This window comes from Telmatherina bonti, assembly GCF_933228915.1.
Source record: "Telmatherina bonti genome assembly, chromosome: 1".
NCBI lineage: Eukaryota > Metazoa > Chordata > Actinopteri > Atheriniformes > Telmatherinidae > Telmatherina > Telmatherina bonti.
In genome coordinates, this window is record NC_136619.1 from 29,653,719 (window position 1) to 29,797,057 (window position 143,339).

General features: G+C 38.9%; 10 protein-coding genes across 15 annotated transcripts in view; 7 read left to right on the top strand and 3 right to left on the bottom strand.

Moving 5' to 3' along the window:
* The window catches only part of dcun1d2b (DCN1, defective in cullin neddylation 1, domain containing 2b), a 7,232-nt gene extending 196 nt beyond the window's left edge, over window positions 1-7,036 (top strand). The window contains exons 1-7 of one of the 5 annotated variants that reach the window (XM_079238422.1): window positions 719-753; window positions 1,689-1,905; window positions 2,014-2,182; window positions 2,425-2,555; window positions 2,686-2,768; window positions 3,001-3,097; window positions 4,687-7,036. In XM_079238422.1, coding sequence (XP_079094548.1) covers window positions 751-753; window positions 1,689-1,905; window positions 2,014-2,182; window positions 2,425-2,555; window positions 2,686-2,768; window positions 3,001-3,097; window positions 4,687-4,766 — 780 coding nt within the window. In that variant the 5' untranslated portion in view covers window positions 719-750 and the 3' untranslated portion in view covers window positions 4,767-7,036. The other 4 variants (XM_079238423.1, XM_079238425.1, XM_079238421.1 and 1 more) reach the window with 4 other exon arrangements.
* A 1,297-nt stretch (window positions 7,037-8,333) lies between these two features.
* On the top strand, window positions 8,334-11,179 carry adprhl1 (ADP-ribosylhydrolase like 1; the record flags this gene model as incomplete). Its single annotated transcript, XM_079244478.1, has 7 exons — window positions 8,334-8,547; window positions 9,706-9,870; window positions 9,985-10,110; window positions 10,253-10,393; window positions 10,568-10,695; window positions 10,782-10,914; window positions 11,010-11,179. The coding sequence occupies 7 exons, from the start codon at window positions 8,334-8,336 to the stop codon at window positions 11,177-11,179; spliced, it is 1,077 nt and encodes a 358-aa protein (XP_079100604.1).
* Window positions 11,180-16,773: 5,594 nt separating this feature from the next.
* grtp1a (growth hormone regulated TBC protein 1a) lies at window positions 16,774-23,435 on the top strand. The gene is made up of 8 exons (XM_079240621.1): window positions 16,774-17,355; window positions 18,797-18,948; window positions 19,039-19,197; window positions 19,441-19,565; window positions 20,582-20,678; window positions 21,070-21,242; window positions 22,280-22,465; window positions 22,615-23,435. Exons 1-8 carry the CDS (start codon window positions 17,285-17,287, stop codon window positions 22,705-22,707), a joined length of 1,056 nt encoding a protein of 351 aa, XP_079096747.1. The 5' UTR covers window positions 16,774-17,284; the 3' UTR covers window positions 22,708-23,435.
* A 90-nt stretch (window positions 23,436-23,525) lies between these two features.
* Window positions 23,526-31,496, bottom strand: lamp1a (lysosomal associated membrane protein 1a). The gene is made up of 9 exons (XM_079238794.1): window positions 31,159-31,496; window positions 27,894-28,000; window positions 27,594-27,813; window positions 26,190-26,351; window positions 25,883-26,088; window positions 25,663-25,788; window positions 25,502-25,568; window positions 25,249-25,416; window positions 23,526-25,074 (listed from the first exon to the last, which is right to left on the bottom strand). Exons 1-9 carry the CDS (start codon window positions 31,211-31,213, stop codon window positions 24,935-24,937), a joined length of 1,251 nt encoding a protein of 416 aa, XP_079094920.1. The 5' UTR covers window positions 31,214-31,496; the 3' UTR covers window positions 23,526-24,934.
* Window positions 31,497-32,703: 1,207 nt separating this feature from the next.
* On the bottom strand, window positions 32,704-43,068 carry cul4a (cullin 4A). The gene is made up of 21 exons (XM_079243464.1): window positions 42,934-43,068; window positions 42,447-42,614; window positions 40,973-41,088; window positions 40,538-40,642; window positions 40,171-40,239; window positions 39,999-40,072; window positions 39,748-39,910; window positions 39,576-39,665; window positions 39,401-39,483; window positions 38,965-39,032; window positions 36,741-36,859; window positions 36,468-36,660; window positions 36,211-36,315; window positions 35,975-36,085; window positions 34,920-35,005; window positions 34,683-34,790; window positions 34,335-34,448; window positions 34,138-34,243; window positions 33,875-34,047; window positions 33,627-33,779; window positions 32,704-33,527 (listed from the first exon to the last, which is right to left on the bottom strand). Exons 1-21 carry the CDS (start codon window positions 42,977-42,979, stop codon window positions 33,432-33,434), a joined length of 2,346 nt encoding a protein of 781 aa, XP_079099590.1. The 5' UTR covers window positions 42,980-43,068; the 3' UTR covers window positions 32,704-33,431.
* Window positions 43,069-44,764: 1,696 nt separating this feature from the next.
* Window positions 44,765-55,706, top strand: tgfbrap1 (transforming growth factor, beta receptor associated protein 1). Its single transcript, XM_079239836.1, has 13 exons — window positions 44,765-44,938; window positions 45,976-46,691; window positions 46,889-47,083; window positions 48,817-48,971; window positions 49,115-49,197; window positions 49,730-49,910; window positions 49,996-50,156; window positions 50,631-50,688; window positions 50,771-50,914; window positions 52,001-52,144; window positions 52,855-53,014; window positions 53,133-53,584; window positions 53,923-55,706. Exons 2-13 carry the CDS (start codon window positions 45,995-45,997, stop codon window positions 54,109-54,111), a joined length of 2,619 nt encoding a protein of 872 aa, XP_079095962.1. The 5' UTR covers window positions 44,765-44,938; window positions 45,976-45,994; the 3' UTR covers window positions 54,112-55,706.
* A 6,067-nt stretch (window positions 55,707-61,773) lies between these two features.
* LOC306758804 (F-box/LRR-repeat protein 3-like) lies at window positions 61,774-69,094 on the top strand. Its single transcript, XM_079244205.1, has 6 exons — window positions 61,774-62,042; window positions 62,928-63,132; window positions 64,336-64,500; window positions 64,592-64,714; window positions 65,323-65,494; window positions 66,328-69,094. Exons 2-6 carry the CDS (start codon window positions 62,929-62,931, stop codon window positions 66,966-66,968), a joined length of 1,305 nt encoding a protein of 434 aa, XP_079100331.1. The 5' UTR covers window positions 61,774-62,042; window position 62,928; the 3' UTR covers window positions 66,969-69,094.
* Window positions 69,095-75,727: 6,633 nt separating this feature from the next.
* On the top strand, window positions 75,728-80,346 carry LOC306774404 (NTPase KAP family P-loop domain-containing protein 1-like; the record flags this gene model as incomplete). Its single annotated transcript, XM_079264429.1, has 4 exons — window positions 75,728-75,746; window positions 76,273-76,389; window positions 79,202-79,543; window positions 79,679-80,346. The coding sequence occupies 4 exons, from the start codon at window positions 75,728-75,730 to the stop codon at window positions 80,344-80,346; spliced, it is 1,146 nt and encodes a 381-aa protein (XP_079120555.1).
* Window positions 80,347-92,885: 12,539 nt separating this feature from the next.
* LOC306754200 (LIM and senescent cell antigen-like-containing domain protein 1) lies at window positions 92,886-100,689 on the top strand. 2 transcript variants are annotated; one of them, XM_079238124.1, is made up of 10 exons: window positions 92,886-93,009; window positions 93,949-94,105; window positions 94,206-94,272; window positions 96,057-96,177; window positions 96,391-96,540; window positions 96,658-96,808; window positions 97,805-97,897; window positions 98,030-98,078; window positions 98,218-98,293; window positions 98,988-100,689. In XM_079238124.1, the coding sequence occupies exons 1-10, from the start codon at window positions 92,981-92,983 to the stop codon at window positions 99,100-99,102; spliced, it is 1,008 nt and encodes a 335-aa protein (XP_079094250.1). In that variant the 5' UTR covers window positions 92,886-92,980; the 3' UTR covers window positions 99,103-100,689. The 2 variants fall into 2 exon arrangements, with proteins under 2 accessions (XP_079094250.1, XP_079094249.1); XM_079238123.1 differs by having other exon boundaries at window positions 98,476-99,082.
* Window positions 100,690-102,714: 2,025 nt separating this feature from the next.
* On the bottom strand, window positions 102,715-139,321 carry nkpd1 (NTPase, KAP family P-loop domain containing 1; the record flags this gene model as incomplete). Its single annotated transcript, XM_079264439.1, has 7 exons — window positions 102,715-102,851; window positions 105,317-105,434; window positions 105,769-105,828; window positions 106,125-107,267; window positions 109,674-110,008; window positions 111,085-111,213; window positions 139,285-139,321. 7 exons carry the CDS (start codon window positions 139,319-139,321, stop codon window positions 102,715-102,717), a joined length of 1,959 nt encoding a protein of 652 aa, XP_079120565.1.
* Between the last annotated feature and the right edge of the window lie 4,018 nt (window positions 139,322-143,339).

Below are 143,339 nucleotides of genomic sequence, written 5' to 3' on the forward strand. Positions count from 1 at the left end.
GTAAGCCAAATTAGCCTGTGGAGCTGTCAGACCAGTATCCGCCAGCTGAGTACACACAGTACACAACGTTGCTGTTGCTAACACTGTTTTGCTAACAGGAGCGAGTAAATTGAACTTTACCAGCAATGACGTTTTTAAGAAACGCCCCTTTAAACAAACAAAAAAAAAAATCAACTTAAACAAAACAGCCATTTCAATATGATTTGTATTTAGCCATGTTGATGTAATGTACACCTATCGCCGGATTACTTCCGAAACATCGTATCAGATTTAATATGGGAGTTGTAGTTTTCAGATGTTTTACTTTTTCCAGTCGAATTTGTCGAGAGTTTTGAAATTGTGACAGCTCCTCTCGGTTTAATTTTACATCTAAATATACAAAGTCTAGCTTTACATTGTATTATTCACTTTAAATAAATCAAAAATATTTAAACTACAGGAAGTTGAATTTTCGTCGATTGTTTCTACACAACACTAATTTTCACCCAAGATGGGATAAGGACAATTTCCTTTTAAAATGATTATCAGCAAAAGATGTACTGATTAATAAGTCAAGAACATTACTTTGAGGTGTTTTTTGCCCTCTCGCATGTCAGAAACTCTTACTGGCACAAGGCTCGTTAGGTTGCTGTGCTGGGAAAAACTGCATATCCCATGATTCCGAGAAATCTGCGGTCGAGCAGGGCTTCTTGCGCATGCGGAGTAGGAGTATTTTTTATATCAACTTTGCAAAAATCAGGCGGTGATAAAATGGTAGGTAACATTTTATAAACATAATCTGACAATGCATTAGCCCGTTCAACAAATCCATAGATTTATATCGACTGCCACGAGCTTGTTCGGGGTTCCGCGAGATGTTTGGGATCAGGGTGTTCTCAGCCAAGTGTCGCATTGCCAGAGTGATGTGTGTCAGTGATATAAGGGAAATGGAAGGTCAGCTGGTATTTTAAGATTAGACACTTGCACTTGAATTACGTACCTTTCCCTTTTTGGTTTCTCGTCTGTGCTGCTGATCCTGGAGGAGAGCCTGCCGGATCAAAACCTCCATGTCCAGGGAGAACTGGGTCACTAAACACTTGCCTGTCTCGATTTAATATCGGGTGGGTCAGGTCTGTAATGACGAGACGCGCAACCCTCCCAATATCCTTGGTTGATCTGCAAACTAACAGAGCCTGGTGGCGCTGCTTTTGAAAGTGACCCTGTTGTCATTAAAATGCTAACATCTACACTGCTGTAGAAATGTTTTAGTTACATGCAGGCGTCGTTTAACCTCAACCATGCGGGCATTTTAAAGTATCGAGTATGTTTTTTTTTTGTTTGTTTTTTTTTTTATTGAAAGCTCTTGCTTCAGAGGAATTCCTATCTTGGCACTATACTAAAGTTGAACTTCACATGCATCTTTGCATCCCACTTATTGAAGATTGTTTTTTTTTTTTTTTTTTTTTTTTTTTTTGTTTATTTTTTAAAAAGAACTCATGGTCTTGAAATCACAATAGTTATGCTGTGATCTGGACTTGTAGTGGTGTAATTGTTTGCAGTTGTCTACTATTTCACGTCTTTAACTGTGTCCTGTGTCAAAAATGTAACCGTAATTCCTGTTATAATACAGACAACGTTGTGCTTACATGTTGTGTTAAAGTGAAGTAACTGATGTAACTTGTACTTTTCTGTGTCAACTTGTTGTGCAGAACAAGTTGAAGTCATCGCAGAAGGACAAGATTCGGCAGTTCATGTCCTTCACACAGGCAGGGGAGAGGACAGCCGTGTACTGCCTAACACAGAATGACTGGAAACTAGAAATTGCCACAGACAACTACTTCCAGAACCCTGACCTCTATTACAAAGAATCCATGAAAACCTTAGTGGACCGTAAGAAGCTGGAACAGCTCTACAACAGATACAAAGGCAAGTTTTAGGCAGGGCCATTGCCTGTTTATTTCACCAAACTAAATGCTTGCATGAATACAGCTTGTTTCGTTCTGTGTTGCTGACTCCTCCCTGCTATCTTTGCAGACCCCCACGATGAGAATAAAATAGGCATTGATGGAATCCAGCAGTTCTGCGATGACTTGACTCTGGACCCAGCAAGCATGAGCATCCTTGTGGTGGCGTGGAAGTTCAGAGCAGCCACACAATGCGAGTTTAGCAGGAAGGAGTTCCTGGATGGCATGGCAGAGCTCGGGTTAGAAACCATGACACTGAAATAAATAATATTTCATCATAGATTCCTCTGCTTTTTGACACGGCATAATTGGATTTATAAAGTGTAATTTCCTAAACACACTTGCATATTTATATGAAACACAGGTAAAAGTTGTAAACTTTGTTTGCTATAAGACTATGTTTTACATCACTCTACATACTGATCAATGTGAGCTCTGCAAGACTTGACATCTTTGTTGTTTCTGTCATTGTACCATTTAGCTGTGACAGCCCTGAAAAACTCAAAGCCAGCCTTCCCAAACTAGAGCAGGAGCTGAAAGACACTGGGAAATTTAAAGACTTTTACCAATTTACCTTCAATTTTGCAAAGAACCCAGGCCAGAAAGGTTTAGGTAAGCAGAAAATGTGGGAAACATTTAGCAAATAACACGCCCTCTCCCCAAACAAAACTTTTGAATCCTACAACTTGTTTTTCATTTTAGAAAATATTAGTTGTTTTGTTTTTTGCTCTTTACTTTTCAGACCTAGAGATGGCCGTGGCCTATTGGAATCTAGTTCTCACAGGCCGATTCAAGTTCTTGGATCTGTGGAACCGCTTTTTGATGGTGAAAATAGAACCTTTATTTATTCCAGCATGAAATCTTTTGTCTTTTTTGTGTTAGGTGGATATTTAAAGTGCATGGCAGCATTTTTTTTCCACATCAGTTCAAGTCTGCAAATTATGTTGCAGAATATTATCTGTGTTCAAGCAATGCCTTTTTAACACTATTGATGTTTTAATATCTTCCATTAAGGTAGAATATAATTAAGATTGACCTTTTCATGTGCTGTATTTAGGAGCATCACAAGCGGTCAATTCCCAAAGACACATGGAACCTCCTTCTGGACTTTGGCAACATGATTGCAGATGACATGTCAAACTATGATGAAGAAGGTGCGTCTGAGAAGACCATATGGTTTTATTCGTATGGTCTGATCTGTCTAGTCCAAGAGAGATTATGTGTAATCAGTCATGACACTAAAACTTTTTGCTTTGTTGATGGTAGATCCAAACAAATAGGTGGTTTGTAATATTTATATTGTCTTGTATAAACTCATTGGCTTAGTTGGACAGCAAAGCTGTGTTACAGGTAGCAATGTAAAACAAAATCAAAGGTAATTTACAAAAAAAACAATATGTATCTTTTATAATGGTATTCATATGGCATCTAATCGCTTTACTGAAATAACTGTTTTGCTTTTATTTTCGTATAAATAGGCTATTTATATTTACTTGCTGTGGGTTCATATCCATGGCAACTATCATATTTGTGTCACCATGTTTACTATGGTGTTTCTAAATAGACAAACAACTCTGTGGGAAGTGGCAACCCTCTGCACTTTATAGCTATAGCACCAGCCTCGTTTGATAGGTGCAAGACTATCCACTTTGAAGTTAAGTAAAAGGCATCTAGAAGAATACAATGCAGATGTAAACAACTTTTAGTAGTAACCTGATGTGCAGTCGTTGTTGCACCTCAGAAAACTGGATCCACTTGCAGATGTAAATGTCAGGAACAATTGTGGACACTGACTGCCACTATCATAATCACAACTTCTTGGTATTTGAAGTTTTTATGCTCATCTTCACCACTAGATGTCAGTATTTCTTTTTTTTTTTTTTTTACCATCTTTATCATACTATTCCAGGGCTGTTCAACTCAGTCCCATGAGGGCTGCAGCCCTGCAGGTTTTCAACATATTCCTGCAACAATCCACCTGACTCAGATTAATGAACTTAGTTGGCTGTTGGATCCATTTAATTTGGGTCAGGTGTGTTGAAGCAGGGATACAATGAAACCTTGTGGGACCGAGTTGAATAGAGTAGTAGGTTTAAATAGGAGTAGATGGTAGAGGTAATGTTCTGCCAGTGTTTATTTGTCTTTGTCTGTTGACAACTTTATCGAAAAATGAATGAGGGGATTTTTATGGGTTTTTTTTTTTTCTAAGAATGGGTCCTGGTTTAACTTGGATTCCATTAAATTTTAGGAGTGATCTGGATTTATGGCATCTGAATTATTCACCTCTGGTTCTAATATAAATACGTAACCTTACAGAAAAGTCGAGTGTCAGGTGCAACTTAAACCAAATGTGTGCTTTATCACGTATTGTACCAATAGTAGGATACCGCTGTATACCAGCAAAAAATAAGAACTGAGCTGCGCCTTTCACTTCTTTTAGGGCCTCTGTCACAGCAGCACCATCTCAGTACCAACCTCAAAGCCAAAAAAGTACAGTTAAAATGGCTGGAAATAAAAGACCCATTCTCAGTCAACTCGGATAGGAATGAAAACTGTGAGATTAGTAGGCTGGAGCAATTGCTTTTGTTATTTCTTCTTTTTTTCCTGAGGTGTTATCTGCACACATTTAAATATATTTACATGTTATTTTACTTTAATTGCATTTATATTGAAGAACATTTCATATGTTTTACCTGCTGCATTAGGATGTAACCCAACATCATCGTTTTTGTTTTCTACTCAGGGGCTTGGCCGGTCCTCATTGATGACTTTGTGGAGTTTGCTCGACCAATTGTGACAGGGAACAACAGCAACATGACGTAATATTTGTTCCAGCACTGTGCAGCCATTGGAGTTGCTTTCCTTCAATTTTTTTTGTCAACTAAATGAGGTTTTGATATAAATGAGCCAAAAAGAGACTTCTTCCTAGTGAGTCTGTCTGCAGTTTGTCATTAAGATTGTTCTTCTAGCTGTATAAGATGCCTCAAATGGGGAGTGACCCATTAAACTACTTTGGAAAAGAAAGAAAAGCAGGAACGTAATCAGCAGGAAAAAAAATGTTAGGCCTGGATTGACTGAAACTGCAATATTAAAAGTAATGAGTACACTAAGACTCATGTCTGAGACTACCAATGGGGTTAGCTTTTATTATGGACTCATTAAGGAGCACCCTTGGCACTGTGAAAGTGAGCTTTTAATACATGCACAGGATTAAGTTATGGCTGCAGCCAGTAGTGGCCAGTTGTGAATGGAACAGCACGTGAGCAGCTGCACAATTTGTCATGATACTTTTGAGGCAGTGCGACTCATTTTGAGGGATAAAAATAATTTCAAGGTTTGGGAATGTTGAGCTCTCAATAACAGTGAGAGGAGAGAAATTGTGAGCTTGCTTGCTATGGTACTTTTGTGTGTGGAGAGGGTGGGAAATTCTGAATCACTGATCGACAGGGAAAGCATTCAGATCTACATTTTGCTTTTCAACTGAGAATTTTAAAAAAGTAGCGTGCATTTTGAGCTCAGCACCAGCAGATTCTAATTGTAACACCTGTTACGTAATTTTCTTCTAGATATGAGATTTTAGGAGAGAAAAAAAAAAGTACCTGACAGAACAGGTAAAAAAAAAAAAACTTTACAGTCAAGTTGATACCTAAGAAACATTTGGAAATCTATTTTTAAATTGCAAAAACGTTGCAATATTTAATTAGAGTTTTTGCTTCTGCAGTATATGTTTATTCTCTCAGAGAAACTGACTGGCATGTTGACTGTTTCCTCTTATCCAGGTGAAGACTTGTCATCTTTACAATCTGCACTGAGTGACTTTTTTTTTTTTTTTTTTTTTAATGTTGTAAGTTATTTTCATTTAAATCAGGCAGCACTGTAAACAACTACAGGGCTATTCAGTTTACATAAAAGTAGTTTTCACCTACATTTTAAATTTTTGTTTGTTTTTTTCTTCTTCTTTGAACTATATAGCAACCTGTAGTTTCTAAGTGTTAATTTACACTGCTGGATGTTAGCTGCTGCTGTTTATAAGCTGTCACCTGTAGGTAGGTGGTGGTTTCGTTCACTGCCATCTACAGGTGGCAGAGCGTTAAAGCACTTGTCATTGTACTGTAAGCAGACGCAACATCCAGGATTTGATCCTTTCTATTGATAGCAATCAAGACAACAATACTTTTTACAAAATGTATTGTTAACTTTCTAGGTGTATTTCTAAACGCTATACAAACCTGCATTATATTAAATGCAGTGTGACATGAGGCAGACCTCAGGTAACAGTAATCTCCCAGTCGGGGTGAGCAACAGTCTGGCTTTCTGTATTTACATCAGTGTTTGCCATACTTTCTGTTATAAACAGCAATACCCATCTTGTTCTACCAGTTGTTACAATATTTCTTTTATGCCATGTGTTGTAAATTAAGGATGGCTTATTTCCCTGTATGAAGGGAAAAATAAAGATGGCTAATTTCCTTGTGTGCAGGAAAAAATAAATATGGTTTATTTCCCTGTCTACAGGAAAAAATAAATATGTTCCCTGTGTACAGGGAAAATCACTGTCTTCTATTGGGCTAACAACTTTATAGTAAATTGTCATTGAGATGAAAAAACTATGATATACATGGATGCAAATTTGAATAAGTTTAAGGGGAACTATTTCATGCATTTAGTGGCAAGAATCCAATGTCCGTAAGAGCTGATTAAAGTGTCCCATTGCTCAAAGCAACTAAGCAAGGTCAGCGTGTTGGTTCAGTGAAGTAGTTCTTATAAAGTGCCTTTGTGTTGCAACTCTTTTGCTGAATGATCAAAGTTGTGCATGAACCTACATAAGTCAAAGCAGCGAGATGTGTGATGTCGCTGTGGTTTAGGAGCAAGAAAATAGTGGTTTGTATAATTATGTGTATTTTTAGCTTTTGGTACATTTTTATTTGTCAGATGTGTAATCAGCTGTTTCCAGTCATGCAGATCATTCTTATCAAAACAGTATTGTCATAAAAAAATCAGTCATTTACAGATCAATGTTTCTTTTTTTGTTAGCTTTTTGATTTTTTGCCTATGTTCTCTTAAAAAATATCAATAAAGCACGTTGTTTTTAAGTCTTGTAAAAGATGTCTTTCTGTCCAGCACTGCACAATAGATGATTAGGTGGAGCATGTTGTACTAAAATTGGTATTCTATGAATACGGATGAAGTGTAAATATAATTATAGTAATCATAGAACTTTTAGCTCAAGTGTACCATATGTCAGTGATCTACGTGTAACAAAATGACCATATATTATAGTTTATTAAGGATTAAATTGAATTTGGTGATGATGATGTACCATGCAAAGCTGTTCCAATAAAGAGTCAACAGTTGTTTACTAAAGAGTTTAGAGGTATGTAACTTTGCCTCCCAGTTGTGAGCAAAGGGAAAAAGAAATCTGTATTCCTGCTGAGAAGCAGCTGTTCTGATAGAGTGCTACAATGACTGCTTGGTAACAGTTGTCCCTTATCAGGTTGCATTCCTGCTGCATATCATCACCAGCTTTTCTTGTAATACTTTGTCTACTCTACATATATTTATGGTTATATTCAAATAAAGATAAATGAAAAGTACTTTGTATACTTTGGGATAAATGTCTTTAAAATCTTCATGACTTATGTGGCTTAATCCAAAAAGAATGAGTTTCAAGGACACAGGGATGGAACTCTTGAGCAATGCACAAAGTTTAAGTAACTTTTAGCAAATAAGCTTGAAACAGTTAAAAAAAAAAAAAGAAAAAAGGAAGAAAAGTTGGAGGGTCTGGATATCCACTGGGTCAGATGGAATGTTTATTATCTCCAGAACAAGCTCACATGTTTGTGCTCCAGCCCAGAAGCACATTAGCATCTCCTTCAGTGTCAAACCCCCTCCCATTACCAAGCTGCCGTCATCCAGCTTTTAGGTTGTGGGATCATGGGGATTGCCTTTTTAGGAGACACCTGACGACAGTTGAATCCACCACCACCCAACACAAAGAAGCTGCATCTGATAATGCAACGCTTTTCTGTTAGCATGTGTGTGTTTGCCCATCCGTGGTGCTTGAAGCTCATGCACGAGAAACTGTGGGAGTTCTGAGGATGGACAGGTGGAAAAGTAAGCTGAGATGGAGAAAATTGAATTCTTTGTCTAAAAGTGAGCACAGTGAAGGTTGAAATTTCTCAGGATGTTTTAGGACAAAAGAATTTCCTTTGTTTTTATTTAACTTTGACGGTGCATCTGCTGAGGCGATAAAGAGGACCTAAAAGGAGATTGTAGGAGTCCCAAGTGTGACTTGTGTCAGGAGCAAGGGCTCCATCAAGGACACCGTATTTTATTTATTTTTTTAAAGTTTAGCTGGCCTGAGCTAAGTCTGAGCTAAACCTTTTCATCATGGAGAAATTCAAAGCAGCCATGGTTCTGGGTGCTGTTGGTGATGCTTTGGGCTACAAGAAGGGCCACTGGGAGAGCTGCACATCAGGCAAGAAGATCCAAGAGGAACTGGCTTCTTTGGGGGGATTGGGGGCTCTTAAACTGGAACCTGACAACTGGCCTCTGAGTGATGTGGTGCTGATGCACATGACCACAGCAGAAGCACTTGTAACAGGTATGTGTGTGATTAAAGCAAAGAAGCAGAACATGGAGAATTTAAGGGGCAAACTAGGAGACTTGAGCTCATAGAAAAGCTAATTCAAATTTATCCTCCATTATACATTTTTAATGTAACTTCACATGAAACCAAAATTTTCCCTTATTTGTTAGAAAACAAATAGATTTTCTATAAATATCCAGTCATATAAAGTCTGTGAAAGCTGCTAATCATGAACTTACAAACCAGACCTGACTGACTAAACCTCCTGACATACCATCATCCATCTCTACAACAGTTTAAGTCCAAATACAGTACAAATTACAATACAGTTTAAATTCCTCCCCAAAATAGCAGCTAAAACCTCTTCAACAAGCCATCACAACAGGACAGTTCAAAATAGACTACTTTGGAAAAGCTGATCCTCAGTTCTGCTTTGCTGAACAATAGCAGGTCAGAGCCCTCTATAATCTACTGGTATCATGTTTGACTTACTGTGGATGTGGCTCAAAACTAATGAGGATGGTCCAGAGAAAAAAATGTTGATGACATCTTTTAAGATTAGGAAGCCCTATTTAGCCATCATCTAGCATGCCATTTCGTACATATAAGGGTAGACACACACACACACACACACACTGGCAAGCCATATAACAGCTGAATGCAATGTGCATGCTTCCATCTTTTTCATATATAATTGACATATGTAAAACTGATACTCCATTAATGGTTCCAGCAAAAGCTGAAAGACCTTTCTAGTTCCCTGATTCTTATTAGTCAAGGCACATTGATAATATCGCTCATTCTTGTCTGCATCAGACAACAAAGAAATCCAAATTACACAAAAACAAAAAGTAAAAATCAAAATTTCCCAACTCCTTCTTTACACATATTCACTGAAGAATTTGTCAGCGCTTAGATGGACTATCCTCATTCATCCTCTGTGTAACCCCATCTCAAATACACTCAAATTTCTCTCCCACACACATCAACAAACTATGGATGGACACCTCACAGTATGAGGAAGTGACTCCACTCAAACCACAGGCATTCAGGTCCTAATCTGTGATCTGGCAGACTGAAACTAAATTTAGCTCATCACAGTACCACACATCTTGTTTTGCATGCCAGTCTTTATGACTCAACCAATGTATGTTTATGTCTGTGTGTGTCTAGATTACTGGTGTCTGGAGGATCTGTACAGAGAAGTGGTACGTCTCTATGTTGAAGCCATGGTTTTTCTCCAGGGAAGAGCCCCTGATCCTGCTACTGTGGAGTCCCATGTTCATCTTAAACCACACAACTACCTGCTTGCCTGGCATACACCTTTCAATGAAAAAGGTCACCAAACGACAATTCTTTTTAACAATTTAATCTTGTTCTTTTGTAATGAGCCCCAATATAACTTAAGTCAAGTATGTGTTATTGGATAAATGTACATGTGTTTATGTCCAGGGTCTGGGTTTGGAGCAGCAGCCAAAGCCATGTGTGTGGGAATGAGATATTGGCAGCCTGAGAGACAAGAAAACCTGGTGGAAGTTAGCATTGAGATAGGCAGAATGACCCACAACCACCCAACAGGTGATGGTGTTGACCCTTTCTATTCAGTATCAGTATTTCCATTTAAATTTCCCCCAAAAGAACATTGAATTAATATGACTAAATTAGTAAGTCTCAGCTGTTATAGACTGAAGAGGCAATTGTGGTGTCACTCTTGGTCCAGGCTTCCTTGGCTCCTTGACAACGGCACTGTTTGCATCATATGCAATCCAGGGGAAGCCTCTTGTGACTTGGGGTCGTGAACTCATGAAGGTCATCCCTCGTGCTGAGGAGTACTGCAAAAAGACCATACGGCATATGGCAGGTTGGAAATTGTTTGTATAGGTACTGATCTGTAGGGAGGATTAATTTTATAACTCACATGACTAAGCCAACTGAAAAGAAAGAGTAATGTGAATCAACACAGTACTATAATGAAGTTTGCTTTGTACACATGGTATGAAAAACTTTTACTACGTAAATGTTCTTTCTTATGTAGAGTATCAGGAGAACTGGTTTTATTTTGAGGCCAAGTGGCAGTTTTACCTTGAAGAACGAGAGATAGACAAGGAGGATCAAAACAAACCTTCATTCCCTGACAACTATGACGCTGAGGAGACAGATAAAGTAATTTCCTTTAGCTTTCCCCTCATATTTGTATGGATGCAGATTCCTGTCCGTAACAGGGAAGGCTTTTTTTTTTGTCTTAACAGATGTACAAGCGCTGGAGCTCAGAAGGCCGTGCTGGTAGGAGAGGTCACGATGCTCCCATGATAGCATATGACGCACTTTTGGCTGCAGGGAGTGACTGGGCTGAACTCTGTAAACGAGCCATGTTTCATGGAGGTGAGAACTACGGAAGTATAGACCTGCAAAATGTATTCAAAAGTCCACACATACCATATCATGCTCTTTATGACTTTGTGAAAATGTTCTTTTAGGTGAGAGTGAAGCCACAGGCCTAATTGCAGGTTGTCTGTATGGCCTAATGTATGGTCTGAGTCAGGTTCCCCCAGGCCTGTTTCAGGATTTGGATAAAAGAGAACACCTGGAGGAGCTTGGAGAGGCACTATACAAGGCGGCATCTGCAGAGAAATGCATAGACAAGTAATCTAGATCTTCACTGACCTGAATTTTACTGGCTGACAGCAGAACTGAATATGATATTAAAACTGCTTCCCTGAGCCCAACACTACCCCCTCATCCCTATAGTCTCGAGTGACATCCTGTTCTCATCTCACTTCTCTTGCTTTGCTGTCTTCAGTCCACTCCACAGATCTGTCATAAACTGTACAATGTAAAAGCACCTCTGATCATAAGTTTGCAATGGAAGCACAGGAACTGAATTCAAATGAATATTTTCTGGGAGATCATTTCTCTGGTAAGAGGAATCTTATAGATAAATTAATTATTTTGTTACAGTAATAATGCAGAATGCATCACATGATTTTATGACACAATGACTGCTCCATTGCAATATCTATATAATTTTCAAATGACAGAGCTGTGGAGAAAGTATAATGCTTGGCTGTCGTAACATTATGTATCATATGAAAAGAATGATTCTTATTAATCAGAGGACGAATCCTATCTTTGACCTTTTCTACATTTTCAAAGTCTAACCTGTATTAACATTAAGGAGATTAGGAATGTAATCAATCAATACCTCCTTTAGTTTCTGCCAGCACTGTCTGTAAATCTCTGACTGATTGTAAGGCCTCTAGGTTTGTTTCAGCAAGATTATTTTTTTGTTTTTCTGGATGATTTAGTTTCAACCTGTCAATATTTAGCTTATTAATGCCCGTGCAGTGTGGTTAAGAGGATTCTAACTTTTATTAATGTTGAGTTGTAGAATAGGAATTACCATTTGCACTGTGATACTTTTCTCAACTAAAGTGTGCCATACTGTCAAAGCTCCATAACATGGAAAATAAATGACGTGAAAAATAAAATGAACTGAGATAAAGATGATCTTTTTTTTATCCCTCAACAATTACTCTAAAGAATACCATTTTGATTAACGCCTCCCTTAAAAAGCCCCCAGAACTAATCACCAATAACATTTTATTCACTGCAAGACCAAATAACTTCTCTCCTCCCGTATGAGGTAAATGATTTAATTATGTGATCGTTCAGGTGGCTGTATTAAGGCACATCTTTTGGAAACTACAGCAGTAAATACTGCTTTCTGTCAAATTTACTTCAAAACAAACAAACAGACAAAAAAAGAAATAATGTGTCCAGATGAAAATCAACCCAAACTCTTGTTCAGGGTGGCCTTACCAGTTTCAAGACTGAAGAAAAAAAAAAATGCTGAAGAGATTATGTTTTCCCTGTCCTCTATTCTCTGTAGACCAGCTTCGTGGGAATCCAGAATAAGTCCTGAAACCAGTAGACTGAAGAGACTGATTAAAGACCCTAAATGCCCTCCGGTGCTCCGAGGGATATTTGAGAGTCTCCTGCATTACTTAATGCAGGATATGCCAACAAAGAGCTCCATAAACACAAACCTAGAGAAGCCAGAGACCAGAACTTTTACACAGGAGACAAAAAGAAATTGCTGCCATGAGCAGTCAAGTGAGGTTTCTGTGAGGCAGTCTCATGTCCAGACAAGCTGCAAAGTGGTTCATTTTTTTGAAGCAGAAAAAAAAGTCCAGGCAAACGTTAGTGACACCAGTCCTGGAGCTTCTACGAAGTGCCAGATGAATCAAAAAGAAAACATATTAAAAGGAGCTCAAAGAGCAGGTGACTTCATATCTCGACGTATTACCACATTTCAGCTCCTCCAATCTAAATTCTTGAGGTCCTTGCCCAAACCCCACGTTAGCCAACAGAGGGAAGTAGGGACTCTGTCCTCTGGAAGAGGGGTGCCAAACCACAATAATGACAATAAAGACACTGAACGTGACATGCACACAAAGGAGCAAGCCAAGAGACGAGGACTAAGGAGACAAAATAGTGTGAAGGAAATTGTTGCCAAGTTTGCCATGGCTGAACAAAAAGAGCTGGTACTAAAAACACCCAAGGAGCATCCAATGAAACCAAGACTCATTGGAAAAGGAAACCTCTTTTCATCATTAAAGAAGTTTGAATCCCTCGCTACTGTATGTAATGCAACAGACTTGAACTGCTCATATGAAAGACCTGCTGGAAAAGTCAAGCTTCCCTCTAATATAAAAGAGAAGGTGGCTTTTATTGAAAGTAAACATCAACAGCTGGTAGATCAAACCGACCACATGCAAAACCCACAGAAGCTAAAGAAAAGTAAATCTGTTACACAGCACTTGAAAGTAAATCATATTTCAAATGCAAAAGCAGATCAAGCAAAGGATATTATAAAAGAAGTAAACTTGGATACAGAAATCAAGAAGACCTTAGAAGCAGGAAAAGTGGAGGGCAAGGCCTCATTTGAAGAGTTTGATAGACCATCCAAATATATACATGATCAGGCTAAAGATGATGAGGTTAAGCATCTTGGATCAGCAAAATTCAGTGAAACTCACTCATTAGTTGATGACACAAAGCTTAGTACAATGGAGGTCAAATTTGGACGCTTAGAGCAGCTCTCTTGCTCATCTGTGACAGCTTGGACCTTCCCACAACCCAATAACCTATTTGTGGAGGAAGAGCTCCCATTGAAGTGGCATCTGGCCACCATCATGACCTGCTCTCCTGTGTGGAACACATGTTTGTATTTCTCTCCTGAAATACATCTGAAAGATGCGAAAACTGAAGCTTTGGATAAGTTAAACCTTACAGACAGTTCTCGAGGAAGCCTACAGTTTTCTTCCACTAAATCAGCTGCAGGTGAATCCATCATGCCAGTTGCTGAAAGCAATGCCAAACCAACAATCAAGACATTTGCTAGAGACTTTTATAAAGCTGCAACTAACAGCAACTTCAGTCTCCAAAGACCTGTGACTGGCCAGAAAGGCTCACCCAAATATGTTATTCCACGTGCTTACAGATTTGAAGATCAACATGGTGCTGAGAACAAATCCTCTACTCAATCAGCACCACAGCCAGAAACTTTAAATCCACTGACTGCACGTATACCGTCACAGTCTGATACCTCAATGACTGCTCCTAGCATCATAAATATTCAAAACAGTGCCGGACGCAGTCCTCAAGACATTGGCAATCATGTGGAAACAAGAGCGAAATCAGCAAAAGCTGAGACACAACAAAAAGACACAGAGGTTCCTGAAGAAGGAAAAGAAGAGGTTAATAATGCTGTTATGCTACAGAACTGCAGACTTTCTGATGGCACCACTAACAAGGCTGCAGCTGAAGACTGTGGGATCTCTGAAGTAACATTACCCAAGTTTGAACCTGACAGAGACAACACAAAGCAGAAACCAAAGTATACAACAATCTGTTACGGTGATCCCTCAGTCAAACAAACATATAAACCTAAAATCATACGAATTATTGACACATTTACATTTTAAGATGACGCTAGCTGTAAACTGCCTTTAAACCATGGGAAATGTACAAAGAAACAACAGATAACGGCTTAAATATTTCATTATAAAGCTGTCAACCTCTAGAGTTATCTTGGAGAAACTGGTTGGGACCATTTAAAATCCAAACTTAAATTTTTTTGTCCAAAGTTTTCAGTTTCACACTGTCTTTAATGAATCAGTTCAGATAATAAAATCTGTGTTGTGTTTTTAAGAGTGTGGGAAGGTATAATGTAATCACAAATGTTCAAAGTGGATATAATGGTTTGTAGACTAAATGGTTTGTAGACTATTTTACAGAACAATCTTGACTGTATATACCTTATTTCATTCAAGAAATATGACTAAATTAAAGGTTAATGTACAAAAAATGTTTTTAAAAGAACCATCAAGTTTATCTGTATAATTTTACTTTAAATATTTTAAATGCAATGATCCTGTTCTCGAAATAACTTTCATTCTGTACTGCAGTAAATTCAGCTTGTCAGTTCAAATGAAATAAAAGCAGCATACTGACATGCTTCTCTTGGAATGGTTACTGAATGTTTTCTTTTTTTTTCATTTATTTATTTACTTTAGTTTTTGTGGTAAATGGGGACTTTTTTTTCCGTACAAACCAACAACTGACAGAGTTTAGTACACACATATTTATACACAGTTTGTACACTTATACACTTGAACACTGAACTTAGCTGTACTTAAAGCAGGACAGAGTGGGGCTTGTTCACAGTATGAATAGTCACACAGCAGTGCCAAATATGTTGGTAGTTCATCCAAGTCACTGATCCATGAACCACACCCACAGTAACATGATACACTACTCCAGGGACATGAAGGACTAAGACTTCATGTTGTAGTTCTTACATGATATACATACATATATATATATATATACATACATATATATACATACATACATACATATATATATATATATATATATATATATATATATATACACATATATGTGTGTGTGTGTGTGTTTGTGCGTGTATTGATAGATAGATAGATAGATAGATAGATAGATAGATAGATAGATAGATAGATAGATAGATAGATAGATAGGTAGATAGATAGATCTTGTATCCTCTGGGAAGGGTGGGTGGCCGTAACTTGATTAACTTGGCCGTATACTTTGTTATAGCCGTGTTTTCTGTGAGTTAACAATTTTACAACAAAAATACACAATGATACTCGTAGATTTTATGTCTACATGTTTATTTATTAGCTGAAAAATAGATCTTGTTCATTTGTTTGCAAGGACTTTGTGTGTGTGAGAAACATTCTGATTTTTCAGTAAATGGTACAATAAACCTCCATAACGAACACTGTGTAATTCTGCAACACTTCCCCTTAACCTTTACAAAATTGGACATTCAGAAGACAGCCCTGCAGGGTATCTCTGTACTCCAGGTTCTCTCAGCATCCAATCAAATTTATATTTGATTACTATGGGCACGTGATATTTTGGTACTGTTTTGGTCATTTGAGTTTTCTACTTTATATTTAGCTAACTCAACCATTTTATCCATAGGTAAAACCGAAAAAATGTTTTTAATGCATTGCAAAAACTTTGTCTTAAACTTAATATTTATTTCTTTGTGCCATAATTGAGAACATCGATTTTCAAAGAGCTGTTTTAGTTGTGATTCACCCATGGAGCATGCTACATTTCACTGTAGGTTGTTTTGTAGATGACTAATGCTGCCTGAAAAGAGATTCCGTTTCACAGGTGTCGGCATTCACCTGAGTTGATCAGGAGGGAGAGGTGACTTTTTTTTTTATTTACCATTTTTGATGCATTTAAATACCATTGGACACATCAGCAATCTGAATGAATCTGTGGTAAAAATTTCATATCCTAATTAATAAATACGTTCATTGTTCAGCATATTTTCTATAGTGAAGAAAAATGTAAATTACTCAATAGAAACAAAATACCATAAAAAGTAAACAACTTTCCTTCGTATAACCCAGAACGACATAATCTGATCTCAAAACAACTTCATCTGAGAATAAAGGCGGTTCGTAGTTACGTAAGGAAAAAAAGAGCAACTAATTTTCTTTTTAAATCCCCCCCCCCCCCCCCCCAAAAAAAAGTTCTCGTTAGTGCACCGTAAGTCACTTTTCCGGCCCCCTGACATTGAAAGGTACGATTGTACGACACTCACCTGAATGCACCACTATATCGGATTCAGGCGTTTGCCCCGGGACAAACGTCATACGTCCGAAATCTTCCATAGACACTACGGCAACCGAACAACGACCGTGGAAGTGGCAGAAAACCACCGGGGGTAGGTTACATTCGGTAGCATTATCCTGGTCGGTGCGATAAGTTAGCTGAACTACCAGAAGCCTGGGACCAGCAGCAGGTGCCTGTGGATGGCGATAAAACTCGAGTCAAACTCGCTTCTCTCCTTACGGCTTGCCCGACCATCCATGGATCGATGATATGTATGTACATTTGGGAGATCAACTTTTAAGAAGTTGCTGATTTGGGAAAGCTTAAGAATGCCTTCAATTGCTTTCCCGTTTTTGAGAATAACATGTTAATCCCCGGAAAGAGCACCGTCCTGTCCAGTTTCTCCTCAGCACGCAAACATGGACAAAGTGATCGTTCAGGCGGGTTTAGCTTCTCTGAAACTGCTGTCCTTCTTGATGTAAACTGGGAGCCATTTGGAGAAAACTGCTCAGCTGGTTCACACGGGAATCCCAGGTAAAGTTTTCAGGATATCAGTGGAGCAGAAGGGGCGATGGAGAGGAACAAATCGACAAATGGGACCAATTCCCTCAACAAGAGTAAAGCTAAAGACAGAGTGGACAGGTAATGTTGGCACATTTAACAGTTCTTTCACCATAAGAAAACATAGTTTATAACTTAGTTTTATCGACGGGGAGCCATATAGTTCTTAGAGTTTATTGCCTTCTGAGAAAACTAAGATTTTGATACTGCTGTGGTCAGGGCCGGATTAAAAGTGCACAGGCCCCTGGGCCCAGAGTGTTCCAGGGCCCCCTTCCCACCGCAACATTGTGAAAATTCTGAATGATACACAGTGAAACAACATTTCTAACTTCTCTCAGCCAATGGTACCAATAACAATACAGTAGACACTGTGGTGTAACTATCTGGTTTTTATGTACATTTTGTGTCATGTCCAAACTGCTGGTGTTTGCCCTAAGTGGGCCCCACATCGTCCCCAAGTGGGTGTGGGCCCCTGGACCTGTGCCCTTAATGCCCATTGGATAATCTGACCTTGGCTGTGGTCACTGGAAATTGTAAGTGGTATCAGAGTAATTAGCCTTTGACCGTTAAACATTAGTTTCTAATTAGCAAAATTAAAACAAGGTGAAAACACGTAGCGTGTATGCTTTCGTGTTTGACCAAATCATAGCAACTGCTGATGCTTTAAGCTCTGCAAAAGCTTGCAGTCGTCTTATCATTTAATAATTTTCTTTAAAATTTTAATTATCTTCTATTAGAGGGATGCCACTTTAAGTGGTTTCAGTAATTTTAATACTTTGATGAGGGATCTGTTGCAGGGCTCTGACTGCCTTGGATCTGCCTAATGCCATGGAAACCGAATATATGTAGTCAAAATGACATTCAGTATACCCAGTACTCATGTATTATGACGTAAAATGTCGAAACACAGTGATAACATAAACCAGCACCTGATTAGGTGCCACATTGATGAACTTGAAGTATTTGCCATGTGTGTGGCATCTGTTTAGCAGTAAAGTTGGTTGTGCTTGAACACGTTCAGAGCACATGCACTGAACTATATAACATAATTGGTGTGCAGGTTCATTAGTTTCTCAGGAATGACTTTGCTTTCGCTGAAGAGTTAAGCTGCTGAGAGATTAACGTGTTACCTAAGGCATTAGGCTGAGCCATGTACACCCACACCTTTTTCATCCATGAAATGTAGATACACATACTGTGCAAAGATTGTGCTGTAAAGTAGTTCTCAGTCTTTTTGTACTGAAATAGCTCAACCTTATGCACAGTATTATTAAATAAATGAATAATATCCCAGCTTTGGAGTAATTTCCCACTACCCTTAATTGGACTAGACGATTCAGAGAAATGATAAGTAATTAAACGTATTTGGACAGGCTCTGCTCCCCCCCCCCCCCATTTTTTTCTTTCAATTGGAAGCTGTTGATTTTAAGGTGCATTTTGTTGTTAAATCCATCTTTCTGGTTACTCAACCGTCGTTGGTGTCTCTTAAAATCAGTAAATCACTTTGTGGTTTTTGATGCAGAGTGGATCCATATGGTTTTGAGCGCTCAGAGAATTTTGATTACGAGTCATATGAAGAGCTCATGTCTGAATATCTGGTTGTGCTCACCCGACGATCCATCAAGTGGTCCAGATTTCTTAAGGGAAAAAGCAAGGTCCAAAAGAGTTCAAAATGTGAGTAAAAATTGAATTAGCTAGTATCTTCCTAGAATGAGAACATGTACCATAACTGAGCTAAATGTAAACGTTGTCTTTGTTGTTTAGTAAAGCGTTTTGTACGCAAGGGTATTCCAAATGAGCATCGGACTCTGATCTGGATGACAGCCAGTGGGGCTCAAAACCAGCTAGAGAAGAACCCAGGATACTACCAGTCCATGCTGGCAGCCCAACAGGACCCTAAACTCATGGAGACCATCAGGACAGGTCAGGCATTGAGCAGTTTCTCATTAACCCATGTGATCAGGAAAAAGTCCTGACAAACACCAGCCTCAAAAAAACTATCACCATGACCTTCTATCTTATATAAACTTAACTTGAATCAGCAAATTTATAGATTGCTTATTAACATAAAAACAATTACTCTCAGTATTTCATCTATATTAAAATAATCATTATTGTATGTATAGGCACAAAAGCATTGCAATAAGCATGAGTTTCTTTTTTCAGACTTGAACAGGACATTTCCAGACAACATCCAGTTCCGTAAGTCATCAAACCCATGTCTGCAGAAAGCCCTTTACAATGTGCTACTGGCCTATGGTCACCACAATCCAGCAGTGGGATACTGCCAGGTAATAATCAACCTCCCCAAAGTCCAACCTACAATTTTGCATGAATTTTTTCCTCCCTCAAGGATTTTTAAGAAGAAAATTATTGTGATTATTTTGTTATTCCTCTGTTTTTAAGCTAAAGTCTTAAAATATTAATGGTGCCAACTTTTTTTTTTATTTGCATTGTTGCAGTATTGTGAAGTGTTTTTATATTTTGTTTGGGGTTGCACACTTAATTTACAAAACATGTCTAATGCAGTGTTGCTCAAGATTGTAGAATGAAAATTGATTAAAAATTCCTCTGATATTAGAAGGGAAAATACAGCGCAGACCGTTGCTAGCACAACAAAACGATGCATCCATAAGAAGTGTAAAATCTCTGGTTGGATAATAATCGTCCATAAAATTAGGGGGGAAAAAAGACTGTTTTTGTGTTCATAGGTAGTCAGAATACTATTCTTCCTCATGTGTCCAGAGAAAGGTCATTAGTGTTAGCTCAGTATAGGTCGATGTTCATTGCAAGTATTTGAAATGCAAATTTCATGCATACACCCTGGTTTGCAATTCAAATATGGCTACGCTGATGGTTTTGTCTTTCACAAAATAAAATGGGAACCAATTCATTCATAATCACAGGCAGCCTGTTTTGAGTTGTTGTTGTGGTTGTTTTAATTCATATAAATTGGGAAAAGTATTGCTTTCTCCCTTCAAATTTTAACCCATTAAGATGAGATGCAACATTTTCAATACCTCCTTTGCAGACCTGGAGTTTCAAAATATTATGAGTTATTTACAAAAAGGTCAAAGGTTTACTATATTTGTATATCACATAGCTCTTTTCAGGCTGAGGAAAAAATGGTGAATACTGATATTTCTGTCAAGTCTCTCAGAACAAAACTGTGGCATTTGTGGAGACTTTTTTTTTTTCTAATAGCACTGTATGTCTCAATGGGTTAAAGAGCTCCAAAGTCTGATAAAACCTGCTTGTGCAGAGTTCAAGAATCATGTATAACCCTAGACTGTCTATTTGCCTTCAGGGGATGAACTTCATTGCTGGGTATCTACTTATCATCACAAAAGATGAAGAGAAGTCCTTCTGGCTGATGGATGCACTGTTCGGTAGAATTTTACCAGGTGTGTGCCTACATTAACCTGCTGTTGTCATGCTTTTTTTTTTTTTTTTTTTTTTTTTTTAAAGATGTGTGTGTGTGTGTCAGTGTTCAGGCTCTCTCTGCTCAGGGATGAGAATGATCTTGTCAGTGTCACATGGTTTTAAACTGTCTCTGGCTTCAGACCGACACATGTTTATATCAGGATATTTTCCTCACATCATGTAAGAATGTCTGTGAATTAAAAACTTGGCGGTGGCAGCCATGACATGATTTATATTGAAGAACTATCTTTAGCATGACAGTTATTATCATGTAATAGTTTCATTTAAACAGTTAACAATTAATCAAGAATTTACTGAAAAAAATTACATGTCAACTAGCTATGGAGTTGATTAGGAACTATGTGTTTACAGACTACTACACTCCAGCTATGTTGGGATTGAAGACAGACCAGGAGGTGTTAGGAGAACTGGTGAAAGTTAAAATCCCCCAAGTGTGGCAAGTCATGGTGGAGCATAATGTGATGTGGACCCTTGTTGTATCTCGATGGTTCATCTGTCTCTATATAGACATCTTACCAGTAGAGGTGAGTATATCTATGATTTATATTTTAGTGTTGCTGGGAAGAGAACAAGTGTTGTATGACTGTGATTAACTCGATAAAGCCCAGTTTGACATTTGATACACACTTTCTTAGACATTTTGCATTACTTTATGGTAAAAACTTGGCTCAAAATCACATAGAACACAATCTTAAACTTGTCTTCTGCTCCTTAATAGATGCCAGAAAGCAGAAGATTACATTATAATTTTGACATCATATGGTAATAAATGTTAAATTTCCCCCCAAAAACATAGAATATTTTGTTACATGATGTGAAATGGACAAAGACTGTATGTTAAAAAGTAGGACTTTTCTTCTCTTTTTTTTTTTTTTGTATGGGTCAAACCTTAAAGGGTTTATTTATTTGTATATTTTTAATACACCGAATAATCCATTGTTTGATTAATTTTTACCAAATCCTCTTTACAGTTTGACCACTCTGTTGAAAGCCCAAAGTCCCATATCTACCTCTAAGTACTTGAGGAAAAATGCTTTTATATGTGTATATATATATATATATATATATATATATATATATATATATATATATATATATATATATATATATATATATATATATATATATATATATATATATATATATTATATAATATATAATATTACCTCCTCTTTTTGTCAGTATGAATAGCTTACTCACTCCATACAGCAACCTCTGATGCTGCTTCCCTCTGTTGGCTTGAGGAAAGTGTTGACTTCAATTTTTACCCACCAAAAATACCTGCAACTTCTGTATTAGCACGTAACTCTTTCAGGTGTTTGTACTGTTGCCTTTAGGATTTAATTGGCATACACTTTGAGCAACCAGGAAAGAGGACGAGTCCTACTGATTTTTACATCAAGAGTAATAGCAAATTGTTTTTTGTGGAGTTGAAATACAGTACTTAACACTTGATTTCTCCCAGCAGCTGTGTTGCAGTTTAGATTTGAGCTTAACAGATATACTAAGTATTACTACACACATCTTGGTGAAATTGACATGTTTTGCCATTTTTCTGCAGACAGTCCTGCGGATTTGGGATTGCCTTTTCTATGAAGGCTCTAAAATCCTGTTTAGAGTAGCTTTGACGCTGATCCACCACAACCAGACGGTGATTGGACAGGCCCAGTCACTGCCAGACGTATGTCAAAGCTTCAAACAGATCACCCAGGGACCATTTGTTGATGAGTGCCACACTTTCATGCAGGTATATTTAAAGCAGGGTGAAAGAAATCATATCATTGCTTGTTAAGAGAGTAATTTCACAGGAGTAAATCCGTCAAGATACAAGAGAGATCCTTTATAATTTACCTGCTTTAATGCAATGATCCTGATATTCCCTATTTTCTTTGCAAGAAAATCTTCAGTGAACCAGGAAGCCTTTCCATGGCAACGCTGACTAAGCTGCGGGAGACGTGTCGAGCTCGGATCCTTGCAGAGGAATCCTAACCCAGTTCAATACCTGCTGCTCAAAGCCAGTACACGTTTCAGAGGAGCAGCTTTTTTGCACCTTTTTTTTTTTTTTTTTTATGAATTCAAACTGTCACTGTGACCCCGACACGCTATAAACCTGAGTCTTAAACTATATCTTGAGACAATCATGCAGCCCAGATGTTTGATCAAGAGGATGTTGATAATATGCTGTATAGTATGAGTGAACTGATAATTTCGCTTGAAAATAATGTAGTTTGTATGAAGTAGATACTTTGTTTTAGTAAAAATGTAAAATAATGCACTTTAGACCAGAATCTCAGAAGCTAAAGAGGGCTAAAAAGAAAGTGGCCAAGTGCAGTGAGTTGCTTGACATACTAAGAATAGCCAAGAAGAAAATGTCTGCTGTCTTTCAGTTTTCTAAGTCACAAGAATTAATTGTTGTTTATGGTAAATGGAAGAATTAACCGACATACAATGCTGTCACAGCGAGCTGTGGGAAGCCAGTGTGATTTATATTTATGTCACGTGGATTTTTGTATTTCCAACACACTTTAGATCAAGCACACTGGATGCATGTTTTTCTAAGCGCACTATGGTGAAACAATACAACCGTAACCTAAAGACATTCCAGTTCTGCTTTGTTGTTTGGCTCTTACTGTCAGTACAAGTGGTATGGATGCCAGTTTTTGTTGTGCTACAAAATACCCTTGGCATTTACTCTAGCTGATTATTCTGGGGAATGTGCTACCTTCCTGGTGTAGTGGTGTAGAACATACAAAATATTTTAGATATAAAACACTGCTGAATAAAATGTTGAACAATAAAGTTGGACTTTTCACCATTTTATTAACTTTCAGTTAAATGCATAATAGAAAACGAGATCAACCATTTTCTATAAAAATAAAACAAATCACTATAACATTTCTTATGCAAGGAGGAGTTGGGACACAAAAATGGAAAGTTAACCCATTTGCTTTTTATCTATGTTGTGTGGCCTCACCCTTACACGTTTTTTTCATAGCAGTCCACATTTTTGTCATTGCGATTACCAGCTCTGCTTAATCTGTTGAATTAAAGGAAAAAATTCCACCACCTTTCAGCCCCTTCTCCCCATTTAGATTTTAATTCATGTTCTCCTGACCTAAGCTGAGCAAGAACACGGACAAATATTCACTGTACAAATATTGTGCAAGAATTGGACATATAAGAGGAGCAATTTTGCTGTAGCTGACCAAGTAGAATGGTTTGTGCTTGCAGGTATTCAAAGTTACCACTGAGCTTCCAGAGTACCACTGAAGGACAGGGAGATGCTGCGTTATGGCAGCTTGTGTTATTTAGGATGCAGACCCTGCTTTGTGTGAACACTTCTAAGTTGGCTATAGACCAACTTGGTTGCAGACACCTTTATGACCTGGTACATTACTACCCAAAATTAAGTTCATGTAACAGTCTAATTAAAATAGAGCAGAGTGGAGGTCATTTTATTCCTAAAGTATTCAATAAGTAGCTTCACTATATTCTGTTCAAAATAAATGGAAAAGGCCAGCAAGTTTGAATGCACATTATTCACTTGCATGCACATGGCAGTCTTATTAAACTGCAGATGTTATGCTGTTTCTCAATATGCTCTGCTCCCCTAGATTTTGTACCCATCAATTTACACCAAAACAGGAGAAAATTGAGTCCAGTTGAAAATTACTAGGCTTTAATTGATTTTAACTGGAAAAATGTGACTGGAAGAAACACACAAAGTTTTCCCTTTCCATATATAATGTGCTTATGAATTTGAAAGTTTATTTGAGAACATAATTAAAGTTGATTGTATTAATTTAGACGGGTTCATCTGACTCCCTCTGACTCTTTAATTTAATGATCACACAGCTAAAAACAAAGCAGTTCATTCCAATCCAAACAACATAAAAAAACAGCATGACCAAATCAATGACAGTGGATTTGCTAATGCAAATTCAAACATCCTCCATCGCTGATGAGCTGAAGTCTGTCATCTCAGGCCTCACTGAGATGCTCACGCTCAAATATTAGCACACATTTTGCTTTTAATCATCCAGAGAAAAAGTGAAAGAAAGTATAATATCCAGAGGTCACACAGGAAGGCATGCACTCAGCGCAGAGAACTGCCATTCACTCATGCTTGTGTCCAGTTTATGACTTTTCATTCACACGCTTGAGTTAATCTTTCCACCATTCAGTCTGCCTGGTTTAAGTTGAATCAGGGGTCCACTCAGATGGTTTGGTATCCAGCGTGGCTCCTCTTCCTGCCTATTAGATATGCAATAAGGACAATCAGCACCAGGCCAGCCAGAGCTGCTCCAACGATGATGGGGATCAACATCTGGTCCTGGTCCATCTGACAGTCCTCAGCTGCAGGCAGACAAAAAGGAATGAAGTGGAGTTCATTCTAGACTTTGCACATTTTCAGCCCATGAGAGGAAAGTAAACTGATACTAGCAAACACTACCAGGCTAATAGGAACGTTACAATTCAACCTGATGTAAACTAAAAGGAAAAACAGATACACATGAAAACCAGTTGTACCTGTAGCAAACTGGTTAGTTGTGATGCCAAACGGCTGGACCTGCAGTCTGAATATGTTGAGAGAGAAAGTCGGCACGACCACCAACGTCTGCTCTGCGTTGCACATGTAAGAGCGACCCAGCGTACTCCGCAGGTAGTCAAGACTGTTGTTACTGGCTGAGATGGGGGCTGATGAGAAAAGCCCAGAAATTAGTCAACTGCAGATATGACAAAAAAATGTTGGAAAACATGTTGCCTATGACAGGTGACATACCAGTCATGTCAGACCAGTTTGCCTGCAGACTGATTCCACTCAGATGGTATTTGTTAGATGTTGAGTTCTGCGGATTAGAGGAAGAGTTGGCTGGTGTAATACGTGTACATACACAAAGCTTCATTTACAAAAAAAAAAATAAAAAATTGTGAAAAATGTACCGCGGTGAAGGTGAAGCTTAGCACAGTTGTTTGCTCTTGTGTCAAAACCAAAGTAGCACTGCTGGTTCCACATGATCCAGTTGAGTTCGTCAGGTTGGGAGTCAGATTTAATAATTCTTGGACAGTCTAGCAAAAAGAAAAGTTTTTTTTATTTTAAGTAATGAATACTGGCAGGTCTTTTAATATTTGCCATCTGTGAGTTGTTTATGCTTCACTTTACCTTGTTCTGAGTCTGAGAAAGAAAGGAGACATTCAGCTGTAGTCCCATTTCAGCAAGGAGACATATAGTGCCATTGCTGTTCTTCACAGAGTAGGTGCCCCGTTCAGGCGTTCCTGGTGGAGTTGGTTCTGGAGTTGTTGTTGCTGCTGTGCTGGCAGTGGTAGTTGGAGCTGTTGTTGTGGCCTGATCTGCCACACAGATGCTTTCTGTGACAAGAGACATTATAAACAAATGTATGATTAGCTTAGCAGATGTAAAATCATTTAAACTTTCCCACCAAGGATCAGAAACCCCACAAGAGTTCTACCTGTTGGACTCAGGTCATTTCCTGGCATGTATGCCTCCAACCTCATGTCCGAAAAAGTGACAGTAGCCCCGCCTACTCTGACAGCAGTCGGACTCAGACACCGGTATGTGGTGTTGATCGGCGCCCAGATCCCAACGGAACCAGAAACCACAGTTACCACATCTGGAATAAATACAATGGAATAGTTATAAATCTGTAATATTGATTTAAAACAAGCCCATGTTTACTAGAATCTAATTAGATCAAGTTTTGGAAAACACAACTCAGTCAGAGATATTTATTCGGGGTGGTAAAATCGAATAAAAAAAAATCAAAAATCAGGATTTTTTTGCTTCACAATTTTAAAATAGATTTTTTTGTTAAAAAAAAACACTTTTTTTTCTTTCAAATAAATAAGAATAATCCATTATTAATTTTTTAAAATAATTTTTATTGTTTGTGTTTATCTTTTTACTTGTCTTCTATGACATTATAACAGCAGAATGATGATCTGGCTACTACAGTTGTGCTCATATGTATTCATCCCCTTTCATTAAAGAAAAGGCTGAATTTACAACAGTCACTCAAATAACTTAAGACTTAAAAAAGGAACAATAACTAAAAATTTGTAAAAATATAATTTAGTAAAATAATAAACTGTTTTTTCATTTAATTGAGTTGAAGAAAGAAATAAAAAACAAACAAATTGGTTCTGGACAAATTAGAGCACTTTTCTGTTGAACAGTGGGACAAAATACCTGTAAACAGGTGTAGAAGTCTGACTGAGAGGAACAGAAAACACCTGACTGTCGTGGAAACATTAAAGGATTGTTCAACAAAATGTTAGTTTATGAGTGATGTAATATGTAATAAATTATTATGATTTTCATAAAATTTTTATTTATTATTACTTTAATCAATTTCAGCTTATTTCACAGGCAGATGTTTTTTTTCCTTCTTTAATGAAAGGGTATGAATAAATAAGAGTACAATTGTATGTGGGTGCTTCCTAACAAATAAAATTTTTTTTAAAAAAACAAGCAAAAAAAAAAGTTTTGTAACATTCTTTTTTTTTTTTTTTAGTCTACGAAAACCAGCAATATCAAAGAATCATGAGAATCCTAATTTAAGTCGAATTGGCACCCAAAAAAATCGTAATTGAATCGGGACAAAAGCATATCGTCACAGTCCTAATATTTATCACCTCTTTCAAAAGGGACCAACTCATTTGCCAAAATTCAATCAGCCTATTTGTTGGAGTTTATATAACAATATTACATTAATAACATGTTATGATAGTTGCAGCATCCTCTCCTGTCATTCATTCATTATAACGTTTTGTCTTCACCTCCTTTATGTATTCAGATTACTACCAATACAAAATTACAAACGATGACAAATTGAGTAAAAGATGTTTATTCTCACCAGAGCTGTTTGCATCAGGGAACACTGAAGTGTCACTCAGGTTGTATTGAAGAGTCAGGTTAACAACGCTGTAGACACTTCCATTATTTGAGAAACTCAACCCAAGTGTGTGACCGGATCCAAACACCGCCACCAGCCATGGTGAACTGCCATCCGAGCCACAAGAGCTGCTCGCTGCGTCGACTGCGGTGGAATCAGGCAGAGAGACTGAAGCTGTTCTCTGAGGTTAAGACAAATGAGATGACGAGTTCACAAAGACATCCAGCACAAGCGGTAAACTGAAAGAGCAGTATGACATACTGTGCCGCTGGACGCGTTGTATGTGATGGAGAATGATGCAGAGAGCTCCGCTTTAATGCAGGTAGAGTTTCCTTCCTTCACTTCAAGAGTAACAGCCTTAATGCAACCTGTACACAACAAAGTGAGGAAAATTAATCTGAAACATCCCAAAAAAAACAAACCTGGTAAAACTTAAAGAAAATAAAACTTATTTTCAACTATTTTCCATGTTCTAGTCAATTATGTAGCATGTGAAAACCTGAACTTTTAAATGGTCTGACGTCATCTGGAATGTAAAACATGCCACAATGTGACCTCATGGTTAGACTGCTGATGCCTGATATGAAATTATGTATCCAATTATAATGATATCAAATAAACACATTCTAGGTAATTGTTAAATTATCTGGGTTTCACTTTATCATTCCTCCAAACACATAAATCTCTTAATACACCAGTTTCATGGTCATCTGCGATCACAAGACAATCTGATTTTTTTCTTTCATTGTTTTATTATCACTGATATTTCTATCAATTATAAGACCTCAGGGTTTATCTAAACCCAAGTAGCATACTAGCACCCCCACAAGAAGAATAAATACTCAAACAATCTTGACACCTTAAAAGCTCTTTAACATGGTTTAAAAGATCACATTTTCTTGCTGCATGTTTTGTTTAATGTAATAACTTTGTGTTTCATAAATTCAATCAAACTGAGCCTGGCATCTTTTATTTTTCCTGTGTGGTTAGAGAAAAGTATCCATGTTACATGATGCTTTGTCCTACATACAAAACTAAGCAGTTTAGACAAGTCCCCACTGGGGGGCTACGGACCGCTAAAGGAGAAGCAAGCAAACAAAGAAAACCAGTTATAAGAGCTGCTGTTTCAGTCCACCAGACCTGAAGCAGGTGTATCTGACCATGGCTTGTGAGTCAGTCAGGGGACACTTTTGTTGGCTTATATTAAGTGCCAATCAGGCAAAACAGTTATTCTTACACTGTAGACTATTATCACTTTTATACTTTTGTTGTATTGTTACAAAATGTTTGAGTTTGTGACTAATAGAGGTTCAATCAAACATATTTTATAGGCTGCAGTGGCCAATCGGGCCCAAGTACTGAATAGCCGTGCAACCTGCAGCTTAAAAAAAAAAAACAAAAAACTTACCCAGTAACTAGAAAAGCACTCGGAGAGCGCAAATTGGTTCTTAAAACTTCCTGGATCCAAACGGTGATCCGGATCATGACCAAAATTATATCAGTTCTTCCTTTTCACATTTCCAACAACTCTTGAAAATTTTATGAAAATCTGTCAATAACTTTTTGAGTTATTTTGAACACAAACAAACAAACAAACTGATTTCTGCCAGTAACAATATAACCTCCTTGGCGGAGGTGATAATGCAACTGAAGAGTTTCCACTTGAATACAACTTCCCAAAATGTCTAAAAACTGTTCAGTAGGGGGGAAATTATATTGCATCTACAGACAATGCTAAGACTGGAAATTCATTTCCCACAGTGAAACTGCTGTTGGGATGATTCATGGGATAGAAAATGTGCAGCAAGCATAAGATTTTTAGCCATCTGGCATTATTCAGTAAATGTTATTTAGCCAGTCAAGTCAATTGCTCACGACACTATTCATGGTTTCATTTATCACTTCCCACAGTAAATTCATTGCTCTTTTCTTCCTCTCTAATTCTGCCTACGTTTATCAGTTTATTTATCTTCATGTGAAGAACAATTGAGTTTCAGGACTGCCAGTCTCTGACAGACTCATTCTCCAGGCTGCCTTTTTCAGACGCACCGCCCCCCCCACATCTGTCACCTCTGTTTACCCAGTACACACATAGCATACACACCACTGCAACCCAGTCATGAGATTAAGGCTGTTGTGTGTACAAAGTGTCAAGCTGCAGATAGGGAGCTATTTCAATGAAGGGTATCCCAAACTGCTGCTGCTGGCAGAATTTCTAAGGTCATCATAATCTTCCAGAGACAAAAACAGAACTGAAAACGGTCTGTGCTTAAAAGCGACAGTAATTATGTTTCAGAATTAGCACTATCAGGTAAGAAATCTTTTTTTTTTTTTTTTTTTTTTTTTAAAATGCTAAAGCTGCTCATATACTTGTTTATTTTACTGTGTCAGCACCAGGTGCCTGTGTGTGTGTTCAGCATGATTAAACCAGTCATAAACTAACACTGTCAGTGGGCCCCTCCAGAGCAGCGTGCAACACAAAGCCATCATGGTGGTCATGTGAAGCTCTCAAATGACACAACAATGAGGCCAATCTGCTTGTCCACAACATTAACAAAACCGAGGAATTAAATCAGAACAGAACACAATAAAAACAGATAAGTCCAGGGTCTTTTCCAGTAGTTCTGGTCTGGATCGCAAAAGATGGGTCCATGTGGAGCTTTCAAAAGCTGCAGGATCACCAGCACTGATCCAGTATTTAGTTTAACTTAAGCTTACATTGGTCATTGGTTACCACAAGATTCCTTTGATATTTGATCATTCATTTTTTTTTAAAACATCCTGACCAGATAGTAAACACTGAATGAAAAATACTGGCAGGCCTAAAATACTTTCACCAAGATAAAACCTATGGAAGGATACAGCTGGACAACTTTATGCCTCGTGATTAAAGAATAGGAGGCTTTGTCATCCGTGATAGTGTTGTGATCTCTTTCATGTGCCAGACAAAACATGAACTTTAAAGATGTCACTGAGTTGTCAGAACAATATTTATCACTGTTTCTGCCTTTTAACATATAAGAATGACATGAAGTTTTGTCATTTTGACAACATTTTGGGGTTTTGAGTTTTGGTCACACAAGATATATAAAACAAAATTGCTTTGCTGTTATTTGAGAATAAAATGTTCAATAATTAAACCATAAATATACACTTTTTGGAAAATTAAATCTATCAGAACAGTGATGTAAGGATAAGACCTGTTTTCATGATATGTAAACAGGATTTGTTCAACTTTACATCATATTAACAAAGCTAGTGCTTTTACTGGAGGATCAAGAAGCTGGTTTTCTTCTTCGTTGGTTGCAGGGCCCTTGGGCAGTAGATCAGCTACCCGGCCCTGCTGTCTGTCGTCTGTGCGATTATCCCGTTGCTTGTTTCAGCTAAACGAGGGCACAGCTAAGCAGCTCTACGGTGATTCAAGCGTTATGGCATCACAACTCATCATTGTTTTCATGATCTGACCCTTTTGGTCCGCCGCTAAAAAATACCACAACACAGCCACAACAAGCAGATAAACACTCACCTAAAACCGCAAACCAGGCGATGAACAGGGCGGCTAACGACGGGAAGACCCTCATCCCTGCAGTCAAGTCACAGTTTAGCTTTTATTCCTGTGGAAAGCAGGAAAAAGCCCGGAGATGTGGCGCTGTGTCGCAGCTGCAGGCGCAGGTGGGTGAACTGCACTTGACTTCACGGACCGTAAGCTGGAAGTAAAGCAAATACTACGACGCTATTCCTGTTATTGCTTTTCTCTTTGCCTTCCTTTTAGAGATAATGGAGGGGGAAAAAAACATAAAATATGTGAAATACTCGTCCTGCCGGTGGAGAGGACCGTTATCCGCAGTTAGATGTGAGCCACAGGCGCGCTGTCTGAGCCATGTCTGTCATGTGAACTGGGACCGTTGGGAAGCTGCCCAGTCACGTGACGCCGACCCCTCCTCTTCCCACTCTGTGAAATTAGCTCATCTAAGCTCATCTAAGGAATAAAAACTCGTACATCTGCACTGTAACATAAGCAATAGCACGGATTATCCAGTGTTGGTGCTTTATAAAGGTCAATAAACACAACCTGAAATAGACTTACATAACCACAAAACACAGTGGATGACCTACAGAGGAAACAGTACTGCACTTTCAGGAATGATACATGAAAATGACTTCTCACATAAGTAACATAAACGGGGTTGATTAATTAAAATGCTGTTTGCGTGGGAGGAAGGAAACCAAGTCAAATTCAATCCCCATGATTGAACTCATATGTATGAGCAAAACTCAACTTTTCAAATCAGCATTCCTCAAATATTATAAACAACAGATTGTGTGATTATATAGCATGCTTAGTGTCTTAACCTTGAGCGTAAGAAAGTGCAAAGGGGATGAGAGTCTGCACAGTCTGAGCTGTGCAGGCTACAAAGTACATGTGTTGTGGGCAGTCAGCTGACACCATCAATTCACGAGGCTGTGCAAAACCCCAAAAGGAACGCAGAGGCTGCTTAAATGCCGCTCTGCAGGCCTTTACATGGCCCTGCTACATAGCTCCACCACATTTTAACAGACACGCAGTTTTCTTGTTCTTTAAAGATAAAGTTGTAAAAACATGCACAAACTGCGTTTTCTCATGTTCATACTGAAAGCACCAGTAGAACATCTTCCATTTTCACTTCCACTTTCTAGTAATTTCATACAAGAATCTTGAACAGCTTTTACTTGGGTATAGCTGCATTTTTTTTTAAAATGGTTCAAAAAGCTGATGTGTTTATTTCAAATGGAAAGCAGCCACTGTAAAATCATTAAAAACAAAACCCAAAATGCACCAGAATTGAGATGTTAAACTCTGCAAACCACACAGAAATCTGCCTCTTTACTGACACCCCCCAATATTTTTCACTTTTTTGTTGTTTACACTGATCTTTGTCTGTAGGAAGACATATTTATTAAGCTCAAACCAAGAAAAATCTTTTACTATTCATGTAACAAAATGGCAATTATGTGAATATGTTAAAAGTAAAAACAAACAAAAAACTTATTTACCTATAAATCATTCACCGAATCATTAAATATTCATTTATTCAGGTGCATTTTCACACTCTTACATACAATACAATCTGATCTACAAAAACATCAGCACGTGACATTGGACATTTTGGTCAAAACAGACAGGATACCAAAAATAATACCCGAGTGGCTGGTAAGCATGTCATTTAGCATCTTGTGTTACAGATAACCAAACCTCTCTGCCCCACTTCACCCCTGAAGCCTCATGTCCTTAGCTGCTTCTCTACTCAGCCAAGCAATCAACCAAACACTCAGTAGTTTGTGCAGCCATTCAGAGGGAAAGTTCCTCAAATGAACAACAGAATAACACAAAAAAACAAACAAACTTAAAGTCTTGACAAACCAGCTATGGTAGAAAATAAGTGATTTAGAACGACGTGATAGAAGACAAAAAAAAAAAAATCCAAAGGGGGGGAAATAAAAACAAAGGAAAGTGCTAGTTAATTTCAGTTGAGTTTTGCATTAGCAGATTTTTAAGTCACATAAACCATCAACAACCCAGGCCACTCCTCCAGCCCAATCTCTGAGTCCCCCTAAAAGATATTGCAGAGTGGGAACAGCACAGCCGAGTCTCTCGCCATCTGGAGCTCTGCATCATCTGGACTTTGTATCCAGGATAGTGGATGGAGGGAAAGATGGACACCAGAGGAGAGTCGGGTGGCTGAGGGGCTGTAACCCTGTGTTTTGGGGCCAGCTGTACGCTTGCTGTGAGAAAAGCACGGCGGCGACAGCAACGCTCCTTCAGGCAACGTAGTGGTACTGGTTTGGAGTCTCCTTGTCACGTTCCATGTAGTCTCTGTCTATGAGTGACTCGATCCTCTTCTTCAGATCACCAGGCTGTGAAGAGGTAAGGGAGGGAGAGCAGATGAGCTTTGGCTATCTGTATGCCAATACCAAAATGAAAATGAAAATAATCTGCAAGGCATAATGCTTCACCTTGACTGGAAACTTGAGCTGGTTGTACAGCTCTGATACTAGTAAATTGTGACTGAGGGTCTTCCTCATCTTCATGATGCGCACAACAGCAGCATCAATCTGATACTGCCTGTCTTGAAACACACGCTCTGTGGTGCTAACTTGCTCCTCTACCTATTGGAAAAGTTCAAGAAAAAAAAAAAGCAACAGCAATCATTTTGTGTATGAAGACATGATGAAAAACTAGTGCAATGTGGAAAAAGATTTACCGTTTCCTTCATTTGAATCTGGTTGATCTTGATCCGAAAGAGTTTGTGTTTAAAGTCGTTGTTGAAATTGAAACGATCTCCGTCTTCCACGTCTTTCCCTCGAGGATTCTTGTTGAGAACACGAGCTTTTCCACATGCCAGAGACTGCAATGTGCGCCTGAGTTCTCCCTCCTCTGCGCCGAACAACAGATAATGTCAGCGTGAAGCAGCAGACACCTCAAGCACAACTGAATGGTCACACTACATATTTAAACATGTGTAACCTATGCCGGTGGCGGTGCGGATCTCCTCCATGCTGAATTCTTCTCCCTCGTTGAACATGAGCAGTACCAGCGTCTGGAAGAGGGAAACCTGCACTTCCTTCTTGCCCTGCAGGGTATGATTCTCAGTGTGAGTGAACTTTTGCTGAATTACAATAATCCTCTATCTATGCAGTGTATATATGAGAAAAAGTCTTTACCTCTTTAAACTCTGCCTTTAGTACAGCGTGACCCAGTGTTGGCTGCCACTGCAGCTTCCTCCCACTGTGCTTACCCAGGTAGAACAACTTAAATACCTCCTGGAGCTTTACCATCTATCAAAAACAGAAAGAAAAAAAAAATCCTTAAAATCAAAATACCGCCTGTAATTCTGACTTTCTTCCTTAATAACTTAATCTGTTAATGCTGAAGTCCTCCATAATGCACAAAATGCAGTGGTGCATTGCATATCTGTCGGGAGCAACATCTGCTTCCATAACTCCTGTGTGCAGAAAAAAATTGTACTTGCATGAACAAAGTGAACATCAAATATATGAAGCAATACTCACTTCTGAGGGCAAGTGAACTTCCATAGGTGTGTATGAAGGCCAGTAGCCCATGGTGAGGATGTTGACAGTGAGTTCTATGTTGCTTGGCTCACTTTGGTTCTGCATATACTAAATTGAAATATTAAAATCCTTTTACCATTGTGCATAAAAAATGCATGGAATGTGCAGGTAAGTGCATACACATGCTGGAAACATGGCTTCAAAACATGTATGGTGACAAGTTTATGAACTGAGTACCTGTTTGAACTGGATCATGATGTCTTTAGACAGCTCCATATCCTTAAACATTCCCTCAAGCTTACTGGTAAATGCGGCTCCGCATTCTGTAGGAAGTCAAAACAAGAACGGACACGTAAGGGTAACTCACACCACCTCAACTTACACATAAGACAGATAAAATGGGTTTTATTGTAAGATTGGTAGTGTCAACTTAATAAAAACACTATTTAATGATTAAACTTAAACTTCAAATATTATTAAAATATTTTCAATGTAAAATCTAATTTAAATTTGACAAATTATATACTGAATACATCATAAGGTCATTCAGAGTCTCTTTAAATTCTTTAAAGCTGGGGTAGGTAATGTTGGGGAGCTAGCAAGATGTGAAAGTAGCACCCTGTCTTGGCTCCTCCCCCTCCGGTTTTGCTCCTTGCCTGATCCAAGGCTTTTTTCTTACAAGGAGGTTATGTTTATACCAACGTTTATCCGTTGAGATAACTCAAAAATTAATGGCCGGATTTTAATTAAATTTTCATGAGTTATTGGAAATGTGAAAAGGAAGAACAGGTTTAATTTTGGTGGTGATCCGGATCACCATTTGGATCCAGGAATTTTTTAAAGGCCTTGGTTATGGTTTGCGCTCTCAGAGTGCTTTTCTAGTTCACAGCTTTTTCCACCAACGATTTTCTCTTTCTTGGTTGTTTAGCGGGAGGAGGCAAATAAACCGAGCCGGGTCGGGAAATCCTTCCTGCATTTTCTCAGCCATGAAGAAACTCATGAAATATAAGGAATGAACAAATTAAATCCGGCCTGAACGTTTTGATTTGTCAGCGTTTTTACAGATTTACAGTAAACTGAGGGGTCTAACTATATTTCTAATTGTTCATGATTACAAAATGTATAGACTACTATCAGGACAAGGAACCACTTCACACGGAGTAAAAAAAAAAAAAATAAATAAAATTCTCTGAGCAAGATTACCTACCCTAGCTTTAATTTTCAAGTTCATTTCTTTCCCCCCCAAAAAACTTGCTGATTAAAAGATCAAACAGACATGACTACAGACTCACCATGTTTGAGTTTGGAGAGCATGGACTTCTCAGCATCAACCGAGGCGCTCTTCCCAACCAGTAGACGCTTGGCCAAGTCCTTCTTGTAAAAAGCTTCAAACACATCTTTTCCTGTAGGGAAGAAACAGATCAAGGAGTCTCATCACACTGTCAGAAGCCTGGCAGTCATAAACTACATTAACTAAGAAAGTAGCACATAAAAGCATTCATTACATACAAACAGAAGTGGAACCGACCGTGTATGAAGCGGAAGATGATCATTATCTTGTCCAGGATTCTCTCCAGCTCCTCCTCTGTTGCTTCCTTGTTCCCAGCTCTTAATTTAGAATCCACATACTTAGCTGGATGGGAGGAAATAGCCAAGAAAGATGTTATGACATGTTGGAAACTCATAAAAACCCAACATAAATTGGACTGTGGAAATTCATTAAAGAGAATAGAGATTTTTTCTTTTTTGTGGGGAATTCATAGTTATGTATTCCCCCCGACCTACCAATAAGCTCAGCAGGCTTGTTGGGTCTCTTGTTGATAAAAGTTTCAAAGGCCTCTTTCATGGCATTGATGAAAGCCTCATTCCGTGCAAAGCAGCTCTGCGCCACATTGTCCATCTTGTCCTTAAAGTCTAGTAGGTCTTGAACCATGTCCTTGTCTTTCTCCGGAGTGCACACGATCTCGCCACCGAATGACTGCAATTAGAAGGTGTACGCATTTCTGGGACATAACAGAACCCTGATACCTACAATTTATGTTTGTTTGATGCTTATACCTTAATGTATTCCCTCCAGAACTGCAGCAGGGTAGGAAGTCCTCCTTTCACCTTGCTGAAGAGCTGGTAAAGGAGAGCCAACTCAGTAACACGATTCTCATCCAGCAGACTGCTCAGACCTGGCATGAAAACACACGCGAATGCAAATGTTTTAAAACAGAAGTCACAATAATCACTAGTCACACTTTTTGCAATAAACCAAATAATAATTAAAATAATAATCCATTTTAGTTAGAAGCATCTTTCAGGTCAGTCCAGATTACTGTACAACAGAAGAAAAAGAAGCAGAGAATAAAAACAACAAAAAGATAAATAAGGATACGGGCATAAAACATGAAGCTGTGTGATAACAGAGACCATGCCATTTTGAACAGGTGAGTTTTGAGTCTGGACTTAAACAGAGGTAGAGTCTGTGTTGGAAATGTCTGGCAAGAGTGAATTCCAAAGTTGAGAAGTAGAACAGCTGAATGCTCTCCTCCTCATGGTGCTGAGATGGCGGGAGGGAACAGGGAGGTGGAAAGAGGGGAACAACCTGATGGAGTGGGAGGAAGTGGCAATACAAAGGAGGTCCGAGAGAAGGAAGGGTGAGGTTGTGGATGGCCCTGAATATGTACAAAAGGATTCTGAATTTTATTCTTGATGTAAGTGGGAGCCAGTTAAATCAAGGATTGGGATGAACCGTCTGAAGTTTTTTGAGATATTTCAGAGGAAAACCCAAATGAAGAAATTGTCAAGCTTTCTTCAGGCTGTAAAGAAGGAGGCCGTAACGGCAGAGACAAGAGATGTTGGGTCAATGGAAATATGTGGAGTGCATGATATTACTGATGTTCGCATAAAACGATAATGAACCATCATGGATGGCAGGACCTGGGGGACTTTAGTTGGATGAACTGAGTGCAGCCTGAGATATAGGAGTGAAACCAGTCAAGTAGGTTGTGGAAAACTAATCAAACTAAGCATTTATGCTCGATACAGATCAGTTACATCTGTAATTTGTCCATTTTCAAGGGGCTTAGCTATTCATCACTTGATATATGAAACAAAGCAATACCACAGGAAATCACAGGGGAGGTGTTGAGTTGAACAGTCGATACAAAACTATCCAAAAGAACAAACCACAGAAGAAGAGGAACAGGTAGAAGACCATGCAGAAAATGTCAAATGAAAAGAAGCCTAAGTAGAGGAAGATGCAGAAGAAGTTGAGGAAAACTATATCAACAACTGTAGACATGGTGGGAGCATTTGAAGAGAAGCTGGAGAGTGTGTCAGCAACTACAGCACCAATTGCTGTCAAAACGCAGAAGTGAACTCAGCATTGCCCACTAGTGGATGAACTGACTTAACCATGTCTAAAAGACACATGGATGTATGAGAGTGTCAACACATGACATTTTGAAACAACCCTAATCTATGTAAGGAAGCAGAAATGGGACACAATACAGCTCCACACAAAGGTTATTTTAGATTTTCTTGCCAGTAGCCAAGCTGTAGTAAATGTATTTTCTTAACTTCAAACCAACAAATTAAAAAAACAGGTTTAATTTGCAAGCATAAGGGTTGGACAAATACAATCAAAATACATGCTTTATTAATTCAGATGGAGGTGTTTAAACTAAAACATTTAAAACTAACACAAAAACAAGGTATGCATCAATACCAGATCAACCCAGAGCTGGCAGCAGAAGTGCCCTGCGCCTGCCTGTGTGTATTTGGCATCTACATCAGGCTACATCAGGTTGAACTCTCTAAACCCCCAAATAAGCAGCAGGGTGTCTGATGCTGCGCGTATCACCATGTCATTGAACTTATAGAACTTTTCTCATAAAGAATGGAGCTGCATGTTAAATAATCACTTTTTTTTTTTTTAATTACTGCAATACAGACTCACAGCCGTGCACAGACCTGCAGAGCTTTTAAGACGGAAGATGGCAACAAGTAGGATTATGTTCATCATTAGGAGTAGGTTTGATTTAAATACAGCGTGTTAAAACATTACACTTTTTTCTTACATGTATCAAAACAACATTTAGTCCCACTTCTGGGTTTTTGCATATCAGGCTACAAGGGTTAATCTACAGCGTAGATTCAGTGTTGATCTTCTGTCAAAACATAAATTTGGCTCAAGTACAGTACAGATCATAAAACAAATTATTTTAAAGGTTAACAGAAACCAAACACTATAGACTTCAAAGATCTAAATAACCCATAAAAACAAAAGACATACCTTTTTGTAGTATTGCAGTCATATGTTCTCCTAGAAGTTGTTTTTCAACACAGCTAATCAGAGGTTTCCTGAAGGACAAACAAGAAATACTGGACTTAAAGAGGGCTTAGATTTAATATTAATGCTATTATTAGTTATAATAACGTCAACATTCAAAATATACAGTTGTTTTATATTGTACATTGCTGTCCGATTTCTATTTAAAATGGTCCTCTCTAAGACTGCCCACCCAAAAGGCCATGATTGTTAATACAAAGTTAGAAAAACTCCATACTTGACAATTACAGAAGGTGTACTAAAAACATACCTAACCATGTAATACACTGCTTATCTACAATAAATATTCATCTAATGTAAAGATAATTTGGTAAATTATATGCTGAATGAATTCGGGCCATTGTACAGCTGAGGATGATGGTACAATTCTGTATCTTACTGGGTGCTCTGGTCGAGGTAGCTCACGATTCGATCGTTCTCCTCTTCTAGACGCCGAGCCACGTGATGCAGGTATTCAGGTACCTGGACACACACAAACCCACTCAGTGTTTCTTACGTGCAGAAAGCAAATAAAGACGATGATGACACACAGATGCATTGGCAGTCTGGCTTACGTCTCTCTCCTGCATCAGTCGCTGTCCCTCAGCTGCATAGAGACGATTGGTCTCGGTCAAAAATCTTTCCTCAAAAGAGTCTTTGTAAACCTGAACAAAAACTGGGAAGTCAGTTTGAAAGCACGAAGAATCACAGTTTATGTACTAATGTGGTGAAAAATCCATCAGTTACCTGCAGGTCTGACAACATGCCAAGAAGACTTCGGAGAAGACTGCGGTCGACGGTCTCTCCATTCCGCTCCAGTTCTATCTGTTCCAAAATCCCCTCGACTGTTCGCTTCTGAACCGCACTGTCGCTCACAATATGGGTGCGAAACAGTTCCAACCCCGTATCCCTGAAACACGCGCACATCCTCAGCTTTATCAAAAACATCCCAACTTTAGACAACAACAACTCTGAAAAACAAAAAATTGCAAGTTTACCAAATAGAGGGGAGCAGAGAGTTCTGCAGCACGTAGGTACGATCCAGGAAAAGAAAGATACTTCGGATCATTATCTATAAAGACAGAGACATTTAACTCATGACATCTTCGCTCCTGAAGTACATTTTTCTGAACAGTGTGGATATGCAACGCTGTAAAGCACCACACTTACAGTTTGCCTGCAGTGGTCCTGCCAGCAGCGATTCATTCGCTTCAGGAAGGAAAGGTTGTCCAAAGACTCTGTGAGCTCCATGTTAGGGAGAAATCTTTCAGTCATGTAAGCACTAGGTGAGTGTTTCATATACGATTGTTAGTGTATTAACTTCCAGAAGTGTAGTCTAGTGTGGATGAGCACTAACATTGGCAATCTGAAGGTGGCTGTGAAAGAAACTGGCTGAAAAGTAGAGGCAGCGACATAGAAACCAGGCCGATTTGAACCATGTATTAAATTTCTAAGTGTTATTACCTTCATCAAACACAATTAACCACTTTCCAGGTCCACTTGATCATTTTGCTGTGCACAAAAACCAAAAAGGATATTCTCTAAACTGGTGAATTTGGGCTTTCACGTGATCTTCACAGACTTGGCGTAGTTGCTTGTACAGTGTGGGGGAGACTTTATACGAACACAAGTTCTCCACCGCCTTCAGAAAGAAAGTTCATCAGAGGGCACAATGCAACAGCAAATGTTTTCAACAGATTATGCAACAAAAGTTATTTCATAAATCCTATATGGCAAGAATGATGTCAGTCTCTGTAAGCTGTTTTTTTTTTTTTTTAAACCCTCAGGTGATGCACCTTCACATCTGTTTGTCTAATTTTCTACAAGCTCATGAGTTTAAAATAATTTAAAATATAAAAACCATCTAAGTAATTTTTAATTATTTATTACTGGAGCTCTGTGCAATCCCACATGGATGAAAGCTGGGGAGAAAAACAAGCTAAACTTCAGCCTTGTGTTTAAATAGACGGACCTGATAGAGCTCTTCCAGATTGTACTTGATGGAAGTGCTATTTTGGATGGCACCCACTGCATCTCGAAGCTTCAGCCACGTATCTTCTGTATAGTTCTCAGCTAACTTTGGCCTATCTGTTAAAAAGAAAAAAAAATCACAGCAGCAGAGTTCATCAGTTTGACTTACAGATTTTCACATTAGCATGAGAAAGAGTCACATTATATCATCTTTAACATGTGAAAATATGACCAAACTGATCTGGTCTTGCACATTTGGAAACAGTACATGGCTCGCTGACATTTTGACAAAGAGTCTAATTGATAAGAGTGGAAATACACTCACAAAATGTTAGGGGCATTCAAGGTATGGGCAAAATTTACAGAAAAATGTTAAAAGATCATGCTACTGATATTAAATCATAAATTTAAGAAATTTAAGCAGATTCATACAATGATAATTTCTCAAACAAATTGACGGCAGAAAACAACAACAACAAACGGGGGTGGTGGTGGGTTCAAATATTTTCTATTTTGTACTTTTTGTTTTTTTCTGTTGCTGATCACCTTGTTAGACAACAGCAAGTTGTGCAATATGGAGTTACCAGTTGTGCAAGTGCATTTAAATGTCAAATAAACTATTAAATAGTTAAGCATTAGCTATTAGTAACAAATTACTTAAACTTTTTTTTTTTTACTTCATTCATTAAGGTTGGCTGTAAAGGTCAGAGTGCATTTGAAGTAGATTCTGATATCATGTAAAAAGCTGAAAATCACTAAGTAGTTTGAGTTTTTACAAGCCTTTTTTGTGAACTGCTAACCAAGTTCTGCATCTTTTAAAAAATTGTTTTAAATTTCATTTTTCTTACCATCATTATCAGAATAACCAACAATCACCAGAGGAAGAGCTTATTGTATAATAGACTACAGACCTGCTGGTAAGTTGGTAAATAGACATTTATCACAAAGGAAAGTGCATTAAGAGCTTATTTCTGGTTAAAAATAGTATTTTTAAAATAATTTTCATCAAGATGTATCAATTTTCTAAACACAATTTATACATTTGCAGATGTTAGCCTAAACAAGGTCCAACAGAATAATGTATTTTAAACTTTCCTCATGAAAAAGCTTTAAGGACATTCATTTATTTACTGAATTATATTTTAGTATTTGAAATTTTCAAATGCCGTTTTACAATTAAAAGCCAGCTATATAGTGTTGGTTTGGACTTCACAATAAGTGAAACAAGAGACATTCACGCATTCATTTGGAGATGAGTGTTTCAAACAGGCCCAGAATAACAATGATTTGATAAAACATCATGAAACAATAAACTAATCAGAACTACTAAGTCAATAACTTCACATTGTGGTTAAAATAAAGCTCACGGACAGAGACAGGGTAACTTTCTACAGTATGATACAAAGTAAGCCCTTGTGTTGTACCAGATGATGATGTTATGCAACGTGGAAGGAAAAAAAAGAGGACAACTGTACCTTTGAAATTCTTTATCACTAATTTCTTGGAGGCGCCTGTCTTGCTTGACGCTACTGAGGACGTCCTGGCCATCCCGTTGGTGCCGTGCTCCGTCAGAGCCGAGAAGCTGGCCCTCTTGTCCTGTCGGGTGTCCTCTGCCATTATCAGATTAGCGCTTTGGCTTAACGCTGTATGGATCAAGTGTTTTGCTAAGTTACTGGTCAGATTGTTTTGTCGCCTGTTTATTCAGTCCTCAAGACAAGTTTCTCTGTCGAACCAGGCGTCTTTGGTTGACAGTGCAGCAACTTGTAACTTATTTAAAGCACATGCAAAGCAAACAGTGACTAACATAAGTTTATTTAAGAGGAAAACATAACTACGGAGAGCTAAGTAAACACACAGCTAGCTAACAGTGTGTTGTCTAAAACTGCAGCACACTTCAGCGACCACTTTTCGTCTCATTCGCAGCACTTTGTAGGCTGGTCCATATCGGTGCCGACTACTTACAGATTTCACGACATCGATTACTGCTATGTGAAGTAAACCGCAACATTAAATCGACAGCTGGTATTGACACAACAGATTCATGTTATTGGTGGCTGTCTTCACCATTTAGCTAGCTAGCACAACAAAATGGCTTTTCAGGCAGTTCAGTTGGACAGGTGCATCTTGGGTGAAAACCAGCGGAGTGGCGTTCAGGAACAGTTGGAACTTTTGATATTGCCTAAGTATTTTTGTCTGTTCTGTCAGAGGACGATCAGATTGTTTTAAAAACATTTATAACTCCTTATATGATAGATTTAGATACACTGAAGTTCTTAAAATTAGAACGTGGTCCACTGAAAAAAATGACAACAATAAACTTCTTAAAAAACTTTTTTCTTTGATTTTCTTTTCAGAAATCCATGACATTTGAATACAAATATATTTTCTGTATTTACAGACATCAAATTACATGTATGTCATGCATGTTGTAGGTATGACTTTTCTTTTTTGCAAGATGTCATTTTTACCCCTTTCCCCCCCAAATCAAATGCGATGCGAAGGAAATTTATTTTCCCAAATTTAAAATAGAAGAAAAAAAACCATGTATCATGATCAACACAAAGGCCAATTTAACCCTTAATGCCATTCTTTTTTCTTTTTTTCATAATTTGTCAGCAAATCATTTCAAAAAGCTACTTTCATTTTTAATACTGTCTGTCATTCAGTTAAATTCAGCTTTATTTGTATGGCGCCACTTCAAAAAGATGTAACCTCGGGGGCAGTTTGCAGACACATCAATTCAAGCCATCATTGGGCAGATTTGCACAATATTTGTTTTGTGCTATTAAGCCTAAAACAAATTGAATATTAAAAACAAAAGCAAATAAGATTAGCTGATAAAAAAAAATGCAACCAGAATTAAAACTGATCAACATGCAAATTGAGAACAGCCACTCATCTATTTTAAAATATTAAATAAGTTTGTGGCAATTAATCAAGTAGTTTCATATTTTAAAAAGTAATTGTTATAACAACTATATTGGAATTAGGTTTATTTATATATGTAGTTTCCTATTACAAGTCTTTTTCTACAATAGTATGACGTCCAAGTAATATTTTATATGTTACTAGCCACCTATCAATACTGTGTAGTTCTCAGAGTTTATATACAGAAACCACATAAGCTTGTCTGCCCTTTTTTAAAAGCATACATTCAGTTACTTTCCATAAACTCCATAGTCAAGGACAAAAACATTGACCACTTCTGTCAAAATAAATTTCCTCTGACTTCTATTTTTATAATATTTTGACTTGGGACATTAGTGACATTGACCTTGTCACAGCAAGGTAAATGCAATAAAATATGTAAGACTGCAAGGCAATCAAACATTCCTACTGCGTCAGACATTTGACGCAGGAGTAAAATCACAAGTAGAGTTGTTTACCTCACCTGAATATGCCAATATGACAGGTATCAGTAAGGGCAATTGTAAAAAAAAAAAAAAAAAAAGAAAAAAAAAAAAGGCAGCTTTAAAAAAAAAAAAAAAAAAAAAAAAAAAAAAATATATATATATATATATATATATATATATATATATATATATATATATATATATATATATATATGCATATTCCAGTAGGACTAGATTACAAACTATCAGCTTTAAAATTTTGTCTTGGCTATAAAATATTACAATAAATTACCATACATTTTCTTTTGAAATACATTTTAAAAATATTTTTCGTAGTTGCAGAAACTACATTTACAACTTTCCGCTCTTGCTGGAGTGTCTTGAACGCATCCGTGGGTCACCTGCAAGCAGCAGGGGTTCAGTTCAAATGGGCGGCGTTTTACTCTTGCTAAGAAAGATCTAACGCAACGAGTGAAGTCCTGTTTTCTCTTGTGTGGTGCCAACCCGAGCACCATGACTGTTTTGATGTTTTATCATAATTTCATGCAATGGTGTCTGTTTCCGGAGCTGTAAGGATCGCCTTTTGGTGATTAGCCGGCCTGCTGTCTGCAGCGGTAGGTATGCTGGCTGCTAACGCTGACAACTCCATGACAAACTAGGCAGGGAGTTGGTCGCACAGCATCGCTTTAAGGGAAAGGAGGTCGAGTGGAATTTAAATGCAGTCGACTTATTAGCAGAGACATCCTTGTATTAAAGAGTCACTTGGTTGTTAATTACATATCCTGCCATACAGATAAACAGCTTAGCTTAAAAGTAATTGCTTCACTGCAATTAGCTTGCTAGCATTAGCCTCGCCTTTTAAGAATCGGTGTAAGCTAATGGCAGTTTTGCTAACTTGCTCAAAAGCTATCCAGGTAAACAAAATCCCGACTATGACTTTCTGAAATGGTTAGCTTGTCTCATTATAAGAACAAAATACCATGCACCGAGACCATTAGTTTAGACAATTTAACTTTTTTACTGCTATGTTTAGTCACTTGATTGCGAAAGCTAGCTGAAGCTAATACCTTTAGCTGTCTGAAGTCAAAACTCATGTTTCGACCGAAATCAGTCCTAGCAAGACATAAATATATTTTCTTTTTATAAGATTTAACTGTATTAAACATGACACACGGTATATTTTCGTTTATGTAAGTAGTTTTAGGGACGGTCATCATAATACAACACGTAAAAGATTGTTTTTAAATGAAGAAGTTTCCTTTCTTCTTTTTTTTTTAAAAAAAAAACAAAAAAACACACACACAAGTTTTAACTTAAGAAACATTCATGAGGTGCCAAACACGAATTTATAGGTGTAAAAAAAGTAAACTGTTGTGATCTGTGGTCATCATTCATGTAAAACAGAGTCATCATGTCTGGCAGCCTGTTTTCAGGAAGTGTTGAATGAATGAATGAAGGCTGCGTTTCAGTTCCAAATCACTCAAACAGGACTACATTTTACCACATCAGACCGAATCAGATTTTATTGATCAAGTACAATTAACTCAGGCTACATGTGGAAATACCCATTATCTCATAATGTTGTACAGTACACTGAAATAACTTTTAATCTATGCAATTTCAGTAAAGCCTGTCTGTCTTTATCCTTTAGTGTCAATGCCTTGGCTGAGATGAGTGTGAAGGCTTTTGAGCTTGTCCCCGCTGTGGAGCGAGGCCTCCTCATGGGCGACAAAGCTCGCATCAACATCGAGTGCATTGAGTGCTGTGGAAAGCATTTGTATGTGGGCACCAACGACTGCTTCATCCACCATTTTCTGCTGGACGAGGTCACTTCATCCAAAGGGAAACTGAGTTATTCAGCTCAGAAGCTGCTACACAAATACCTTGGCCTGAAGAAACCAGTTGCAGAGCTTCGGGCTGCCTCTGCTTTGGAACGTCTGATAGTGCTTTGTGATGGAATATTGTTTCTTGTTGACATGGTGACACTGGAGACTGTGCCCTCGGCTGCAGGAGGGGGTGTCAAGATCAGAGGTGTGACTACTTTCTGTGTAAATGAGAACCCGGTGAATGGGGATCCGTTTTGTGTGGAAATTGGGGTACTCTCATCCAAGAGGCGGACAGTTCAGGTTTACATGGTGTATGAGGACAGAGTGCAGCTGGTCAAAGAGGTGAATACTCCAGAGCAGCCATGTGCCATTAGTCTTGATGGATACTTCCTGTGTCTCGCCCTCACTACACAGTACATGATCCTGAACTACAACGCAGGAACCTCACAGGACCTTTTCCCTTACAACAGTGAGGAGAGGAGGCCCATTGTCAAGAGAATCAGCAGGGAGGAGTTCCTCCTTGCAGCACCAGGTGGACTGGGTATGTTGATGTATTACAAAAGTATACGAAAGAATTAATTATCTTAGAGAAAGTCTTTTCACCGCTGTCTAAATGTGTCCTTATAATTATTATAAAGTCTCCGAACTGTCAAATTGTCAGGTTGACCTGACAAGAACAGGTTTGCTTGACGTGTCCATGTTACTTTACCAAAATGCCTTCCTGTGTCCGACCTCTAGGAATGTTTGCCAATGCAGAGGGAGTATCTCAGCGGGCTCCGGTCAACTGGTCAGAGAGCGTGATAGCTGCTGCCGTGTCTTTTCCATATGTGGTGGCTTTGGATGAGAACTTCATTACCATCCACAGCATGTTGGACCAACAACTAAAACAGACCCTTTCATTTAGGGATGGACACATTTTGCAAGACTTTGAAGGTATTCTTAATTTGTGACACAGAATCAGACGACTTTTTAACAAGAGAAAATGTCTACTCTCTTAGTAATGCTTTTTTTTTTTTTTTTTTTTTTTTTTTTTTTTTTTTTTTTTTATGGAGGAGATATATTTAACTTTATTTTGGTATGAGTTTGTTTAGTAATGAACTAATATTTAATGTTTCATATTCATAATACATATTTATGTATTTTCTTATTAGGGCTGTGACGATATGCTTTTGTTCCGATTTGATTCTGATTTTTGGGTGCAGATTCGATATAAATTGTGATTCTCAAAATTCTTCAATATTCATGATTTTTGTAGATTAAAAACAAAACATTTTTTATAAAACTTCTTTTTGCTAGTAATTTTTCTTGATTTCAGTTAGGAAAAAACAACACAGTAGCCAGATCATCATTCTGCTGCTATAATGCCAAAGACAAGTAAAAAGATCAATAAAACCAATAAAAAAGACAAATTTTATATAGTGGATTAATTTTATTTATTTGGAAAAAAAAAATCGATTTTAAAATTGTGAAGAAAAAAAAATCCTGATTTCCGATTTTTCAATTCGATTTTCCCACCCCTACTTCTTATGCTGGAAGTTAGACCATACCAAAGACGGCTTCATCTGTTTCGCATTTTTGTCAGTAAAATGCTTCTAAATGAAAAATAAGAACCTTTTTAGAAAGCCACTTCTGCTTGGTTTGAGTCATCTCATCCGACATGAGCTCTAGAAAAGAAGGGGTCTTGGCTAGCTAACTGTAGCTGAGCTAATAGATTTGATTGCTGGTGGTCCCTGTGGAAAGAAGTCATTATTTAATCAAAGTGCTCGCTTGCGCTTTTGTTCAGATTTCACAAATTACTCTCCAACTCCACTCACTTGCCCAAAAATAACCATTTCTGTGTCTGCTGAATACCAAACCCTAAACTTAACCAGAGCCACAACAAAGTCTGAGGGTTTGACCATTTATATACACAGTCTCTGAGTAAAATCGGTTGTATTTCGTAAATGATCAACTCAAAAGACATCAAATGTTATTTGTGGCAGTACGTTGTGGTTTTATCACCTCACTGATACACATCTTTAATTCTTTAAAAACCTGCAGCCTCAACCCGACAACTGATTGTCAAAGCACAGATTTAGGTCTCTTGTGCATTTGGTTGCTAGTTCAACTTCAAGTGTTCAGATGTTTTCACTCAGTGTTTCTTATAGTTTTTGTAAATGTTATACAAAAGTATAGGTTAATAAATAATAGTTGAAAGAACTTATTGCTTTGGTCCAGTTGACCAAGCAGAGCCCTCTGACAAAGTGGCTGAAAGCTGTGTGAGCTTTTCCTTCTGTCACTTCTGTATGGCAGTGATATTATTTGGGTTAGCTTAAAAGGATAAGACGCGTAAGTAATGCTGTTCTTCACGCAGATGCACAGAGGTGATTTAAAGAGGTGACTTAAAGAGCAGCCTGTGTTCCCATGTGCCCGAATCAAACTCTTAAGCTAAATGTCCTCAGGAGGGTTTCAAGTTGCTTGGTTTCCTTTAGGTTGATGGAACATATCAGAATACGTTACACAGATGTACCGTATTCTGTTGACAGCTAATTTTTAAGGTTACTGTGTAAAAGTAGTAGTCTTACTAGAATGAAGCGGTGCCAGGATTTAATAAAAAAAAAAAAAAAAAAGAAAAGAAAATTGCGGGAAAAAGTCCCAGTCTAACCTGCGAGCGTTGTGTGTTATAGGGAAAGTCATGCTAGCTTCCACTAAGGCTGTGTACGTCCTTGTACCTCTGCCGCTGGAGAGACAGATACAAGACTTACTGGCCAGTCACAGAGTGGAGGAGGCCCTCATCCTCACAGAGGGAGCACAGAGAAATATTCCCAAAGACAAGTTCCAGGTAGGTAACAGAGATCCATTATCATTTTAACGTTTGAAGTAAAGATGAGACATTTTATGTGAGACACTCTTTCCAGTGGATCTATGAACTTACAAGCACAGTATATATAAATGTATAAATATTAGCCCTTTGTGTTGTTTCAGATTTTGCACAAAAGAATCCTCCAGCAGGCTGGTTTCATACAGTTCGGAGAGCTTCAGTTTCTGGAAGCTAAAGAACATTTCAGGTGAATCTGAGTTCATTGGTGTCCCAGCTTTTCCTGAGCTGTGTCTGTTATGTGACTAAACTGTCTTATTGCATCAGTCTACAGAGCATGACTCATGCAGAAAGCTGACATTAGAGCTTGTTATTGTAAAAGAGTTTTTTTTTTTTTTTTTGTAATTCTCTAAAATCACTACTTGTAGCCCAAGATGGTTCAGTATATCTCAGGATATTGTGCAAATATTTCTATCATTTTGTCATAATTGTTTCCTTTTTAGTCACTGATATTTTTAATTATCTTCACACTTTTGTAATTGCATAAATGTCTCTGTAAATGGTTTTCTTTTTATTTTTTATTTTTTATTTATTTATTTTTTTAAGATGTTGGTTTTGTCTTTGTTTGTATCTTTATCATAATTATTTTATTTATTATTTTAATTGCATCTTTTCTGCCACACTGATAGAAATGGAAATTACAGTTGTGCATAACACTATTCTTGCCTCTAAGACTTTTATTTCTTCACTTGCATGTGATTTCTGCAATCTTGCATTTTCAGGAAGGGTCAGTTGGATGTGCGGGAGCTGATATCTCTCTACCCACTACTGCTACCAGCTTCCTCCTCGTTCACCCGCTGCCACCCTCCTCTCCATGAGTTTGCAGATCTCAACCATCTGGCACAGGGTGACCAGGAAAAAGTGCTACGATGCAAAAAATTCCTGATCAGTTATTTGGGAGAGGTAACTGGATTAAAAATTCACTTGCAGTACCAAGTACCGCTAAAGTTTTTGCGACTTTATTTATTCTTCACTCCTCTGTACACAGGTACGGAGCACAGAGGTGGTGAACGGCTGCAGAGAGGATGTGGACACAGCACTGTTAAAGCTCTATGCCGAGCAGGATCACGACAGCCTTTTAGACCTCCTAGCTTCAGACAATGCCTGCGTGTTAGCAGACAGCATCCCATGGCTGGAAAAATATCACAAGTGTGTATTCCCGTAGGACTTTGAATGAAAAGAAATATCTGTAACGATTAGTCTGCTTTAAAAGCCAGTTAGTTCCAGTGTTTTATTAACAGCTCAACAACATCTCTTAAATTCAACATGTACTCTGATTTAGAGCATTTGTAAACCATTTTAATATTTAATAATAAATCTTTAATCTCACTTTGAGCATGTTTGAAACTGAAAATTGGCATATAAATTTACAGTTGAGGATGACTTTGGGGATTGGTATAATTTTAATTAATTATTACACTCCTAAAATGGACAAATTCCTCTGGGAACAGTATGAGATGGAGCTTTGTTGGGTAAATACTATTCATTATCCTCCGCTGTTAATTAACACCCCGTTAGTGCTGTAACACTGTGTCCAGTTTCGTCAAGCCAATTTAATTAGTTTGTGCAAAAATATAATTATGAAGGATAAGCTTAGATTCATTCAGTCTTTTTCTCTCGCAGATATTTTGCACTCGGGCTGCTGTATCATTACAACGGTCAAGATTCGGCAGCCCTTCAGGTGTGTATCGCTGCAGTTTCTCTTAGTTCTCACTGCCAAATCTGAGCCAGAACTGAGCACATTTTCTCTGTTTTTCCATTAGTTGTGGATCCGCGTGGTGGATGGGGACCTGCAGGACTCTACACGATCTGACCTTTTTGAGTACATTGTGGACTTTCTTTGCTCCACCTCCAATCTGGACCTTGTGTGGAAGTATGCAGACTGGGCCCTGCGGAAAGATCCCACTGTAAGTTACCCAAAAATGTACTTCTGCTCTTGTTAATGTATGAAGTAGGGCTGGGCGTTATACCGAATATACTCGAGATATCGTGGCTAGTTCCCTGTGGGATATAGAAAATGCCTATATTCGTCATATTTGAGTATCCTGTTGTCACACAGTTGTTTTTAGCTGCGGGAGAGGTTTTCTCCCTCCTCCTCGACTCTCTGCACCGCTTTGCACAGAGAGTTAAAGCAAGTGCACCTAGTTACGTACATAACGTGAGCTACGTGCTACGTCATGAGAGGCAGCGTGTAGCAGCTTTTGTAGCAGAGAGCTCCGGTAGCAGCGCGAGTTACAAAAAATGGAGGAGGAAGAATTTGTTCCGAAGAGGAAAAAATAGTACAGGATCCATCATCTGCCGGTGGTTTGGATACCGGAGAGAGAGAGAGAGAGGGGATGTTGACCAAACAACTGTCGTATGCAAAGTATGTGGCAAAAGTGTCGCCGCAAAAGGTAGTAGTACCACAAATTTAAAATGACATGTTTCTGCCACTGCTTTAAGTGTTAAAAAAATACGGTTTTGATCAATTTGCTTTGTTACAATTTCATCCTTTTGGCATGAATGTTTAAAATCAGCATATCTTAATGCAGTATGAACAATTATATTTTAATGTAGACACAAAATCAGCTCACTGATGTGATTTGTATGCACCAAAGCAATAATTCAAGGCTAAGGTAAGTATCGAGATTCATATCGTATATCGTGACATGCCATAAAAATATTGGGATATTACTATCGCCCAGCCCTAGCAGAAAGTTGATTTTTGAAACATCCAATCTGCCACTTTGACAGTATCCACAGATGTCTTAACAAGGAAATGACTATTGCTGAATCTCCTATCTGAGCTGGTGCACGGTTTAGTGTGGTTTTGATATTAGTAGAAAAAAGAAAACCTTGATTAAAATGTTTCATTTTCCAGTAAAATGTATATAAGTTCTAGTTATAACTTCATCAAGTAACTGTAGATAATAAACTTTTTTTTCCCCCACATTTTGCACAAATTCGTAAAGCTGTAGTTGTGATGTCTTGCCTTTTTTCCCCCTTCTTTATAGATAGGTATCCAGATCTTTACAAAGAGACCCTTTAGTAATGATGCATCAGAGCTGAACCCGAGTGACGTCATCGCATACCTGGGAAAACATAACCAGGCTCTGCTTTTCTACTTGGAGCATCTTGTGCTGGAGAAAAAAATGCAGGTAGAGTAAGCAGAATAAAAACAGTTTCTGGCATAGACAATGCGGAAAGAAAGAAGGAGGCAGCGGCTTTGGTGTTTGTCTACACGCAGGTACCATATCTTTCAGCTACATCTGCTGTAAAACAGATTCGAGTTGTGATCACATTTATGTTGACAAACTTAAGATTTTAAGGCAGTGTGTCACAATGCAGCACACAGCGATATCACATCTAGAGTGACAGGAATGTTGAACAGAATATTGAAACAGAGCAGAGATGTTAACTTCTTGCAGTCTTTTAACCAGCCAAAAAGCTGCAGACACAAAGCCAACTCTGGCATCTTGCGCCTTAATTGTAATCTAAGAAGTAACTTTTTGGTTGATAAAGCACTAACATTCATGCAGGGTAGCGAACATTATAAAAAGGAATCTCACTGCAGTAACAGTTTCCAAAACTGTTGAACAGCATTGTTTTGGATAAATTCACAAACCACAACAGTTTTATTATTTACCACATGAAAGTACACAATACTCAGCAGCTCAGACTTCCTCCTATAATCCTAAACCATGTTCTGTGTGCATTTAGTAAAGTTTATCTTGTCTGCACGATCCTGAAACGTAATCTGTAAATGAAATAATGAAATACCTTCACTTTAAGTGTTTCATCAATAAGGCACACTTCATTGTGGTCTAATTGATGACTACGAACTTTCTTGTCCTGTTCTTGGATACAGAAGGAGAAGTTCCACACACACCTGGCTGCGTTGTACCTGGAGAGGGTCTTGTCATTGCTGTCTGAGTCACCAACAGATGAGGAGCAGCTGACCAAAGCCAGAGAGAGGCTGCAAGCCTTGCTCAGGGAGTCCACCTTATACCGTGTGCAGTTTCTATTCGGTAAGAAAAATATGTCTGTCTGACTGATCTGGAAAATGTCTCTTTTTTACGTGATCTTTGTGCAGTGTGGGAGTTTTGTAAACGTACACTTTGGATGTGTTGTGATTTTTTTGTTTAGGTAAAATGGAGAACTGTGACCAGCTGCTGCTCGAACGTGCAACACTGTATGGAAAATTAGAGGAACATGACAAAGCGTTGCACATACTGGTGCACAAACTCAGAGACTTCCCGTCCGCCGAGGCCTTCTGCATATGGGCCTCATCCAGTCGAGATTCTGCTTATCGGCAGCAACTCTTTCACCTACTCTTGGGGGTGTATCTTGATGGTAACCCTCCAGGAACTGCAGCAGACAGCGGCGAGCTGGAAATGGCCGCTGTGGATCTCTTAAATCGACACGGCGAGGTGTTTGACGCTGTCCGCGTCCTACGAATGCTCCCCGAAGGCTGGTCGCTACAGCTGCTGCGTCCGTTTCTGAACCGTGCCATCAGAGCCAGCATGCACGCCTGCCGCACCTCCCAGATCACTCTGGGGCTCGCACACTCTGAAAACGTTCAGATGCTGCATGACCGGGTGAGATGTGCAAGAAGTAGAACACTGTTTAGCAAGATGCCGTCTTCTTTGACCGGGCAGGGTTGAATTATAGAATTTAATTTGTTGTTCTAATTTCCTCATTTAAAGCAGTTTATAAATCATTTAGAGCAGAGTTTTGTTTTGTTTTGTTTTTTTAAATGTTTTCTTTAATCAAATGTTTCATATGATCACATTATGTGAACTTATCAGCTTAAATATAATTTGAATTGAGAGACGTGGGGGTTATTTATTTTTTTTAATAATTTTTTATTACTGTTATTAAGTTAAGTGTTCATTACTGGTTTAACTTATTGCAGCTTTTATGTGTTTCCCTTCAGTTGAAAGCGCGTAAGAAGCCCATCTTTGTGTCAGAAAAGAAGGGATGCCGCCTGTGCCACAACACCTTCAGTGATCCGGCTGTGGTGTGTCTGCCGGGAGGAGTGCCTGTCCACACTCACTGTGTCGCACAGAGAGTTAGAGACTCTCCCACAAAGAGACAGTTAACTAATAGCACTAACCATACGTGAAAAAAGACCTTTCACACTGTCTTCTGATCTGTGACCAGAGGCACGAAGCCACAAGAGGACGCTGTGGGGAGAACTAGAAGCACACATCTTTCTTTTTTTTTTTTTTTTTCTCCATTTCCACAGTTGAATCTGCTGTTGATTTTCAGAGAAGCAAAGCAAGCTGATCTAGATGAATGTGTCGAGAGAGACAAATTATTTCAGCTATTTATTCATGTGCTACAATTATGTCCCATTTTCAGACTTGAGGTTTTGAGCTCAGTTGAGTTTTCTGCCCGTCCTCTCTTTGCTCTCATGGTTGTCAACCTAAATCTGAAACACTTTTAACAACAGATCAAACAATGTCTGAATCCTGTTGCAATTGTTTTCTAAAGCATGGAGTAATGCTAAATCTTCTTCTACATTTTTGGTCTGATCGAGTCATTGTATCCATACTGTCCCTAAAATGTGTATTGCAGTTTTAAGGTTTAACTTAAAATACAACAAAGAGTTATCAGTTCTGCATGAAAAGGTTTTTCCATGTGTCCCTCTGATCTGGTCTCACTGCAGCTGCTTTTTCCCCCTTCAGCTGTTTGTTCAGTATTTGTCTGTGTCAGTTACTGACTTACAAGCAACATTTTGATCCAGATTCATTCGTTTTAACATGTTTTAAGAGTTGGAAACCTTACGCCCTGTATCATGAATGAAACATCTGTATGAAGTCTTGCTGATGGTTAGTAAAGCTCTATACATGTAAATGCAGGTTAAAGGCTGCAGCTTGGACCGGTTACTTACATTTTGTTTGCCTTTTGAGGCTTAAATGTAAGGCTTTTGCACTTCTGCTTTTTAACTGCCATTGAAATGTGTTTGGGGGGGGCCAGATTACATCCAGTTCACTTACAGAACAGTATACAACAAAACCCTTCTGTGGAAACTGTTTCAGCTTAAAATAATTACATTTGTCTTAGATTGAGGTGTGGGATATTTGAGTTTGATAGAATGCAGTGATCTGATGCTAAAAACCTCAATGCAACAAGTGTTTCCATGCACGTGAGGCATGTTAATACTTCAATCTTGCTCTAATTGAATCTGATGGCTTTCAGGTGTTGGGAACTGCCTTAATAATTAATAAATCAGATTTTGAGATAAATTAAAAGAACACCAGTATTTACTGGACTTTAGATTACACATCTGCCGCAGTGTAAAAATGTTCTTAAAGAGCCATGATAGTAACTAAATATAAAGTGTTTGTTATTTATAATGGACACTCAAGACATTCATGTGCATCTTACTTTGTTTAGAAGCTGTTATCTGAGATAAAAAGGAGTTTTAGTGATTTGATGCTGGCCGCACATTAAAGACTGAAGCTTAATTTCAGGATTCAGCAGCATGGCTCAAAAATCTGTATAAGAAAACACCTGTTGGTGCAACTATTGATGCAAACTTATTCCCAAATAATAAGCAGAATTTTTCCCCACTACAAATCCAAGCTGGGCTGAGAAGTTTCCAATATGACGTTCATCCCAAACAGAAAAAAATCCCAGAACAACTCTGCTTAAGAAACTACTTAAAGGGGAAGTTTAAGAAAACAACTCATCTTGCTGTCATCTGTGTCCAAGAGGAAGGATACAGTTGACGTGCAAGATATGCAGAAAAAATAAGTAAGCATGTGTGCAAACTTGTAATAAGGTTAGACTAAGCCAGTTTTTTCCAACTCACTCAATACCCAGTGCTTATAAATACTTTAATTTAGTCATTTAACATTTAGGAATGTGGGAAGTTGATACGAAGGTAGGGCATGAAAAGATCAAGCTAAAATCCTCAGCAGGACTTTCCACAAAACAGAATTATTTTCATTGAGACTGATGTAACTCATTTTTATTGTCCGTGTGTGAACCAGTTTTTCTTTTATATATATATATATATTTATATATATATATATATATATATATATATATATATATATATATATATATATATATATATATATATATATATATATATATATATATATATATATACAGCTTTCACGTTTTTAGGACGTTGTAAAGCTGTACGAACGTCTTTGACCACAAGATGGCAGTAATGTGCAACGTGGTCCAGACTGAATGAACTGCAAATTTATGGCGATAAGTTCATGTTTAAGTTCTATGTTCACTTTACTCAATGCTATGAAAATGTATTGAAATGGAAATCCTGCAAACCTGCTCATTCTTATTAATTTTGTTTTCATATCATACACATTGAATAATCATTTTAATTCTTGCATTACAATGTTTCACGTTGTAATGAATAATTAGACTTGTGTCTCAGTCTGTAGCATCTTGCAATAAGACTGAGGACCTCATTTGAAGTGGTTCCGATGGAACCAACAAAAGACAATAGTGCATCATACAACCCAACCTCTAAACCTTTTTGAATTTTAATGCTTCACAATTTCAGAAAACCAAACTTTTCATCATCCACAACTTTGATGGCCCTACAACATGCGGTACGACTTAATACATCTTAGCTTTCATAACTGCCTCCTCTGGGGTGCTGGAGTTATGGCTTTAACCTTTTATTCATGAAACCTGTATCAAAAATGGAAAGAAATGGTGGTCAGCTGTTTTCTATCATAAAGAAGCTCCGAAATTCTTTATAGGCTTGTCATTGCACAACACTTTGTCACAAAACAAAGTCCAGCTTGAAATTCATAAATATTCCCCTTGGACAGACGGAATATATTTATGTTGCTAAACTGCATGTCCAGTCTTACACAAGCACATGATACTAAATATCTGCCTGAGATGATAGTTTGCAAAAAGATTCTGACTGTGAGAGGCTGTGTGTCTTTGAAAAATATGTCACTTACAATGGCGACTGGTGCATTATGGAAAAATGACAAAACTATTAACAGGATTGTTTTCGACCTGCTGTAAACAGCAAATACTCGCCAGTCAAGCCACTAGATGCCGTTTTTATGTGCAACTAAACTTACATTTGTGTTGTCAGGTTGTACCACTGCAGCCATTTTCTTTATGTTCAATAAACCTGATAGAAGGTTATTTAAAAAAAAAAACAAAAAACACACACCTCACTGCTTGTTTTTCTGGTGGTTGTGTTATTGAAGCTGACCAAGTGCAGTGCATTTTTGTAACTTTGTGTGAACATTATGTTTATCCAACATGGAAACTTGATCGTGTTTGACTCACCTGCCATGGCCAAAAGTCACAGCTTATTCATGTCATCTTAACGTCTGAAGAGTGTAATTGTAGCTTGTTGAGGCTTCTTCATCATGGCTTCAAATAATCATAAAATAGAAAAAAAATGTATAAAACCTGCTATTGTATTTTATAAACATATGTAAAGTGGTATGTACATACTGCATTTGTACCTATTTGTTGCTTTCTAAATAGATGCCAATATGACTGGAGGGTAAACCTGTAAAACCGTCCCATTTTAATAAAAGTAAAGATGAATGTCAAATTTAGCTCCAGATTTTATGTTTTATTCCTTGTTGCAGTGTTTGACAATGGCATTCTTTGACCCGAAGTACTAAAATACTACATGTATGAGTTGGGTGTTAGTAATACTGCAATCTACACGTGTTAGTAGGAAAACTTTCTGAAAGAGGCACAAACAAACCGTAAAGAAGCTATTTGTGATATTTCTGTTTTTAAACTCGTTTGGGTCATTTCATTGTTGGTTGTTTCTTTCTGATAGATTTTCCTAATCAAATTTGTCACTTTTTACCTTCATGGTTTGTTCAAGTGTTTCATTTTCATTATTTTGCATATTTTACTTGAACTTTATGGGTTGCCGTACTGTACTTCTCTACTTCACTACTACTTTGCTTCACTTTTACGGCTGTCTGGTAAATATTTCAGAATAAAAACCTGCTGAAGAAGCTTCTTTAATATGACAAATTATTCAGCCATATTAGAATATGACTAAATTCTCTAAATGGTAATGAAATAAGTTTCAGTGCTTTATCATCTCTTTCAAGAAAGGACACACTGGACCATCTTTTAAGACAGAGAGGGGGATGATGCTATCTAACATATCTTTGAAGCCAAAACACTAAAATGTAATTTAGATGTCAGTTGATTAAATAAATGACAACTTTTATTCTTGTATGCTAACAGTATATTTCCCCATGTATAATTCCTAGGTTAGTAAAGTGCTTCAAGTACACAAGCACTCAACAGAAAGAGTAATAAGGCTACAAATTAATTATTCCTCAAAGTCACGTTATAAGATCACAAGAATGTCTGGCTTTTCAGAAGGAAAATATTTTTAAAAAAAGGGGGACTCGAGACTTTGGCAAAGCACTACTTATAACTTGAATCCAACATTTTTTAATGTTGTTTGTTTCAGAGGCTGCACTGCTCTGTTTACTTCGGACTCTTTCAAGACTGTTATGATGAAGTTCCTTGGCAATGGAAGAGTTGTTTACCAGTGGGATCAATTGATTACGCTCCACAAAACCAAGATAATCAGTGAAATAATGCACCAAATAACAAACAAGCCTACCAGTTACGATATACAGATGGTGGTGGATCTGCTTGGCATCTATGCCCACCAGACTTCTTGCAGATCTTCTTTGGGCAGCTGCAGGGTCCTCAGCTGGTTCCACCCATCATAGCTCTTTTGTCCCCTAAACCAGAACATTTCCTGTGGGGGAGCAGTGGTTGAAGGGCTAATGGACTAATGGACCCCAACAAGTGTCCCTCCTCCAACCAGTAGCTTGCCTTCTTCCCCTCCTTGATGGACCTCCTCAGGCCTGCTCTCATCATTCCAACTGCCTGGAGGAGCTGGGTTCTAGATGCTCCTAAAACGCCCCTGCACCCAACTTTCACTGGGTAGACAGTGGCAGCCCAGTGATTAACGGAAGTAATGCACTTTTATGTGTTGTTTCACAACAATATTAGACTTTCTTGATCATAATGCAACATACAATGTCATTTAACCATCTCTCTGTATGGGTGATATTTGGATGTCCAAACTGCATTGCAGTGTTAGCTACCTTTGAATTAAAGTGCTGTTGAAGCCTGTTGGAGGAAAACGAGTTCAGAAACGAAAGTGGCAGTTTGAAGAGAGAGAGGGGGAGAGAGAGACAGAAAGAGATAATGTAATTTTGTTTTATCACAGCCACTGAGACACAAAGCATTACCATCAGTCTTAAAACTATACTGTATCCCCTACTACCCTTTCAGAGCTCATTTGTGGAAGGACAGGAAGATATTTGCTCCCTGATTGGACTCTTTGATTTGTCATCATGCAGTCAGATAGAATTGTAAATAAAGGGTCAAAATTCAGGCATCTGTTCTGCAATTTCAGGCTTGCAGCAGTTTCTCTTTTTAAAGACATTCATGGTAGCATTTTGTTTGTTCTTTCAGATACTTTTTAAAAAACCAAACATGAAGATTCTTTTTCTACACATTCACAAACTTGAGTTTCTCATGCAGATTTTTTTTCTGTAGGATGACAAAAATTTATCTCTAAATACAACACACACACACACACACACACACCTCTCACCTTCCATTTGCAACTTCACCCATTCACTCACAGTCACCCTCATCTCTCCTTTCTAACATGCCCTGTGTGAGACGCCCTGGGGGGACAGAGGGCAGGCAGGCCCTGACCAAGGCCCCGATGACCACTGCCCACCACCCCCAGTGCCCCCTCCACCCCCACAGATGCAGCCAACCCGGCACCCCCCAGGGCCAGCCGCGCCCTCTCCCAGCCAAGCCAGCCAAGGCCAAGGTCTATCGGACAGCAACCCCCGCCCTAACCCCTGAGAGGACCCCATCGCCCCTGCCTCCTTCCCCGTTAATGAATGATTGTGAAGTGTCTGTTAATTGCAATTAAAATTGAGGGGGGTAACCACACCGTGTTGGGAGAGGAACCGCCTAAGCAGCCCCACCAGCCGTACACTGCATGACCTGCCCCCCAAAACTTGTCCATGAGTTGTTCGTGTTTTTGTGTTGTGGTGACTAAATGTGATTAAAACTGGGAGGTGAGCCGATACCGGGTGCTTCAAGACCACCTTGATAGCCTTTCTCACCACCCAGCACACCATGCCCACCTCCCAAAGCCCTACCTGTGTGTGATGGAGAGCCAGGAAGGAGAAGGGTCTGGGGATTTTTGTCCAGATGGAAGTGAGTTTTCCTCCAGAAGATGAGCCGCCAGTGGCACTAGGCACGCCCCCCATTCCTGGGGCCCAGAAGGACCAGGACAAGCCAGGGGCAGCAGCCTCAACAACCAGAGCTTCCAGCAACTTAAACCAGAGAGCCGCCACCAGCTCCAGAAGGCACCAACCGACCACACGCAAAGGGGGTGGGAAGGCAGGGAAGGGAAGGGGCTGCGGAAAGAGACCTCAGACCAAAGGCCCACAGCTCCCACACGCACAGGGACACCACCACCCGAGGACTTGCTGCAGTCCCTCTTCGCTTACACACACACACCAGTACATTCACACATACTTACCATCATCATGATATACACGCACACACCAACACACACATACACATCCACATCTTAACCCATGCAAGCCCACTCTCCAAAATCATCCTCCAGAGGCCTACATCCCACCCATACCCATGCTGTTGCTCCTGGAAAAGACAAAAATAGGCAAAGAGGTAGTGCTGAGAGAGGACTATGAGTGTGGGAGTGATTGACATCTATCAAACTCTAGCCTGCCTAAAGCTAAGAGCTAACTGAGTTAACCCCATAGACTGTATGGTCTATGGTTAACCCAATGAAGCAGGCAGGCTAAAGCTAAACGACGCTGTTAGCCAGCTAAAAATATATATATATATATATATATATATATATATATATATATATATATATATATATATATATATATGAAAGGCATATAAGTCGAATCGCACAGTGGGTAGCACTGTGGCCTCACAGCAAGAGGGTCACTGGTTCCTTGGCTGGGGAGGGGTTTGGTCAGTGGCCTTTCTGTGTGGAGTCTGCATGTTCTCCCCGTGCATGCGTGGGTTCTCTCCGGGTACTCCGGCTTCCTCCCACCATCCAAAGACATGCATGTTAGGTTAATTGGTTACTCTAAATTGCCCCTAGGAGTGAGTGTTAGCGTGAGTGGTTGTTCGTCTCTCTGTGTGGCCCTGCGATGGACTGGCGAGCTGTCCAGGGTGTACCCTGCCTGTCGTCCAAAGCCAGCTGGGATAGGCTCCAGCTTACCCGCGACCCTGAATTGGATTAAGCAGTTCAGAAAATGAATGAATGAATGAATGAATGAATATATATATATATATATATATATATATATATATATATATATATATATATATATATATATATATATATATATATATATATATATATAAATAAATCACATTACACAAGGTAAATATAACCTGTTAAATTTAAAATGTTTTTTAACCAGGCTGTAAACATGTTTGTTTTTTCTGTGAGATTAACTGTTTAAAACATGGGACTCGATGGGAATTTGCTCTGTTCTTTTAGACAGGACATGAGGGGTGAATTGCAACTTTTGTTACTTCGTAAAATCTTTTTATTTTTAAAAATATGGTCATTTATTTTACATTTATTTTTATTTTTTTTATTATGACAGTGTTGCTCCTCAATTTGTCTCTTGATATGAGCGAAACAGCTCCCCCTGCTGATCGTTCACTATAACCGCAGCCCAATGATTACTCCGCACAACAACACACAACAAGCGCCATCTTTAGCGACGAGTAAAGTCCCGAGGCAGAGTTGTGAAGCGAAACGAGGTCAGGCTTCGGGAAGACACAAACGGATTTCTTCATTTGAAAGCCTCCTGTCGGTGTTTGTTAACCTCCCATCTCACCGTACTGTCGTATGGTCCAATGTGTTTGATCGGTCGATCAGCTCGAACGCAGTTTTCTTGTGTCGGTCCCGGTTGACGTTGACTGATTACCTCTAAACAAACAACCCACGGTGGAGGTGAAAGCCAGGTGAGGCGATGGCAGGGATAAATTCGTAAAAGTTAGATTAGTTAAACAAGTAAGCTACTTTTCTATTGGTTTATTCTGTTACTTCTTTTGTTTTTGTCATTGTTGGTCTAAATAAACTGGCTACTACTGGCTAATAGCAACAGCCATGGTTGGATTGGGTTAAGCTAACTCTTATTAACCCACTAACTCTGGGTTAGTGTCACCAACACCGCGACTTTTATAACCATAAATGTGCACAAACAGATTTGAGTCGATGCTATCTAACTTTCAACCTGTGAGTTTTAAACCAGTATGACAGCAGATGTAATGTGTGGAAGCAGAGGGAGGCGTGGACTCCACGCACAATGTTTTCACTGACAGAGCTAATGAAGCACCTCATTATTGAAACAGGAGTGTAGATTATCATAATTCTACCATATAAAATAATAAGATCAAGTAGGATTTCTTCAAGATGAATTAATTTAAGATAATAAAAACGTCTTTTGGGCTATAGTTCTACTGTTTATTTGGTCTCCCAGTCCAACAGTAATGGATCCCCTTAATGCTCATCTTTGTTTTTCACAGTTGTACATTTGGATTATTTGTCAATAAAATATAAATCTCAGTCACATTTGAACAAGGTTTTAACCTTCGGTTTTGATAGGATGACGTCTGGAATGAGAGAATAAATTATTTTTAAAAATGACTGCGCATGAGTATTTTAGTAATTTATCAATTAAATTAAATAATAGCATTTTAATGCAGTCATGGGTAAAAGAATTAGTAGATTCATAACAACTATCAGCCTCACAGATGGGGACTGCAGACTCAGTAAAAAAGATAAACATGCTGCATGTCAAGTGAATAAAGTTTTGTTATCTTGGCCCAACTCCTCTGTTTATCCAGGATGAAACGAGGTCTCCAGGAGAATGAACAGCAGGATGGAGGTGGACCCAGTAATGGGAGCCAGAAGACTCTCAAACGGTCTCACAAGCAGAGGAAGGAGGAAGGGCTGGAAGAGGAGGGAGCCAGGTGGGAGCGTTTGCCACAGGAGATCCTGCTTCACATTTTCCAGTACCTACCTCTGCTGGACAGGGCGTACGCTTCTCAGGTATCTTATTCATAATGATGATTTTATTGCAGCTCCTCATGGACAGTATTTGCCTGGAAGATGTGTTTATTATAGCAGCTTACTTCTTGCTCTGAATGGTCTCATATCTGGTGTTGGATAACAGCACTGTGAGTTTATTTCAGTGTAAGATTCAGGGAAAAAATAATGCACGCTTACTCATTGCATGATTATTTATTTTGAGATTTAGCTTTAAGTTAAATGATGTGTATAATAAGCTTTCCCTCATCCCATGTCTGACAGAATCATCACCTTGTTACACTCCAACTGCAGTCCGACATTACTTTAGTTGCTGTCTAAATTGGAAAGGTTGTAAATATCTCTTTGACAAATCAAGTGCACGCCTGAATTTTATGTCATTTTAAAGTGGCGCAGATGTGTAATCGTGCCAATGCAATGTGTTTGCTGGAGATGAAGGAATCTAGCAGAGCAATAAAAGTTGTTAAACTTGTTCGTGTACGAGCTGCTCGGTAGTCATGCCTCTGGAGTGCATGGAAAATAACGCAAAGACAGCAGAACTCCAGAAAACCCTTTGGTAGGCTATGCTTCATTTTAACACGCTCGACAAAAGTATTGGCCCTTCCTGCACCATTCCAAACGCACTGCTTGTTGTTTTTTTTTTTTGTTTTTTTTTTGTTTGTTTGTTTTTCTCATCTGAGTAATGGCTGTTTCATGTCTCATTGTCGAATGAACCAGTCAGCTGCAGGGGAAAAACAGATTTAGATGCAATCCAGAGAGATCTTGTGCCATTTATTACAGTGGATTTTACCCACATTGCACATATTACAGGCTAAATGTTACTTTTTCATATGGACAACATTGTCATTCATTTACCTTAACTACTGCTGAGAAGTTAAGTGTCATAGTTTGGGGATTTAACTTAAATGAAGTAATCCACACACACTCAGCAGTTATCAAATACTTGTATAAGAATATAGTATAATAATTAGAGCAGAGGAAAATACCTTTTAACGACAGTGTGAGTTTTTTTGTTCCTGCAGGTTATATACTGGCCATTTTTGCTGCAGTTACAAAGGTTAAATGTTTTCTGTTTTCCCCAGGTCATGTTTTGCCTGCCTGTCAAAGGATTATAAATTTTTAAAGAAAAAAAACCAAAAGAGTTTTTGTACAGGTTGACAGACTTCCCTAATTTTCTGACGTGAATCATTTTCGTTGCACCTGCAGGTTTGTCGAGGCTGGAATCAGGCCTTCCACATGCCCGAGCTGTGGCGCTGCTTTGAGTTTGAGTTGAATCAGCCAGCCAGCTCCTATCTGAAGGCCACACACCCAGAACTCATCAAACAGATCATCAAAAGACACTCTGACCACCTTCAGTTTGTCAGCTTTAAGGTATGAAGGAAAGTCAGGCGTTGTCATAGTGATGAAAATGAGAATGCAATGAGGTGCACTCTTGTTTTTATTTTCTCTGTGTGTTGTGCAGGTGGACAGCAGCAGAGAGTCCGCAGAGGCAGCTTGTGACATACTCTCCCAGCTAGTAAACTGTTCTTTGAAAACTCTGGGGCTCATCTCCACAGCCAGGCCCAGCTTCATGGAGATGCCCAAGGTGAGCCTGGAGGGATGTGACAACTGAGCTCCTTGTGGCTCTGATTTTTGACGAATGTCTGCATGCAGCTTGAATGATTGATGCCAGTTGCCTGCAGGAAGGTCTATAATTTAAGAACTCCAGGGTTTTCAGTTTAAAATGTCATTGTCAGCCTTTTGTTTCTGAATCTTACATATGGTTACCTGGCTGCATATTGGCATGGTTGCTTTATTTTATTTTATTTTATTTTATTTTATTTTATTTTATTTTATTTTATTTTATTTTATTTTATTTTATTTTATTTTATTTTTTATAGTCACACAGAAAATGAAAAGTTGATCCTTGAAATTGTGATAAATAATTGAGCTGTTTGATTAATAAATATTTTGGTTTGCACAAAAGCCAACTACATAAATCCAGAAAAATATCTTGCAACAGATATTTCTTCTGATGCTGGGGATGGTAACGGAAACATACAGGGGATTTATCTAACATTCGCTAGCTATGTCTGCTCTGTGGTTGTATTTCATTTCGAAAAAATGAATATCTACAGTTCCTTGTTCTCTTGGTTAATAAAGCTGGCCCTGCAGGACACTAAATGTTTCTCTTTCTTGCATTTTGTCCAACAGTCTCATTTCATCTCAGCACTGACGGTGGTTTTTGTCAACTCCAAATCCTTGTCCTCCCTGAAGATCGATGACACACCTGTTGATGACCCCTCTCTCAAAATCCTAGTGGCCAACAATAGTGACACGCTCAAGCTGCTGAAAATGAGCAGCTGCCCTCATGTTTCACCTGCAGGTACTGATAGAACAAATTAAGGATTGTATTGATGGTATTGACTAACAACTAATCATTCTTTAGTTAGTATTCTATTCACATTTACAAGATGAAGCTCTACTAAAAAAAAGAGGAATGGAAAGAGATAATTGTGAACAAATTCTAATGAGCAAAAAGTTGATTTGCTAATGACGAATGGAAATCTTGCATCTGACGTGGCAAATATTTTGGACTCTATACATGTGAACATGTGTATTTTGATTAAAGTAGATGCCGTTATCATCTAGATTTAAATGCAAAATACAGCCACAAAGTTTTTAGAGAACACTTTCCAGGGTAAAGGTTTTAACTGACTGCTATTTTAATGTTTGGATTGATGAACGTGAAGTTTCTTGCTTGTGATTTCAGATTGTGAAATTCTTTCCTTGGTTTTTATTCCCCAGTCACCTGTTTGTTTGCGTGGACCGAGATGGGTAGACCTAGACATGCTAGTGCTGGCGCGAACCTCACTAACAGGCCTTTCTACATGTTTGCATATGTATATTTAGTTTTGATGGTATGGGGAACACAGAGATGCTGAAATACATTATGGAGTACACTACTGCATACAACCCCTCAAATGACACAACACTTGAGGCCATAGTGACTGATTTTGGATCATATCTGATTAGAACCCCTATTGGCTGAGAACTTTGAAAACTGGTGAATTTCATTGCAAAGCAGTTTATATTTACATTACATTTCAGAGTTTCTTAGTAGCTCTTCACTTTCACTGACACTGACGCACAACGCATGACTCGACACATTTCAGGTTGGTCTCTTTTCTAATCCACTTTTTATTTTCCTTTTCCTAGGCATCCTGTGTGTGGCAGATCAGTGCCACGGCCTGAGAGAACTGGCTCTGAACTATCATCTGCTGAGCGACGAGCTCCTCATTGCGCTGTCCTCAGAGAAGCACGTTCACCTTGAGCACCTTCGCATCGACGTGGTCAGTGAGAATCCAGGCCAGCAGTTCCACAGCATCAAGAAGAGCAGCTGGGACGCCATGGTACGCCACTCTCCCAAGTTTAATCTGGTCATGTATTTCTTTCTCTACGAGGAAGAGTTTGGCCCTTTTTTCCGTGACGAAATCCCCGTTACACATCTGTACTTCGGCCGTTCCGTCAGTAAAGATGTGCTGGGCCGCGTCGGGCTCACCTGTTCACGTCTGGTGGAACTGGTGGTGTGCGCCAATGGGCTGCGGCCGCTGGACGAAGAGCTCATCCGCATCGCTCAGCGCTGCACGCAGCTGTCCGCCATCGGCCTGGGAGAGTGCGAAGTGTCCTGCAGCGCCTTCGTTGAGTTTGTGAAGATGTGCGGAGACAGACTGACACAGTTATCCATCATGGAGGAAGTGCTGGTTCCAGATCACCGTTATGAGCTGGATGATATCCACTGGGAAGTATCAAAGCATTTGGGTCGCGTCTGGTTTCCAGACATGATGCCCACATGGTAGAACTACAGGAGAATGGCAGGCTTGTAGAGATGTGTGCCCAGAAGAACTTTTGTTAAGCTTTAGAAAAGCAGCCCATTTCTAGGCACAACACAAAGTTCCTGAATACATGAAGGAAAAAAAAATCTGTCTGATTGCTCATCTGTCTGAATTCATATAGCATTAACACTAACTCCAATTTACTTCATTTTAAATTATAATTTTCATACAGATCATTTGTGTCTCCATGTCCTGCAAACTGGTTATATTTAGAGTTTTGGGGCTATTTACGCAGACACTTTTCCATGCGGATTGATAAGCCACACCAGCGGCATGTACATTTGTGTTTATAACCTGTGAACAGATCAGTTTATATATATATATATTTTTTTTTACATATACAAATATGAAATATACATTTGGCCTTATTATGATTGGAATTAAACCTTTTGATTCAAGTCCAAAAACTTTTATTTTAGTGAAATCCCTGAAAAATTTCTGCTGCCTCTTTTACAAGTTTTCATCATTGCACTTAATGCTCCAAGTCTTTGTTGTGAGGAAAATAATGCAGAGAATGCATTGGATGAAGATTATCACCATTATAAGCTAATTCAGTCAAAACAGCAAAATTTCAGCTTTTAGTAGCACATGTGGCTTCTTTTTAATCTATACATTTCTGTTAATTTTTTTTTTTTCTTAGGGCTTTTGTAAAACGTTGCACTACGTGATGTTTTTTTTAATGTTTTTCCCGAGTTCCTGTCATGTAGAAAAATAATTCTGTCTTCTCTGTTCACTGATGTATACAAGGTTAAAGGCGGCCTCTTCTCTAACAGCTGCCATTTGTGAAGACCGTGGTCTCATGTGACTGTAGGCCACGAACATCTAACTAAATATTCTTTTGTAAATATCTGTGAGTGACTGGCCCATGTTCATTTTGTAATTGTAATTATATGAATTATATTTAAAACAAATGGGATAAAGAAAGAATTAAATTCTGAACATCATACAGTTTGTATAAACATACAATGGGCTCTTTTTGATGCACTTGTTCCACTAAAGAAGGTCCTGGGTTTAGCGACATGATGTTCTGTGTCATTAAGACATAACATAACACAATTTGAAGCCAAACAATTGTGTGTGTGTGTTTTTTCTTTTAGCTCTTTCGTAAAAACATTTTGGTTATTTTAATTTTAAGTACCAGATTTCAACTTTAATGAATATGTTAATAATGTACTTTAGGGTGTAATTATATTTTATCTATCGTCTGAAAATAATTCTGGAAAAACAGGGCCGACTACATAGCTGTCACTTAAACTGTAAACGAGCTCTTTTTTTTTTTTTTTTTGTGTATGAAAACATGACACACGAGACAGAAGCTAGAATGTCACATATGTTTGAGCGTAATGGATAAAAATGTGTCTTGATTGTGCAGTCCTGCAGAAGGGACAGTGTGGCAGCTCATTGTTTGTGTACCGGTATCTGAACGTGTAGGCATGAAATGGCGATGTCTCAGTATTGATCTGCTGCAGTGGAGTGAAACCATAATTGAAAGATGCGTTAAAGTGGTATTGACAAGGATGATCTTGCCTGTGGACTTTATGAAAGATGACACCTTTTTGGAATGTTGAGCTAAGCAATGAGACTCGTAAATCATCATGTTCTGCTACTGGATAATTGCTTTATAGTACTGGTATTTGTCCCTTTTTCTATGTTTTTGTTTGCACTAAATTTCTTTGTAGAAATAAACAGACAAAAAAACCTCAAAACATTATGCATTAATATTCTGCAGCAATGTGATAGACCCATTTTGTCTTAATTTTAAGTTAAGTCTCCGGAGGTTGACCAGGTTCCTGTGGACTTCAGTTAATGCTGTTAATTTGGCCGTATATTTTAAAAAACAAGTAAACTGCAATACTATAGTTATATTTGCATTTGTATTTATGCTTATCAGTGCATGATGATTTTTGTAATCTCAAAAGAAAGACTGACTGCTGCACTTTCCTTGTAGTAATTACTTAAATGTTGTTTCCTTTTTCTGTTTTAGCTGAATGAAGATATTGAAAAAAGATTTATTGAAAAGAAACTTGTACTTTTCCCAAAGATGAATTATATTTAAGTAAAGTGTATGATCACAATAAACAAGCCTGTCTATTTTGTGTTGGATTATTTTGCTTGTTTATGATGTGTGGTATATGTGTATCTCCAACATGCAACAGCGTAAAGAACATCTTGAATAAAAATAGCTTCATCATGAATAGGCATTAAGTACAATTTATATATCACATTTAAAACTAGTAGCCTACCATTCTGAAACTTCAGATGGGTTTTTGCATGTGTGCAGGATGTTAACCGTGAAGATGTACGAGGGGTACACAGTGACACCCTGTGAAGTTATTAGAAAGCAGCTATAACATACCACAGTTACCTATGTATGAAACCTCCACATAAAGATTCATAAATAAACATTGGTATCTGTGTTCTGTCAAGTATTTGGAAGAAATGATCCATTTTCAAGTATTCCATGTTGTCAGATAAAGTCGTCTTGACTATCCTCACATGTAATCAGTGCCCCAGTGTGATTGAACTGTTCTTCAGAAAGACAACTGGAGGGTGAGGATCTGTGAACTTCAGAAATGCACCAACTTTGGAAGGCCTGAGGCCCTTGATGGTCACAATGATCCAGTTTCAACCCATCCGTACTCTTGTGTTTTATGGATACTTCTAAAGCATTTGATTGAGCAACTTCGACTATTTGTTAAGTTTAAAGAACAGGGAGTGCTGTTCGTGACAGTTCTTGCTTACTGGTATGCACACCAGGAAATGAATCATGTGTCACACTTGTCACATGGTAGCGCCTGGGGGTGATGGGGGTAGTGTTTCACCTGGGGGTGATGGTGTTAGGCAGGGTGGAAACTTGTCCCTCCAGTTAATGAACTTCTACATGAATCAGCTGTCTATGTGACTGACAGCATGTAACCCCGGCTGTTCGTTTGGTGGAATGCTGGGGAACCATTTTATGTATGTAGATGATCTTGTTGCATTCCGTCCAAGTCGTGCTGGGCTGCAGCATCTCCTCTATATGCATACTGAATATGGTGTTGAATATGATATAAAGTATAATGCCAACAAGAGTGCTGTGTTACTATGTAGAACCAAGCAGGACAAATGACTGCTGCTGCATGTCATTAAAGCAGTATGAAAAGGCTGATTCAAGGAAATTCTTAGATCTTGATCAAATCAAAAGTGATCACTTCTATATTGATCTCTCCCCCGCTGGGAGATAAGAGAAGAAAAAAAAGGAAAAAATAAAGTGCAAACTTTTTCAATAAATTGATAAAATTAGACAAATATCAAACCTCTTCAGTGGAGGTGACACGAGCCTTGCTCCACAGCAGTACATCAGTTTGAGATGAATAAATCTCAGATCCTTTTTTAAAGATATGCATGTAAACCACTGTGCTCTGAACTTGAACTGTAAACTTCTTTTTTTTTTATATGAAATTGTTAAATTGTTTTTAATACCTTTCTGAATTTTTTGTTGCTCTAATTGACTTAATATTTGCTTCATTTAGTCTCTACCATGAGTGTCATTACGTGTTAAACCTACACTTAAAAGAATTTTTCTTTTCTGAATTGCTCTTAATTACACATGTGCTTTGATAGTGAAGCTGTTTTAAGTGGCAGGAACAGTTTACATATAACCTTCAAACACATTTGATTTACACTATCGCTCAGTGTTCCAACAATCTTTCTGTCTGAAACATTCCACTTTTTATTGCTGTTTATACACATCTGTATGCATTTTTTGACCAGATTCAGTGAGAAACAATGAAGAGATGCACATTCTCAAGAACAATCAACATTGCCACAAACATTTAAAGAGAAGATGTGAAAAATGTTAATTCCAAACTGATGGATAACCTTGTAGTTATGTATTGGCATTTATATTTGATTACCTACTGAAGGCAGAATTAGATTTGACAGCTCTTCTTTTTTTTTCTTTCAACCTCAAGTAAAACAACCACTTTTTTTTATTTGAGATTGTAACGCCCTCTCTTCCTTCTTCCTTCCCTCCAGCGCTCACATCACCAGCCTACTAATCAACCTGATCATATACACCCGTGATCCGGCTCATCACCTTCACCTGTTCACAGCTGGATATCATTCCCAGTCATCTACCACTCAGAGTGGTTTTGCTGCTGAGCCTGCAGTCTTCACTGCTCTCCAGCCAGCATGCACCACCTTCCTTTGTCTCTCCCCGGAGCCGACCAGGAGGGACTTTCTGACCCTTTTCTTATTTTGAATAAGGCTGCCACTACTTGCACCTGAATCCTCTGTCTGCATGCTCTCTGACGAGACAGGGATATTATAATTGTTCCTCTTTTTGTTGTTAAAGAAAAAAAAAGAAAGCTCTTTTTTTAAGCTGTGAACAATTCTTGAACTTTGAATTGCATGATGTGGAGATTTACAGTTTGATGCAGCTCACATTTTGTATTACGCTTCATGAATGATGGTCGATAAAATATTTCTACACAAACATTGGTGAATTTCAGTTCATACACTTGATGGAGTAATAAAGTAGTTTGTGTAAACCTGATTGAGTCTTTGGAGGCTGCAATGTAGGGCTAGCACACCTACCTCATTTCAAGATACACAGTAAACATCACAAGCAAGAATGAAACTGTGACAAAACCACAACACATCATAGTTATAAAAATTGACAATAAAAATCCACCTTTGAAACTTTTAACCTTTTGAATGTACAAGGTTGCTATACTCATGAATAAGCAATTTTTAAAAGTTCACAGTGTAAACTATGGAGGCTGACAGAATTACTTACCAGAAATTCACAGTTCAAACTGTATCACATAACTTTGTGCTAAGTTTATATCAGCATGAAATCATTAACTATTTTTCCCCCCAAACTTTGTGTTATTTTCTGGATTAATAATATAGATAAAAACAAAACAAAAACACAAACTGAACAATAAAGAGCATTTACTGGTGATATGTGATATTTCAGCACATAATCTATTGTGTGCAGTAACTTAAGGTAGCCCTGTATAACCCTGAAGAGTAGGTTTGAACACATACTACCAAAGGTTGAAACACTTCAAAAGTCCGTAGAAAACATGTGGGCCGAGGAAACAAATAATAATAATCACTTCTGCTCTTCTTTGTGTGGGCAAACTGTTTCTTATGCTTGTATTCCCTGAAATAGATAAAGAGTGGGTTTCCCCTTTCTACTCCCCGGTTGAGCAGGGGAAGTGATAATACACCACTATAATATGAATAATAACAGATTATAGTACATTACTTCTTTTTAGAATTTCTTCTTATAGTTATAAGATCTTACTGATCCACTTTCATGTTATTATTGATATTAAGAACATATACGGCACTGCTAATATGACAAGAAATTCATCTGTGTCATACCTTCGAGCTGTATCACATCACTGATCATTTTCTACTTAAAGCAGAGGAAAATTAATCGAGCTGCCCCTTGCAATCTGCTCACTTACTTACTTGTGTTAGATCTGGATCCGAGGGAGCTGTTGTTCTGGGTTTGTACCCCCGGACTAAATCCTCATCATGGTGTTATCTTTCTCTCCTTATCACTTAGTAAAAGACTGTTAAACAAGATTCCTTGTGAAAACCACATGGGTGACCTTTTCTAGACTCGTATTTCAGTTTTTTTTTATTATGTCCTTGACTTCTTCATCGACTTCAAGGTGGATTTGTAACCTATGTCCAAGGTGGACGTAGGTTACGTTCACACTGCAGGGCTTGCTGCTCATATCGGATGTTTTTGTGAAATCCGAATTTTTTGAAAGTTTGTTCACATTTCCGATCAAATTTGACTTGTAGGTGGTCTCCTGTATGAACTTCATGCGCACCAGAAGCATCCCACATGTGTAGAAGACACAGCGACGTGCAGCGAGCGTGCGTGTGACGTCTTTATGTTTGTGGAAGTAAATATGAATGGCAGAGCATTTGCTATTTTAAAAGTTTTGTCCAACCGTCAAAGTTAAATAAAAGTTAAAAGTTTTGTCCAACCGTTGCCACAAGATTATGAATGGGTTCCTTTTAAGGAGACGTTTACAGAAGAGGAAAGTAAAAGTTTTGGTCAAGGACTTTTGTGGAGCTGTGGCAGCAACAACTGTAGAGAGAAATGTTTGTGTATGGAGTCGCAGTCAGGATTGGTGGGAGAGTGATGTGAGCGCATTTACCGATAAAGAGTTCATAAACAACAAACTCAGAATAATGACGTTTGTCGTGTGTCATTGACGCATCGGTCGGATTAATGCGACCTGACCGTTCAGACTGAAGTCGCATGGCAAAAGATCAGATACATATCGGATTTAGGACCACACTCCACGAACCGCCCCACTCCAGAACCAGGGCCACCCAGGGCAGACAGAGCGTGGGCCATGGGGCCCCAAAAGCCCGAAGACAATCCCCCACAGGCAGAGGGCCCAGCCCACGGCAGGATCCCCAGGTCGCTCCCCAGTGCACCAGCCACGCACCCCGGACCCCACACCCCCGACCACACCTACACACATACCGCCACACATTCCCACACATATACTCTCTCCCTAAACACACTCTACCCACCCAATCTCTTACACATGCTCCATCTCACACTCTCCTGCCCCCCTGCCCCCACTCACATACTCACCCATACACACATACACACCCCATAACACAACCCCCCTCACAAGCTCCCCCTGTACACACCTTAACATGCAACCCCCTTTTCAACCCCCACTCACACACACTCCCTTCTTTAGCCACACACACACTCGATCACACACACATTTCCCCACCCCTACTCCAATCACCCACTCCTCCCTGCACACACATACCCAAACCCACCCCTCCACCTCATCATACACTGCTCCCTATACGTGCCCACACCTCCCACCCCATCCCTCCACCTCTACCCACTGGCACATGCCCCATCAAACACCCCTCTACCAAATCCCCACTGATGTACTTGCCCTTTATTCACGCACAAGCCCCATCACACACTTCCCCACCCCACCTCCATTCTACACACACTCATACCTCCCTACACCCCCTCCATTTGCATGCACACTCCCTCTTATGCACAAGCACACACCATCGTACCACACCCACCCCATCATGCCCCCCTATCACCAACATACCCCCCCATTGGAACGATCCAGGTAAGCTCATTGAGCCAGAAAAACATTTCTGAGCAGGAACAGCATACGAGTTATACTTCACAGAAGTTTGTTTAATGATCATTTTTTTACACTGTGATCACAAGTTGTGACATCAAAATTAATAATAAGTTTGGTAAAAATAAAATTTTTTCGGAATTAATTTAAAGATCAAGAATAAAGAGGAACAAAACCACAAAATTTTTTGCTAACAGAAAAGACTCTCATATAACAGTAAATACTGACACACAACAGTTGACAAACTGGTGCCCATAAGAAAATGACACTTGGATCTAACAGGAAATTGTGAAGCCAAACCCACATTTCAGGACATCCTCTCAAAAGATTTCCCTTGATTGCATGTCTAAAACTTTTGAGAATTGTGAATTGTTCGGAACTTGTGTTACTTCTTCTCTCTACTGTCTCTGCACTGGCAAGGATTTCCATCCATATGTCATGTTTTGTTTCATTTAGCTGTTGTGTTGTTACACTTGTCTGTCTCTGACTAGATAGAATACGAAAGAGTAAGACTGCGTGTACAGGTGTTCACATTTATCCCCTTTGCTCCTCTTCTCTGTCGCCCATCTTTCCTTAGAAAGTATAAAAAAATGAAACTGAAAAGGTAAAAACTAAACTTTAATTATCTAAACTGTTAAAATGGTTGTTTTTATAATTCAGAATGAAAAATCATGATGCAGCATCAGTTTATGCGCTTCGACCGTAATTAACCACTGGCATCTGCGTTGAAAAGTTGGGGCTTGTTTCAGAAAGTGGGGTCTGTCAAAACTGCATGAGAAGTTCATACAAAGTTAAAGGATACTACAAGTTCAACTGAACTCTAAATCTCTGACTGTGGTGTGATATTCCATGAGATTAACCTGCTTGCTGGCAGGTTTAAACACAGTAAATCCAAGTTTCCATATATTCCATATATTGTTTGAGCATTGTTATGGTAATGTACACATATGCAATAGTCACTATCAGGTTCTGCAATGTAGGGAGCAAATTTCAAGGGTAGCCTACCTGAAAAACAGGTTTGTTAACTGCCAATGGCATTAATCAAGCCTTTTATGGTAAAACAAAATTCACTCATGACAGAACTGAAAAGCTATTAACAGAATAGCTTTTACTCCACAAGACTGGAAACTGACTGTAGTATTATAACCTCTGTATTTGTTAGGATTTCCAAACAGGACTTTCTGCATAGACTGAAAATATTACCATAAAGGAAGCCAATATAAAGAAGAATCCTTCCATAGTACTAATGTGCAGGTAGCTGGAAAAGATGAAGAACAGTATTTTAATGTTGAATGAAAATAACAAGAATAAATTACAACTTTAGACTGTGGCCTCTTTTCTTCACTTTCTTAAAGCTGTTCCTTAGGGGTTTGGAAGAATTGTTGATGTGTACCAATATCAACCATAACCTCCTCCCCCATTACCTGTTTGGCCTTGTGCGGTGCCTCTGGGTAGACTACCACTGCTAAACTAATTACACATTAAAAAAAAAATTCCCTTACATTCCTGCTATTTCTCATTTCTTTGCAGACTGAAGACCGTTTTGGTGAAAGCTGCATGTCCCATCATATAACCATCATGGAAGAGTCAAGAACAGGTGGGGGCTTGTAAGCACTATTTTATAGCTTGTTCAACACTCAACACGATAAAACATTCAGTATCATTCTATTACTTAAAGCTCTAAACCAAAAATTTTGGTTGATGCTGGGTTTGCAGGTGTTTGTGTAACTCTAGACATTTTAATACCTTCCTTAGGGAGAAGGAAAGTAAAGAAAGGAAGTCGGTTAGAGGCTGAATTCTGCCAAATGACAAATCACCTGTTAAATATGTTTCATTTCAGTTTGTTTCTGCATGATTTTACTCAAATAAAAGAGTGTTTGTAATCATGAAAATAATATAATAATGAAAAGACCATATTGTTCTAAAGATTGTGTTCCCTCAGTTGCTGGTTTTCTATCTGCATTGCTTTTTGTAAACTGTCTCCAAATAATCCTTTACCTTTAGATTACCTGTAAAAAAAAGTGGATTTTAATAAAACAACCACAGCAAAATAAATATGGGTGTAACATAAAAAATTCAAAATCAATTAACCATGCTGTTTTTCCTTGTAAATCTGCTTTCAGATGATGGTTTTGCTTTCGCCTTGTCCAAGATCCTGACAAAGGTTTCATCACCTGTAACTGTGGGGCTCTACTCTTCATGTGAGGATCGAATAAACCTGATCCTCAAAAAAACGGAAGGTATCAAAACAGCCTGTCAGAGCTTGCAGTTAATTTATTAATCTGTCACTAAGTCTATGTGTAAGACAGCTGAATTTTGGCAACAACCATAAACCTCAGACCATTTACATGCTCACATGGTTTGACACTGATATCATTCAGTGGGTTCTCTCTGGGTACTCCGGCTTCCTCCCACCGTCCAAAGACATCTATGTCAGGGTAATTGGTTACTCTAAATTATGTGAATGCTTGTTTGTCTCTCTGTGTTGCCCTGTACCCTGCCTCTCGTCCAATTATTGGTGGTATAGGCTCCAGCTTCCCGAGACCCTGATTTGGACTAAGCAGTTAAGAAAATGGATGGATGTTGTAAAATATATAGTTATAAAAATGCCAAACTTTCTGGTTTGTGAAGTAACTTCATGCCACCTCAGAACTGGCTCAGGATTTAACGACTTCCTCACAAGTAGCTGACAGAGAGGGAAGATTGTGTTTCTGTTTTTCAGGATTGTATACGGACAAAACTTCTCCTCAACAATGTACAGAGAAAGAAAAAAGCTTCTCGTTTATCTTCGCCAAAGGCATGAACTCATCTCACACTTTACAGTTTTCTTGAGGCATTTCAGTCAAGTAAGAGGACATCAGAAGTGGCTTTTAATAGGCAGCCTGCTGTCTAAGTGCATGTTATGTACAACCAGTTTCTTCAGTATTTGCACTTCTTATACGAGAGGAATATCCACAAACCAGTAAAACAACAAATCACTATGCTCAAATAAGTTCACCTTGCACATAAAATATGTTATGTTGTGTTTATCAGTGAGTGACTGAGCAGACAGAGTGGTGCAGGTGCAGTGAAGGGCTCCCATAGAAAACACATGTTGTGCTGTCTTGCGGTGAAAAGATCATTATTCTATTTTAAACCTTGGCACATTTACTGATGTTGGAAAAGCTTGAAGCTTACATAATGAAATTCACAGAAAAACGAGGCATCGAAATGTTGATGAACACTTTTCACAAACGCTACATTCATTCTTTCAACCTTGTCTTTGATTGAATGTATTTCTGCAGAGGAGTCAGACTGATTGTTTCTTCCCTGCAGCAGGTTTTGGAACTCAAGTCACGCTGTCGGGAATTTTATCTGTTGCTGAGGAAATCAAGGAAAAGGTTGGTCAATTGTCTTAGATTTTTTTATACATGGGAACATATTCTTTGGGCCTTTTTGTTCTTTCTTCCAGTATACAAAGATTTTTTTGTGCAGGCAAAATATTCATTCATTATCTGAACTGCTTAGTCCGATTAAGGATCGCAGGGAAACCGGAAGCTTATCCGAGCAGATTTTTTTGTAAGAGAGGCGGGATACACCCCGGACAGGTCGCCAGTCCAGCACAGAGTCACTCACGCTCACACACACTTCTATGGGACATTTAGAGTAACCAATTAACCCAACATGCAAAGAACACGGGGAGAACATGCAAACTCCACCAGAAGGGCCACTGTTCAAGGTCCAATTCATAAAAATAAATCTACCTTTATGAAATGAAGTTGGATGTAAACTGGTCCTGTCCAGCATTATAACAATTCTAACAAGCAGAATTTTGGTCTGGCCCCTCTCAATAATTTCTGTATTATTCTTTTGCTCCTGTTCTGTTGCTTATTTTACAAATTTATCCTTACACTGTCATGAGGGGAGGGAGAAAAAGAAATGAAAAAGTAAATGGAAGAGGAAAAGAGATTTAAAAGAAGATAAAAAAGAAAGACGGATTTAGCAAATAGAAAGTAACAACATGAGCTGTTCAATCCAAACAGGCAAAAACAGACAAGCAGCTGCAACATCTTCAAGAAAACAAAACTGACAATCATTAAGAGCACCCATAAAAAGACATACAAGTTGGAATAAAAGCATTACTTACAACAACAAAAACATCAGTAACACAAAGGAAAAACATGAACATGAATGTAGTTTTTAGTGATAAACCCACAGTGGCTGGATCAGCATGCAGGTTTTTAAATGTGTGGGATAATATATCAGAAAAGAATGGTGATCAGTGACCACACAAATGAGACCAGACCCCAACAAAGATCAGTGGCAGATCTGGGGGCCCCCAGGACCTGGGAGATCAGCCATTATCTCAGAGCATGACTCCTAGCCAGCACACCAAAGGGATGAGCATGCATTTATACCGAAATTGGCCTCAGCCATGAATCATAGGTTCCAGGAAGCCAGGAAAAGCCCTGGTAGGTGCTCGCCCTTCAGAGGCCAACAGAGCATAGTGCCCCAAAAGCCCAAGAACAAAACCCCACCTCCCCTCTGCACTGCCCCAGGGCAGAGGCCACACAATGCCCTGAAGCACCATGTTCCACTGCAGGGCCAGCACCCATCCCGATGTCCCAAACAGGGACCCTGAGGAGCAGTGAATAACCCATCACCAAAACACCAGATGAAGGAATAATGTTTGGAAAAATTGGATGATTATAATTTTTGATAATTAGTGAATTGTGAAAGTAACAATATTATATGAATCAATATCTGATCTCTGCTATTGTTTATAATTCTGCCGTGTTTTTGTGTACATAAACTACTTCTCAGCAGAGCTTTTTTTTTCTCTTTTTCTTTTCTAAACTCAGGTTATAAAAGATGACAGTAAGAAGGACTGGAAATTGAAGACACCTCGCTGGTACCCGGTGTGGGGCGTCGTCTTGTTATTTCTCCTGGTCTTAGTTATCTTGATAATATTCCGGAAGACTGGAGACCCTCATCGATTTAAAGACAAACTAAAATTCCTAAATGGCTTAAAATTAGCGTTAATTCCCACATTGGCATTCCCTGCGTTTAAAGCACTGTCATTTATCTATCGGACGGTTAAGAACCTGGTCGTCAGCCAGGATCGGAACATTACACAGCCGATGAACAGTAAGCAGATTAGCAACCAACTGGGCTTCATGTACAAGATTAGGAAGGAAATGTGGTTTTTATCTTGCCTCCTCCATTTCATGGAGGTGTTTGAGGAGAGGAGGATACGTGTTGTGGTGAAAATCACCAGTCTGGACCGCTGCTCTCCAGAGAAAATCGTTGCAGTTCTTGAAGCTATGAACATAATGCTTTCAGATAAGGACAGCCCGCTTATTTTCATTCTAGCAGTGAATTCGCGTGTTCTTTTCAAGAAAATAAAGTTTGCAGGTGGCCGTTCCGACCAAGAAGTTCAGATGCTGCTGAATCGCGTAGTCACTTTGCCCTTCACAATCCCCCCGCGGGAGAAGAAAGAAAAGTGAAAATTATTTGAAAGAATCTCTCACTACACTGAGCCCTCATTAGATGAAGATGTGTCTTCAGTGAAGATTGCATCGGGCAATGAGCTACAACCACTGATGGAGGAAAAACCACGATCACTGAATGTAGAGTGGAGTGTGTTAGAAGAGCTTGTCGAGCCCATCCTGAAAACTAGTGAAAGTAAACTAACAGAGTATATGGTAGATGATGCCATCTCTATGAGGAGGGTAATCAACTCTGTTTGGATGTCAGCAATAATCATGAAGACCTTGAACAGAGAGTTTCACAAACCAGAGGATGTTGTGGCATGGGCGGTCTTAGCCAATCAATGGCCCTGTCGACTCAGCTGGACCATCCAGTGTGTGGAGGATGCCAAACAGAGAGCAGTCATCGATGCAACAAATGCAAATGCCAATCAGTCAAAGATCTTATGGGATGTCTTTAATGAGTCTAGACAGGAGCTGTATGTCATGAGTTCACAGATTCAGGACCTTCTTGAGCAGGATGGAGATCCTGAGGTGTTTGAGAAATTACTCAAGGATTTCAAATTCACCATAAAAAACTTGAAGACATTTCAAAGAGTGATGGTGAATCTGGATCAGTCAGTAAAGCAGGAGCTGGCCCAGATCAGAGGAGCATCCAGGATGAAAGATTCCAGTGGGAAAAGCACGGACCCACCTAGCCCCTCCGCTGATCAGTTACTATCAACATGAGCACAGCTGATATGCCAGGAGGTCAGTATATTGGCATTAGAGTTATATATTTTTTCAAAAACAAAACCTGTTTTGTTTGGCAAACTGCAAATGTTTGTGCTCTTCAGTCTGTATTGATTAAGTTACAAAGTAGCTAAATAATTCCTCTATGAAGGTAACTGAGAATAATAACCTCAGTGACTTCAAGTTAACTACATTTTGAGACAGACAAAATGCTTAAATTTGATTAGCTGTGGGTGGTGGATAAGAAAAAGCTTTCGTATGAAAATGACTTTCATTTATTTTTATGCTTCATCTTATCATGCTGCTACCAAAGTTACAATCAGTATAGCTATTATAAAACTATAAGCAAATACAGAAAAAAATGTGTGTAATATTTTATATTTGTTAGTAGTTTCATCCCATAACAAGTTGGAATCAGTATTCTTCTGTATTTATAATCATATATATTTTTTTTTTCCTCAGATGAAGAGGACAGGTTTTGATGAATGATCTAAAACCAGCCTGGCTCACAGCTGCATATAGAAACTCCATCTGCAGAGACTAGTTCTGGCTCATGCTATAACTCAGATGGCACTGATGTTGCTAATGAATAACTTCAAACAGAAGATTATGATCACTTTAGTTATTGTGTGTCTTTGTAATACAAGTGGTAAAAAGGGTAAATCAGCTTTTGTTCAAGTTTGAAGCTTTCCTTCTAAAATTAGCTGACAACAGCATCTTCAATATTTGTAAAGGTGTAATGTTTCTAAAAAACATGGTTTTTTCCCTCTTTAAGGCTTTTTAAATGACTGCATGTCTTCTTATGTTGATGTTGAAAATTACAGCCATTATTCCACTGATTTATTAAAGGCTTTTTATCCTGCTTTTTAGCTATTTTATCTCATGCTTAGCATTTTACTTACCAGTTTATCATATTAATTATTACTCATATTATTACTGACTATCATAATCCTTGATACTCAGTTTTTTAAAAAAAATACTTATTCTGTGAATTTGATGAGACCTTGTAAAATATCAAATGATGTTTAACAAAGTGTTTGCAAGATATTTGCAAGACAGACTCCAGATATAAAGACAAAAAGGAAACAACGCCTATTTTGCAATGCTTCATAGTAAGACAATGGAAAGGCCAGACAACAAACAAGAGGTCACAAAAAGGCCTCATGCCTGAAACGAGGCAAAGCCACCAACGCTTACTCTGAAAGCAGGTGTATGTGTTACCAAGGTACAAAACCGTAAGCTAACTCTGGAAGAGACATTGAGCAAAGCCACAGATGTTTTGAAATGATAACTTTATATAAAGTTAAAAAAACCTTTTTGTCTCCTGTTGGACTAGCAAATCAGAGGCCATGAATATATGAGTTTACATAATAAGGTTGTCTTCCATGCTAAAGGAAAAGTCATTTTTACTTATCCCCTCTCTCACACAAACATCTGGACTAGCAAAGCCTCTGATTTGCAAGGTTGGAAGGGTCTGATTAAGACTCATTTTATTTCTTTATTAAGTCTGAATGTTTTGTGTTTAACAGTTTCTCATCATCTGGTTGAAATAATTAATTTCCTTGAAAAGGGCGGATAAACTGATAGGATGTCCCTGGATCTTGAATTTTTTCATTTTTCTGGTATTATTTCTGAAGTACATTTTCAGTTTCATATTATTATTTTTTGTTCTGCTTCACAATACAACATTTGCATGTACATTATGAAATAATCCATTGTCTTAACATTTTTAACCTTTTTACATTTTTATCATTACTTTTATTTTTGAATTTCTAACCTCCATGTAAAGAAGTGACTTTTAACTCTGTCATATCTAATACATTTAACTGTATTTGGTTGATCAAAAACTCTTTGTTTTGATCTCATAGTAATTGTATCAGTTTTCAAAATCTTCAAAGTTTTCGACTTTGACAAAAAAAAAAGAATAAAACCAAAGACTCTGAAACACGGGTCTAGAAAAGGCCACCCTTGTGCTTTTCATGGGGAATCTTGTTTAACAGTCTTTTAACAGGTGATAGAGAGAGAAAGACAACATCAGGATGAGGCTTTAGGCCGGGGGTACAAACCCAGAACAACAGCTCCCTCGGATGCAGATCTAACACAAGTAAGTAGTTGAGCAGATTGCAAGAGGCAGCTCGATTAATTTTTCTCTGTTTTAAGTAGAAAATGATCAGTGATGTGATACACCTCTAAGGTATGATACAGATTAATTTCTTGTCATATTAGCAGTGCTGCATATGTACTCAATATCAATAATAACATGAAAGGGGATCTGTAAGATCTTATTTTTATAACTATTAGAAAAAATTCTAAAAAGAAGTTGTGTACTATAATCTGTTATTTTTTTCATACTATAGTTGTGTATTATCACTTGTCCTGCTCAACTGGGGGGCAGTAAGGACCAACCCACTCTTAATCTATTTCGGGGAGTAAGAAAAAGTAAGCAGTAAGAAAAAGTAAGTAAGAAACCGTTTTTCCCACCCACTGCCTCGGCCGCTTCACGTGTTTTCTACTGACTTTTGAAGTGTTTCAATCTTTGGTATGTGGCGTTAAAACCAGCTCTTCCGGGAAATACAGGGCTGCCTGTAACTGCACACAATACTTTACGTGCTGAAATATCCCATATCACCAGTAAATGCAATGAACTGGCGAGCTGTCCAGGGTGTACCCTGCCTTTCGCCCAAAAACAGCTGGGATAGGCTCCAGTTTCCCCACGACCCTTCATTGGACTAAGCGGTTACCAGTAAGTGCTCTTTATTGTCCAGTTTTGTTTTGTTTTTTTCTTTTTTATATATTTTCAATACAGAAAACAAGACAAAGTTTGGGAAAAAAAAATTAGCACAAAGTGATGTGATACAGTTTTAACTGTGAATTTCTGGAAAGCAACTCTTTCAGCCTCCATGGTTTACACTGTGAACTTTTAAATGCTCATTCATGAGTATAGCAACCACGTACATTCAAAAGGTTAAAAGCTTAAAAGGTGGATCTTTATTGTCAATTTTTATTACCATGACGTGTTGTGGTTTTGTCATGGTTTTATTCTTGCTTGTGATGTTAACTGTCTGTGAATCTTGAAATTAAGTAGGTGTGCTGGTGCTACATTACAGCCTCCAAAGACTCAGTTTACACAAACTATATTATTACTTCATGAAGTTTATGATCTGTTCCAGTCTTGCAAGTGTTGGGAGTTTCCCCGCTGCAACCCACCTGACACATATAAGACTTAATAAGTAGATTTGTGTAGAGCTTGATATCAAACTCTGCACAGGTCTGCTTTTTTTTTAAATGTAACTACACACTTTAAGTAAATAAAGGCATAATCCATCTTTGGGAAAAGTACAAGTTTCTTTATTTCAATGTCTTCATTCAGGTAAAATAGAAAAACGAAACAACATTGCCGTGGGATTTGGGGGTGGATGTAAGCAGTGATGTAGTCCAAGGTATACGGAGTATACTCACTTCTTTTTTAAACCTCCTGTGATGCTGCTTTTACAATTACAAACATCCCTACACTTGTACCTAATGTTGCCCAGCAGCTCAGCCAAGGTTACCGATGCTACACTGGTGCAGTTAGCCATCAGCTGTGTTAACTTTAGCCTGAACAGAGACATAACAAAAGTATTTGTATATATGTCAATGAGTCTGTCTCTCATTAGTCTGTCTTCCAGTATTGGTTTAGTAATTTCATAATTCTTCCACCCTGAAACCAAAGAGCAGAAATTATGTGATGAGCAAATATACAGATTTATTTTTGGGATAAGCTAAACAGAGTCTTACATGCCACTTTTTCTGAAACAGTGTTTTTCTGGGCTACTTTTTTCTGTTTTTAAAACAAGGGCGAAAAATTGAGAGTATACCCACTTCTTGAGGGACCACTACACCACTGGATGTAAGTAAGTGGTCGCAAATGAATTCAGGCCATTTGAGGATTTATGAAGATTCCACCTTTTATCAAAAAGAAATGCATCACCATAGATTCTTTGATAATAATTCATGGACATAATTGGAATTAATACTGTATGGTTCTCCACACAAATCTTTTTAATAAAAGAATGAATAATACCCATTAATTGACCTTTGGGCCTACACCCTTAACGCAATCAAGGCAAATTCATAACCAGAAGAGTGAAGCAGCAACATGCGTGAATATAATTTCTGTTCAGCACATCTCTTTGTTTTCACTTATTGTTAATCAGTTAAAGCAATAACCTGAAGGAAAAACATACTTTCTCTATTAAAATGGCATGATGTCATCTGTCACATCAGTTTTGTAGCGAGAGGAACAGCAGCAGATTGGAGACACCAAGAGAATCTGACACAGTGTTCATCAATTTCTGGCAGACAATGGGTGTTTCTCAATTCAGGGTCTGCACACTTCCAAGTGGGGATTCGTCAGCTGCATAGTGGTGCGCCAAGTGATGTCTCAATTCAAAGGCTCCTTCGAGTCCACCCAATGTATTTATTTTTTGTATATACACACATATATTTGTCCCAGCAGACATGCTGGGAGGACAGCGGTATTCTGTTCAATAACCACAAATGAATTTCATTATAGTCGTCCTCAGATGTCGTCGTCCCCTTTCATTCAAGAAAAGGCTGAATTTACTACAGTCACTCAATTAACTGGAGACTGAAATAAGGAAAAATAATTGATAATGTGCTAAATTATAATTCAGTGATATAAGACACTGTCATTGTCACTGTCACAAATAACATCTGACTGGAGTGGAAACATGGATTTTTTTTTTTTTAATATTAGTTGATAAGTGATGTAACATATATTATTTTATCATAATGGTTGGTTCAAATTTCTGTTGAACCAGAATTAGAAAATAATGTCATGATTGTCATAAAACTTTTATTTATTATAATAGTGATTAGATAAACTTGGCACATGTAATTGCTAGGCAACGGAGGACTGGAGCACTATGGGTAATTCTCGTACACTAGATAGGCCGTCTCATTTTACTGGCAGTAAGCGCACTTCAGTGTGTGCAGATGATGTAGGACACTTCATTGCCTATATGTAGTCTGCGCACTTGGAGGTGTGCAGACCATAGGTGCAGACCAAGCGGCAACCTCCGGTAGTTAAAAGTGAAGCCTATGCGGAAGTGCATAAAACTGCAGTCCCCCCTTCATCCACTAGGGGCTGGCTCCAAAACAGAGCAAATCCCCATTGACTCCCACATTAAAAAGGTCAATTTCACGGCAGAAAAAAACATGTTTACAGCCTGGTACAAAAATCCATTTTCGGTTCATAGGTCAGGTTTACCTTCATGACAACTGTGGGGGGAGTGAATTTTTTTCTAACTCGCCCATTTAAAAGTAATTTAATCTCAAAGTTCGGCATATTTAGGGGCGTGTTCTTTTGATTGACAGGTACCTGATCTCCAGCTTCAAGTAAGAAGAATGTAGAACAACCACAGTTTTCAGCTGGTTAATAATGTGACTTAGCTTTAGCCCACTTACCTCCGTTAGCTGGTTAGCTCCCGTTATCTCGGTTAGCTTTTAGCTACAGAGAGCTCGGAGTTCGCTCGATGTCAATCATCCGCCATGACGCTCACGGCTCCCCTCTCAGCTCCACCTCTTTGCCTATATTTGTATTTTCCGGGCGAGATGACGCGCATGACGCTGCCAACATGGCGACGGTAGGAACCAACCACCAAGCTTCAATTCAGCTCTTCAGAAACCTACGGGTGACGTCACAGAGGCTCCGTCCATCTCTTTTTATACAGTCTTTGGTGCAGACCCTGAACTGAGAAACACCCAACATCTACCAGCTGACGTTATAGTAGATTAGCATCTGGGCAGCGCATATCATATTTTATTGTCTGACTAACATCACGTGATTTGTAGTCTGTCTGTGCCATTGATTCAACTGACTTCGTCAGTTACGACGTTTGCCTTTAAATTTAACAAGCTTTAAACTGCAATTATAGAAAAATGTGCAAGAATTACGAGCGCCTGCTTTGATTAAGAATTTTTTTTTTTTAAAAAAAGCTTTAAAATGTATAAGATTCAGGTTCTGCCTCCCTAGAGACTATTATTTTTGTATATGAAAATATCCAATAAAAGCCAAGAAAATGGTAAAGAAAGGGTAGCCTACAACGAAACTAACAAACAATACAGGCCTAAACTGGATATGGAAATAAAGTGTAGGCTCTACATTTGTTACGAGAATAGTGATAATAACTAAACCAAAGTCACAATCCCTCTTAAAATACAACACTTCCCCTGAAAATAGAACAGATATGTCCATTTGTTTTGTTTACGCTGGAAGGTTGTCATACTTTAAAGTAGGCCTATGAGAGTAGAAACGAGGGGGAAAATTAAACGTGGCTTCAAATTATTGTGAAATAGCTAACATTTGCAAGGTGGCCAACATAAACATCATATTTACATAGATGCCGCATTGTATCACGCCGCCAATACAAGCTGGCGTCTCATCGCGCCGCCATCTTTGATGGGTTTCCCACGCACCTCCAATGCATTTATTTGTAAGGTGTAGGTCCAACCACGACAATAACTTCACGGATTTTCACCTGTTTTTAGTCACAGTTTGGTTTGTTACAAAGGGCAGAGATATTGTTATGATACAGATCACTGTAACACATTAAAAAACAACGTGCTTTAATGTTAAAATATTTTGTCCTATAGTTAGGGATCATTAGCCATCTAACCATCCCTTAGTTATGCTGCCATAGGTTTAGACTGCTGAGGGACATTTCCTGATACACAGGGGCTGCCAACTTTCCAAAAACCTTGGAGTGAGATTTAATGAAGACAACCCAAATTTTGCTGTATACAGAACAGCAAGACATTAGACCCAGGATGTTTCATTTTATGTAGGTTTAATAATAAAATAAAGCACATTACATTGTATATAAATATAATGTAAGCCCCACCATTTTAATAGTCATTATTGAAGACAGGGTTCTGTCCAGGGCCAAGCTGTTCCTGGTCTTGGTCATGTTAAGTCCCACCATTGAAAAGACGCATCAGCGTTGGAGGGCAGCATCAGGGCCAGCTTTGCAGTTGTTGCAAGTTTCTGGAACAGTCTTGCTTCAAATACCTGTGAGAAATGAACAGTTGAAATAACCTCTGAAGGTCACAGTTAGAAAGAGAAAGAGAAGTATAAGTTAATGCATAGTTTTTTTTTTTAGTCTATCAAGATAAATTCATGCATTTCCATGCTTCTTTAAAAATGTATATACACATTAAAAGAAGCATATAGATGTATGATTATGTCTTAATAGACTAAATAAACTTTCAAATAAAATTTTCCACCAGTACCACAAAGGTGTTCTTTTAACCTCCTTTGCATTTTCACTCTCATGTAGCTCCTAAATTTAAATCTATTCATCTCAACTTCATGACTTTTCCTAAAATGACAATTTTTGTGATTTTTGACAAGCCATGTTATGGCAGCAGTGTTGCTAGGCAACCAGGCTTGCGCTCCATAAAAACACAGACAGAACACTGCACCACAAACAAACACATGAAACAAAAAAAACCCTACAAGAATATGCATGAAGTGCCGTAGCGCAATCTGTGGCATGTGTGCTGGATGAGGGGACCTGCATGCGTTTCCTTCTTCATTTTGATAAATTTGTCAACCGCTCTTTTCCATTTTAGTCATAAATCCAAAGTATATATAAAAATTTCTGATGTGAAATAACTTTCAACATTTGATTTGTTTTTATCATGTTGATGGGTTTTTACACAGATCAGCTGTCAGCAAACAGCTTCTGTTCTCCACTGAATGTTAATAGTTCATATAAAGTCGTTTGGAATCAAAACCCCTTCTAATTAGTGTTAATTTAGGTTTATTATTCTTCATTCATTCTTTGTTAAATGTAATGTTGTCTCCCCACTTGTTGTCTCATGATTGTCCTTTGTGCAGTACATTAAATCCACGCTCTGCTGCGTTCCTCATATATGAAGCTATGGTTTTTTTCTACTTCTACTTTTTAATCCTGTGTTGCCTGGAGGTCCAACGATACACAGGCAACATGGAGGACAATGATGCCTGAAAGGTAACTCTACTGGGTTCTTGGTGTGCAAGAATAATTCTAATAATAATATAGTAATAATTCTAATAATTCACTTGCATTTAGTAGATTATTCACTGTGTTAATATTATTTATCAACAAATTATGTAGAAAAGTGTTTTGTTCGTGTGTAATATATACGCGTTGTTCCACAAAAAAGAGTTTTGTGGGGAAACTACGTTGACGCTGCAGCAAAACTCGACAGCAGAGAGCCATCCAATATGGCGGCGACGCTGGTTCACTCTTCAGCGCTCAATGAGGCGTCTACGTGGGTGGCCAAATGCAAGTAACCTATAACTTACCTTGGAGTGAAACCGAGTTGTCTGATGACGAGATGCTGCCATCTGCTGGTTAGTTTCCGAAAGACAGCTCCGCCGCAGCTCCGAGGGAATATTGATCTTCTGTTCAGGATCCTACGTCGAAATGAAAGACAAAAATAGATCAATTACATTGACCTTTTAGAAATATATTTTTCTTTGTTATTTGAATCTTCATCTAATTATAAAAACTACGGATGAAATGCAACGTCCTTAATAATAATTTACAATAGCCTACAAATGAAACTTGCTGACACAACCAACAACTGGTGGTGATGCAGCCTGCAGCTGAACACCCACGATTTTCAACAAAATGTCTTAACCCATAGTCCTAAGCCAATGGATGCGATTCATCCAAGAATGTTTTGAATTCAGACGTTTTTCTAGGTCAACCCCGCGGATCCACTGAGGTTAAGGCGTTCTGAACGCATTGTGAATACTTCGGTCGCTCCTCCGTCTGGTGGAGCAGGTGGTGTGCGCCAATGTGCGCACAATGGGCTGCGGCCGCTGGACGAAGAGCTCATCCGCAGCGCTGCACGCAGCTGTCCGCCATCGGCCTGGGAGAGTGCGAAGTGTCCTGCAGCGCCTTCGTTGAGTTTGTGAAGATGTGCGGACACAGACTGACACAGTTATCCATCATGGAGGAAGTGCTGGTTCCAGATCACTGTTATGAGCTGGATTATATCCACTGGGAAGTATCAAAGCATTTGGGTCGCGTCTGGTTTCCAGACTTTGATTCCCACATGGTAGAAATACAGGGGAGTGGCAGGCTTGTAGAGATGTGTGCCCAGAAGAGCTTTTGTTTATCTTTAGAAAAGCAGCCCACTTCTAGGCACAAGACAAAGTTTCTGAAGACATAAAAAGGTAAAAATAAATAAATAAATAAAAATGTCTGATTTCTCATCTGTCTTTGAATTAATTTAACATTCACACTAACTCCAATTCACTTCATCTTGAATTATATTTGGGTGATCATTTGTGTCACCATGTCCTCCTGAATCCTGCAAAATATTTATATTTAGAGTTTCAGGGCTATTTATTTATTTTCCATGGGGACTGATTAGCCGCACAAGTCATGTAGCCTACACTTGTGTTCATGACATGTGGACAGATCAGTATATATTTTTTACATATGAATATAAGATATTCTTTTGGCCTCATTATGACTGGAGTTAAACCTTTTGGTTAAAAAAAAAAAAAAAAAAAAAAGATTTTAATGGATGTTACTCCCTCGATCACCTCATGCAAAACTGACTGTGATCCCATAGGCCATTGACTGGCTGCTCTAACTCCTTCCTGCGACTGGCTGCACTGCTCCGTTCCTGTGCGGGTTTGTGAAATTTCTAAAAAATGGAAGCCTCTTTACAAGTTTTCATCATTGCACTTAATGTTCCACGTCTTTGTACTGAGGAAGGTAATGCAGTTAATGCATTGGATGAAGACTATCCCCATTTTAAGCTAATTCAGTCAAAACAGCAAAATTTCAGCTTTTAGAAGCACATGTGGCTTCTTTTTAATTTCTACATTTCTGTTTATTTTTTTATGGCCATTTTAAAACGTTGCAGCAGGGAAACTCCCAACACAAGATCAGAGTTTGTCACCCCTGATTTAGCTGCATGATGACCTATTTGATAGGTTACTGAGTCATTGTGTTGTTGAGCCTTGCAAGCACCTAAATATGTTACCTTGGGGGGGTTGTGACTCAAAAAGTTTTAGGACTGTAACAGTAGGACTACGTCTCCCATGATGCCTAGTTTTCCCACAATGCGTAGCGTGTGGTGCGTTGTATGTTGCACCTAGGTATGTGGATTAAAGACTGTTCTCAACCGAGTCGACCTGGTCGTCTCTTCATAATACAAGAACCACTGCTCTAAACAATTTTGCATATCATAAAATACCTTTTGTCTCCAGCGAAAATATACCACATGATACTGATGCTGTGGGAAAGAAAAACACAATTCTATGGTGGATACACTGTGAATTGTGATACTTTAAGTTCAACATGTAACAGCCAAATAGGCAACACTAAGTTTCTGAGATTCCTGTGAGTCTTGGGATTTAAAAGGGCATTAAGTGTATTTCTTACAAGGAAACATGCTGTTTACACTTCATTGCTAATAGTCAGATGTCTGGCAATATTAACGTCAATTATTGTATGTTGGTGAGTAATTCCAGTGCTTTGTGTTCTCTTCTTAACTTGTCTCAGAAAGACAAAATGCTGTTAAAATCCAGGTTGTGCTGTCAAAAGACCACACCAGAACATTGTGAATTTGGCCATTTTTGCCACACAGACCAGTTGACATTAGAAAATCTCAGTCTTGCATCTTTTGCCTGAAAAAAGCACATTCAATAAATTGGCAGTAGGCTTGAGATGTTGATTTTCTGTCCACCTTCAACCTGAAGAGTTCTTGCAATGCCCTCAACCTGCTGGCACCAGATTCAAAGCTCTGAGCTCGGTGTCCATTAGTGAGAAATCTGCTAAAAAAACCAAACACTCTGTCAATAAAATCTTTGAAATGCCTCTTATTGTATGTCTTGGTCCAATTTGAATGTTTCTGCTTGTGAGTCCTATTCCATGGTGTTTTTTTTTTAAAAATCATCTTTCTGTCTCTCTTACTTGACGTTTTGTAAAATGTTGAAATAAAACCTTACCTCCAAAAAGCTGAAGCACTGTGCAAAATGTAAACCTAATCAATGGCAATTATCTGCAACTCTTATTAACCCATGTTGAATTCCCAGTACAATATAAATAAAATATTCCATATTGAAACTGAGGCATTTATTCTAGCATGGAAAATATTAGCTGATTTTTAATTTGAATGCACAAGTACAAGTCCTTTGTTGCCATGGTTTATCAATTCATGATGTGCCAAAGTGTTTCAGGTAGTTACAGATGTGGAGTGCAAACAGGTCAACTCCATACCTGGAATCTACCTTTGCGAAGTTTTGCTGTCATGATGGATGTCTTATGTTTTTAGCATTGTCTTGCTGAAGTATGTAAGAGCTTCCCTGAAACAGACATTGTCTGGAATGGGGCATTTGTCTCTCTGATCTAAAACCTCTATGAACTTTTCAGGATTGACAAAGCCTTCACAGATATTAGATGCCCACTAATAGGCATTAAAACAACCCCATGTCATCAGCAATAGACATCTAAACTGCTTGCTGATAAGCTGGATCCTTCCTCTCCTCTTTAGTCTGCAGTTCATGGCATCTATTATTTTAAAAAAATAATTTGACATTTTGACTAATTTAACCACTTAACCACTTTGGCTCAGCTTTGCTTCAGAAAATATTGCATTTGCAAGTCATATTTACATATGGTGTCTTCTTGGCATGAGACTTTAATCGGAATTTTTGGATTGCATTGCTAACTGTGCTCACAGAGAATGGTTTTCCAAATTGTTCCTAAGCATTCAACCTTCAGCGTTCATGCATTATTGTTATGGACAGGTAAACTTTTCATCATCTTTACATGCCTCTTTAAACTCCACTGCATGCCCAGCCATTTTACTGACCTATTGCCTATTGTAGACCCAGTTAGTTGCCATTTTTTTGGAGCCCCAGTGCCAAGTTGTTAAAGTTGTGTTGCTGCCTTTAAATCTGAAATGAGTTAATAATTTCCATAGGATGGTAAAAGATCTCAGTTTTAACATCTGGTATGTTATATTGTTTATATTCTATAAAATATGTGTTTATTAATTTTGTTCATTCTCTAATATGAATGTGAAGGTTTCTAAATATATAAATAGGGACAACAGTTAGGGTCAAATGTGAAATGCCCTCCGTTCCCCCTTTTCTTTTTCTTTTAAGTATACATATATAAATTTGAGCCTTTATTAGATCCTGAATTTATTACATTTGTATGACTGAGGTAAATATAATGGGGAAAAGAATCCATAAAGCACGTAGTGTTTTTCATTTGACAAACAAATCGATGTGAATAAATCTATCGACTTTCCAACATGTTTTAAAATAGATTGCGGGTTTTCTAATGTTGCCCCTTTAAACGTGAATCTTTGAAGTCCTGGTATAAATTTAAACAAGTTTATTTTATCCTCAGACGAACAGTGCAGATGTAGTAAATTGATGACGTCGCACCACGGTCACACCCACTGGCAGAGGCCCCGCCCCAGCCTTCTGCCAGCTCACTCTTCGGTGTGAGCCGAGTCGGAGTGTCGGCAAACTACGGGAAATCATTGAAAGGAGTGAATAACTGCTTATTCATCTGGCGTGTTGTTTAGGCTACCTTGCAAGAAGGTGATGCTGGGTGTAGCTGGAATGACGGGCAGGTATATTTTTCTCAAATGGTTACAGAGCGGTAAATTTGTATTTTTAACGCATTAGCGGTCAGCTAGCTTTGGATGCCATTCAGCTATAGCTAACGTCAGATAAGCTAACATAGCTAACCACTGCAGTTTAGTTGGTAAAGAGTTTTGCTGGGATAGATTCATACGTTGCAATCAGTTTAATGATATTTTATTGCAATATAATGTTTTGTTTGCAACAGTTTACGGGCTATTATATAATCGTTAAATGTATATACTCCTATCTTGAGCGAAATTGTACCATTAGCACGCTAACAGTACATATGTTCAGAGGCTAACTAGACCAGAAGTTATAAGTGGATTTTAATTGGCAACCTGAGGTAAAGTATTTCCACCCACCGCCTCTTCACATGTATTGTTCTGCTTCAAGAAAAACAATGAGCTTTCATTGGTCACTTCAAAGACAGAGATCAGTGCTTGACATTGAAACAATATTAAATAAACTCTTGTTCTTATAAAGCTTCCCCATGTGATACTCTGGTATGTGACAAAACTCTTGCATATTCATTTGAACTTAAACGTTTCACAGTTAGTATTTACTTTTCCAGAGCACATACAAAAATAGTTGAACAATAATAAAATATTATGAGAAATGGATTGTTTGACAGCTTTTATACTTCTGGCAGCTGGTCATGTGTGTGTTAATACCTGTGTTTAGCCTCAGACAGACCCCATTTGCTCCAATCCTTTTTCCAAATTAGGTGATGACTGTACATTGAGCAACAGTGTTAGTGAGTTCACATATTTCCATTCTCCAAGTCACAGCTGCTGAAAACAGTCAGCAACAGTTGGTGTTGGAGTTATGTGAGAAATGCTAAATGTTGGTTCAACATTGTAACTCTGTCATCTCTACATACTGTGGGAGTTATGTACTTTTATGTATTCTGTTGTGTCATACAACAGCATTGCGAATGCCCTGGCCAGTGCAGCCTGTGAGCGATGCAAGAGTGGCTTTGCTCCAACTGAGAAGATAGTCAACAGTAATGGAGAGCTGTACCATGAGCAGTGCTTTGTGTGTGCCCAGTGTTTCCAGCAGTTTCCTGAAGGACTCTTCTATGAGGTAGTGCATTTTAGCACGTAATTTTCTTCTTTGTTATCTCATTGTTTTTCTATTCAGTACTCATCAATGAACAACCCCTTTTTTATATTACCTTTTACAGTTTGAAGGAAGAAAATATTGTGAACATGACTTCCAGATGCTTTTTGCACCTTGCTGTCACCAGTGTGGTGAGTGTCAAATGCCCTTGAGTGGTTGTTTTAATTTACTTGAATTAATGTGCTTCACTGCAAATAAGCGATACATATAGATGATTTGAAAGGAAACATATGGCAGGTTTAAGCTTTTTGGTGCTTTTGGACGTTCACACAGATGAAATATTGCTTGCTCACAAGATAAAAAAAAATCTTGTATATCATTTGGGTATAAAGCTTATTTTTATTCCTTTCAACCTAGATTTAAGCAGAGGAGGACAGGTATTAGCTATTTAGAAGATGGTATGCTCAGTTGCCATTAAATGCCAGTATCAGTGTATCGTAACGTGCACTGGTGCATTCTGTAAATATTGTTTTAAAGCTGTATTTCATCATTGCTGTCAGATAAGCTTTCAAGGTTTTTGTTGTAATGTATACATTTATTTTTCGTCCAATATATTTCATGGGATTATTCTGTCAAACACACTTTACATTTTATGAATTCAGAACACTAAGCTCAAACTCTTCTGCTAAGGATATGCCAGTGCTTCACTTAAAGCTACTCCAGGAAGCCTCTTCTCTCTGTTTGTCTATTCCAAATGCATTTTTATCAATCAAAGCAAATCTTAATATATTTTCCTATAATTGATTTCAAGGTTACCAACATGAGGATTCAAGAGGAGGCACAAATTAGACAGATGAGATGAGGGTGTTGTCTGCTTGGCATTTAACAAACAAACGTACCCATTCTTCATGTTAATATTATGGCTGTCACAGTAATGACGTGTAATTGCGGCGTCCTCTTATCTTTTTAATTTTTAATGCACGCACTATTTGCATAGTCTCAGGAAGTAATGCTGAAGTGCTATTGTGGTTCTGAAGCAGGAATGAGCAGAATTGGTCTTTTACACAGACAGTTTAGCTTCAATGCTCTGCAAGCTGGTTTTTCGGGACAAGATTAAGTTTTTTTTTCTTCTTAAACTACTGTCTATGTGAGCTGAGTCACCACCGTGGCACATGGGAGCTCAAATACCACCTGCTTTGCTGCACACCTGATTCAGAGAGCTATCCTGACTGTAAAGGCAGTCCATAAGTATACCTTGCTGCAGACACATCATGATAACTCAACAAGCAACAAGCTTTCAGCAGCTGATCTGGATAAACTAAAGACATTGGAAACTGTGCTAGAGCACTGCAGGTTATTAACTTGTTTATATGTTTGTTTCTAAAGAAGGTCAGGCTGTCAGAAGTGAAATTAGAGAGCGTGTCTGTACAAGCGTCATGTGTATGTGTGTAAAGTCATTAAACTAAAGTTAAGTACATTTAACAAATATCTAAAGTATTTTAATATATAACTGCAGCAATGTAACTACTGGCACTAGTATTAAGAAAAAGAAAAATATCTTGTTCTGGTAGAATCACAAAAAAACTTAATATCCGATTAGTTGTGAGTTAACTCAGGATGCATGTGCAATTATTGCAATGAAATGTTTTGAATAACTGACATCTTTGTTTTAATATGTATGTTATACTTTCTACATATTCTAAGTTTCCCTTAAGATCCTCCTGAGTAAATCATTATCTGTGCCTTTTAATGAAATGAAAAAGCTTTAATTTAAACACATTTAGATTTGGTCTTGTATTTTATGGCAGTGAAAGAACTCTGCATAAGCTAACACAGAAAGCTTTAATACAATTTAACAGTGGACTTGCTTGTTAGGAACTCCTGTCATTATAAATGGGATAAAACAGCATATAGTCCCACTCAACGCTACAATCAAACTTGAGCCGACCTCTCCCTTATGGTTGGTTTCTCCCAGGGGAGTTCATCATCGGTCGTGTCATCAAGGCCATGAACAACAGCTGGCATCCTGACTGCTTCTGCTGTGACATTTGTCAGGCTGTGCTTGCAGATGTGGGATTTGTCAAAAATGCTGGCAGGTAAGTACTTCATCCTGTTTAAATTTTAATAGAAGAATGCAACTGTCTGTAGAACAGTGTCACACTTGTCAAACTGCTTGCTCACATAGCATTTTTAACAAAAAAATGGTAAATTTGAGTTGCTTTGATAGCATGAGTAAAGATGTTATTTAAGGCTGCATAAGCTTTCTTGACGGCCCCATTTTTATTTTCTCTTTTTTTCTTCTCCATTAGACACCTTTGTCGCCCGTGCCATAACCGTGAGAAAGCTCGTGGCCTGGGCAAGTATATTTGTCAGAAGTGCCATGCAATCATTGAGGAGCAGCCACTGATCTTTAAGAATGACCCATATCACCCAGACCATTTCAACTGCAACAACTGTGGGTGGGTTTTCACTCTTCACATCACTATAATAACCAGAAAAATCACAAGAGAATCTCTCTTCATCTGTGTTTGTGAAGCATCACTGTTTTACGTGCTTACATGCTTCTCTGTCTCCAGAAAGGAGCTGACGGCCGATGCCAGAGAACTGAAGGGAGAGCTCTTCTGTTTGCCTTGCCATGATAAGATGGGTGTACCGATCTGTGGTGCTTGCAGGAGACCTATTGAAGGACGTGTAGTCAATGCGATGGGCAAGCAATGGCATGTAGAGGTATGTGATCAGGAACAGAATGTCTACTTATGCACGACATACTGTTTTATATTGCTGTATTTTAAAATTTGTGACATATTGCAAAAGTTTTATTACTTAAGGAAGGTTTTTAGTTTAGGAATGTACTTTTAGAATCATAAGAGTATACTGCATAAATGTATAATACTGTACAAATATAGAAATGAATACCCCCTGTTAGTCCTGTTTAACTGCTGTGTAGTTTTCTCTCTTAAGGCGAATAAAATTCTTTTATTACTCTTAATGTTTTAGCATTGCGCATAAACTATTTAAATTAGTATGTTGTATCAGTAGATAGATGTGAGTACTAAAAAAAGATTACATCTCCTGAGGTGTAATCAGCAGGTTAAACGTGCGTTAATCTAAAAAGTGATGCTGAGTTTTTCAAAGCTATGAAACTCAGCAGTAGACGATAAATAGCAGTCAAATCCTTAAGATGGCAGCGAGCTATGAATATTTTTTCACACTTCAGGAATTCATCTGGAATCCATCTGGAAGGTATTTCTGTATACTTCATGTTCGGTGTTGTGAGTTGTCCACTTCATTAGAAAGAAAAAATACCGCTACTGTGAAGCACCTGATGAGTGTAGAAAGTCTGCACACTGAATAAGTGTAGAAACTAGAAACCTAGAATCTGTCTGGAAAACTATTTGCACCAAAATCTTCTAGTTGTTCATTTTGGGTTGCTTTCATATATTTGTAGGCAACAATATCTTAAAAACCAAACAATGAGTTTTTTATTTTTTTAATTGAAGGCTAAATATAATTTTGAAATTAAAACAAAACCCACCCTTTAGAAACTCTGAATGTTCCTTCAGGGATTCAATCCACCACTTACCAAACCTCCAACTATTTCACAAATAAGTTGTTGCGCTCTCCATCTGTGTTTGGCACCAGTCCCTGCTGACAAGTCCACATGTCTTTGGGCTTTCATGAGAGGCGCCGCTTCCCTTCAGCAGCTTTTATTTATGTTTTCAGCATTTTGTGTGTGCCAAGTGCGAGAAGCCTTTCCTCGGTCATCGCCATTATGAGAGGAAGGGTTTGGCTTACTGCGAGACTCATTATAACCAGGTAAGAAGTCGTATATCGGCTTTTTGGGGGGGGGGCACACGACACGACAGTCATTATTTTGGTAAAGTTCCAAGTTAAAGATTTTGTGTTCGCATGATAAACACCTAATCTGCTTGTTGCTTTGCTGTCAAGCTCTTTGGTGACGTGTGCTATCTCTGCAACCGTGTGATTGAAGGCGACGGTGAGTATCGGTGTGACAAAGCGTGTAATTAGTATGTTGTATAGGTCAGTGATTTACAAAGTGTTGCTGTAAGATACAGCCGTTCAATGTTCATGTGTTTTTCTTTTTGTAATTGTGTGACCCCACCTCCCCCCCTCAGTTGTGTCTGCTCTCAACAAAGCCTGGTGTGTCAATTGTTTCTCGTGCTCCACCTGCAACACGAAACTCACTCTCAAGTAAGTGAAACGCTGTATTCATACCCAATGAAAAATCACTGGCAGTACTTACAGCTAATCATTGTTGTCCAGCATTAACTCGTTTGTGTTTTCACTCTCCAACACTACTTCCTTTTTTGTTCTCCCCCCCCCAAAAAAATTTCTTTTCACACGCCTCAATTGATACATCAATGGTATCTCAGAGATAAGTTTGTTGAAATTGATCTGAAGCCGGTGTGTAAGCACTGCTATGAGCGCATGCCTGAGGAGCTAAAACGCCGCCTTGCTAGACGTGAGCGTGATGCCAAGGCTTGCAAGAAAAAACCTGCCGTCTTTCTGTAGTTATTACTCTGAAGAACTCTTCACTCCATTTGTGGCCTCTGTTCCTCTTGGGTCTTCTTCTTCCTGTCCTGTCTTGTTCCTCCTCTTTCGTCTGTGTGGCATGTTTTTATGTCTAATTGAAATTAAAACTACTTATTTGCAGGCATACAATTACTGGCATGTGTGCAAAGCTCTGAACATGCATGACTGTAAAATATGAACACGATTCTTCTAAGCTTTATTTGTAGATTTCTTTTTTTTTTTTTTTTTAAATTACTAGAGGAACTTCTTTGCCAAAAGGAATCAAAGCTGAGTTTGACATGGTGTGTTAAAATCAACAGTCTTTACAGCAAAGATTTTGGTGTCTTTATCTTTCTTTTTCTCATCTTTGCAGGAACAAGTTTGTAGAGTTTGACATGAAGCCTGTTTGTAAAAAATGTTATGAGAAGTTTCCCCTTGAACTCAAGAAAAGGCTCAAGAAGCTGGCAGAGTCACTGGGACGCAAGTGAGCTGCTTCAGGATAAATGACCTGGAAGTGCTCCTGTTATGTCTGACATGGTAAAAATATCCAGGGGGACTGCTGCTGAATGTCATTAAAGCAGTATGAAAGGACTTGCTAAAAGAAATTCATAGATCTTGATCAACATCAAAAGTGATCACTTCTAGATTGGGGCCATCTCCCGCGCTGGGAGATAAGAGAGTTTAAAAAAAAAGTGCAAACCCAGTCACTTAACTTTTTGAATGTGTTCACCAGCCTTGTACCACAGCAGTACATCGATTTAAAACATAAATCTGGGATCCTTTTTAAAGATTTGAATGTAAACCACTGTGCTTCGAACTTGAACTGTAAACATTTTTTTCTTTTAACTTTTTTTTTTTTTTTTCTTTAAAGTATGTTTTGTTGAATTTTTTTTTTAAAAAACCTTCCTGAAAACCTTTTGTTGCTTTTAGAGAGACTCAACATTTTATTAATTTAGTTTTTGCCATGAGTGTGATTATATGTAAAACTTGAATTTAAAATACTTTTTCCTTTTTGGCATCACTCCTAATTACACATGTGCCTTAATAGTGAAACTGTTTAAGTGGCAGGAATAGTTTACATCTAACTTGCAAACACATTTTGATTTATACCATCACTCAGTGTTCAGTCTTTCTGTCTGAAACATTTCTTTTATTACTGTTTATACACATCATTAATCTTCTTGACCAGTTGCAGTGAGAGGCAATGAAGATATGCACATTATCAAGAATAATCAATATTGTCACAATCATTTCAAAATATGTGAAAAATGTTTAATCCAACCTCATTGGCAACTTTGTACTTATGTTTTGGTATTTATTTTTGATTTACCGACTGAAAGCAGAATTAGATCTGCTAAGTCTTTTATTTTTCTTTATACCTCAAGTGAATACTACCACTCTGAGATATTGTAATTGTACCGCTTTTTGCAGTAAGAAGAAAAAAATAAACGGCTGTCCCTCTTTTTTTTTTGTTTTTGTTTTATACTGTGAACCAATGTCTGGCAAATGCTGAGATTATGTAAAGTATGTATAAAACTGATAATGTATAGTGGTCTTTAATGTTAAACATGTTCACAATAATCTAATGTCTTGTTATATGGCAGGACAGATTGTATCTACGGGTATTGTCAAAGATTTACTAGTGGTTACAAGTCAGTGCCTTGTTGGGAGAAAATAAGGTAGTTGTGCAAAAAAGTAAAAAAGACAACATAACCATTGTCATGTTTCATTTTAGAATAGCCCATTAGTCGATAAAATATGTCTTTTCTGGGAATATGATAATTTAATGTTATTCTGCTTACTGTAAATGCATAGTGTTTGATATTTTTAGCTATATTAACATTTGCAACATCTCAGTAAAAAAGTTCAAAGGAATCCAGATTAAATGCATTTCCAGTTTATTTAACACAAGAATCCTTTGATGTGCAAATATTACTAATGACTGAGCACAATGCTTGGGCTATTTGTTAGCTGGAGCTGTAGTCTTAAATGAGTGCCACATGCAAAAAAAAAAAGATTTGCTTGGTTGAGCTTTTTTAAAAAAAATTTTTTTATTTTTATTTTTTTAAATAATGAAACGCTTGGCATTTTCATTTAATTTGTCAGTTTGCATTTGAATTGTATGAAGTGAAGAATTACACTGTACTGAATCTCATTTTGTGTTGTGTCTTCATGATGGATGGTCAAACGATTTTCCTTCACACGTTTGAAAATTTCAGTTCATAGACTTTATGAAGTAATAAAGTAGTTTGTGTAAACCTGATTAAGTATTTGGAGGCTGTAATGCAGCTTCAGCACACTTACATAATTTCAAGATTCACAGACACAGTTGACACCACAAGCTCGAATGAAACCGTGACATAACCACAACACATTATAGTAATAACTGACAAAAAATCCAGTCGCTCTTGTAAATTTACCACTGACGTAATACTAGTTAATTAGATTATAGGCAGTAGTTTCTCTAACTCTCTTGTAATAGGCACTTAGTACTGAAAGTTAGATGAAATTCCAAAAGTATTCGAATTGATGCTCACTGGACTTGTTCTCAGGTAATATTATCATTTTAATAATGCATTCCAGGTTGTACTTGCCTTATGTGATTTATAAACCTTTTAAGCTTTTCACCTTTTGAATACGTGGTTACTGTAACTCATGAATGAGTGTTACTTAAAAGTTTACAGTGTAAACCATGGAGGCTGATAGGGTTGCTTACCAGAAATTCAGTTAAAACTGGATCACATAACACTGTCCTTGGTTTTTATCAGCGTTAAATTACTGTCGTTTCAGACCTGCCATTTATCAGCACAGCTGTCAAACGCCAAAAATGCTTTAAAAGCATTAATACCAGCTCCTCACTAATGGCCTGGTGGGAATTTCTTAAACTAACCAAGTCCTTGCTTATTCCATGCAAACTTACACCTATTTGGAACAATCCCGACATCCAGCAAAACCGGAAAATGATAAACTTCCCTCAATGGAAGAATAAAGGAATAAAACAGAACATTTAATAGAAAACAGGAACCTTTTCCCTTTTGATGGATTTACTTCACGATATGAAATCAGCAGCACAAAATTCTTAGAATACCACCAACTTAAATCTATTATAGGTAAGAAATACACCCCTGATCAATTAAACTTGCAGCTACCTATCAGGGCTGCAGAATTCTTAAATCTCAATGCCCCGAAACTATTATATAGGGTGTATGTATGGGGGAGTGGGTGGTGGATGTGTGTGGTGGGTTGGTGGATAAGTGTAGATGTGATGGATGGGGGTGGGGGAGATTTGGATGTGATGTGGGGGTCAGGAGGATGGTTTTGAGGGTGGGCTGAAGGTGTGGCTGGGTGGAACTGTATGTGTTGGGAAGTGTGTGTGTGTGTGTGGCTGTAGGTGTGTGTGCTGAGCCAGTGGCAGATGTGAAAAGTGAAAAAAGAAAGACGTGAAAGTGCCGATGTGTGGACAAGGGGGGACTTCATGTCCCCAGGTGGGGGTGTCCTCTGTGAGTGAGGGGGCGGTGGACAATCGGTCTGGGATTCCCCTTCTGCCGCCCCTCCTCTTCTTTGTCCTCATGCCCCCCTTCTGCGTGTGGTGAGTTGGTCCCCTCTTGGGTCGGTGATGACTCTCTGGTTAGTCGCCGAAGGCTCTGGTTACGGGGATGGCTGCCCCTGGCTTGTCCTGGTCCTTGGGAGGCCCTGGGAGTGGGGGGCATGCCAAGTGCGGCGGGCGGCTCACCTACTGGAGGAAAGCTCACTTTCCTCCAGACTTAAATCCCTCAACCCCTCTTCCTCCCCGCTCCCCATCACACACAGGCAGGGTATTGGGAGGTGTGCACGTGGCGCTGGGTGGTGAGAAAGGCCATCAAGGTGGTCTTGATCGCTGCACACAGCCTCGGCTCACCTCCCAGTTTTAATTACACTCAGATATCAAAACACTGACAACTCACATGATTAGGGGGAAGGGCATGCAGTGTATGGTGGGCGGGGCTGCTTAGGTGGTCCCTCTCCCAACACCGCGTGGCACTTCCCTCAATTTTAATTGCAACTAATACATACTTCACAATCAGTCATAAGCGGGGGGGAGGTCCTCTCATAGGGTCCTCTCATGCCCCTGTTCTCGGGGCTTTACTGGGGGAGGGTACGGGTGGGGGAAGAGCGCCATCCATTAGGCCTGAGTCTGGGCTGGCCTGGCTGTAGGAGGGTTGTTGCCGGCCCTGGGAGGGTGCTGGGTCAGCTGCATCTGTGGAGTGGTGGGGGGGACGCTGGGAGTGGTCCTCTGCCCCCTCTGGTACATCTCACATGGGACATGATGGAGGGGGTGAGGTGAGGATGTGTGGGAGTAGGTGTATGGGGTTACAGATGGATGGTGGGATGGCTAGGGGGGGGGATTAGGGTTGGGGATATAGGTGGGTAGGGGGGTGAGGGGATAGGGATGTGTGCGGATGAGTAGATGTGTGTGTGTGTGTGGAGGGGTATGTTGGTGGGTGGGTTGTATGTAATGGGGTGTGCCTGTGTTGGAGGAGTGAGGGTGTCTGTGGGGGGGCTGTGGGTGGTGGAGGGGTGTTTGGTGGGGCATGTGTGGTTAGGTAGAAGTAGAGGGATGGGGTGGCGGGGTGTGAGCGTGTGTGGGGGCGGGGTCAGTTGGGGTTTGTGTGACTTGTTATGGGTGAGTGAGTAGAGGTGGGGTGGGGCTGTGTATGTGATGGGAGATGTGTGTGGATTGCGGAGGGGTGTGTGGATGGGGGCTGAGAGGGGAGTGCGTGTTGGGGGAGGGAGGGTATGCATGTATATGTGTGTGGGGTTTGGTGGTGGGGGGGTGGTGTCCTGTACCCGGGGAGCGCAGCTGGCACACTGGGGTGCGACCTGGCTGCCGCTAGGTGGCGGTCTGGGGATCCTGGTCCTTCGTCGGTGTGGGCTGTGCCCTCTGCCTGCGGGGGCGGGGGGCTGCTCTCGGGCTCTTGGGACCCTGGGGCCTGCGCTCTGTCTGCCCTGGGTGGCTGGTGCCCGGCGGGATCGGCCCTTGCCGGCCTGGGCCTGCTGGGGCCTGTTCCCCCTGACTGCGGGGGACTCTGGTTGGGGACCTCCTTCGCCACTTCCTGGGCGGATGCATGGCTGGCTCCGGAGTGGGGTGGTTGGGGTCTGTGCCTGGGGGTGACTGTCGGTTACCCGGGTCTCTGGGTTCTCCTGGCCTGCCTCTAGCCCTAGGCGGGCGGGGTCACATTGGCATGATCACTCTTCTCTGAACACATTCCACTCTAAATGTTCTGCATGAATGTTCTGCATGTGTCAGTCACTGAGTCATCCAGCAAGTTTATTCATTAATAGCAGGTAGCTCTCTTTCTGTCTTTTTGATTTAACCTGCTAGTTTCTGGTCCTCCTAGTTGTCAATGGTTTTGTTCTCCACAGGGACCATGAATCTAGAGTTGGCTTGTGTGGGTGTATATATTTATGTGTGTGGGTGGGTATGTGTGTGTACATATGTATGTATGTATATGTCTGTATGTATATGTGTGGATATGTGTGTGTGTATGTATGTATATATATATATATATATATATATATATATATATATATATATATATATATATATATATATATATATATATACATATATATGTGTGTGTGTGTGTGTGTGTGTGTATATATGTATGCATGTATGTATGTATGTATATCTATGTATATGTATGTATTTGTGTGTGCGAGTGTATATACATATATATGTAGGTGGGTATGTATGTGCATACGTGTATGCATTGATCTCTTTTTGTTTTTTATGTTCTCTTTTCTGTTCTCTTTCTGCCCCTTTCCTGTCCTTTCCGGTCAGGTCCAGCAGCATAAACTCTGTAATACAAACTATTATCCAAAGCAAATAGAAAAATAAAATAAGAATCAAGAAATACAAGGGGATCATTACATCTATAAAAGTTCCCCTTGGCAAAATAAATTTGCTCAGCAGAACACAGCATCCAGAACATCAGTCTGCTTGCTTAAATGCTGGACAAGACAAAAAAAAAAAAAAAAATTACTGTCGTTTCCCAAACTTTGTGTTTGTTCCTGCATTAAAAATATAGATAAAAAAAAAACAAAACAAAAACAAAAAACTGGACAATGAACAACATTTACTGGTGATATATATTTCATAACATAATACACAGTAGCTCCAGGTGGCCCTAAACAGTTTATAATACATACTACCAAAAGTTGAGACACTTCTAAAGTCTGTAGAAAACATGTGAAGTGGTCGAGGAAGCAAATAAGAAGGCATGCAGTCATTTAATAAGAAAAAAAAACAGCTTGCAGAGGGAAACAACCATATATTTTTAGAAAAATTTACACTTTCACAAATATTCAAGATGCTGTTATTTCAGCTAAATCAGCAGGAAAGCTTCAAATTTGAACAAAAGCTGGTTTGCCCTTTTTACCACTTGTATTACAAAGACACACGATAACTAAAGTGATCATGATCTTCTGTTTAAAGTTATTCATTAGTAACATCAGCAAGCATGAGCCAGAACTAGAATCTCCGCAACTGGAGTTTCTATATACAGTTGTGAGCCAGACTGGTGTTGGATGAGTCCTAATGGGGCACTTGGAGGAATTTTGACGGCTGATTGCCACAATGAGTAGATGATGGCAGCTTGTTGTACTGTGGTTGGATATAAGAGGGAAAATTCAAAAAGTGCAGTCTAAAAGTAGCCCATTCACCAAAAGTCATATTCAGGAGGGCTTTTAGTTCCTTTGCATCACCAAAGATCAGCGCTGAACCATTGATGTTATTGTCGGTCACGATTTTGATGTACTTTTCAAAACCTGTCCTCTTCATCTGGAAAAAAAACAAACAAAAAAAAACCATGATTATAAATATGGAAAAATACTCATTCTAACTTGTTATGGGATGAAAGTACTAACATGTAAAATATATTTTTTTTACTATATTTGCTTATAGCTTTATAAAAACTATATTGATTGTAACTTTCAGAGCAAGAAGATGAGATAAAGCATACAAATAAATAAATCGATCAATGATTGATTGATAAAAATAAATAAAAGTTCATGAGCTTCCTAATTCACCACCCACAACTAATCAAATTTAAGCATTGTATCCATTTTCAAAACATATTTAACTTCAAGTCACTGAGGTTGTTAATCTCAGTTACCTTCATAGAGGATTCATTTAGCTCAAGGGTGGGCAACTCCGGTCCTCGAGGGCCGCAGTCCTACGAGTGTTGGGAGTATATCTGCTGCAACACAGTTGAGTCACATCTAACTTAATTAGCAAACTGGTGCAATCCTTGACATTAAATTGCACTAGTCTGCTAATTACCCGGTGATCTGCAGGTAAACTCCGAACACTTGTAGGACTGCGGCCCTCGAGGACCAGAGTTGCCCACCCCTGATTTAGCTACTTTGTGACCTAATAAATAAAGACTGAAGAGCACTAACTTTTAAGGTTTGCCAAAGACCAACAATTTTGAATTTTCAAAGAATATAACTTTAAGGTCAACATACTGACCTCCTGGCATATATCAGCTGTGCTCATGTTGATGACAGCTGTGATCGGCAGAGGGGCCAGGTCCCTGATCCAACCCGAATCTTTCAGCCTGGATGCTCCTCTGATCTGGGCCAGCTCCTTCTTTATTGACTGATCCAGATTCACCATCACATTTTGAAATGTCTTCAAGTTTTTTATGGTGAATTTGAAATCCTTGAGTAATTTCTCAAACACCTCAGGATCTCCATCCTGCTCAAGAAGGTCGTGAATCTGTGAACTCATGACATACAGCTCCTGTCTAGACTCATTAAAGACATCCCATAAGCTCTTTGACAGATTGGCATCTGCATTCGTTTCATCGATGACTGCTCTCTGGCTGGCATCTTCCACACACTGGATGATCCAGCTGAGTCGACAGGGCCATTGATTGGCTAAGACCGCCCATGCCACAACATCCTCTGGTTTGCGAAACTCTCTGTTCAAGGTCTTCATGATTATTGCTGACACCCAAACAGAGTTGATTACCCTCCTCATAGAGATGGCATCATCTACCATATACTCTGTTAGTTTACTTTCACTAGTTTTCAGGATAGGCTCGACAAAATCTTCTAAGTCACTCCACTCTACATTCAGGGATGGTGGTATTTTATTCATCAGTGGTTGTAGCTCATTGCCAGATGCAATCTTCACTGAAGGCACATCTGATGAGGGCTCAGTGTTGCCAGAGATGCTTCTAAATAAATTGCGCTTTACGACTTTGTCCAGCGGTGGGATTGTGAAGGGCAGAGTGACTATGCGATTCAGCAGCATATGAGCTCTGTCCTCTTTGCAGAAACAGCCATCTGCAAACTTTATTTTCTCTAAAAGAACATGCGAATTCACTGCCAGAATGGAAATAAACGGGCTCTCCTGATCTGAAAACAGTATGTTCATTGCTTCAAGAACAGAAACAATTTTCTCTGGGGAGCAGCGGTCCAGACTGGTGATTTTCACCACAACACGTATCCTCCTCCTCTCAAACACCTCCATGAACTGGATGAAGCGAGATAAAAACCACATTTCCTTCCTAACCTCGTTCATAAAGCCTAGTTGACTACTGATCCGCTTACTGTCCATCTGCATTGTAATGTTCCGATCCTGGCTGAATATTAGGTTCTTAACAATCTGATAGATAAATGTCAGTGCTTTAATTGCAGGGATTCCACATGAGGCAATGAGCGTACCTTGTATGACTTCTAGTATGTTTTCAAATTTAAAAGGGTCTCCAGTAAACCATAATACTAGTAAGATAACTACGACCAGAAGAAGGAGCAAGACGACAACCCACAGGGGGCAGCAGCAAATCTTCTTGGATTTCCAGTCTGTTGAAGTGTCATTTGTCAAAACCTGAGTTTAGAAGAGAAAAAAAAAGCTCTGCTGAGAAGTAGGTAATACACAAAAATACAGCAGACTTATAAACAATAACAAAAATCAGACATTGATTCCTATAATATTGTTACTTTCACAAATAATAATGATCAAAATTTATAATCATCTGATTTTTCCAAAAGTTATTCCTTCATCTGGTGCTTTGGTGATGGGTAATTCACTGCTCCTCAGGGTCCCTGTTTGGGACATCGGGATGGGTGCTGGCCCTCCAGTGGAACATGGTGCTTCAGGGCATTGTGTGGCCTCTGCCCTGGGGCAGTGCAGAGGGGAGGTGGGGTTTTGTTCTTGGGCTTTTGGGGCACTATGCTCTGTTGGCCTCTGAAGGGCGAGCACCTACCAGGGCTTTTCCTGGCTTCCTGGAACCTATGATTCATGGCTGAGGCCAATTTCTGCATAGATGCATGCTCATCCCTTTGGTGTGCTGGCTAGGAGTCATGCTCTGAGATAATGGCTGATCTCCCAGGTCCTGGGGGCCCCCAGACCTGCCACTGATATTTGTTGGGGTTTGGTCTCATTTGTGTGGTCACTGATCACCATACTTTCCTGATATATTGACCCACACATTTAAAAACCTGCATGCTGATCCAGCCACTGTGGGTTTATCACTAATAACCACATTTATGTTCATGTTTTTCCTTTGTGTTGCTGATGTTTTTGTTGTTGTTATTAAGGCTTTTTTTTTTTTTTTTTTTTTTTTAACTTGTTTGTCTTTTTGTAGGTGCCCTGATGATTGTCAGTTTTGTCTTCTTGAAGTTGTTGCAGGTGCTTTTCTGTTTCATTACAGGTGTTGCAGCTGCTTGTCTGATTTTTCCTGTTTGGATTGAACAGCTCATGTTGTTACTTTCTATTTGGTAAATCCATCTTTCTATTTTATCTTCTCTTAGATCTCTTTCCTTCTTCCACTTATTTCCTCATTTCTTTTTCTCCCACCCTTCATGTCAGTAAAAGGATTAATGTGTAAAATAAGCAACAGACAAAAGAATAATACAGAAATTATCAAGAGGAGCCAGACCACTGCTCTGGTTGTTTTTACTGTTAACATGCCTGACAGGATCAGTCAACACCTAATTTTATTTATAAAGGGTAGATGTATTTTGTATGGATGTGACCAGGGGTGTTTAGTTCCAGTCTTTGAGGGCCAAAATGCTGCAAGTTTTCAATATATCCTTTATAAGCTGTTGTATCTATTTAATTTGAGTCAGGCGTGTTGATGCTCTGAAAACTGGCAAGGACAGTGACCCTTGAGGACGACCCTAGATTAGACAGACTCACTATTCAAACTTGACCATTCCAGCACATTTCAGGGATTTTTTTTTCTTCCCAAGCCACACATAAAATCAGTGGCATTCATAAAACTATACAATGATGGCTATTGGCAAAAAGAAAAAAAAATGTCCAGGTCACAAAAAACAACCAAAAATGTCATAATGCGGCAGTTTGTTCCCAAAGCTTTTACAAGCTGGATAAAAAAGTGTGATTCACGAAAAATGTAAAAACAGTTCATTTGCTACGACGCAGTTAGCTGTACTGTACAGCAGTACAGTACAGTTGCTGTACTGAGTACAGTCAACTAGCATTTGTACTGGTGGTTTGCATTTGAATTGAGTATAGCTAACTGTTTTTGTGATGATGGTGGCATACTTATGCTGGTATTTAGGACATGACTGTGAGTTTGTGTGTGTGTGTGTGTGTGTGTGTGTGTGTGTGTGTGTGTGTGTGTGTGTAGGTTATAACATTAAAAAGCTGCAGGATGGCTGCAGGGTCTTTTTACATGAGCCTATATTGTTTTTACGAACACTTATTTAGTTTTAGTATCTACTTGAAAAGGTTTAAATGTTTGACTTGAACAAATAAGTGAATTTTTCTCATGCTGTGCTTTGTACAAGCAGGCTTTTCACCATCTCTCCTGACATACTTTGATCGAGGCATGCAATAGCTTCAAGGTAGCTATTGTGCCCTTGTGTTACATATTAAAGAAGATAAGCAATAATAAAGGAAATGAAGTACTGGTTTCTTGTAGAAGCAGTGTCCTCTCTAAGACGACTTCAGGTGCTTCCAACTTTGCCACAAATGAGTCTTTGCCTACACAAAAAAGTCTTCACATACAGGAAGAAAGAACCAAAACTAAGACTATTGACCAACCTTTTCCTTGATTTCCTCCTCTTCATCATGTTGAACCACACGATAGAGTGCAATTTTCAATTTCCCAAAGCTCATCTCCATGGCATGAAACAGTCGTATGGCTATGCCAGCCCACAGCAGGTCACTGCCGGCGAAATGCCAGGCACTAAAGTGCACTTTAATGAACCGAATGTTCTGTTGATTCTGGTTCTTCTTTGTCCAAACAGGTCTGAAGAAGAGCAGCCGAAAAATGAGAGCAAAGAAGCCGCTTCCCCCTTTACATGAACAATTACGTTGGGGCTTTCTTCTTCCAATATAGCCCTGCTCAATTTTTAAAGCCTCCTCATCCATGTAGACTGTGGAAATAAAAACAAATAAAGTATTTATATTTGTGGGCATGTAGGTGGCTGAGATGCATCAAAGAGTAATAAGAAATCAAGGGAGAAAAATATCTAGAGACATGATACAAATTAGAATTTGGTTTGGATGTAAAAAGAAAAAAAAAAAGACAGTTTGTTGTCTTTTTTCAGAATTTTCTGTTTAATATTAAAATGATAAGTTGATGAATGTTATTTGGGTGCTCAGCAACAGATAAAATTCCCGACAGCGTGACTCGAGTTCCGAAACCTGCTGCAGGGAAGAAACAATCAGTCTGACTCCTCTGCAGAAATACATTCAATCAAAGACAAGGTTGAAAGAATGAATGTAGCGTTTGTGAAAAGTGTTCATCAACATCTCAACGCCTCGTTTTTCTGTGAATTTCATTATGTAAGCGTCAAGCTTATCCAACATCAGTAAATGTGCCAAGGTTTAAAATAAAATAATGATCTTTTCACCGCAAGACAGCACAACATGTGTTTTCTATGGGAGCCCTTAACTGCACCTGCACCACTCTGTCTGCTCAGTCACTCACTGATAAACACAACATAACATATTTTATGTGCAAGGTGAACTTATTTGAGCATAGTGATCTTCCCTCTCTGTCAGCTACTTGTGAGGAAGCCATTAAATCCTGAGCCAGTTCTGAGGTGGCGTGAAGTTACTCCACAAACCAGGAAGGAGCTTAGTTGCTTTCTGGCAACATATGTTATGACATTATAACTTTAATCATGAATTTTGGTCTTTTTTTATGATTCTTCACAATATCTGCAATACTTTTAATATGTTATGCAAAGGCCTTTGTACAAGAAAGGTGCTATACAAATGAAACTGCCTTGCTTTGTGTCACAATACATTAGTTTGAACACCTACTTCCTGCTATCACACTACAGTGCTGCACTCTGTGGATCCAGAAACAGTGTCATAAACCATGTGAGCCTGTAAATTATCTGAGGTTTATGGCTGTTGGCAAATTTCAGCTGTTTAAACATTGTGACAGACTTCGGGAATGATTAATAGATAATCAGAAAGCTCTGACATGATGTTTAGATACCTTCTACTTTTTTGAGGATCAGGTTTATTCGATCCACACATGAAGAGTAGAGCCCCACAGTTGCAGGTGTTGAAACCTTTGTCAGGATCTTGGACAGGGCGTAGGCATAAGTGTCATCTGAAAGCAGATCTACAAGGAAAAACAGCATGGTTAATTGATTTTCAAGTTTTTATGTTGCATCCATATTTATTTTTGCTGTGGTTGTTTTATTGAAAGCCACATTTTTTTTTTTTTTACAGGTTATCTAAAGGTAAAGGATTATTTGGAGACGGTTTACAAAAAACAACGCGTAGAAAACCAGAAACTGAGGCAACAGAATCTCCTGGACAATATGGTCTTTTCATTATTACATTATTTTCATTATTACAAACACTCTTTTATTTTAGTAAAAACTTCCTGAAACGAGCTGAAATGAAAACGCATTTAACAGGTGATTTTTCATTTGGCAGAATTCAGCCTTCATCCGGCTTCCTTTCTCTAAGAATGGCTTTCATTTCTGATAGGCTTCAGGATAATGTCCATCAGCTTCAGTGAGAAGGTTTCCAGTTCACTTCCATCATTTTCCTCCTGTATTCTGGGCGCTTGTTTCATAAATGAGCCACATAGACTTACTGAGGAGCCTTTGATTTGAGGGAAAATGCAGAGCATTATCGGACTTGTAGTACAAGTGGTGCATGCAACATGCTGGCAGGCCAGCTTGCTGGAGGTGAAACGCCTCATCTTGGAGGTTGTAAAACCATGCAGAATGGCCCATGTCTCACCTAGATACAAGAATTATTTCTTGACTGGACTACCCTGGGACACTTCAAATTTAAATCTGAAATTCATGCTTGTCATAGCAGTCACAAAACCTGACGTTTTGTGACTGCTACCATTGTGGTGGTGATTGTACAAAAATCAATATTTTGAACCCTATATTTTTGTTCATGTTTGGACATAGATAAGAATTCTGGTTATACACAAATATTACATACATATATCGATGTATGTAATATTCATATATTGTTAAACGTTTTGAGACAAGGTAAAGTCCTTCTGGTCTGAGATATGTAGCTCAGAATGGCGGGTGAAGCTCACGGATCTACAGGCATAAAAATGTATGTAAAGTTACACAAACACCTGCAAACCCAGCTTTTACCAAAATAGTTGGTCAAGAGCTTTAAGTAATAGAATGATACTGAGTGTTGTATCGTGTTGAGTGTTCAACAAGATATAAAATAGTGCTTACAAGCCCCCACCTGTTTTTTGCTCTTCCACCATGGTTATATGATGGGACATGCTGCTTCCACCAAAACGGTCTTCGATATGCAAGAAAAAAGGAGGAAATAGCTGGAACGTAAGTGAAAAAAATTCTTTAACATGTGATTTGCTCAGCAGTGGTATTCCACCCAGAGGCACCATACAAGCTCAAACAAGTAATGGGGGGAGGAGGTTATGGTTGATATTGACACACATCAGCAATTCTTCCAAACCCCTAAGAAACAGCTTCCAGAAAGTGAAGAAAAGAAGCCACAGTCTAAAGTTATAATTTATTCTTGTTATTTTCTAACATTAAAATACTGTTTAACATCTCATCATTTCCAGCTACCTGCTCATTAATACTATGGACGGATTCCTCTTCATGTCAGCTTCCTTAATGGAAATATCTTCAATCTATGCAGCAAATCCTGCTTAGAAATCCTAACAAATACAGAGGTTATAGTACTACAGTCAGTTTCCAGTTTTGTTAAAGTGGAACTATTATGTGCATTTCAGGCTAATTTATTTTTATTTCTGAGACCAGAAGGGCTGGGATTAATCGAGTTATTGTCACAAATAGCTTTATTTACTTCAGACTGACCCTCTCCGTAGGCTGTCAGATCAGCCTGCGGGCAAAACGAGTGGATTGAGACTCTTCCGCATTAAGCCCTGCCTCCCGCCACTGCACTACATCGGGAGCGCGCACCGCAACTGCTTTTGCCGTCATTGTAACATCTCATAAACAGAAGTATTAGGCTATTATAAACTCAATAAAAAAAACAAAATACAATGTCGGCCAGGGGGTCTGGGTTCTTTGAAGCATTTTTCAGGTTCCACCAATGGGAGCCAGAGGAACCGTTTTCTGGAGGGTGTTTTCACCACAGGTGTGCAGACCAGCACACCTGTGGAGAATTAGGGATCATCTACCAGCACTATATCTGGAGCTGACTGCCAGTCCTTCGTTGCTTGAGTGTTGAGCCTCTGTGGTAAAACCTAAGCCCTCCAGCGAATACCTGTGTCCTCTAACCCTTAAGAGAAACTTTAAGAATTCTTGTTTTTTCCCAGAGACACTCTCCCAAGCTCCCTGTGATTTTCCTCCCAGCGGCCAATCATCTCCAGCAACCACTCCCTACTGATAACCTGGCATTTCTCCACTGGCTATCCTCCGGATCCGATCAGCTTGGTGCTGCCTATCCACCCTCCACCGAAAGGACCCTCACTGGCTCCCACTGCCAACATCAATCCTCTCTGACCTCCTGACACCACCCAAATTCACGGCAACTCCGAAACAAGTAGGACATCTTCACTTCCCAGAGATTTGTTCCATCATTCCGTTTCTCATAGATCTATCTTTGCAGAGAACCCCGCCTTCAGGTCTTCCGGAACCATCCCCTCAGTTCTCCAATAAACCATTTTCACATTCTCCAGATTGCTTGATCTTGCATGTGGGTCCAACATCTTCACACCATGACAATGTCAACACATAGCATACAGCCCTACATGTTGGAACCTGAATCAGACCCTGAAAACAAAGTGGAAAACAGCAACGAATGCAGCAGGATGTCTCTCTTTGGTAAACTCACCAGCCATCGTTGGAAATAACTTTATCCGACGTTTCCACCCGCCTGATGTATTTGTACATACCCTTGTTAACCAGTAGAAGGTAACCAATCACCGAACTTTATCCCCCGGGACGTCACAAGTATTTCCAAGTAGAAAAAACTCTCAACGACGCGTTTTTTGTCGCCATGGAAACCAAACGGAGAATGCTGGAACTCAAACTCAAACATGCGTTTAGGTGATAAAAAACACAGCGCCGTTCACATGTCTCATGAGGATTTAACACTGTAGAAAGCTCAGAAAGCTTGAAATACCATAATAGGACCCCTTTAAGTAAAAGCTATTTTGTTAATAGCTTTTCAGTACTGCGTAAATGTTTCGTTCTGTCATGGGAAAATTTTGTTTTACCATAAAAGGCTTCATTATTGCCATTGGCAGTTAACAAACCTGTGTGTCAGATACCCAGCAATTCGCCTCCTCCATTGCAGAACCTGCTAGTGATACACACACATACATTGTCATGACAATGCTTTAACAATATATTGTGCAGTTCGCATCCATGCCTTAATGTCAGCTTAGTTCAATCAATGTTCAATTAAAGAGGAAACTTGGACTTAAACCTGCCAGCAAGCAGGTTAGTCACACAGACTATCACACCACAGTCACAGATTTAGTTCAGCTGAACTTGGAGTTTCCTTTAACTTTGCATGAACTAACTCATGCAGATTTGACTAAACCCACTATCTGAAACAAGCCCCAACTTTTCAACGCAGATGCCAGCGGTTGATTAAGGTCAGAGCTGATGCGGCATCACGATTTTGATTCTGAATAATGAAAATAACTGCTTTAACAGTGAAAATGCATATCTGCCATGGAAGGCCAAATATGCAAAGATTGTGTGTCCATTGCAGCATAAAAGTACAAACTGAATAATGAAAAAAAACAAAGCTGCTTTTTAGTTTCCTTTTACTTCATGCTACTTCACCTCATGTAAATACAGAGATGACCAGAGCAAGAAAAAGGATGAGGAGAGAAAGATGACAGAGGAAAGGAACAAAGGAGATCGGTGTGAACACCTGCACACATTTGTCCCACTGAAAGCACTAAAGTTCTTTAAAATGTATTGTGTTTTTGTACAAACAACAACAACAAAACAAAAAAAACAACTGGAATTGTATTCGGCTGTATATTGTCATTTTATAAAAGGATTTGTCTGTCATACAAAATGCTGGCCAGATAGCCTGAGTGTTTTCAGCTCTTTTCTTCTGAAACTAATGTAACTCTAAACTCTGCTCATCCAGCTCTATTTTTCCCTGCTGATTTTTTTTTTTACCAGGAAAATTCCATATTCAGACATATACCAGCCATGAATCTCCCTGTCTTTGCAAAAAAAAAAAAAAAAAAAACCTTATTGTAAGCTCAACTAAAAGCTCATAACTATTAGAGCATAATGATCAGGTTGTGGTAAAGGAAGTATTTGGACGTCTTAATGATAACCAAGACTTGGCCATCTCCAGGGCACAATGCTGTTCTAAAAGTGTGACATCTTTAATTGCTTATGGAAACAATGGATTTTTCCACTGCCTATCTTCTTTACAAATGGGATCAATATTTTTTCTTCTGTATCTAGTAACTGTTTTTCAAATCAAGTCAAACTTCGTGTATATAGCACTTTTCATACAGTGGCATTTCAAAGTGCTTTATAACATTAAGCACTTACACGCACGCAACCACACACACAACTGCAACCAAACACACAAACCCACCCTGCCCTTGACCCTCCATACTGAAATTAAAAAAAAGAGAAAAACTATCTTCAGGATTCTATCTCTTTATCTGGATTGACACTGCTGTGAGGAAACGATATCTGGAGGATCTGTCCACATGAGAAGCCGCCTCAAGATTGACCACTGGAGACACAGTCACAGGAAACACTCAGGCCGAATCAGGCCGAGGCCCACACAGCTATATGGCTGCAGTGTAGAACTGCTACCAACAACCTCGGCCAGGACGACCCGCCACAACAACCCCACTGATCTAACAGACGCAGCTGCTGACATGGAGGATCCCCACGAGTAAAACACTTGCCAACAATTATAACATGACCATTTACTGGCAAACTCTTGTGTTTAAACCCAGCCACACTTTTACCATAACTCTTACTATATTCATTGTGACTTTTCATCATACATTGGTACTGTTTTTAGTTACATAAAATTTAAACAGACAAAAAAAAAAACAACCTATCCTGCAGATTGTGCTGGACAACCGTTTCTGATCAGCTCTTTTTGTTTGTTCCTCCTAAGTTAACCACAGATGTTAGTCCAACAACTAGGGCTGTAACCAGGTCATGATTAGTTTGCTTTTGTCCCTCAGTTGTTGCTGAACCTCCCTGTATGAAGTTACGTTTTTAAAGGCAAGCTTGTGTTCACAAATGCAGCAGTCAGATTTTTGTTTTCCAAACATTGCAGAGTTGGATCACATAATTATCACTGACAACTGCAGTGTCATTGATATACTTTCTTACTGCACTAAAAGCCATATTTTAGCCAGTGCTAATGTGTCTTATGAACACTATAAGGACATTGTAGTGCCAAACTTAGTGATTTTCTGTTTTATGTTCAATCTCTTTTTCTTTTCTAGTTTCTTTAATTCTCCTATTTATGTCTATATGGGATCTTTCTGGAATTCTTGTCTCTTGTAAACATTTTGAATTGACTTGCACATAAACTATGTTAGACAAATAAACCTACCTGCTTCGTCTTGCTTGGAGAATATCATATCAGGATATCAACAGTTTTACTCTTTCAGTTTCTATCTCCTAGAAACTCAGAGACAGACAAAACTCCACACATTTGGACACTGACAGTGTTGATATTGTCAACTCAGTGTGATGTCTTTGCTCTAGTGTAACAACACAACAGCTAAATGAAGCAAAACAAAACATGAAATATGGATGGATATCCTTGCCAGTGCAGAGACAGCAGAGAGAATAAGTGAAATAAGTTCAGAACAATTCACAGTTTTGTTTTCTTACTTTTTCAGAAAACTGTTGATGGGCAAGTGAAATCTTTTGAGAGGATGTCCTGAAACGTGGGTTTGGCTTCACAGTTTCCTGTTAAATTCAGGTGTTATATTCTTATGGGCACCAGTATGTCTACTGTCGTGTGTCAGTAATTACTATTATGTGAAAACCTTCTCTGTTAGCAATGTTTTTTGTGGTTTCGTTCCTCTTTAATCTTAATCTTAAAACTAATTCCAAAGCAATATAGCATTTCATTATGACCAAACTTATTAACTTTGATGGGACAACTTGTGATGAAAGTGCACAAAATTAATCATTAAACACAAACTTTCCAAAGGATAACTCATTTGTCGTTCCTGCACAGAAATGTTTTTTTTCTTGCTCAGTAAGCTTACCTGAATTGATCCAAATGAGACTTGTAATCTTTTGTTTTAAGTTATCTTGAATCAGCAACTTTAATCTTAAAACAAAGAGACCTAGACGATGCTGTAAAGGTATAGTGAACCTTACACCACCAAGAGTTTACAACACTGATAACAGAAAGGAGAGGCACCTGTTAACACACACTGCCTGTTTGTTTGGAGCTTTCCAGGAAGTGAGGTCTCATACGTGACTGAATCATACTAGTTCTGAGGTATGAAGCTGTGCATTAACTCCTGATCTCAATCTTCTTCATATTGAGAGGAACTGTGTGAAGTGGGTAGTACCTGAAATCAAGGTCCTCATTCTTCCCATAGCTTTTGGCATCAACTGTCCAACATTTTCAGGTCAAGAAAAAAAAAATGGAACAAATGAATGATTTTATGCAAGAGCCTTGGGTCTGCATGAATCATGAACCGCATTCCTACCATGGAGTCCCTCGGGTTGTGAGTGACTGCATCACTGTACTCAGCAGGAACTGACATGCAAAGCATTTAGATGCCAAAAGAGCGGTATCGAGCTTTGTGCTTGGAGAAGAATTTGTTTTGACATAAATGGTTAGTCAATCTTTGAAAAACAAGCTAAAAGCCTAATTTCCCTTGGCACATCTACTTTTTTTATACATTACCCTGCTTATACCGTGGTGTTGGAACATACTTTACAACACAAATCTCTCACAAAATACATCAAATTATTGTTGAGAAAAAACATTTCAAGGTCAAAATATTCCTTTTAAAGCCTGTATACAAGACAGCTTTACAGGGACATTTTTGATTATGTTTATAATACTATGGTAAAGGTATATGTAACACCTTGCCACATAACCTTGTGTGTTTACTTGTGTTCAGGTACTGATAAAGGACTGTTTTAAAAATCTTTTACACGCTTAGTTACTGTGTAAAAGAGGCAGCTATGTTTCCATTTTTGCAAGTTCCTGTTCCACGACATTATTTGTTATGCTGTGCAAATATTTGTTTTGGTTTTAAAATTTCTCTGGGTTGGATGGTTAATTGGACTCCTGGGGCCCATGGGATATCCAGGTAAATAACTAAGCAGGGCTCATCCAATCTGAAACAAGAGCATCTAGGCTTAATTGGTTGCAGAAAGACCAAGTCAGGATGAGCAGACGACGACTCCTCAATCCAGGTGAAACTTATGGCAGACAGGGGCATGTTAGCAGCTTCCTCAGTATGCCCTTTTGATCTATCAAAGAATAACTGATGGCATCGCAAGTTGGGTACTTCTTTATGTCAGAGCAGAAAATCCACCTTGACGCCGATGAAGAAGTCAAGGACCTTGTAAAAAAGAAGTGAAATGGTTATAAAACAAAGAGAGAAAGTGAAGCAATTTATTGCAGGCCACCTAAATGCACAAACACTTCTTTGCTGAAACATCACAATTACAATCCACATAGTTTATTAACACATCTGAAAATGTAGCTGTACTCTTATTATGAATCCATTGAAATGACAGGTGAAACTTACTGAAGATGTGAGTGAAACACTGTAGATGTATGTGTGTGTTTCTGCAGACACAGCAGACTGAAATGTCAGAGGATCTTAAAGGACTAAGAGAAACAAATTACAGACCAAGTGTTAACAGTCCTGCACTGTTCTGTCCTGTACGGGTTTCACAAAAAATCTTCATGATTATCATTTCAATAATGTTGTGGCAAAGTGATCGGTCTTGGTCTTTAACTCCTGACCGTTTGTCCTGGACCTTGGAAGTCCATCAGCACTTACCTGAAGGTGAGCCACACAATCTCCATTAATAATCACTTTTAACATCATGGCAGAGTTAAAAATGTCCCTCTGTATATGTGAGGTTGTGATGATAACATTCTGTATTCACATATGAATTCTGTGGTGTATTGCTAATGGACAGAGGGTACACCTGCCAGTCTTTTCTCCTGACATCGCTTGCAGACCTCCAGGTGGTGGAAGGAATGTTTCTGGCATTCCTTGGAGCAGAAGCTATAAATATAGTATTTTTCTATTTTTTGCGATGCTCTCTGCTACTTTACTTTCTCTTTTAAGATTTCTGACCTCTGTTGATCTTGTAGTGACATTATGCTATCAACATCTTTTAATAAAGTGTCAGTTATAATGGAAAGATTTTGCTATATGTAAAGACAAATTATTTTGACAACTATTTCACTGCTGCAATACTGTTTTTAAATTCTCAAAGGAAAATTAACATTTTAATATCTGACACAAAAGCTGCTATCAACAGACAGGGCAACCTCTATGTATTCCCTATAAAAACCTTCACGCCACTGTGGTGGCTATCAGAACCTGAACTTTTTCAACTGTGTCTATATATGTGATTTTGCTACCCTTTACAACTTCTTAGAGCAAAAGGCTCAATATTTAGTCAAGTTTAATCAGCATATGTCTGATTAGGAGAGAAAGGGCTTGGGGTGAATAATTCTGACTTTATCCTAAGTACCTGATGGTTCAACTACTTTAATTAACTTGACTGTCATAGAGAGACTGAGACTGTGAGTGTGTGAGAGAGACTGTTCCCAGTTATCGCTTGGCTGGAGCTGCTGGAATCTTTTTTTTTTTAAAATCAATACTGAATCAACTGGATATCATCTCTTATTCCATATACCCCTCTCCACACTTTGCCCCATTGCTAAATAAACTATGCAATTAAGCTTAACAATTTGGTTTAGATTATTAATCCAAGATCAGCACAAGTAAGATGATGTGAGATACATTTTCTGAAGTTACAATCTAAAACACCAACAGAGGGTGCTAAAGCATTATACATGAAAGTAGGACGCTGATATTTGATCGGCAGTCCTTCAACTCCCTGCTCTATTTGGTATGTAGGAGCAGAGCCGACAGTGAAGGAGGCATTTACTGAAAATGGGGTGCGGTCTGGGGATTAAGATGTGCTGGAACTTCTCCTGAAAAGGGTGATGGTCATTAAATGTAAATGCAGGAAACACACACAGATGCACCTTATACAAGGACATTGCTTGGCATTACAATGAGTCTATAGGACAGCTTAACTCTATCTCTAACCTTAACTCTAACCCTTTACTCTCTAATCCGAACCTTAACCTCACCTTAGTTAACACCTAACTCCAACCACGACCGCAGAAATGTCTTTTTACCTTGTTAAGAGTGGGATTTGGCTCCCACAGGAACTACTGATACCGACTTCATCAATGTTTCAATGTTTACCTGAAGAGGTCCCACAGATGTGATAAAAATGAGGACCTACATGCCCATAAATATCCATCTGCCTTTATTCTTTATTCATCCTTCCTAAGGGTAGACAGGCTTCGGTATTGACACCGAGCCATGGCCCTGGCCCTGCTTGCCCAGTCTAATTGGCCTCAAGACCTCTGGTTGGTGAGATCTATTGATCAGTCTCACTATAGATGCTGCCAAGTCACAGGGAGAGGACAGAGAAATGGCCAGATATACCGAATTTAAGCACTGCAAAATCTGGGCGTGATGTCTTAAGCTTTTCTGTTCCCTCTGCAGAGCTGTGCACCAAGCAAAGATGATGGGGTCTTCACCCTAAGGCACAGGGGTCCAGATTCTTGCCACAAGCTGATTCAAACACACTGATTGTCCTTTATTGTTACCACGGCAATGATGGCACCAACAAATGGAGGTTTCAGAATGCTGTGACCCCCAAAGATCTATAGACAACATCTGCTTTAACAATCTCACCAGAGACAATGAGATGAAAACTCCCTTGCCCACGCAAAATCCACTTTTTCTTTGAAACATCTGCAGCAAATATTAGGAGAAGAAAAAAGAGGCAGAGATGAGATTGCTCCTGAAGAGCCACAAGGGCTCTTCAGGAGCAATCTCGGGTGAGAGAATATGCATGGTGTTCTTGTATCTATAGGTGCAAACTTCCTATGCAATTATTTTTTTCCCACGACCTTCAACCTTGTTTCTATTCACATTCAGACCTAAAATCAGATCATCTCATTGTCATAGTTTTCCATTTTGACTTCTCCTTGTCATCTCTCCTCAAAGCCATTTCAATGTAAATAGTCTCTGTGCTTATCTGCCTCTTAAGCCTCTTCCGTCATCCTGTAAGACTTTCTTCTGCTACGGAAAACTCATTAGAGAAACATGCATATGTTTAGGAGGACTGCCACACAATATGTCCTTCACAATCTCATAAAAGGCAATGTATTCTTCTTTATATGGTGCACACATATCTGATTCACTGCAGCATGTGAGAGCAACACTTCCATATAGTATTACATTTATGATGCATGACAAGGCTTAAAATTCTCAATCTCGTCTGCAGCACAATACGAGCAACCAGAACTGTCCAAAAGTCATGGCTGTGACAACGGGGATCATTATACATTTTTCTTTCTGTGCACCTGCCTCTCTGTATTCCTCTCCATGCTGCCATGAAATCCACCTTTATCCTGCTGCGAGAGAGAGTATAGCTACCAGGTGCACACTGAGCCCTTGTCTGGGTGGTGGTGTTGCAAGGAGTGTCCACTCTTGGACCCTTTCACCAATACGAGAACTTAAACGCATGTGTGCACACATTCACGGCAACCTGCTGATCCTGCCTCCTGTTTTATTGTCAATATCACTCGGCTCAGAGGTTGTAGAGGTTGACGGCTGTTGACAGGGGCTGGATTGTGGCAGTAAAGACCATGGCAGCTCTTGCGGAGATAGAATGGCTGTATCTTAAGACCTCTTGCAGGGTGTTATTAGGCTGTTATGAAATCTCCCCCCTATCAGAAGCAAGGAGGAGGATATAGCCAGATGCACTGCAAAATACAAGAGTTGATTCTCTCCCGTCCTCCTATAGCTTCCTCTTATCTACCCTTCCACTTCCTCTTCTCAGGCAGAAGCACGCATTTCTCCTGAGAATCCACCCACCTTTACCTGAATTTTTCAGTCAGCAAAGCCTGAAGTCTCTGCTACACACTTTTTAAATAAATAGTTTTATTTATATAATGAGTGATGCTAATCTTATTTGGTTCATATTTTATGAACACGCATAGAGCTCATCTAGATGCATGCAGATTTACCTGCATTATGATAACAAGAACAACCATCAACCTGCAACCAAACACTCCTGGTGGGATACCTTAACACACTCATGTAGCATTTCAGCATTTGGAGCTTATGCACACAGACACAGAAAATAGCTGGCCAGACTATGGCAGGAGAAAGGGAACATATGTATCACACTTGACACAAACAATGTTTATGTTTCAGATAAGCAAATCATGGTGCGTGAATGTACTTTTGTTTTAAATGATGTCCTTTGGTGTATGTATTGTTGTAATTATGAGTTAATATTTCACGGTTAAATTAGATTAAGCTTGGCTTTATTGTAATCATTGCTGTTTGTTTACTCATGTCTGAATGTGGGGATGGGGGTTATAAAGTATTTCACCAGGAGATGAAATACAAAGTTGCTCCGTTCAGCCAATGATGAAATCATGATGATGATGATAATGATGATGAGTTGATAATACCATTGAAGAGCAGTTATTGTAATGATTTCTAGTTACTGTAATGATTTCTAGTTACTGTAATGATTTCTAGTTACTGTAATGTCATTTACACACAAAGCTGTGTTTGACATGAAGGAAGTTAGCATGACTTTATGTTCCTGATGAGAACCTGACACAAGGATATGACTGCTCTGATTAAAGCTCATAGTAAAACTGATAACATGGAAATACAGATTCAAATTTATTATTTACTCTTTGTAAACTCCCAACTGATCTGTGCTGTTACACTGTAGTTATTGCCACAAAGTGGGAAGAAATGCTCTGTTTACACCACGATTATCTTGTGGGCAGCTGCTCAGGATCATCTGTCTGGGCCCTGTTGCTTTGCCACCTAACTCAAAGCCAACACGGTAGGAGTTGCTTCTTCTATCTCTACAGCTGTTTGTTCTCTTTCTTCATACATCTGCTTCATATTCCTTGTCTCTAGATCTGCATACTACCTCTAAAGTTGCAAGTTAACATAATTTTAGCTATTTACATTGCTTGATGATAATAACAGAACAAAATTTTCAAGGTCAGACTCACCTCCTGAATGGATGACTCTGTCCTTTCTGTGTCCTGTCTCAGTCTGTATACAGGTGAAAGAAGTGATGGAGTAATAATTATTTACACTTTTAGAAGTGTGCAGACCCTGAATTTGAGCACAGCTATAGACTACCATGTTAAAATGCTCACCCTTACACTCACAGCTAGCCACACCACAGAAAAACATAATCAGCATTTGGTGACTTTGCCTTTTCACATTACTGACCCCACCAACAGCTGCTTTAACCCTCCAGCAACCTGCTTGGTAAATGAAAAATTTCTGTGATTATAATAAACCATACATATTTAAAAAAAGTGTACATAAAACTGACATAATCACTCATAGTATTTGGTTGGGTATGTGATCCCAAAAGTGAGTGTTTGTTATTCCACTACCTTTTCAATTTTTTTTTGTGAATTTACTGTCCAAAGGAAAAGAAAAATCTGCAAAGAAACAAAATACTTTTATTTGCTTTTTGCTTAGCGCCATCTTTAAGAAGCAAAAAGCAGCCTAAATAAGTTTTGAGCAGTTTCTTTATGGTACATGCTTCCCACAAGTACCATCAGACCAATATCTGAGGGTTTTTGAGGCCAAGCGACCACTTTTGGTTCTTTGAGCACTTCTTAAGCAGTTTTGTGGGACTCACTGCTATCCTGCTGTGGTAAACTGCTACCAAAGTGGTAAACTGCTACCAAATATTTACAGTGGTGGCAAGTGTCAAATTAACATAGATGTGAATGCCAAGTTTCACATTTTCTTAGCATAACATTGCACCGCCACAAGATGAGAAGCCAGTCTCTTTATCTACCAGGAGTAAAACAAGTGACAGGCACTTTTAGGGCACATTCACATCAGCCTTTCAAATTCGAATCCGAGTCTTTTTGCTCGGAAAGTCCGTTTTATTTGGGGAAATGTGAATGTACCAAACAAATTCTCATTTGGACCAAAGAAGTGTACTCAGTCTACCTATGAACGCAGGTCTTGGCCCATTTCAAGTGGTCAATATACAGGAAGTGGACTACATAAAGAGTCATTTCCTGCATTAGGCGTAGTGTTGCATTGTGGGTAAATACATAGCGATCGCGTAAGGGTCCTCTGCCTCCTCTGTTGGTCATACAACGGTCATTGTTGCAGGGTGTTTCAGCAGTATACTTGCATAAGAAAAAAGAATTGCATAAGAATAAATAAAAACCCAACACAGTGATAGTTTTGTCTCCATGTTTAATTGGCAAGTAGAGAAAATTGAGTTTTCTTCTTGTCCTCTCTTTTGCTAAATATTAAATATTAGTGTAGCACCGCCTTTGGTGAGAATGGAGACATATTATTCTGATGGTTTGGCTCGTTTGACCAAGGTGCAGGGTGAACACGATCTCGGTTTGCATGAATACACTCCCCCTACACCTGAGCCGAGTCCCCAATCAGACCGAGTCTAGTGGAATATCTGGATATGCATCCTTCAGGATTCCATATTGCCCTGCGATGGACTGTCGAGCTGTCCAGGGTGTACCCTGCCTCTCACCCAAAGACTGCTGGAATAGGCTCCAGCTTCCCTGCGACCCTTCATCGGACTAAGTGGTTATGATAATGAATGAATTAATGAATGAATGTTGCATATAACTATATGTTTTGAATAATTTAAAAATAAGTAAAAAGCGAAACCAGTAAGTTTAGAAGGACCAAGATAAGAAAAAAAATCACAGTTACATAAACTGCACAAGAAAAATAATTATCAGATGGGAAGAGTTTATCTAAACACACTGCAAGAATTGATTACAAATAGTCTGGCCCATTTGGACCAAAAAAAAACTCTGGTTTTGAAAACTGGTTGTCTTGGTTTACCTGCAAGTCAACTCTGATTTGGTGTGGTGACACTGGGAAAGGAACGGATCATCTGGCGGATCAAAGAGAGGATGTAAAACACAACGCACTGCAGCATGTCGGAGGTGTTGCTGCCTGGCTGCTGCTGCTCATAAGTTTATTGTTGCTGCATTGTTTACTTGCAGTGAATATGCAAATTTTAGACCTGGCCATTCAATAAACTAGATTTTCTGCTTTTTTGTTGGGCAGTGACACAGTCGAAGAGGTTTGGGCTGCTTGAGTAAATCCCAGTGTCAATGTAAATGTGCCCTTACTAGAGAATGTTGCACTCCGGTCCTCTTTCAGGATGACACATGTACACACAGGAAAGCCTGACTGTGTTCAGGACATGTTTGGTTGTTGTCCTTTCACTGGCATGCTTAAATAAAGCAGGTGAACAAATGGAATATCGTTCCTATTTACTTACGTTCAATTGTAGGTTGACTCAGTTTTACATTTTTATCTTGACATCTAAGTTCAGTTGAAATGTGTCTGACTGGTTTGTAGTTCTTTTCAATCACCATAGTGTCTCACTTGAATTGCTTTATGCCTTTTTCTGGGACATGGATTGCTAACCAGAACTTGTGGGAGTCAGATTTTGCTATGTCAACTTCTGCACTTGGTAAACAACAGTGTCTGTTAACATAGCAACTATCAACAACAAGGGCAACAGATGTCGAACATGTGTTAGATGATACATGATATTCTGTATAAGGAATGCCACACTGCAGAGGCCTATATAACCAATGGACTTCTATTGAGAGGAGCCTTCCTTTGTTCCCAATACCGAAGCTATGTTAGTTTGTGGAATGAAGTAGTCTTTTCTGCTATCAGTGGCTGTGTCCTGTCTGCTGCATCAAGATAGTATAAAATATTCCACAACAAACTCAACCTGACTTCTTAAGACCCATAAATGCTCAACACAGAAGGCAGACATGCAGACTAACAGACATTTCTGTCAGTCTCATTGTTTACTTGTGTAATTGGTGCATTTTCAGGGGCAGTGCGGATCCGTCACTTGACGCAGCAAATGGAGAATATCAGTTAGGATTGAGCAGTATAGCTGACTTGTGACGAGTAAAAGGAAGAAGAGGAATGGAAAGAGGAAGAACAAGATGATGACAATGAACAACTGCAAAGATGAGAAGAGCTTTTGAAGAAAGCTTGTATGAGTGCATTGAATGTGTCTGGCATTTCCAAACAACTTCACAGTAGTGTATTACTGCTACTACTAAGTGTCCAAACTGACGTCATATTGCTGGAGTGTACTCTGAACTCAGCATTGCCCACGAGTGAATAAACCGGCTTCATCAATGTAAAAGAATTATGAAAGGTGGCGTATTATAATGGAACTGAACATATGCCTGATCGGCTATGTTTAAGTGTTTCTGGCAAACTTGTCTAAAAAAGACAGTGAGATACATTGTTCTTAATGCAATAACACAATATTAAATAAATACAGTCTTTCCTACTTTTCTGAATGGTTTGCTATATTGTGTACCCTTTCTACAGTTGCTTTCATGGCCATGAATCTTACACAACAGTTTGTAAGTATGGTTATTAACTTATTAAATAACCAGTTTTCAAGTTCCTGATGTCACATTTTGAACTAAAGGAGTAAATGCTGGTAATGACATGGTTCTGATGTTGATAATGCTTACTTTTCTTTAATAGAATATTATCCAGGTGCCAATCACAAAATTGTTTAAATGAGACTTGAACATGAACCATCATGTATGAGTTGCTTGTGTGTCTTTTTTTGTCAAAAGAGAAAATAACTTGAAATTTCTCTGTTGCAGAGACATTAAGTTGTAATGATGTGTTATTACTCAACAAAAAAGTTATTTCTGCATCTTCCTGTTTTATTTCTTGAAAGATTTCTGCTCTGTTTACATGATGCACAAATACAGCATCTATTCAAATGTCCAGGCTTGGAAAAAGCAAAAGATGGACTCATAGACTTGTTTGTACAACTGCAGATCTGAAATGTGAGACAAGAATCATTAAAGTGACTCTCAAAGCGCATTTCAGCCCCCTCTGTCAGCTGTGAAAGAGCCTTCTCTAATCCATTGTCATTGGTTGGATTTATTTGCATAATTCCACTATTGTGCAGTCTCAGATCTTTCCCTGTCTTCTCCTTCAGCAAACTGAGGAACGATGGGGGAAAAAAAAAAAGCCCGTGCAGACTCAAAATCTCTGCTACTTGTTGCTTTGGCAACAAGGCTGGAAAAGGAATAAAAGTACAGTAGGGCAGGAACAAGAGAGCTGGCAGAGGAGAAAGGAGTCAGTGTTGCAAGAGTGTAGAGATGAAGAGGGGGCAAGGATGGAGATGTGATGAGTGGGGAGCAGAGCAAAGGAAAAAGGGGAGAGGACAAGGCAAAGAAAGATGGAAGACAGAGTGAGAAAAGAGAGGAAACTAGTGTTCAGTGAATGGAACATAGAGCAATTTTCTGTTGCTTAAAAAGTCATTTATCTGTGTCGACAGTCTATTAGTCATGTATTCGAGTGTAACCCCCTCCCTCATTCTCACTCGTACTCACGCACGCTTCCCTCTACCACACCCACAGTGTGTGTTTGTGTACATACGTGTTATCTTTTCATGTGCTGTGTGTTCTCATTGTATGTATGATGAGGTTGTGCTGCTCATCCTCCAGGGATCCGAGCTGGGGGGAAGAGACAGTGGAAGAGACCGTTCTAAATTGCACAGATAGGATCAATAGGTAGTTAAGGGAGGAGCTGTGCCTTTCAGAGTGAACATTGTGCTGTGTTATATTAGTCCTGCTCAGAGCCAAATAAATAGCTATATATATTAACTATATAACGTAAAGAGCTTACCTGCCAACATGAAAACATTTTAGAGTGTCCAGATGCAGTTTAGTGATTTATTTCAAACATGATAGTCAACTAAACAGTGTGACATAATTTTTCAAACAACAGCCACTTATTTCTCTCAATGCCAGAATAAATGAGGCTGGCCTATTTTCCTATAATCCCTCATCCCCCCCCTTTTGATTTTGCTGTTGTCTTGATATATTTAATGTAATTTCTTTTTCATACTAATACTAATTTCATCAAAAGAAAAAGAGTCACGTCAAGCGTTCCACTTTGTGTTTTTCTCAAAATACTGCTAAGCCCCGGTGTCCGTGATGGTGAAACGCTGGTTTCCTTTAACCGCCGTCATCACTGTTAATTATACCTAACTAAGTGGTTATTGTGAAAATTGGCCGAGTGATGGAGGATGCACACAAGGAGGCACACACAGGGATTTTTCATGCCATGTTTGAAAATTTACATGACTAACCAAGAAAAATGGTTCATTCTGGTTCTAATGCAGTAATGAAAGGAAAAGGAATACATTTATATACAAAAATCCCAAAACAGTCCGATCTGTAGAGATAATTGTATAAAAAGTGGTCTTCATGAACAATCTGATTCAGCTGCAGAAACTTGGATGCACAAAACCAACCCTGAAAATAAAACCTGTATGAAACATTTAATAAATCTATCAGTCTCAGATAAAACAAACCAGTTTGAAGTTTAATCTGATTCCTTTATTTATAGGAATCATTTTGTTTTGTTTTCTCTCTCTCTCCCTATATATATATATATATATATATATATATATATATATATATATATATATATATATATATATATATATATATATATATATATATGTATATAAAATGTATATAAAATTCAGTTAATTTATTCATTTTCTTTACTAACTAGTCCAATTCAGGGTTTCATGGAGGCTGGAGCCTATCCCAGCAATCCCAGCATTTCACAAGTGAAAAGCAGGGTACACCCTGGACCGGTTATCAGTCCATCACAGGACCAACACCGGAAGACAAATAAGCTCACACTCTCTCTGAGGGAGAATTTACAATAACCAATTATCCTAATATGCACAAAACACGGTGAGAGGAAACCAGAGTACTCGACGGAACACCATGCGTACACGTGGAGGACATGCAAACTTGTTTCTCTAAGTATCTGTTAGAGCCACTTCTCCAGCGTGAGGGACACGGCCTTCAGTGCTCCAGTGACTATGGGTACAATTGTTGCTTTCCTTCATCTCCCAGGGGTTCTCCTGGTCTTCTTCAAGTCATTGGTAATTTTAGTTTCTTGTGATCCTTTTTCCTAATATTTGTATAGTGGGCCTGGCAACATGCATCACTACACCTTTCCCTTGGTGCTTATCCATGATAACTATGTCCATTTTGTCTGCCTATATTTGGAAGTCCCTTAGGATCTTAGCCCTTTCACACTTCACCACCTTGGGAGGTGTTTCCCATTTCTATCAAGTCTACATTCTGCACATATGTTTGTGTGTGTGTGTGTGTGTGTGTCTGTAAACATTTATTCTGATGTTTTCCATATATAGTTTGCTGCTATTGAAGGTTAAAGCTTTCTTTTTGCTATTTAACAAGTATGAATCACAAGAATTGATGCCGTAGCTCACAGTACTTCTACTGAGTATTGGACTACATAAACTGACCTCTGAAAAAAAGAAGTCTACAATTTAGGGATATATACAAATTTTCTTTTTGTAAAATAAATAAATCCAAATAATCGGTTTGATAATAAATGATGACAGCAAAGCTGTTAATGGTTTAGGGCCTCATCCAGGGTGAGATTCAGCAATTATGCACTGAAATGGTCATTGTAGGAATAAGACGGTTTTAAAATATGCTGAAAACTAATGATGTTAACAATGGCTGATCATACATTCCACAAACAAAGACCCCAGCTATTGTACAGGTATAATAATCAAAGATCATATCAAATACTATAGAACTAGCTAAGAAAGAAAGTAATAAATGTTTCATGTTCAGATACAACTGAAGCCATTTCTGGGAGACATGAGGTGAGAGTTAATGTTCTGGCTGCTGCTGCAGATGCCAAGAGTAAATACTTGTCATTCTGGTGCGTTTGCATGTAAGCACATGACAAGAGCTCTTTAAGGTGGCTGGTACACTTTGAAATCAGGTCCACTTTTGGACTTTTAAAACAACTAAGCAAACAAACAAACAAAAATTAAAAAAAACCTGCCTCTGCAGTGCCTGTAGCACTACCTGGCAACATTTGCTTCCAACTGGACTTGCAGCAGTCTGACCAGCACCTGTCTTTGATGCTCTCGACTGTTTGATTTCTTGCTTGTGTTGTTCTCTCTCTGATATGTAAGTCACTTTGGATAAAAGTGTCTGTTAATGACTGTAGACTAGACTAGACTAGACAAATTTAAAATTCCTTTCTATAAATTGATTTTTACTGTTTTGTTTTTCAGTGGATTTTTACTTTTAACTCAATTTGCTGGTTTAAAGGAGACGTTTTAGATGGCGCTTTGGTTAATGATGCAGAAATACAAAGTTTATGCTACACAGAAAGCTGGCATTACATCCTGTCCTTAATGGTTCCTGACAAAATGGAAATATCTTTGAGGCTGAGCATGCCCAGAATATTTAGAATTTCATTACAAAATACTCTGATGGTCCCAGCATAGAAGTACTACCAATACAGACTGTTTAGGATATGTAAAATATAGCCAGTCTGCTCTCTACCAGTCTGTTCTCTATGGTATACAGGTAGAAGTCATAAACAAACAGCAAAACAAAACAAACACAACAAAATGAAGGAGATTGATTCAACTTTTTTCTCAGTTTAATCAGAGGAAAAGCTGATTAGATATGCAGTATGCTTGTCAGTTTGCCTCCTAAAATTTTAAGAAGTTATTGCAAAGCTCTGTTCGCGAACCACTGATGATCGGTTAGGTCAATAGTAACAGATGAGCAGTTCAAAAAGCCAGACATCGAGGAGCCACCTTCACACTGATCCTGATTCATCATAACTAACGAGGAAGAAGAAAGTCCTGCTCTTAGCCAAGAGACGTCACACTGTTAATCCTACTGGTGAGGGGTGAAGATCCCACAGAGTCATGTCCTCTCACTCCCCTGTTGGCTGTCTCTTTCTGTGCTTTCCCACCAGCTTCATAAGCATGTCCTGCAATAATCACCATAATATATTGAACATAATCAGGTGCTCTAATGAGGTTGTAATTAAAATAATTCATGCATTAATTAGCTTATATTTCTCTGTCAGCACATCTTTCTAACCAACCAATGTAATTGTTAACTGTGAATCCAATATGATACACACCTGACTGTTGTGACCCTTGCAGTTTTGCTGTTGTTTGTTAAGACACGTGTCTTTAGACATTAGCTGTCATGGACTTATCGTCACCCAATAACCATGTTACACTTCCTCACAAAAATAATCCAAGAACAATTATCATGGATGAGTTAAATGGCTACATGTTTGACTCAACAAAACTTGATCCTTGTGGTCTTTTTATCTGAAGTGTGAACATTTAAATCTGCCCTGCACTGTGAAAAATAGTTAAATAAAATATTAAATTTGTTCTTTCATATGTTTAAATGCACTCCTTATTAACAACAATGTTGCTATTTATTGTTTGAACTTTAAATTTGCTACAGGAAAGTTTCCATGAAATGTGATAATTAAACTTGTCTGATACTGCTCTGGCTGCACGGTGGCGCAGTGGTTAGCACTGTGGCCTCACAGCAAGAAGGTCGCTGGTTCGATCCTTGGCTGGTTTGGTTTGTGGCTTTTCTGTGTGGAGTTTGCATGTTCTCCCTGTGTATGCGTGGGTTCTCTCTGGGTACTCCAGCTTCCTCCCACCATCCAAAGACATGCGTGATAGGTTAATTGGTCACTCCAAATTGCCCCTAGGAGTGAGTGTGAGTGTGGTTGTTCGTCTCTGTGTGGCCCTGCGATGGACTGGCAAGCTGTCCAGGGTGTACCCTGCCTGTCGCCCAAAGCCAGCTGGGATAGGCTCCAGCTTCCCCGCGACCCTGAATTGGAATAAGCGGTTCGGAAAATGAATGAATGAATGATACTGCTCCTAAATGATTAACAGGTAATTAACTTCACGTCTCAAGGAAGCTACAAACAATACAGTACCTGCCTGCAGAGAAGAGTGATGCTCAATCTTGGATGTTTGATCCAACATTCAACCAGTAGGATTTGATCGGACTCACCACTGGCTCCGAGTTGGGTCAAACATCACTTAGCTTGATAATGAAATCTACACACTGAGATACCTGCAATGTTCGTGCCTTAAACTTGTACTAATTGTATCAATATCCAGGGATTCATGTTCTCCCCCCAGGTGAGTGTTCTGGTCTGCTGGCCTTCATCAGAGCTCCAAAAACCCTTTCTCCTTCCTTTTTATAAATTGGAAATAATATTCCCCTTTCATGATGCCTTGAAAACACATCAGTGGGAATTGTCCAATGTTTTGTCTTTAAAAGCAAACAAAGGTGTGTACATGAAGGTTTCTGCACAATCTCAAGGCTGCATGGTGGCGTTGCGGTTAGCCCTGTGGCCTCACAGCAGAAGGTCGCTGGTTGGAGCCTTGACTGGGGGGGGGGGGGGGGTTCATACAGTGGCCTTTCTGTGTGAAGTTTGCATGTTCTCCCTGTGCATGCGTGGGTTCTCTCTGGGTACTCAGGCTTCCTCCCACTGTCCAAAGACATACATGTTAGGTTAATTGGTTACTCTAAAGTGTCCCTAGCAATGAGTGTTAGCGTGAGTAGTTATTTGTCTTTCTGTGTTGGCCCTGCAATGGACTGGTGACCTGTCCAGGGTGTACATGCCTCCAGCCCAATGATTGCTGGGATAGGCTCCAGCTTCCCCATAACCCTTAATTGGACAGAGCAGAATCTGCTTACTGGGTGTGTATTGTGATGCCAAAAGTCTCTCTTGGACTCATGCAATATCTGCTACAAACCTTTATTCAGTGGGGTTTTATGGCTAGAATTATGGTATTGATCAGTTTATAACACACTTAACTTGATCCAGGTGTCTACCAATGTCATTTCATATTTAATGATATACTTGTGTTCCTGTTTCTGTCAGTTAATCTTTACTTCTGACACCAATGTGATATGCCATTGAAACTACGCATGTGTAGTACATTCATGAGACAGTCACGTGGGACACATTTTATTTTTAAAAAATTCTTTTGCTCATTATTTAGTAGTACATATTCAGATACTAATCCATGTGAGCTGTATAGCATAATGACAGCCTTGAAGTGTTGGCCTATACAAGAACAAGATTCAGTCTTGGTTTGGGCCTTGCCTGTAGGAGAAGCTCAACAAGAAAATCAATTTCTCATAATTACGAGTGCGAATTAATGTCCATAATTCACTAAACAGGGCTATAAGACACAGCCTGAGAAAGGTCGGCTGAGACATAGCAGAGATGTCAATTGAAACTATCGATCAGGTGATTACATGCATTTCATAACTCCTCTGTTTTGTGTAAGATAGAAAACCAAAGACTGACAATAAATCAAAGCCTTAAAAGAGGAAGAAAGGTACAGTTAGTTGTGGTGTACAATGTGTTTTGAGCTGAAACAGAAAAATCAATGATCCAAGAGTGCAAGCTATAAAACTTCAAAATTCAGCTACGATAGAGTATGCTTGGAGCAGCACTCATAATCAGATCAGATTTTTCAGATACATTTTTTTAATCTTGTCTCATTTTGCCATTCAAAGGTTTACATTATAAATGTCTGCAGCAAACACCAGCTCCATGTGATTATTCGAGAGAGCTCTAAGCTAAACCGAGTGGACCATCCATCAACACTCTCCAGATAGCGACTCCCTCTTTTCTCTTCACTCTTTCTTTTTGCTCATGCCGTTCAGCACCTCCTCCCTCCACCAGAGAGCAGAGTGTGTTTACTGATGCGTAAAGCCACAAAGGAGCCCCACAGAAAACAAATGCTGTCCCTGGTCTGGTTGTCTCTGTCATGGATCATCAAAAGGAGCTCATTGTTATTACCTCCACTGTTACACTCAATAATGGAACAGACAGGGTGCTAGTTTTGATTGGTAGTTAAGACACATTGTGCCAAGAACACCTGCTGGTTGATAATTGTTGTAACACAGCTAAGGGATACAATCAGACTTTGTGATGTGCCGCGTGCTCAGTGACACACATGCAGTCAGTCACTATTGGAAAGACAGACGTCAACACACACACACATATATAAACACACTATAATGGGCCAGTGTGTGGTTTAAATTCTCTTTGATGCTGTGGATACCCCCCGCTGGTCACCGTATTACTCTGTACACATCAAACAGGTTGTTCTGGGAAGAAAAAGGGACGTGATCACAAACCCATGGCTGGCTATTCACCTTATCCTGATACAAGGCTTTTTATCCAAATAAAAATTGGTTTCTCTACTTTTTTTTTCACTTCTTGTTTAGTCTCCCTGCATCTCTGTTGCTCTGCCATGGTTTCCTTTTTTTTTTTGTGTGAGTGTGTGTACTTTTCTCTTGCATATCAAATCCTTCTTCCTCCTGCTTTTCTTCTCTTGAAAGGCCTGCATCCCTTTTCCTCACCTTTCTTGTGTCCATCCAAAAAAAAAAATCCTGTTTGTGCTGTGTCCATTTTTTTCTTTTCTTGCCTTTAATTCATTATTTTTCTCATAAACCTACATCCCCTGCTGTACTCCTTTTGAGTCACCTAAAGCCTGTCACAGCATGCAACCCTATCATAAATGTCCATCCAGACAATGTCAGTGTGAGTCACAGTTCACAGATGATAATGACCTAGCCCTGCTGCTCTGTAACCATGGACGCACTGGGCTCCTCTAACCTATGATCCAGCGCATATGTGCCCAGGCACGTCTATTTCAGTGTATTTGTAAATGTGCTTGTGCATATTTTTTATGTGCAGAAAAGGAAGAAAGATAAAGCAGCACATTCTCTCCTTTTGTTGACGCACATGACGGAAGTGAGGATTTGTATGTTGATGTCTGTGCATGGGCCTATTGATATGGATGGCATGGTATGATCTTGAGAGTGATCTGTGTTCAGTGCCTCCCATCCCATAATTTCACTGCCCCTCTAACCTTTCTCCTGCACATCCATCTGTCAATCATGTTCATTGGAGCATAACAACACGAGGACACGAGGTTCAGCGTTAATTGAACCCTCACAGTTTACTCTGGAACAAACCAACATCTCTTATCTGTTATTCCTGAGGTAAACCTTCACAGAGATATTATTAATCATGGCAAACAGCACAGGGAACATCAACGAGGTGATAAAACATTTGGAAAAAAAATGGGGATGGAGCCAGCTGTTCTTTGACAAAACCTTTCTGACATACATGTAATTTTCTCAAATGATTCAGTAGAATGAGTCTAATTTAAAAGCCTATCCATAAAAACACATTTACCTATTACTCAAAGGTCACACTTATTTCAAGCATAGATGTAAGGCACACATTTGGACTCAGATTTCTTAAGTGCTATACAGAGGGTTGGTGAGCATTTTGTGCACTTTCAATTACAAAAGAAAACATGTTTCAGCCCAGAAATCCCAGAACATTTAAGGAGTGTGTTTCTTTTAAAAGCTTGTTCCTATACTTTTCATGTTGAACATGCCCCCTCCTCATTTGATGGCATCTGTGCACTTCAAAAAGGTGCTTGTCGGTGCATCTAACGGTTGCGAGATCAGGAAGGGTGTGTTTGACAATATTTGTAACTTTCTGACTCTTGAAATCTCCCTTTGCATTGCCAACGACACAGTGACTGGCTCTGTGTGCAGAGATGGGGCATTCTCAAGGGGCTGAATTTCCTTCTAAAGCTCTTTCAGGGTTTTCACACAACTTTTCACTTTAGTTGCATTCCACTGAGAGTGACACCATAAATACCTTTTAAGAGAGGCCACCTGAAAGCATGTGCTATTATCCCAACGAGCCATTGTGTTGAGAAATGACACACAAGAGACAAAGAAGTAGCAGCATGCAGCTGTAACTTTGAGAGTTCAGAACAGATATTAAGACTTTGCCTTTGACGTGAGTGGACAACCTGTTCAGCTAGTTAGTTTTGAGCAGGATGAATCCTTTCATATAACAAGATTTCATGTGGGAGCATTGACAAAGTCAATTTGGAAGCTTCTGATCCCCAATGGGACTTTCTGTATGAGGTTATAAATGAGTAAAGGGCCATTAAATTCAATTTTACTCAAATTGATTTTTGATTGAATGCCTATTAGATGTGTGCCGTCTAAGGTTCTGTTGCAACATATGCTTATAAAATTATTCTGACAGCTTTATTTCTACTAATCAAATATTAATTTTCCTAAAATTTGTATTTTTTCAAATAGTGCTTTTTCAACTTGAGTTTTTGGCTTAATAATGTAGATTATGCCCCCTCTACCAAAATGAATCACTTTAGCCCACATGGTTTTGTTGAAAATATTCCATTGGTTGATTCCTATGTGTTTCAAGTAAAATGATACATCTGTTTGTAAGACTAGGAATAAGGTTTATTTCTCTGAAGCTGATCATTGCACAGTGTTGCATCATGTGTGTTGCCACATGGGGCTGGAAATGAATGTAATACATAGAAATAATAAAGCTTGTATCATATTGTTCTTTGATAGGATAGTGTGTATTCTGTAACATCTCTCATGCTTCACTTCATGCTTTTTGCAAAGGTAAAAAGCATACAATTTGTATAAAAATTATGTCATTAATTGTCTGTTTCACAGCTTTGATGAACTTCCATAGTTTCCTGTTCCGTCTCCATCTCAAATCAGTTCACCAAAAGAAGGTTAAGTTCTTTTCTCACAAGCCACCATCTCACTCTTGCCGGAAAGCCTTGGATAGAGATCAGACTGCAATCAATTAACTGTCTGTGTCATTACAGGATTAGTTCTATCCACAGCATGGTCACATCCATCTAGAATGGTGCCCAGTAATGGGCAGGTAATAGAGCAAGTGACTGCATGTCCCCGGGGGAGGATTAGTGCTCCATGTCCCATACTAAGCTCGAGACTGGGTAATAACAAATGAAATGTTACAGAGATGCAGTTAACTAAAAAAGAAACATGAATATCTTAAACACGCATAAAAACACCGGAGCTTACATGGGATATGATACAGATATAAGCCCAAAGTTTACTTTTGTTTTTGCTCATAAATATCTTTTAAAGTTGCAGTTTGTGACAATGGCTTAAAAAATTGATGACAAAATTGATTTCGTGATTTCAAATTATTGTTCAGTTAGTGTACTCTGGGGTTGCCGGCATTGTCACAGATGCCAGGGACCATGTTGTGTTTAATCGAGCATAGCTTTCAAACCATAGAAGATAGAAACGTACTTTTTTCCCCTCTTAATCGGGAGACACCGGGCTTTCAGACGGTAGTTCCGGCATCACTGTAGGTGATACAGTGTTGTGTCAAAATAGGTGTTCCAATCAGAGCCTTTGTCTTTGGCGCATGACACGTGTTTGTCCAATCAGAGCCGATGATGCCTCAGGAAACGCCTTCAATCACGATGCATCGGTGTCATTAGCAGTCGGATAGCTGTCTTCTGTATTTACAAGTCCGATAAATTATGAGAACAACAGCTTTTACACACGCATACCATGCGTAATTGCTCAAAAAAACATTTGCATTACTCAAGTAGTTTATTTCAACATAAACGACACGATGGCATCGTAACAGATGTGTAACTTGGTAACGGATACAGTGTGTGCAGCTGACAGTGATTTTGGAAAGCTGCGGTGCTTCAGTCCCCTTCAGTACCTTTAGTCATGCTTCAAAATTATAATACTCTTTATTACAAGTAAAGGAGCCTCATTTACATAGCAGTTTATGATATTTCAATCCAAAATAAAAAAAAAAACAAGGTATAGGACATGATGGGGCATTGAAAGGTGGTGTTTATTAGCATTTAAACTAAAAAAAAGTCAGGCGAGGTTTCTTTCTTTAAAATACCTCGGTCCCCAGAGGTTAATCATTTTGTTCATTTTTTTTCCCCACTATCTCAGAAGTGATATTTATTTTTCGCGCAGTATGTTTTACCACAAAACAGCCACATTACTACCTGAAAAGCTAAGACAAGTATTGTTCAGAAGGTGTCAAGGAAGAGGAACTTGAGGCGATTACTTGTTGATATTGCTTTGTAAAAAGCTTGAGGGCACGTATTTGAAATTTAAGGGTCATACTTAATTAATTAGCAAAGAAATAAAAAAGTGAAAACTCAATTTGGGATACACAAAGGAAGAAAAGTGTAGCAGCTCTTGAATGGTTGCTGAAAGACAACAACATCACACCAGTGATCAGGATCTGCATATTTATTGCATGCAAAAGTTTCCCAGCTTTTCCGCGAAGCTGCAAAACATTACGCATGCAGCTATGATGCACCACTAATTATAGTCCCCCCTCACAACAACAGGCTACTAGGAACTTTGATAACAATATTGAAATAGATGGCCTGGTAATAAAAAAAAAAAGCCGTTTGACAATAAAAAAAATGAAATAAACAACAGGTTTGGAGAATGTTCACAACAATGATTGATTAACATTTCTTTTTCTTTTAATTAAAAAAAAACATTTTTACTTAGCTACATAAGCATAAGCAGCTTATTTCTTAATTCTGATCTTTAGCAAAAAATACATTTTTGTTTGATTAAAATCTGCATCATATAAAAAAAAGCATTGAACCAGCAACTTTTCCATGTCTAGCTAGAACTATATCACACATGAATACATAAAGCAAAACTGTATCTGATGTCAGTATCTGTAGCAAAACTGATCCCTGATTCATTTTACAAAATGTCTGCAAAACCGGTGCTGTGTCATGGTTTTGGGTTTCTGTTGTGAGATTATTGTCATGAGTTGTCTTGGTTTCATGTTTTATTTTGGAGTTTCCTCCCTTATCTATTTGATTTAGCTTCCCACTTCCTGTTCATTAGTTCACCTGGTTTCATTTAGTTCATTCAGTCCGTCTTGTGTCCTCTGTATAAATGCAACTCGGTTGCAGTTCTCCCTTTCTAGTTCATTGTTGTGTAGTTATCACTTAAATGTTTCACATCAAGTGAATTTTACTTATCAGACAAAGACAACCTGACTTAATACAAAAAACACTTTTTACGTGTATAGCTATCTTCCACGTAGTCATGCTATGCATCCCGCGTGCCTCCTGTCTCCTCTTACCTGCATTTGGTTCCATACCTCCACCATTCTGCGACATCATGTTCCCATCAAACTCTGCTGTAAAGTCAGTGACAGCAACATTCAACTCTAAGCATCTTAAGGGAAGTCCCACAGAGCAGATAAAACTTGTAACTTGTTACTCTGTTGTAACTCTTTAAAAATCCGTGATGGATTAAATAGGGACTCCGGCTGTCTACAGCATGTCTACGAGTAAAACTTTCCTGGATAAAATAGTGGAAAAATGTCACAAACTTAAAGGTAACCTGCATGTCACTCTGGCATGCACAGGTAGAAAGCTAGAAACAGACAAATGCATCCTCATAAAAACTCCACAGCCACTTTAAAGGTTGTCTGTAGAGCACGACGTGTCCTCCATCTCTGAGCTTAAATAGGCCTCATTCCTCTCAATACTTCCTCATTATCCAGCCTGCTGATGTTTGGATTTGATTGATTGTTCATAAAACATGCATGACCCTTATGAATTATGTGAGAGAACATCCAATAAATTGTTTTAGATGGCTTATTACAACAACGTTACTGGACTGGCATATTCAATTATTTGCAATCCTGTAAATCTCAGAGGTGATTTGAACATAACCCATTAAAGGCATCACAGTGACATTTCTCCTTTCTCCCTACAACATAACCATCTCTGTCACAGCTCTTTTTAATCACAAGAAATTTTGTCATCAATCAGATTCCATTAAGCCTTTAATAAGAAACAGACAGAATCTGAAGAGTTGCATCTGGAGAAATCTGCAGGGATGGGAAGGAGGTTTTATGAATATCATCAGGTTAACCATGATTAATGTTGCTTGGTTACCGAGACCCGACTTTAGCAGACTTATTCCAGGATACAATTGGTACATAGTTAATAAAAATGTAAAGAAAAAGCAATTAAACGCTGTCACCCAGTATATCTTTTCAGACAATATTTAATTTAAAGGCTGCAAGTATAAAATAAAAGATAAAGAAGAAGTCATTAAGAACGTTGGTTATGATGGGGTCCATTTCAGCCACCTTCCACAGAATTACTGCTTAATCCATCTTTTAGGTAGTTGATACCTATCCACACTGAAAAGTATAGTTCGGGCTGGGTGTAGATTTTGATATGAAAGCACAGACATGGAATTGGCCATGCGTTGGAGCTTCTTGACCCTCCTTCACCTTCCCTGTGTCCCATGGGTGAAGTGAGGAGACAGGAGGGGGAGGAAGGGACAGGGAAGGAAGGGCAGAGGGAAAACTCAGACTGCTGACTGCGACCTTCAGGTCCCAAAGGAAAATAAGTCAGACTTCAAGAATAAAGTTGAAGGACTGTGTGACTTGAGATGCAGAAAAGCTAAATGTTTACAACATACTTATTTAGGACTTTATTTAGGCAAGAGCTCCATGTGATTCTTACTTTATTGGACCTAACTTTTTAAAATTGTTCAGAAATTCTCTTAATATTTTAAAGTCGAGCTCAAATCTCTCATCACTGATAAAAAAAAAAAAAAAAAGAGGTCTTGTGATGTGCGGCAAACTGATTTGAGCTGCCCACAGTGAATATTACTGCAGTGCTTGTAGACTGTTGTGAAAGACTGTCAGCTTTGAAGGTCCACAAAGTTTTTACCCACTTTATCTAAACTCAAGTCTTGAAATCAAATGCTTTTCATGACCGAAGGCACATGGTCAAGTATTACTTTACCCTCACTTTTCAAAATCTCATTTATCTGAACTGTAATTTCATTTGATATGAGCTCATTAATTCTCATTAAAATTCAAGTGTTGTAGTGAATGTGGCTTCTGCAAGCACAGACATGAAAAGAGGCATAGATGAAGGGAGCAGAACCATGGAGAGAGTTGTGTACCTGCTCCCACTGTGTTTGATCCAAACCCTATGCCTTTGAAGTGTGCTGGGCCAAATAGGAGTGTGTATGTGTGTGTGTATAGAAAAAAAAAAAACCCTGCATGGGAGTTATGTCATCATTCATATACAGATGTGCTTGCATGAAGATTCATGCTGACATGCATCTGTCCACAACTGAATTTTTTATTCAAGGTGTTTCCCTGTATTTATATATTTAGATGTCTTATTATTTTAAAGCTTGTTTGAGGTTGGTTTGTTCTCTGCCTTTGCTTTTAATGTGCTTGCTCTTGGTTCAAACAGGGTTTGTTGCCCAATCTCACACTTAAAGCATGTTTGACGTCCTTTTGCTTGTTGTGTGCCTCAATTATGCACACATGAGGGAAGTTTGAATTTGTTAACACTATTCGCTGTTTGTTACCAGATTGAAAAATTCCTTGAAATATCACAGGACATGAGCTATTTTTTCTCCCATTTTAGTGACCAAATGTCCTCTGTAAGTTTCAAGACTTGCACCATGCAATAAATAAGTCATCCCATTGTCATTGTTTCTCTGAATGAAATTAATACGTTTAATTTAATCCCTTTAAATAATCAATACATTTTTAAAGACTAACCAAGAACAATGCACAGCTCTAAGAACTGATGGTACAGCTGAGAGAAAGACAAAACAAACAGGGTCACTTGTGATTTTTCTTACTTCTAACTCATCACATTCTAATACTTGTGCAGGCCACTAAATCAGTAGTGAAGCTTAAGAGTACTTCTAGTGTGTCTCGTTTGGTCATGCAGGGTGTCATAGAAATTAGAAGACATGAATAAAGTGACACAAAAACCTAACACTTGTCCTTTCGTGCTTTACAATGTCGTGGTTCAGACTTTTTGTGTCTTTAGTTCTGGTTTCCTGTTTTATTTTGTATTTTTCTTTGTTTAGTTCCCTTGTGTCTTGTTTCCTATTTTGCCTACTGTTCAGTAGCTCACCTGGTTTCATTTAGTTAAGTCAATCTACCTCTGTCTCGTTCTGTGTATCTATACTACCTGGTTTCTGTTCTTCAGTGCAGGTTCGTTGTGTGAGTTGTGTTTGTCTGCCTTGGTTTAGCCATTAAAACAAGATTCCTGGAACTTTCTCAGCGTTCTGCTTCCATCTCTGCATTTGGGTCCACACCTCCATGTCTCCACAGTATCCCCCTGACATAAAAGACCTTCTAAGCGAGTGTATCCAACCTCATAGAGAACTGACAGAGATAAAAAGCCAGAAACAAGATAAGGGGAATAGTTTCCATGATGCAAAGACAAAGCCGTGGTTACCATGGTTTTAGACACATGTAAGTACGACAAGGCAGGCTGTAACATTTATATTAGGTCATTGTAAGGGCCAAACAGAGGATGTGGTAAAAACAAGCCTCCAGAACCAATTCAGATTTTTGTTAAGTTTTCCTTTTTATTTCAAATCAAATCAAATCAAATCAAACTGTATTTGTATAGCACTTTTCATGCTTAAAAACAATACAAAGTGCTTTACATTATAAAACAATTTACATCAAAATAGATAAAACACTAACACACATACACATCCCCTTTCACCCACCCACAACCACCCTCACCCATGCCCTATTTGCCCTGTAACAGTTAAAAGAAGATGAATGAATGGCCAGGTGCATTTGCACCAGATGTGCACCAGATAAGGAAACGGTATTCTCAGGGAGCCTCTACACAAAGGGCTACCCCCAACCAAGACCACCCAGGCCATCACCATGGGGGCCCCCCGGGTCTGGGCAGACAGGACCCACGCCACAACCGTAAAGCTGCAGCGCTGGATCCCGACCCACCAGACAGGGACAGCCCCCACAGCAACACCCATGCAGTCAGAGCAGGGGCAGCCCTCGGCGAAGAGGACCCCGATGAGGAGAGAGCTGGAGTGATAACTAAACAAAAATAAAATCCATTAAAATAAAATAATAAAATCTATACTATGTAAATCAATATATAAAATATATAAATAAATAAATAAAATTAACTAAAAAGAAAGATAAATATGGGTTAATAGAATGTTAAAACTTAGTTATAAGCTAAACTAAAAAGGTAGGTCTTGAGCTTTTTTTAAAAACATCAACAGTCTCTGCAGCCCTGAGGCCCTCAGGCAGGCTGTTCCATAGGCGAGGCCCGTAATACTGAAATGTGGCCTCGCCATATGTTTTGGTACGAACTT

What these genes read in the sequence shown, in the direction of transcription:
- LOC306754200 (XM_079238123.1), top strand. Translation starts at nt 92,981, where the DNA reads ATGCTGGGTGTAGCTGGAATGACGGGCAG. An exon ending in GTAGCTGGAATGACGGGCAG is followed by an intron (nt 93,010 to 93,948) that starts GTATATTTTTCT and finishes GTCATACAACAG; the next exon opens with CATTGCGAATGCCCTGGCCA. An exon ending in CCGTGTGATTGAAGGCGACG is followed by an intron (nt 98,079 to 98,217) that starts GTGAGTATCGGT and finishes TCCCCCCCTCAG; the next exon opens with TTGTGTCTGCTCTCAACAAA.
- LOC306758804 (XM_079244205.1), top strand. Translation starts at nt 62,929, where the DNA reads ATGAAACGAGGTCTCCAGGAGAATGAACAGCAGGATGGAGGTGGACCC. An exon ending in GCTTCATGGAGATGCCCAAG is followed by an intron (nt 64,715 to 65,322) that starts GTGAGCCTGGAG and finishes TTTGTCCAACAG; the next exon opens with TCTCATTTCATCTCAGCACT. An exon ending in CCCTCATGTTTCACCTGCAG is followed by an intron (nt 65,495 to 66,327) that starts GTACTGATAGAA and finishes TCCTTTTCCTAG; the next exon opens with GCATCCTGTGTGTGGCAGAT.
- cul4a (XM_079243464.1), bottom strand. Translation starts at nt 42,979, where the DNA reads ATGTTGCGGTTTACTTCACATAGCAGTAATCGATGTCGTGAAATCT. An exon ending in TACCTCGACCAGAGCACCCA is followed by an intron (nt 39,033 to 39,400) that starts GTAAGATACAGA and finishes TTTGTCCTTCAG; the next exon opens with GAAACCTCTGATTAGCTGTG. An exon ending in GCTCTCCAAACTCAAACATG is followed by an intron (nt 35,006 to 35,974) that starts GTGAGTCTGTAG and finishes GACTTCCTACAG; the next exon opens with AATGCGGAGCCGCATTTACC.
- grtp1a (XM_079240621.1), top strand. Translation starts at nt 17,285, where the DNA reads ATGGAGAGGAACAAATCGACAAATGGGACCAATTCCCTCAACAAGAGT. An exon ending in GTTCGGTAGAATTTTACCAG is followed by an intron (nt 20,679 to 21,069) that starts GTGTGTGCCTAC and finishes ATGTGTTTACAG; the next exon opens with ACTACTACACTCCAGCTATG. An exon ending in AGTGCCACACTTTCATGCAG is followed by an intron (nt 22,466 to 22,614) that starts GTATATTTAAAG and finishes TTTCTTTGCAAG; the next exon opens with AAAATCTTCAGTGAACCAGG.
- lamp1a (XM_079238794.1), bottom strand. Translation starts at nt 31,213, where the DNA reads ATGAGGGTCTTCCCGTCGTTAGCCGCCCTGTTCATCGCCTGGTTTGCG. An exon ending in AAACTGGTCTGACATGACTG is followed by an intron (nt 25,417 to 25,501) that starts GTATGTCACCTG and finishes TTTTCTCATCAG; the next exon opens with CCCCCATCTCAGCCAGTAAC. An exon ending in AACTAACCAGTTTGCTACAG is followed by an intron (nt 25,075 to 25,248) that starts GTACAACTGGTT and finishes GTCTGCCTGCAG; the next exon opens with CTGAGGACTGTCAGATGGAC.
- tgfbrap1 (XM_079239836.1), top strand. Translation starts at nt 45,995, where the DNA reads ATGAGTGTGAAGGCTTTTGAGCTTGTCCCCGCTGTGGAGCGAGGCCTC. An exon ending in TGCAGCACCAGGTGGACTGG is followed by an intron (nt 46,692 to 46,888) that starts GTATGTTGATGT and finishes TCCGACCTCTAG; the next exon opens with GAATGTTTGCCAATGCAGAG. An exon ending in CCCTGCGGAAAGATCCCACT is followed by an intron (nt 50,915 to 52,000) that starts GTAAGTTACCCA and finishes CCTTCTTTATAG; the next exon opens with ATAGGTATCCAGATCTTTAC.